We start from the raw sequence: 144,179 nt of genomic DNA on the forward strand, positions 1-144,179 counted from the left end.
CCTAGCCAGAAAAGCTTGTAGGAACTTGACTTTGAGGATAAAAAAACAGCCTTTTTTTTTCGCTTTACAAAGTGAATTGTTCTTACTTGGCGATTAAGCTTAGTTTTAAGTAGTTCTAGATGGTAAAAAGCATACCTTTCAATATGGACAAAACATGGGTTTCCTTTCCCAGTCTGACTTGAACATTCTTTGGTGAATCTGTTTGTTCCAAGCGGGAAAAGCTTGTAGGAAGTTGACTTTGAAGATAAACACACAGCTAGTGTTTTACAAAGTGAATTGTTCTTTCTTGGCAATTAAGCTTAGTTTTAAGTAGTTCTAGATGGTAAAAAGCATACTTTTTATATAGACTAAAAATCCTTTTCCCAATCTCAATCTCTCATTCTCTGGCAAATTCTGTTCCTTCCAAGCAGGAAAAGCTTGTAGGAACGTGACTTTGAAGCTGAACACACAGCTTGTGATTTGCAAAGTGAAAGGTGTTACTTGGCAAACAAGCTTAGTTTTAAGTGGTTCTAGAGGGTAAAAAGCACACTTTTCAATATAGACAAAACATGGGTTTCCCAGTCTGAATCGAACTTTCTTTGGAGAATTCTGTTCGTTCAACCAGGAAAAGCTTGTAGGAAGTTGCCTTTCAAGAGAAACATACAGCTAGTGTTTTGCAAATTGAATGGTGTTACTTGGCCAATAAGCTTAGTTTTAATTGTTTCTAGAGGGTAAAAAGCAGACTTTTCAATATAGACAAAACATGGATTTCCCAGTTGAATCGAACATTCGTTGGTGAATCTATTCGTTCCATGCTGGAAAAGCTTGTAGGAAGTTGACTTTGAAGATAAACACACAGCTAGTTTTTTGCAAAGTGAATTGATGTTACTTGGGTAATAAGCTTAGTTTTAAGTGGTTCTAGACGGTAAAAACCATACTTTTTTTTATGGACAAATCATGGGTTTCCTTTCCCAGTCTGAATCAAACATTCTTTTGCGAATCGTGTTCATTCCAAGTGGGAAAGGCTTGTAGGAAGTTGACTTTGAAGATAAACACACAGCTAGTGTTTAGCAAAGTGAATTGCTGTTACTTGGCCAATAAGCTTAATTTTAAGTGGTTCTAGAGGGTAAAAAGCATAGTTTTCTATATAGACAAAACATGCCTTTCGAGTTCTGAATCACACATTCTTAGGCGAATTCTGTTCCATCCAAGTGGGAAAAGCTTGTAGGAATTTGATTTTGAAGATAAACACAGAGCTAGTGATTTGCTAATTGAATGGTGTTACTTGGCGAATATGCTTAGTTTCAAGTGGCTCTAGATGGTAAAAAGCAGACTATTCAATATAGACATAACCGGGTTTTCCCAGTCTGAATTTCTCATTCTTTGGCGAAATCTGTTCATTCGAAGCGGGAAAAACTTATAGGTATGTTGACTTTGAATATAACCACACAGCTAGTGTTTTGCAAAGTGAATTGCTCTTACTTGGCCAATAAGCTTAGTTGTCAGTGGTTCTAGAGGCAAAAAACCAGACTTTAATGTATAGACAAAACATGCATTTCCCAGTCTGAACCACACATTCTTTGGCGAATCGTGTTCGTTCCAAGCGGGAAAATTTGTAGGAAGGTGACTAAGAAGAAAAACACACAGCTAGTGTTTTACGAAGTGAATTGTTCTTACGTGGTGATTAAGCTTAGTATTGAGTGGTCCTAGAAGGCAAAAAGCATACTTTTCTATATAGACAAAACATGCGTTTCCAAGACTGAATCACACATTCGTAGGTGAATCATGTTTGTTCCAAGCGGAAAAAGTTTGGTGGAAGTTGACTTTGAAGATAAACACACAGCGAGTGTTTTGCAAAGTGAATTGTTCTTACTACGCGAATATTCTTAGTTTTAAGTGGTTCTAGAGGGTAAAAAAGCAGACTTTTCTATGTAGACAAAACATGGTTTTCCCAGTCTGGATCTTATTCTTTGGGGAATTTTGTTCAATGCAAGCGAGAAAAGCTTGTAGGAACTTGAAGTTGAAGATAAACACACAGCTGGTGTTTTGGAAAGTGAATTGCTGTTACTTGGCCAATACATTTAGTTTTCAGTGGTGCTAGACGGTAAAAAGCAGACTTTTCAGTATAGAAAAAACATGGTTTTCCCAGTCTGAATCTCTCATTCTTGGGCGAATTCTGTTCATCCAAGCAGGAAAAGCTTGTAGGAAGTTGACTTTGAAGACAGACACACAGCTAGTATTTTAGAAAGTGAATCGCTGTTGCTTGGCCAATAAGCTTTGTTTTAAACGGTCCTAGAAGGCAAAAAGCATACTTTTCTATATAGAAAAAAAGTGTGTTTCCCTGTCTGAATCAAACATTCTCAGGCGAATTCTGTTTGTTCCAAGAGGGAAAAGCTTGTAAGAACTTGACTTTGAAGATAAACACACAGCTAGTGATTTGCAAAGTGAAAGGTGTTACTTGGTGAATAAGATTAGTTTTAAGTGGTTCTAGAGAGTAAAAAGCAGACTTTTCAAGATAGACAAAACATGGTTTTCCCAGTCTGAATCGAACATTCTTTGGTGAATTCTGTTCATTCCTAGCCAGAAAAGCTTGTAGGAACTTGACTTTGAGGATAAAAAAACAGCCTTTTTTTTCGCTTTACAAAGTGAATTGTCCTTACTTGGCGATTAAGCTTAGTTTTAAGTAGTTCTAGATGGTAAAAAGCATACCTTTCAATATGGACAAAACATGGGTTTCCTTTCCCAGTCTGACTTGAACATTCTTTGGTGAATCTGTTTGTTCCAAGCGGGAAAAGCTTGTAGGAAGTTGACTTTGAAGATAAACACACAGCTAGTGTTTTACAAAGTGAATTGTTCTTTCTTGGCAATTAAGCTTAGTTTTAAGTAGTTCTAGATGGTAAAAAGCATACTTTTTATATAGACTAAAAATCCTTTTCCCAATCTCAATCTCTCATTCTCTGGCAAATTCTGTTCCTTCCAAGCAGGAAAAGCTTGTAGGAACTTGACTTTGAAGCTGAACACACAGCTAGTGATTTGCAAAGTGAAAGGTGTTACTTGGCAAACAAGCTTAGTTTTAAGTGGTTCTAGAGGGTAAAAAGCACACTTTTCAATATAGACAAAACATGGGTTTCCCAGTCTGAATCGAACTTTCTTTGGAGAATTCTGTTCGTTCAACCAGGAAAAGCTTGTAGGAAGTTGCCTTTCAAGAGAAACATACAGCTAGTGTTTTGCAAATTGAATGGTGTTACTTGGCCAATAAGCTTAGTTTTAATTGTTTCTAGAGGGTAAAAAGCAGACTTTTCAATATAGACAAAACATGGATTTCCCAGTTGAATCGAACATTCGTTGGTGAATCTATTCGTTCCATGCTGGAAAAGCTTGTAGGAAGTTGACTTTGAAGATAAACACACAGCTAGTTTTTTGCAAAGTGAATTGATGTTACTTGGCCAATAAGCTTAGTTTTAAGTGGTTCTAGACGGTAAAAACCATACTTTTTTTTATGGACAAATCATGGGTTTCCTTTCCCAGTCTGAATCAAACATTCTTTTGCGAATCGTGTTCATTCCAAGTGGGAAAGGCTTGTAGGAAGTTGACTTTGAAGATAAACACACAGCTAGTGTTTAGCAAAGTGAATTGCTGTTACTTGGCCAATAAGCTTAATTTTAAGTGGTTCTAGAGGGTAAAAAGCATAGTTTTCTATATAGACAAAACATGCCTTTCGAGTTCTGAATCACACATTCTTAGGCGAATTCTGTTCCATCCAAGTGGGAAAAGCTTGTAGGAATTTGATTTTGAAGATAAACACAGAGCTAGTGATTTGCTAATTGAATGGTGTTACTTGGCGAATATGCTTAGTTTCAAGTGGCTCTAGATGGTAAAAAGCAGACTATTCAATATAGACATAACCGGGTTTTCCCAGTCTGAATTTCTCATTCTTTGGCGAAATCTGTTCATTCGAAGCGGGAAAAACTTATAGGTATGTTGACTTTGAATATAACCACACAGCTAGTGTTTTGCAAAGTGAATTGCTCTTACTTGGCCAATAAGCTTAGTTGTCAGTGGTTCTAGAGGCAAAAAACCAGACTTTAATGTATAGACAAAACATGCATTTCCCAGTCTGAACCACACATTCTTTGGCGAATCGTGTTCGTTCCAAGCGGGAAAATTTGTAGGAAGGTGACTAAGAAGAAAAACACACAGCTAGTGTTTTACGAAGTGAATTGTTCTTACGTGGTGATTAAGCTTAGTATTGAGTGGTCCTAGAAGGCAAAAAGCATACTTTTCTATATAGACAAAACATGCGTTTCCAAGACTGAATCACACATTCGTAGGTGAATCATGTTTGTTCCAAGCGGAAAAAGTTTGGTGGAAGTTGACTTTGAAGATAAACACACAGCGAGTGTTTTGCAAAGTGAATTGTTCTTACTACGCGAATATTCTTAGTTTTAAGTGGTTCTAGAGGGTAAAAAAGCAGACTTTTCTATGTAGACAAAACATGGTTTTCCCAGTCTGGATCTTATTCTTTGGGGAATTTTGTTCAATGCAAGCGAGAAAAGCTTGTAGGAACTTGAAGTTGAAGATAAACACACAGCTGGTGTTTTGGAAAGTGAATTGCTGTTACTTGGCCAATACATTTAGTTTTCAGTGGTGCTAGACGGTAAAAAGCAGACGTTTCAGTATAGAAAAAACATGGTTTTCCCAGTCTGAGTCTCTCATTCTTGGGCGAATTCTGTTCATCCAAGCAGGAAAAGCTTGTAGGAAGTTGACTTTGAAGACAGACACACAGCTAGTATTTTAGAAAGTGAATTGCTGTTGCTTGGCCAATAAGCTTTGTTTTAAACGGTCCTAGAAGGCAAAAAGCATACTTTTCTATATAGAAAAAAAGTGTGTTTCCCTGTCTGAATCAAACATTCTCAGGCGAATTCTGTTTGTTCCAAGAGGGAAAAGCTTGTAAGAACTTGACTTTGAAGATAAACACACAGCTAGTGATTTGCAAAGTGAAAGGTGTTACTTGGTGAATAAGATTAGTTTTAAGTGGTTCTAGAGAGTAAAAAGCAGACTTTTCAAGATAGACAAAACATGGTTTTCCCAGTCTGAATCGAACATTCTTTGGTGAATTCTGTTCATTCCTAGCCAGAAAAGCTTGTAGGAACTTGACTTTGAGGATAAAAAAACAGCCTTTTTTTTCGCTTTACAAAGTGAATTGTTCTTACTTGGCGATTAAGCTTAGTTTTAAGTAGTTCTAGATGGTAAAAAGCATACCTTTCAATATGGACAAAACATGGGTTTCCTTTCCCAGTCTGACTTGAACATTCTTTGGTGAATCTGTTTGTTCCAAGCGGGAAAAGCTTGTAGGAAGTTGACTTTGAAGATAAACACACAGCTAGTGTTTTACAAAGTGAATTGTTCTTTCTTGGCAATTAAGCTTAGTTTTAAGTAGTTCTAGATGGTAAAAAGCATACTTTTTATATAGACTAAAAATCCTTTTCCCAATCTCAATCTCTCATTCTCTGGCAAATTCTGTTCCTTCCAAGCAGGAAAAGCTTGTAGGAACTTGACTTTGAAGCTGAACACACAGCTAGTGATTTGCAAAGTGAAAGGTGTTACTTGGCAAACAAGCTTAGTTTTAAGTGGTTCTAGAGGGTAAAAAGCACACTTTTCAATATAGACAAAACATGGGTTTCCCAGTCTGAATCGAACTTTCTTTGGAGAATTCTGTTCGTTCAACCAGGAAAAGCTTGTAGGAAGTTGCCTTTCAAGAGAAACATACAGCTAGCGTTTTGCAAATTGAATGGTGTTACTTGGCCAATAAGCTTAGTTTTAATTGTTTCTAGAGGGTAAAAAGCAGACTTTTCAATATAGACAAAACATGGATTTCCCAGTTGAATCGAACATTCGTTGGTGAATCTATTCGTTCCATGCTGGAAAAGCTTGTAGGAAGTTGACTTTGAAGATAAACACACAGCTAGTTTTTTGCAAAGTGAATTGATGTTACTTGGCCAATAAGCTTAGTTTTAAGTGGTTCTAGACGGTAAAAACCATACTTTTTTTTATGGACAAATCATGGGTTTCCTTTCCCAGTCTGAATCAAACATTCTTTTGCGAATCGTGTTCATTCCAAGTGGGAAAGGCTTGTAGGAAGTTGACTTTGAAGATAAACACACAGCTAGTGTTTAGCAAAGTGAATTGCTGTTACTTGGCCAATAAGCTTAATTTTAAGTGGTTCTAGAGGGTAAAAAGCATAGTTTTCTATATAGACAAAACATGCCTTTCGAGTTCTGAATCACACATTCTTAGGCGAATTCTGTTCCATCCAAGTGGGAAAAGCTTGTAGGAATTTGATTTTGAAGATAAACACAGAGCTAGTGATTTGCTAATTGAATGGTGTTACTTGGCGAATATGCTTAGTTTCAAGTGGCTCTAGATGGTAAAAAGCAGACTATTCAATATAGACATAACCGGGTTTTCCCAGTCTGAATTTCTCATTCTTTGGCGAAATCTGTTCATTCGAAGCGGGAAAAACTTATAGGTATGTTGACTTTGAATATAACCACACAGCTAGTGTTTTGCAAAGTGAATTGCTCTTACTTGGCCAATAAGCTTAGTTGTCAGTGGTTCTAGAGGCAAAAAACCAGACTTTAATGTATAGACAAAACATGCATTTCCCAGTCTGAACCACACATTCTTTGGCGAATCGTGTTCGTTCCAAGCGGGAAAATTTGTAGGAAGGTGACTAAGAAGAAAAACACACAGCTAGTGTTTTACGAAGTGAATTGTTCTTACGTGGTGATTAAGCTTAGTATTGAGTGGTCCTAGAAGGCAAAAAGCATACTTTTCTATATAGACAAAACATGCGTTTCCAAGACTGAATCACACATTCGTAGGTGAATCATGTTTGTTCCAAGCGGAAAAAGTTTGGTGGAAGTTGACTTTGAAGATAAACACACAGCGAGTGTTTTGCAAAGTGAATTGTTCTTACTACGCGAATATTCTTAGTTTTAAGTGGTTCTAGAGGGTAAAAAAGCAGACTTTTCTATGTAGACAAAACATGGTTTTCCCAGTCTGGATCTTATTCTTTGGGGAATTTTGTTCAATGCAAGCGAGAAAAGCTTGTAGGAACTTGAAGTTGAAGATAAACACACAGCTGGTGTTTTGGAATGTGAATTGCTGTTACTTGGCCAATACATTTAGTTTTCAGTGGTGCTAGACGGTAAAAAGCAGACTTTTCAGTATAGAAAAAACATGGTTTTCCCAGTCTGAATCTCTCATTCTTGGGCGAATTCTGTTCATCCAAGCAGGAAAAGCTTGTAGGAAGTTGACTTTGAAGACTGACACACAGCTAGTATTTTAGAAAGTGAATTGCTGTTGCTTGGCCAATAAGCTTTGTTTTAAATGGTCCTAGAAGGCAAAAAGCATACATTTCTATATAGAAAAAAAGTGTGTTTCCCTGTCTGAATCAAACATTCTCAGGCGAATTCTGTTTGTTCCAAGAGGGAAAAGCTTGTAAGACATTGACTTTGAAGATAAACACACAGCTAGTGATTTGCAAAGTGAAAGGTGTTACTTGGTGAATAAGATTAGTTTTAAGTGGTTCTAGAGAGTAAAAAGCAGACTTTTCAAGATAGACAAAACATGGATTTCCCAGTCTGAATCGAACATTCTTTGGTGAATTCTGTTCATTCCTAGCCAGAAAAGCTTGTAGGAACTTGACTTTGAGGATAAAAAAACAGCCTTTTTTTTTCGCTTTACAAAGTGAATTGTTCTTACTTGGCGATTAAGCTTAGTTTTAAGTAGTTCTAGATGGTAAAAAGCATACCTTTCAATATGGACAAAACATGGGTTTCCTTTCCCAGTCTGACTTGAACATTCTTTGGTGAATCTGTTTGTTCCAAGCGGGAAAAGCTTGTAGGAAGTTGACTTTGAAGATAAACACACAGCTAGTGTTTTACAAAGTGAATTGTTCTTTCTTGGCAATTAAGCTTAGTTTTAAGTAGTTCTAGATGGTAAAAAGCATACTTTTTATATAGACTAAAAATCCTTTTCCCAATCTCAATCTCTCATTCTCTGGCAAATTCTGTTCCTTCCAAGCAGGAAAAGCTTGTAGGAACTTGACTTTGAAGCTGAACACACAGCTAGTGATTTGCAAAGTGAAAGGTGTTACTTGGCAAACAAGCTTAGTTTTAAGTGGTTCTAGAGGGTAAAAAGCACACTTTTCAATATAGACAAAACATGGGTTTCCCAGTCTGAATCGAACTTTCTTTGGAGAATTCTGTTCGTTCAACCAGGAAAAGCTTGTAGGAAGTTGCCTTTCAAGAGAAACATACAGCTAGCGTTTTGCAAATTGAATGGTGTTACTTGGCCAATAAGCTTAGTTTTAATTGTTTCTAGAGGGTAAAAAGCAGACTTTTCAATATAGACAAAACATGGATTTCCCAGTTGAATCGAACATTCGTTGGTGAATCTATTCGTTCCATGCTGGAAAAGCTTGTAGGAAGTTGACTTTGAAGATAAACACACAGCTAGTTTTTTGCAAAGTGAATTGATGTTACTTGGGTAATAAGCTTAGTTTTAAGTGGTTCTAGACGGTAAAAACCATACTTTTTTTTATGGACAAATCATGGGTTTCCTTTCCCAGTCTGAATCAAACATTCTTTTGCGAATCGTGTTCATTCCAAGTGGGAAAGGCTTGTAGGAAGTTGACTTTGAAGATAAACACACAGCTAGTGTTTAGCAAAGTGAATTGCTGTTACTTGGCCAATAAGCTTAATTTTAAGTGGTTCTAGAGGGTAAAAAGCATAGTTTTCTATATAGACAAAACATGCCTTTCGAGTTCTGAATCACACATTCTTAGGCGAATTCTGTTCCATCCAAGTGGGAAAAGCTTGTAGGAATTTGATTTTGAAGATAAACACAGAGCTAGTGATTTGCTAATTGAATGGTGTTACTTGGCGAATATGCTTAGTTTCAAGTGGCTCTAGATGGTAAAAAGCAGACTATTCAATATAGACATAACCGGGTTTTCCCAGTCTGAATTTCTCATTCTTTGGCGAAATCTGTTCATTCGAAGCGGGAAAAACTTATAGGTATGTTGACTTTGAATATAACCACACAGCTAGTGTTTTGCAAAGTGAATTGCTCTTACTTGGCCAATAAGCTTAGTTGTCAGTGGTTCTAGAGGCAAAAAACCAGACTTTAATGTATAGACAAAACATGCATTTCCCAGTCTGAACCACACATTCTTTGGCGAATCGTGTTCGTTCCAAGCGGGAAAATTTGTAGGAAGGTGACTAAGAAGAAAAACACACAGCTAGTGTTTTACGAAGTGAATTGTTCTTACGTGGTGATTAAGCTTAGTATTGAGTGGTCCTAGAAGGCAAAAAGCATACTTTTCTATATAGACAAAACATGCGTTTCCAAGACTGAATCACACATTCGTAGGTGAATCATGTTTGTTCCAAGCGGAAAAAGTTTGGTGGAAGTTGACTTTGAAGATAAACACACAGCGAGTGTTTTGCAAAGTGAATTGTTCTTACTACGCGAATATTCTTAGTTTTAAGTGGTTCTAGAGGGTAAAAAAGCAGACTTTTCTATGTAGACAAAACATGGTTTTCCCAGTCTGGATCTTATTCTTTGGGGAATTTTGTTCAATGCAAGCGAGAAAAGCTTGTAGGAACTTGAAGTTGAAGATAAACACACAGCTGGTGTTTTGGAAAGTGAATTGCTGTTACTTGGCCAATACATTTAGTTTTCAGTGGTGCTAGACGGTAAAAAGCAGACTTTTCAGTATAGAAAAAACATGGTTTTCCCAGTCTGAGTCTCTCATTCTTGGGCGAATTCTGTTCATCCAAGCAGGAAAAGCTTGTAGGAAGTTGACTTTGAAGACAGACACACAGCTAGTATTTTAGAAAGTGAATTGCTGTTGCTTGGCCAATAAGCTTTGTTTTAAACGGTCCTAGAAGGCAAAAAGCATACTTTTCTATATAGAAAAAAAGTGTGTTTCCCTGTCTGAATCAAACATTCTCAGGCGAATTCTGTTTGTTCCAAGAGGGAAAAGCTTGTAAGAACTTGACTTTGAAGATAAACACACAGCTAGTGATTTGCAAAGTGAAAGGTGTTACTTGGTGAATAAGATTAGTTTTAAGTGGTTCTAGAGAGTAAAAAGCAGACTTTTCAAGATAGACAAAACATGGTTTTCCCAGTCTGAATCGAACATTCTTTGGTGAATTCTGTTCATTCCTAGCCAGAAAAGCTTGTAGGAACTTGACTTTGAGGATAAAAAAACAGCCTTTTTTTTCGCTTTACAAAGTGAATTGTTCTTACTTGGCGATTAAGCTTAGTTTTAAGTAGTTCTAGATGGTAAAAAGCATACCTTTCAATATGGACAAAACATGGGTTTCCTTTCCCAGTCTGACTTGAACATTCTTTGGTGAATCTGTTTGTTCCAAGCGGGAAAAGCTTGTAGGAAGTTGACTTTGAAGATAAACACACAGCTAGTGTTTTACAAAGTGAATTGTTCTTTCTTGGCAATTAAGCTTAGTTTTAAGTAGTTCTAGATGGTAAAAAGCATACTTTTTATATAGACTAAAAATCCTTTTCCCAATCTCAATCTCTCATTCTCTGGCAAATTCTGTTCCTTCCAAGCAGGAAAAGCTTGTAGGAACTTGACTTTGAAGCTGAACACACAGCTAGTGATTTGCAAAGTGAAAGGTGTTACTTGGCAAACAAGCTTAGTTTTAAGTGGTTCTAGAGGGTAAAAAGCACACTTTTCAATATAGACAAAACATGGGTTTCCCAGTCTGAATCGAACTTTCTTTGGAGAATTCTGTTCGTTCAACCAGGAAAAGCTTGTAGGAAGTTGCCTTTCAAGAGAAACATACAGCTAGCGTTTTGCAAATTGAATGGTGTTACTTGGCCAATAAGCTTAGTTTTAATTGTTTCTAGAGGGTAAAAAGCAGACTTTTCAATATAGACAAAACATGGATTTCCCAGTTGAATCGAACATTCGTTGGTGAATCTATTCGTTCCATGCTGGAAAAGCTTGTAGGAAGTTGACTTTGAAGATAAACACACAGCTAGTTTTTTGCAAAGTGAATTGATGTTACTTGGCCAATAAGCTTAGTTTTAAGTGGTTCTAGACGGTAAAAACCATACTTTTTTTTATGGACAAATCATGGGTTTCCTTTCCCAGTCTGAATCAAACATTCTTTTGCGAATCGTGTTCATTCCAAGTGGGAAAGGCTTGTAGGAAGTTGACTTTGAAGATAAACACACAGCTAGTGTTTAGCAAAGTGAATTGCTGTTACTTGGCCAATAAGCTTAATTTTAAGTGGTTCTAGAGGGTAAAAAGCATAGTTTTCTATATAGACAAAACATGCCTTTCGAGTTCTGAATCACACATTCTTAGGCGAATTCTGTTCCATCCAAGTGGGAAAAGCTTGTAGGAATTTGATTTTGAAGATAAACACAGAGCTAGTGATTTGCTAATTGAATGGTGTTACTTGGCGAATATGCTTAGTTTCAAGTGGCTCTAGATGGTAAAAAGCAGACTATTCAATATAGACATAACCGGGTTTTCCCAGTCTGAATTTCTCATTCTTTGGCGAAATCTGTTCATTCGAAGCGGGAAAAACTTATAGGTATGTTGACTTTGAATATAACCACACAGCTAGTGTTTTGCAAAGTGAATTGCTCTTACTTGGCCAATAAGCTTAGTTGTCAGTGGTTCTAGAGGCAAAAAACCAGACTTTAATGTATAGACAAAACATGCATTTCCCAGTCTGAACCACACATTCTTTGGCGAATCGTGTTCGTTCCAAGCGGGAAAATTTGTAGGAAGGTGACTAAGAAGAAAAACACACAGCTAGTGTTTTACGAAGTGAATTGTTCTTACGTGGTGATTAAGCTTAGTATTGAGTGGTCCTAGAAGGCAAAAAGCATACTTTTCTATATAGACAAAACATGCGTTTCCAAGACTGAATCACACATTCGTAGGTGAATCATGTTTGTTCCAAGCGGAAAAAGTTTGGTGGAAGTTGACTTTGAAGATAAACACACAGCGAGTGTTTTGCAAAGTGAATTGTTCTTACTACGCGAATATTCTTAGTTTTAAGTGGTTCTAGAGGGTAAAAAAGCAGACTTTTCTATGTAGACAAAACATGGTTTTCCCAGTCTGGATCTTATTCTTTGGGGAATTTTGTTCAATGCAAGCGAGAAAAGCTTGTAGGAACTTGAAGTTGAAGATAAACACACAGCTGGTGTTTTGGAAAGTGAATTGCTGTTACTTGGCCAATACATTTAGTTTTCAGTGGTGCTAGACGGTAAAAAGCAGACTTTTCAGTATAGAAAAAACATGGTTTTCCCAGTCTGAATCTCTCATTCTTGGGCGAATTCTGTTCATCCAAGCAGGAAAAGCTTGTAGGAAGTTGACTTTGAAGACTGACACACAGCTAGTATTTTAGAAAGTGAATTGCTGTTGCTTGGCCAATAAGCTTTGTTTTAAATGGTCCTAGAAGGCAAAAAGCATACATTTCTATATAGAAAAAAAGTGTGTTTCCCTGTCTGAATCAAACATTCTCAGGCGAATTCTGTTTGTTCCAAGAGGGAAAAGCTTGTAAGAACTTGACTTTGAAGATAAACACACAGCTAGTGATTTGCAAAGTGAAAGGTGTTACTTGGTGAATAAGATTAGTTTTAAGTGGTTCTAGAGAGTAAAAAGCAGACTTTTCAAGATAGACAAAACATGGATTTCCCAGTCTGAATCGAACATTCTTTGGTGAATTCTGTTCATTCCTAGCCAGAAAAGCTTGTAGGAACTTGACTTTGAGGATAAAAAAACAGCCTTTTTTTTTCGCTTTACAAAGTGAATTGTTCTTACTTGGCGATTAAGCTTAGTTTTAAGTAGTTCTAGATGGTAAAAAGCATACCTTTCAATATGGACAAAACATGGGTTTCCTTTCCCAGTCTGACTTGAACATTCTTTGGTGAATCTGTTTGTTCCAAGCGGGAAAAGCTTGTAGGAAGTTGACTTTGAAGATAAACACACAGCTAGTGTTTTACAAAGTGAATTGTTCCTTCTTGGCAATTAAGCTTAGTTTTAAGTAGTTCTAGATGGTAAAAAGCATACTTTTTATATAGACTAAAAATCCTTTTCCCAATCTCAATCTCTCATTCTCTGGCAAATTCTGTTCCTTCCAAGCAGGAAAAGCTTGTAGGAACTTGACTTTGAAGCTGAACACACAGCTAGTGATTTGCAAAGTGAAAGGTGTTACTTGGCAAACAAGCTTAGTTTTAAGTGGTTCTAGAGGGTAAAAAGCACACTTTTCAATATAGACAAAACATGGGTTTCCCAGTCTGAATCGAACTTTCTTTGGAGAATTCTGTTCGTTCAACCAGGAAAAGCTTGTAGGAAGTTGCCTTTCAAGAGAAACATACAGCTAGCGTTTTGCAAATTGAATGGTGTTACTTGGCCAATAAGCTTAGTTTTAATTGTTTCTAGAGGGTAAAAAGCAGACTTTTCAATATAGACAAAACATGGATTTCCCAGTTGAATCGAACATTCGTTGGTGAATCTATTCGTTCCATGCTGGAAAAGCTTGTAGGAAGTTGACTTTGAAGATAAACACACAGCTAGTTTTTTGCAAAGTGAATTGATGTTACTTGGCCAATAAGCTTAGTTTTAAGTGGTTCTAGACGGTAAAAACCATACTTTTTTTTATGGACAAATCATGGGTTTCCTTTCCCAGTCTGAATCAAACATTCTTTTGCGAATCGTGTTCATTCCAAGTGGGAAAGGCTTGTAGGAAGTTGACTTTGAAGATAAACACACAGCTAGTGTTTAGCAAAGTGAATTGCTGTTACTTGGCCAATAAGCTTAATTTTAAGTGGTTCTAGAGGGTAAAAAGCATAGTTTTCTATATAGACAAAACATGCCTTTCGAGTTCTGAATCACACATTCTTAGGCGAATTCTGTTCCATCCAAGTGGGAAAAGCTTGTAGGAATTTGATTTTGAAGATAAACACAGAGCTAGTGATTTGCTAATTGAATGGTGTTACTTGGCGAATATGCTTAGTTTCAAGTGGCTCTAGATGGTAAAAAGCAGACTATTCAATATAGACATAACCGGGTTTTCCCAGTCTGAATTTCTCATTCTTTGGCGAAATCTGTTCATTCGAAGCGGGAAAAACTTATAGGTATGTTGACTTTGAATATAACCACACAGCTAGTGTTTTGCAAAGTGAATTGCTCTTACTTGGCCAATAAGCTTAGTTGTCAGTGGTTCTAGAGGCAAAAAACCAGACTTTAATGTATAGACAAAACATGCATTTCCCAGTCTGAACCACACATTCTTTGGCGAATCGTGTTCGTTCCAAGCGGGAAAATTTGTAGGAAGGTGACTAAGAAGAAAAACACACAGCTAGTGTTTTACGAAGTGAATTGTTCTTACGTGGTGATTAAGCTTAGTATTGAGTGGTCCTAGAAGGCAAAAAGCATACTTTTCTATATAGACAAAACATGCGTTTCCAAGACTGAATCACACATTCGTAGGTGAATCATGTTTGTTCCAAGCGGAAAAAGTTTGGTGGAAGTTGACTTTGAAGATAAACACACAGCGAGTGTTTTGCAAAGTGAATTGTTCTTACTACGCGAATATTCTTAGTTTTAAGTGGTTCTAGAGGGTAAAAAAGCAGACTTTTCTATGTAGACAAAACATGGTTTTCCCAGTCTGGATCTTATTCTTTGGGGAATTTTGTTCAATGCAAGCGAGAAAAGCTTGTAGGAACTTGAAGTTGAAGATAAACACACAGCTGGTGTTTTGGAAAGTGAATTGCTGTTACTTGGCCAATACATTTAGTTTTCAGTGGTGCTAGACGGTAAAAAGCAGACTTTTCAGTATAGAAAAAACATGGTTTTCCCAGTCTGAATCTCTCATTCTTGGGCGAATTCTGTTCATCCAAGCAGGAAAAGCTTGTAGGAAGTTGACTTTGAAGACAGACACACAGCTAGTATTTTAGAAAGTGAATTGCTGTTGCTTGGCCAATAAGCTTTGTTTTAAACGGTCCTAGAAGGCAAAAAGCATACTTTTCTATATAGAAAAAAAGTGTGTTTCCCTGTCTGAATCAAACATTCTCAGGCGAATTCTGTTTGTTCCAAGAGGGAAAAGCTTGTAAGAACTTGACTTTGAAGATAAACACACAGCTAGTGATTTGCAAAGTGAAAGGTGTTACTTGGTGAATAAGATTAGTTTTAAGTGGTTCTAGAGAGTAAAAAGCAGACTTTTCAAGATAGACAAAACATGGTTTTCCCAGTCTGAATCGAACATTCTTTGGTGAATTCTGTTCATTCCTAGCCAGAAAAGCTTGTAGGAACTTGACTTTGAGGATAAAAAAACAGCCTTTTTTTTTCGCTTTACAAAGTGAATTGTTCTTACTTGGCGATTAAGCTTAGTTTTAAGTAGTTCTAGATGGTAAAAAGCATACCTTTCAATATGGACAAAACATGGGTTTCCTTTCCCAGTCTGACTTGAACATTCTTTGGTGAATCTGTTTGTTCCAAGCGGGAAAAGCTTGTAGGAAGTTGACTTTGAAGATAAACACACAGCTAGTGTTTTACAAAGTGAATTGTTCCTTCTTGGCAATTAAGCTTAGTTTTAAGTAGTTCTAGATGGTAAAAAGCATACTTTTTATATAGACTAAAAATCCTTTTCCCAATCTCAATCTCTCATTCTGTGGCAAATTCTGTTCCTTCCAAGCAGGAAAAGCTTGTAGGAACTTGACTTTGAAGCTGAACACACAGCTAGTGATTTGCAAAGTGAAAGGTGTTACTTGGCAAACAAGCTTAGTTTTAAGTGGTTCTAGAGGGTAAAAAGCACACTTTTCAATATAGACAAAACATGGGTTTCCCAGTCTGAATCGAACTTTCTTTGGAGAATTCTGTTCGTTCAACCAGGAAAAGCTTGTAGGAAGTTGCCTTTCAAGAGAAACATACAGCTAGCGTTTTGCAAATTGAATGGTGTTACTTGGCCAATAAGCTTAGTTTTAATTGTTTCTAGAGGGTAAAAAGCAGACTTTTCAATATAGACAAAACATGGATTTCCCAGTTGAATCGAACATTCGTTGTTGAATCTATTCGTTCCATGCTGGAAAAGCTTGTAGGAAGTTGACTTTGAAGATAAACACACAGCTAGTTTTTTGCAAAGTGAATTGATGTTACTTGGCCAATAAGCTTAGTTATAAGTGGTTCTAGACGGTAAAAACCATACTTTTTTTTATGGACAAATCATGGGTTTCCTTTCCCAGTCTGAATCAAACATTCTTTTGCGAATCGTGTTCATTCCAAGTGGGAAAGGCTTGTAGGAAGTTGACTTTGAAGATAAACACACAGCTAGTGTTTCGCAAAGTGAATTGCTGTTACTTGGCCAATAAGCTTAATTTTAAGTGGTTCTAGAGGGTAAAAAGCATAGTTTTCTATATAGACAAAACATGCCTTTCGAGTTCTGAATCACACATTCTTAGGCGAATTCTGTTCCATCCAAGTGGGAAAAGCTTGTAGGAATTTGATTTTGAAGATAAACACAGAGCTAGTGATTTGCTAATTGAATGGTGTTACTTGGCGAATATGCTTAGTTTCAAGTGGCTCTAGATGGTAAAAAGCAGACTATTCAATATAGACATAACCGGGTTTTCCCAGTCTGAATTTCTCATTCTTTGGCGAAATCTGTTCATTCGAAGCGGGAAAAACTTATAGGTATGTTGACTTTGAATATAACCACACAGCTAGTGTTTTGCAAAGTGAATTGCTCTTACTTGGCCAATAAGCTTAGTTGTCAGTGGTTCTAGAGGCAAAAAACCAGACTTTAATGTATAGACAAAACATGCATTTCCCAGTCTGAACCACACATTCTTTGGCGAATCGTGTTCGTTCCAAGCGGGAAAATTTGTAGGAAGGTGACTAAGAAGAAAAACACACAGCTAGTGTTTTACGAAGTGAATTGTTCTTACGTGGTGATTAAGCTTAGTATTGAGTGGTCCTAGAAGGCAAAAAGCATACTTTTCTATATAGACAAAACATGCGTTTCCAAGACTGAATCACACATTCGTAGGTGAATCATGTTTGTTCCAAGCGGAAAAAGTTTGGTGGAAGTTGACTTTGAAGATAAACACACAGCGAGTGTTTTGCAAAGTGAATTGTTCTTACTACGCGAATATTCTTAGTTTTAAGTGGTTCTAGAGGGTAAAAAAGCAGACTTTTCTATGTAGACAAAACATGGTTTTCCCAGTCTGGATCTTATTCTTTGGGGAATTTTGTTCAATCCAAGCGAGAAAAGCTTGTAGGAACTTGAAGTTGAAGATAAACACACAGCTGGTGTTTTGGAAAGTGAATTGCTGTTACTTGGCCAATACATTTAGTTTTCAGTGGTGCTAGACGGTAAAAAGCAGACTTTTCAGTATAGAAAAAACATGGTTTTCCCAGTCTGAATCTCTCATTCTTGGGCGAATTCTGTTCATCCAAGCAGGAAAAGCTTGTAGGAAGTTGACTTTGAAGACAGACACACAGCTAGTATTTTAGAAAGTGAATTGCTGTTGCTTGGCCAATAAGCTTTGTTTTAAACGGTCCTAGAAGGCAAAAAGCATACTTTTCTATATAGAAAAAAAGTGTGTTTCCCTGTCTGAATCAAACATTCTCAGGCGAATTCTGTTTGTTCCAAGAGGGAAAAGCTTGTAAGAACTTGACTTTGAAGATAAACACACAGCTAGTGATTTGCAAAGTGAAAGGTGTTACTTGGTGAATAAGATTAGTTTTAAGTGGTTCTAGAGAGTAAAAAGCAGACTTTTCAAGATAGACAAAACATGGTTTTCCCAGTCTGAATCGAACATTCTTTGGTGAATTCTGTTCATTCCTAGCCAGAAAAGCTTGTAGGAACTTGACTTTGAGGATAAAAAAACAGCCTTTTTTTTTCGCTTTACAAAGTGAATTGTTCTTACTTGGCGATTAAGCTTAGTTTTAAGTAGTTCTAGATGGTAAAAAGCATACCTTTCAATATGGACAAAACATGGGTTTCCTTTCCCAGTCTGACTTGAACATTCTTTGGTGAATCTGTTTGTTCCAAGCGGGAAAAGCTTGTAGGAAGTTGACTTTGAAGATAAACACACAGCTAGTGTTTTACAAAGTGAATTGTTCCTTCTTGGCAATTAAGCTTAGTTTTAAGTAGTTCTAGATGGTAAAAAGCATACTTTTTATATAGACTAAAAATCCTTTTCCCAATCTCAATCTCTCATTCTCTGGCAAATTCTGTTCCTTCCAAGCAGGAAAAGCTTGTAGGAACTTGACTTTGAAGCTGAACACACAGCTAGTGATTTGCAAAGTGAAAGGTGTTACTTGGCAAACAAGCTTAGTTTTAAGTGGTTCTAGAGGGTAAAAAGCACACTTTTCAATATAGACAAAACATGGGTTTCCCAGTCTGAATCGAACTTTCTTTGGAGAATTCTGTTCGTTCAACCAGGAAAAGCTTGTAGGAAGTTGCCTTTCAAGAGAAACATACAGCTAGCGTTTTGCAAATTGAATGGTGTTACTTGGCCAATAAGCTTAGTTTTAATTGTTTCTAGAGGGTAAAAAGCAGACTTTTCAATATAGACAAAACATGGATTTCCCAGTTGAATCGAACATTCGTTGGTGAATCTATTCGTTCCATGCTGGAAAAGCTTGTAGGAAGTTGACTTTGAAGATAAACACACAGCTAGTTTTTTGCAAAGTGAATTGATGTTACTTGGCCAATAAGCTTAGTTTTAAGTGGTTCTAGACGGTAAAAACCATACTTTTTTTTATGGACAAATCATGGGTTTCCTTTCCCAGTCTGAATCAAACATTCTTTTGCGAATCGTGTTCATTCCAAGTGGGAAAGGCTTGTAGGAAGTTGACTTTGAAGATAAACACACAGCTAGTGTTTAGCAAAGTGAATTGCTGTTACTTGGCCAATAAGCTTAATTTTAAGTGGTTCTAGAGGGTAAAAAGCATAGTTTTCTATATAGACAAAACATGCCTTTCGAGTTCTGAATCACACATTCTTAGGCGAATTCTGTTCCATCCAAGTGGGAAAAGCTTGTAGGAATTTGATTTTGAAGATAAACACAGAGCTAGTGATTTGCTAATTGAATGGTGTTACTTGGCGAATATGCTTAGTTTCAAGTGGCTCTAGATGGTAAAAAGCAGACTATTCAATATAGACATAACCGGGTTTTCCCAGTCTGAATTTCTCATTCTTTGGCGAAATCTGTTCATTCGAAGCGGGAAAAACTTATAGGTATGTTGACTTTGAATATAACCACACAGCTAGTGTTTTGCAAAGTGAATTGCTCTTACTTGGCCAATAAGCTTAGTTGTCAGTGGTTCTAGAGGCAAAAAACCAGACTTTAATGTATAGACAAAACATGCATTTCCCAGTCTGAACCACACATTCTTTGGCGAATCGTGTTCGTTCCAAGCGGGAAAATTTGTAGGAAGGTGACTAAGAAGAAAAACACACAGCTAGTGTTTTACGAAGTGAATTGTTCTTACGTGGTGATTAAGCTTAGTATTGAGTGGTCCTAGAAGGCAAAAAGCATACTTTTCTATATAGACAAAACATGCGTTTCCAAGACTGAATCACACATTCGTAGGTGAATCATGTTTGTTCCAAGCGGAAAAAGTTTGGTGGAAGTTGACTTTGAAGATAAACACACAGCGAGTGTTTTGCAAAGTGAATTGTTCTTACTACGCGAATATTCTTAGTTTTAAGTGGTTCTAGAGGGTAAAAAAGCAGACTTTTCTATGTAGACAAAACATGGTTTTCCCAGTCTGGATCTTATTCTTTGGGGAATTTTGTTCAATGCAAGCGAGAAAAGCTTGTAGGAACTTGAAGTTGAAGATAAACACACAGCTGGTGTTTTGGAAAGTGAATTGCTGTTACTTGGCCAATACATTTAGTTTTCAGTGGTGCTAGACGGTAAAAAGCAGACTTTTCAGTATAGAAAAAACATGGTTTTCCCAGTCTGAATCTCTCATTCTTGGGCGAATTCTGTTCATCCAAGCAGGAAAAGCTTGTAGGAAGTTGACTTTGAAGACAGACACACAGCTAGTATTTTAGAAAGTGAATTGCTGTTGCTTGGCCAATAAGCTTTGTTTTAAACGGTCCTAGAAGGCAAAAAGCATACTTTTCTATATAGAAAAAAAGTGTGTTTCCCTGTCTGAATCAAACATTCTCAGGCGAATTCTGTTTGTTCCAAGAGGGAAAAGCTTGTAAGAACTTGACTTTGAAGATAAACACACAGCTAGTGATTTGCAAAGTGAAAGGTGTTACTTGGTGAATAAGATTAGTTTTAAGTGGTTCTAGAGAGTAAAAAGCAGACTTTTCAAGATAGACAAAACATGGTTTTCCCAGTCTGAATCGAACATTCTTTGGTGAATTCTGTTCATTCCTAGCCAGAAAAGCTTGTAGGAACTTGACTTTGAGGATAAAAAAACAGCCTTTTTTTTTCGCTTTACAAAGTGAATTGTTCTTACTTGGCGATTAAGCTTAGTTTTAAGTAGTTCTAGATGGTAAAAAGCATACCTTTCAATATGGACAAAACATGGGTTTCCTTTCCCAGTCTGACTTGAACATTCTTTGGTGAATCTGTTTGTTCCAAGCGGGAAAAGCTTGTAGGAAGTTGACTTTGAAGATAAACACACAGCTAGTGTTTTACAAAGTGAATTGTTCCTTCTTGGCAATTAAGCTTAGTTTTAAGTAGTTCTAGATGGTAAAAAGCATACTTTTTATATAGACTAAAAATCCTTTTCCCAATCTCAATCTCTCATTCTCTGGCAAATTCTGTTCCTTCCAAGCAGGAAAAGCTTGTAGGAACTTGACTTTGAAGCTGAACACACAGCTAGTGATTTGCAAAGTGAAAGGTGTTACTTGGCAAACAAGCTTAGTTTTAAGTGGTTCTAGAGGGTAAAAAGCACACTTTTCAATATAGACAAAACATGGGTTTCCCAGTCTGAATCGAACTTTCTTTGGAGAATTCTGTTCGTTCAACCAGGAAAAGCTTGTAGGAAGTTGCCTTTCAAGAGAAACATACAGCTAGCGTTTTGCAAATTGAATGGTGTTACTTGGCCAATAAGCTTAGTTTTAATTGTTTCTAGAGGGTAAAAAGCAGACTTTTCAATATAGACAAAACATGGATTTCCCAGTTGAATCGAACATTCGTTGTTGAATCTATTCGTTCCATGCTGGAAAAGCTTGTAGGAAGTTGACTTTGAAGATAAACACACAGCTAGTTTTTTGCAAAGTGAATTGATGTTACTTGGCCAATAAGCTTAGTTATAAGTGGTTCTAGACGGTAAAAACCATACTTTTTTTTATGGACAAATCATGGGTTTCCTTTCCCAGTCTGAATCAAACATTCTTTTGCGAATCGTGTTCATTCCAAGTGGGAAAGGCTTGTAGGAAGTTGACTTTGAAGATAAACACACAGCTAGTGTTTCGCAAAGTGAATTGCTGTTACTTGGCCAATAAGCTTAATTTTAAGTGGTTCTAGAGGGTAAAAAGCATAGTTTTCTATATAGACAAAACATGCCTTTCGAGTTCTGAATCACACATTCTTAGGCGAATTCTGTTCCATCCAAGTGGGAAAAGCTTGTAGGAATTTGATTTTGAAGATAAACACAGAGCTAGTGATTTGCTAATTGAATGGTGTTACTTGGCGAATATGCTTAGTTTCAAGTGGCTCTAGATGGTAAAAAGCAGACTATTCAATATAGACATAACCGGGTTTTCCCAGTCTGAATTTCTCATTCTTTGGCGAAATCTGTTCATTCGAAGCGGGAAAAACTTATAGGTATGTTGACTTTGAATATAACCACACAGCTAGTGTTTTGCAAAGTGAATTGCTCTTACTTGGCCAATAAGCTTAGTTGTCAGTGGTTCTAGAGGCAAAAAACCAGACTTTAATGTATAGACAAAACATGCATTTCCCAGTCTGAACCACACATTCTTTGGCGAATCGTGTTCGTTCCAAGCGGGAAAATTTGTAGGAAGGTGACTAAGAAGAAAAACACACAGCTAGTGTTTTACGAAGTGAATTGTTCTTACGTGGTGATTAAGCTTAGTATTGAGTGGTCCTAGAAGGCAAAAAGCATACTTTTCTATATAGACAAAACATGCGTTTCCAAGACTGAATCACACATTCGTAGGTGAATCATGTTTGTTCCAAGCGGAAAAAGTTTGGTGGAAGTTGACTTTGAAGATAAACACACAGCGAGTGTTTTGCAAAGTGAATTGTTCTTACTACGCGAATATTCTTAGTTTTAAGTGGTTCTAGAGGGTAAAAAAGCAGACTTTTCTATGTAGACAAAACATGGTTTTCCCAGTCTGGATCTTATTCTTTGGGGAATTTTGTTCAATCCAAGCGAGAAAAGCTTGTAGGAACTTGAAGTTGAAGATAAACACACAGCTGGTGTTTTGGAAAGTGAATTGCTGTTACTTGGCCAATACATTTAGTTTTCAGTGGTGCTAGACGGTAAAAAGCAGACTTTTCAGTATAGAAAAAACATGGTTTTCCCAGTCTGAATCTCTCATTCTTGGGCGAATTCTGTTCATCCAAGCAGGAAAAGCTTGTAGGAAGTTGACTTTGAAGACAGACACACAGCTAGTATTTTAGAAAGTGAATTGCTGTTGCTTGGCCAATAAGCTTTGTTTTAAACGGTCCTAGAAGGCAAAAAGCATACTTTTCTATATAGAAAAAAAGTGTGTTTCCCTGTCTGAATCAAACATTCTCAGGCGAATTCTGTTTGTTCCAAGAGGGAAAAGCTTGTAAGAACTTGACTTTGAAGATAAACACACAGCTAGTGATTTGCAAAGTGAAAGGTGTTACTTGGTGAATAAGATTAGTTTTAAGTGGTTCTAGAGAGTAAAAAGCAGACTTTTCAAGATAGACAAAACATGGTTTTCCCAGTCTGAATCGAACATTCTTTGGTGAATTCTGTTCATTCCTAGCCAGAAAAGCTTGTAGGAACTTGACTTTGAGGATAAAAAAACAGCCTTTTTTTTTCGCTTTACAAAGTGAATTGTTCTTACTTGGCGATTAAGCTTAGTTTTAAGTAGTTCTAGATGGTAAAAAGCATACCTTTCAATATGGACAAAACATGGGTTTCCTTTCCCAGTCTGACTTGAACATTCTTTGGTGAATCTGTTTGTTCCAAGCGGGAAAAGCTTGTAGGAAGTTGACTTTGAAGATAAACACACAGCTAGTGTTTTACAAAGTGAATTGTTCCTTCTTGGCAATTAAGCTTAGTTTTAAGTAGTTCTAGATGGTAAAAAGCATACTTTTTATATAGACTAAAAATCCTTTTCCCAATCTCAATCTCTCATTCTCTGGCAAATTCTGTTCCTTCCAAGCAGGAAAAGCTTGTAGGAACTTGACTTTGAAGCTGAACACACAGCTAGTGATTTGCAAAGTGAAAGGTGTTACTTGGCAAACAAGCTTAGTTTTAAGTGGTTCTAGAGGGTAAAAAGCACACTTTTCAATATAGACAAAACATGGGTTTCCCAGTCTGAATCGAACTTTCTTTGGAGAATTCTGTTCGTTCAACCAGGAAAAGCTTGTAGGAAGTTGCCTTTCAAGAGAAACATACAGCTAGCGTTTTGCAAATTGAATGGTGTTACTTGGCCAATAAGCTTAGTTTTAATTGTTTCTAGAGGGTAAAAAGCAGACTTTTCAATATAGACAAAACATGGATTTCCCAGTTGAATCGAACATTCGTTGTTGAATCTATTCGTTCCATGCTGGAAAAGCTTGTAGGAAGTTGACTTTGAAGATAAACACACAGCTAGTTTTTTGCAAAGTGAATTGATGTTACTTGGCCAATAAGCTTAGTTTTAAGTGGTTCTAGACGGTAAAAACCATACTTTTTTTTATGGACAAATCATGGGTTTCCTTTCCCAGTCTGAATCAAACATTCTTTTGCGAATCGTGTTCATTCCAAGTGGGAAAGGCTTGTAGGAAGTTGACTTTGAAGATAAACACACAGCTAGTGTTTCGCAAAGTGAATTGCTGTTACTTGGCCAATAAGCTTAATTTTAAGTGGTTCTAGAGGGTAAAAAGCATAGTTTTCTATATAGACAAAACATGCCTTTCGAGTTCTGAATCACACATTCTTAGGCGAATTCTGTTCCATCCAAGTGGGAAAAGCTTGTAGGAATTTGATTTTGAAGATAAACACAGAGCTAGTGATTTGCTAATTGAATGGTGTTACTTGGCGAATATGCTTAGTTTCAAGTGGCTCTAGATGGTAAAAAGCAGACTATTCAATATAGACATAACCGGGTTTTCCCAGTCTGAATTTCTCATTCTTTGGCGAAATCTGTTCATTCGAAGCGGGAAAAACTTATAGGTATGTTGACTTTGAATATAACCACACAGCTAGTGTTTTGCAAAGTGAATTGCTCTTACTTGGCCAATAAGCTTAGTTGTCAGTGGTTCTAGAGGCAAAAAACCAGACTTTAATGTATAGACAAAACATGCATTTCCCAGTCTGAACCACACATTCTTTGGCGAATCGTGTTCGTTCCAAGCGGGAAAATTTGTAGGAAGGTGACTAAGAAGAAAAACACACAGCTAGTGTTTTACGAAGTGAATTGTTCTTACGTGGTGATTAAGCTTAGTATTGAGTGGTCCTAGAAGGCAAAAAGCATACTTTTCTATATAGACAAAACATGCGTTTCCAAGACTGAATCACACATTCGTAGGTGAATCATGTTTGTTCCAAGCGGAAAAAGTTTGGTGGAAGTTGACTTTGAAGATAAACACACAGCGAGTGTTTTGCAAAGTGAATTGTTCTTACTACGCGAATATTCTTAGTTTTAAGTGGTTCTAGAGGGTAAAAAAGCAGACTTTTCTATGTAGACAAAACATGGTTTTCCCAGTCTGGATCTTATTCTTTGGGGAATTTTGTTCAATCCAAGCGAGAAAAGCTTGTAGGAACTTGAAGTTGAAGATAAACACACAGCTGGTGTTTTGGAAAGTGAATTGCTGTTACTTGGCCAATACATTTAGTTTTCAGTGGTGCTAGACGGTAAAAAGCAGACTTTTCAGTATAGAAAAAACATGGTTTTCCCAGTCTGAATCTCTCATTCTTGGGCGAATTCTGTTCATCCAAGCAGGAAAAGCTTGTAGGAAGTTGACTTTGAAGACAGACACACAGCTAGTATTTTAGAAAGTGAATTGCTGTTGCTTGGCCAATAAGCTTTGTTTTAAACGGTCCTAGAAGGCAAAAAGCATACTTTTCTATATAGAAAAAAAGTGTGTTTCCCTGTCTGAATCAAACATTCTCAGGCGAATTCTGTTTGTTCCAAGAGGGAAAAGCTTGTAAGAACTTGACTTTGAAGATAAACACACAGCTAGTGATTTGCAAAGTGAAAGGTGTTACTTGGTGAATAAGATTAGTTTTAAGTGGTTCTAGAGAGTAAAAAGCAGACTTTTCAAGATAGACAAAACATGGTTTTCCCAGTCTGAATCGAACATTCTTTGGTGAATTCTGTTCATTCCTAGCCAGAAAAGCTTGTAGGAACTTGACTTTGAGGATAAAAAAACAGCCTTTTTTTTTCGCTTTACAAAGTGAATTGTTCTTACTTGGCGATTAAGCTTAGTTTTAAGTAGTTCTAGATGGTAAAAAGCATACCTTTCAATATGGACAAAACATGGGTTTCCTTTCCCAGTCTGACTTGAACATTCTTTGGTGAATCTGTTTGTTCCAAGCGGGAAAAGCTTGTAGGAAGTTGACTTTGAAGATAAACACACAGCTAGTGTTTTACAAAGTGAATTGTTCTTTCTTGGCAATTAAGCTTAGTTTTAAGTAGTTCTAGATGGTAAAAAGCATACTTTTTATATAGACTAAAAATCCTTTTCCCAATCTCAATCTCTCATTCTCTGGCAAATTCTGTTCCTTCCAAGCAGGAAAAGCTTGTAGGAACTTGACTTTGAAGCTGAACACACAGCTAGTGATTTGCAAAGTGAAAGGTGTTACTTGGCAAACAAGCTTAGTTTTAAGTGGTTCTAGAGGGTAAAAAGCACACTTTTCAATATAGACAAAACATGGGTTTCCCAGTCTGAATCGAACTTTCTTTGGAGAATTCTGTTCGTTCAACCAGGAAAAGCTTGTAGGAAGTTGCCTTTCAAGAGAAACATACAGCTAGTGTTTTGCAAATTGAATGGTGTTACTTGGCCAATAAGCTTAGTTTTAATTGTTTCTAGAGGGTAAAAAGCAGACTTTTCAATATAGACAAAACATGGATTTCCCAGTTGAATCGAACATTCGTTGGTGAGTCTATTCGTTCCATGCTGGAAAAGCTTGTAGGAAGTTGACTTTGAAGATAAACACACAGCTAGTTTTTTGCAAAGTGAATTGATGTTACTTGGCCAATAAGCTTAGTTTTAAGTGGTTCTAGACGGTAAAAACCATACTTTTTTTTATGGACAAATCATGGGTTTCCTTTCCCAGTCTGAATCAAACATTCTTTTGCGAATCGTGTTCATTCCAAGTGGGAAAGGCTTGTAGGAAGTTGACTTTGAAGATAAACACACAGCTAGTGTTTAGCAAAGTGAATTGCTGTTACTTGGCCAATAAGCTTAATTTTAAGTGGTTCTAGAGGGTAAAAAGCATAGTTTTCTATATAGACAAAACATGCCTTTCGAGTTCTGAATCACACATTCTTAGGCGAATTCTGTTCCATCCAAGTGGGAAAAGCTTGTAGGAATTTGATTTTGAAGATAAACACAGAGCTAGTGATTTGCTAATTGAATGGTGTTACTTGGCGAATATGCTTAGTTTCAAGTGGCTCTAGATGGTAAAAAGCAGACTATTCAATATAGACATAACCGGGTTTTCCCAGTCTGAATTTCTCATTCTTTGGCGAAATCTGTTCATTCGAAGCGGGAAAAACTTATAGGTATGTTGACTTTGAATATAACCACACAGCTAGTGTTTTGCAAAGTGAATTGCTCTTACTTGGCCAATAAGCTTAGTTGTCAGTGGTTCTAGAGGCAAAAAACCAGACTTTAATGTATAGACAAAACATGCATTTCCCAGTCTGAACCACACATTCTTTGGCGAATCGTGTTCGTTCCAAGCGGGAAAATTTGTAGGAAGGTGACTAAGAAGAAAAACACACAGCTAGTGTTTTACGAAGTGAATTGTTCTTACGTGGTGATTAAGCTTAGTATTGAGTGGTCCTAGAAGGCAAAAAGCATACTTTTCTATATAGACAAAACATGCGTTTCCAAGACTGAATCACACATTCGTAGGTGAATCATGTTTGTTCCAAGCGGAAAAAGTTTGGTGGAAGTTGACTTTGAAGATAAACACACAGCGAGTGTTTTGCAAAGTGAATTGTTCTTACTACGCGAATATTCTTAGTTTTAAGTGGTTCTAGAGGGTAAAAAAGCAGACTTTTCTATGTAGACAAAACATGGTTTTCCCAGTCTGGATCTTATTCTTTGGGGAATTTTGTTCAATCCAAGCGAGAAAAGCTTGTAGGAACTTGAAGTTGAAGATAAACACACAGCTGGTGTTTTGGAAAGTGAATTGCTGTTACTTGGCCAATACATTTAGTTTTCAGTGGTGCTAGACGGTAAAAAGCAGACTTTTCAGTATAGAAAAAACATGGTTTTCCCAGTCTGAATCTCTCATTCTTGGGCGAATTCTGTTCATCCAAGCAGGAAAAGCTTGTAGGAAGTTGACTTTGAAGACAGACACACAGCTAGTATTTTAGAAAGTGAATTGCTGTTGCTTGGCCAATAAGCTTTGTTTTAAACGGTCCTAGAAGGCAAAAAGCATACTTTTCTATATAGAAAAAAAGTGTGTTTCCCTGTCTGAATCAAACATTCTCAGGCGAATTCTGTTTGTTCCAAGAGGGAAAAGCTTGTAAGAACTTGACTTTGAAGATAAACACACAGCTAGTGATTTGCAAAGTGAAAGGTGTTACTTGGTGAATAAGATTAGTTTTAAGTGGTTCTAGAGAGTAAAAAGCAGACTTTTCAAGATAGACAAAACATGGTTTTCCCAGTCTGAATCGAACATTCTTTGGTGAATTCTGTTCATTCCTAGCCAGAAAAGCTTGTAGGAACTTGACTTTGAGGATAAAAAAACAGCCTTTTTTTTTCGCTTTACAAAGTGAATTGTTCTTACTTGGCGATTAAGCTTAGTTTTAAGTAGTTCTAGATGGTAAAAAGCATACCTTTCAATATGGACAAAACATGGGTTTCCTTTCCCAGTCTGACTTGAACATTCTTTGGTGAATCTGTTTGTTCCAAGCGGGAAAAGCTTGTAGGAAGTTGACTTTGAAGATAAACACACAGCTAGTGTTTTACAAAGTGAATTGTTCCTTCTTGGCAATTAAGCTTAGTTTTAAGTAGTTCTAGATGGTAAAAAGCATACTTTTTATATAGACTAAAAATCCTTTTCCCAATCTCAATCTCTCATTCTCTGGCAAATTCTGTTCCTTCCAAGCAGGAAAAGCTTGTAGGAACTTGACTTTGAAGCTGAACACACAGCTAGTGATTTGCAAAGTGAAAGGTGTTACTTGGCAAACAAGCTTAGTTTTAAGTGGTTCTAGAGGGTAAAAAGCACACTTTTCAATATAGACAAAACATGGGTTTCCCAGTCTGAATCGAACTTTCTTTGGAGAATTCTGTTCGTTCAACCAGGAAAAGCTTGTAGGAAGTTGCCTTTCAAGAGAAACATACAGCTAGCGTTTTGCAAATTGAATGGTGTTACTTGGCCAATAAGCTTAGTTTTAATTGTTTCTAGAGGGTAAAAAGCAGACTTTTCAATATAGACAAAACATGGATTTCCCAGTTGAATCGAACATTCGTTGTTGAATCTATTCGTTCCATGCTGGAAAAGCTTGTAGGAAGTTGACTTTGAAGATAAACACACAGCTAGTTTTTTGCAAAGTGAATTGATGTTACTTGGCCAATAAGCTTAGTTTTAAGTGGTTCTAGACGGTAAAAACCATACTTTTTTTTATGGACAAATCATGGGTTTCCTTTCCCAGTCTGAATCAAACATTCTTTTGCGAATCGTGTTCATTCCAAGTGGGAAAGGCTTGTAGGAAGTTGACTTTGAAGATAAACACACAGCTAGTGTTTCGCAAAGTGAATTGCTGTTACTTGGCCAATAAGCTTAATTTTAAGTGGTTCTAGAGGGTAAAAAGCATAGTTTTCTATATAGACAAAACATGCCTTTCGAGTTCTGAATCACACATTCTTAGGCGAATTCTGTTCCATCCAAGTGGGAAAAGCTTGTAGGAATTTGATTTTGAAGATAAACACAGAGCTAGTGATTTGCTAATTGAATGGTGTTACTTGGCGAATATGCTTAGTTTCAAGTGGCTCTAGATGGTAAAAAGCAGACTATTCAATATAGACATAACCGGGTTTTCCCAGTCTGAATTTCTCATTCTTTGGCGAAATCTGTTCATTCGAAGCGGGAAAAACTTATAGGTATGTTGACTTTGAATATAACCACACAGCTAGTGTTTTGCAAAGTGAATTGCTCTTACTTGGCCAATAAGCTTAGTTGTCAGTGGTTCTAGAGGCAAAAAACCAGACTTTAATGTATAGACAAAACATGCATTTCCCAGTCTGAACCACACATTCTTTGGCGAATCGTGTTCGTTCCAAGCGGGAAAATTTGTAGGAAGGTGACTAAGAAGAAAAACACACAGCTAGTGTTTTACGAAGTGAATTGTTCTTACGTGGTGATTAAGCTTAGTATTGAGTGGTCCTAGAAGGCAAAAAGCATACTTTTCTATATAGACAAAACATGCGTTTCCAAGACTGAATCACACATTCGTAGGTGAATCATGTTTGTTCCAAGCGGAAAAAGTTTGGTGGAAGTTGACTTTGAAGATAAACACACAGCGAGTGTTTTGCAAAGTGAATTGTTCTTACTACGCGAATATTCTTAGTTTTAAGTGGTTCTAGAGGGTAAAAAAGCAGACTTTTCTATGTAGACAAAACATGGTTTTCCCAGTCTGGATCTTATTCTTTGGGGAATTTTGTTCAATCCAAGCGAGAAAAGCTTGTAGGAACTTGAAGTTGAAGATAAACACACAGCTGGTGTTTTGGAAAGTGAATTGCTGTTACTTGGCCAATACATTTAGTTTTCAGTGGTGCTAGACGGTAAAAAGCAGACTTTTCAGTATAGAAAAAACATGGTTTTCCCAGTCTGAATCTCTCATTCTTGGGCGAATTCTGTTCATCCAAGCAGGAAAAGCTTGTAGGAAGTTGACTTTGAAGACAGACACACAGCTAGTATTTTAGAAAGTGAATTGCTGTTGCTTGGCCAATAAGCTTTGTTTTAAACGGTCCTAGAAGGCAAAAAGCATACTTTTCTATATAGAAAAAAAGTGTGTTTCCCTGTCTGAATCAAACATTCTCAGGCGAATTCTGTTTGTTCCAAGAGGGAAAAGCTTGTAAGAACTTGACTTTGAAGATAAACACACAGCTAGTGATTTGCAAAGTGAAAGGTGTTACTTGGTGAATAAGATTAGTTTTAAGTGGTTCTAGAGAGTAAAAAGCAGACTTTTCAAGATAGACAAAACATGGTTTTCCCAGTCTGAATCGAACATTCTTTGGTGAATTCTGTTCATTCCTAGCCAGAAAAGCTTGTAGGAACTTGACTTTGAGGATAAAAAAACAGCCTTTTTTTTTCGCTTTACAAAGTGAATTGTTCTTACTTGGCGATTAAGCTTAGTTTTAAGTAGTTCTAGATGGTAAAAAGCATACCTTTCAATATGGACAAAACATGGGTTTCCTTTCCCAGTCTGACTTGAACATTCTTTGGTGAATCTGTTTGTTCCAAGCGGGAAAAGCTTGTAGGAAGTTGACTTTGAAGATAAACACACAGCTAGTGTTTTACAAAGTGAATTGTTCCTTCTTGGCAATTAAGCTTAGTTTTAAGTAGTTCTAGATGGTAAAAAGCATACTTTTTATATAGACTAAAAATCCTTTTCCCAATCTCAATCTCTCATTCTCTGGCAAATTCTGTTCCTTCCAAGCAGGAAAAGCTTGTAGGAACTTGGCTTTGAAGCTGAACACACAGCTAGTGATTTGCAAAGTGAAAGGTGTTACTTGGCAAACAAGCTTAGTTTTAAGTGGTTCTAGAGGGTAAAAAGCACACTTTTCAATATAGACAAAACATGGGTTTCCCAGTCTGAATCGAACTTTCTTTGGAGAATTCTGTTCGTTCAACCAGGAAAAGCTTGCAGGAAGTTGCCTTTCAAGAGAAACATACAGCTAGTGTTTTGCAAATTGAATGGTGTTACTTGGCCAATAAGCTTAGTTTTAATTGTTTCTAGAGGGTAAAAAGCAGACTTTTCAATATAGACAAAACATGGATTTCCCAGTTGAATCGAACATTCGTTGGTGAGTCTATTCGTTCCATGCTGGAAAAGCTTGTAGGAAGTTGACTTTGAAGATAAACACACAGCTAGTTTTTTGCAAAGTGAATTGATGTTACTTGGCCAATAAGCTTAGTTTTAAGTGGTTCTAGACGGTAAAAACCATACTTTTTTTTATGGACAAATCATGGGTTTCCTTTCCCAGTCTGAATCAAACATTCTTTTGCGAATCGTGTTCATTCCAAGTGGGAAAGGCTTGTAGGAAGTTGACTTTGAAGATAAACACACAGCTAGTGTTTAGCAAAGTGAATTGCTGTTACTTGGCCAATAAGCTTAATTTTAAGTGGTTCTAGAGGGTAAAAAGCATAGTTTTCTATATAGACAAAACATGCCTTTCGAGTTCTGAATCACACATTCTTAGGCGAATTCTGTTCCATCCAAGTGGGAAAAGCTTGTAGGAATTTGATTTTGAAGATAAACACAGAGCTAGTGATTTGCTAATTGAATGGTGTTACTTGGCGAATATGCTTAGTTTCAAGTGGCTCTAGATGGTAAAAAGCAGACTATTCAATATAGACATAACCGGGTTTTCCCAGTCTGAATTTCTCATTCTTTGGCGAAATCTGTTCATTCGAAGCGGGAAAAACTTATAGGTATGTTGACTTTGAATATAACCACACAGCTAGTGTTTTGCAAAGTGAATTGCTCTTACTTGGCCAATAAGCTTAGTTGTCAGTGGTTCTAGAGGCAAAAAACCAGACTTTAATGTATAGACAAAACATGCATTTCCCAGTCTGAACCACACATTCTTTGGCGAATCGTGTTCGTTCCAAGCGGGAAAATTTGTAGGAAGGTGACTAAGAAGAAAAACACACAGCTAGTGTTTTACGAAGTGAATTGTTCTTACGTGGTGATTAAGCTTAGTATTGAGTGGTCCTAGAAGGCAAAAAGCATACTTTTCTATATAGACAAAACATGCGTTTCCAAGACTGAATCACACATTCGTAGGTGAATCATGTTTGTTCCAAGCGGAAAAAGTTTGGTGGAAGTTGACTTTGAAGATAAACACACAGCGAGTGTTTTGCAAAGTGAATTGTTCTTACTACGCGAATATTCTTAGTTTTAAGTGGTTCTAGAGGGTAAAAAAGCAGACTTTTCTATGTAGACAAAACATGGTTTTCCCAGTCTGGATCTTATTCTTTGGGGAATTTTGTTCAATCCAAGCGAGAAAAGCTTGTAGGAACTTGAAGTTGAAGATAAACACACAGCTGGTGTTTTGGAAAGTGAATTGCTGTTACTTGGCCAATACATTTAGTTTTCAGTGGTGCTAGACGGTAAAAAGCAGACTTTTCAGTATAGAAAAAACATGGTTTTCCCAGTCTGAATCTCTCATTCTTGGGCGAATTCTGTTCATCCAAGCAGGAAAAGCTTGTAGGAAGTTGACTTTGAAGACAGACACACAGCTAGTATTTTAGAAAGTGAATTGCTGTTGCTTGGCCAATAAGCTTTGTTTTAAACGGTCCTAGAAGGCAAAAAGCATACTTTTCTATATAGAAAAAAAGTGTGTTTCCCTGTCTGAATCAAACATTCTCAGGCGAATTCTGTTTGTTCCAAGAGGGAAAAGCTTGTAAGAACTTGACTTTGAAGATAAACACACAGCTAGTGATTTGCAAAGTGAAAGGTGTTACTTGGTGAATAAGATTAGTTTTAAGTGGTTCTAGAGAGTAAAAAGCAGACTTTTCAAGATAGACAAAACATGGTTTTCCCAGTCTGAATCGAACATTCTTTGGTGAATTCTGTTCATTCCTAGCCAGAAAAGCTTGTAGGAACTTGACTTTGAGGATAAAAAAACAGCCTTTTTTTTTCGCTTTACAAAGTGAATTGTTCTTACTTGGCGATTAAGCTTAGTTTTAAGTAGTTCTAGATGGTAAAAAGCATACCTTTCAATATGGACAAAACATGGGTTTCCTTTCCCAGTCTGACTTGAACATTCTTTGGTGAATCTGTTTGTTCCAAGCGGGAAAAGCTTGTAGGAAGTTGACTTTGAAGATAAACACACAGCTAGTGTTTTACAAAGTGAATTGTTCCTTCTTGGCAATTAAGCTTAGTTTTAAGTAGTTCTAGATGGTAAAAAGCATACTTTTTATATAGACTAAAAATCCTTTTCCCAATCTCAATCTCTCATTCTCTGGCAAATTCTGTTCCTTCCAAGCAGGAAAAGCTTGTAGGAACTTGACTTTGAAGCTGAACACACAGCTAGTGATTTGCAAAGTGAAAGGTGTTACTTGGCAAACAAGCTTAGTTTTAAGTGGTTCTAGAGGGTAAAAAGCACACTTTTCAATATAGACAAAACATGGGTTTCCCAGTCTGAATCGAACTTTCTTTGGAGAATTCTGTTCGTTCAACCAGGAAAAGCTTGTAGGAAGTTGCCTTTCAAGAGAAACATACAGCTAGCGTTTTGCAAATTGAATGGTGTTACTTGGCCAATAAGCTTAGTTTTAATTGTTTCTAGAGGGTAAAAAGCAGACTTTTCAATATAGACAAAACATGGATTTCCCAGTTGAATCGAACATTCGTTGTTGAATCTATTCGTTCCATGCTGGAAAAGCTTGTAGGAAGTTGACTTTGAAGATAAACACACAGCTAGTTTTTTGCAAAGTGAATTGATGTTACTTGGCCAATAAGCTTAGTTTTAAGTGGTTCTAGACGGTAAAAACCATACTTTTTTTTATGGACAAATCATGGGTTTCCTTTCCCAGTCTGAATCAAACATTCTTTTGCGAATCGTGTTCATTCCAAGTGGGAAAGGCTTGTAGGAAGTTGACTTTGAAGATAAACACACAGCTAGTGTTTCGCAAAGTGAATTGCTGTTACTTGGCCAATAAGCTTAATTTTAAGTGGTTCTAGAGGGTAAAAAGCATAGTTTTCTATATAGACAAAACATGCCTTTCGAGTTCTGAATCACACATTCTTAGGCGAATTCTGTTCCATCCAAGTGGGAAAAGCTTGTAGGAATTTGATTTTGAAGATAAACACAGAGCTAGTGATTTGCTAATTGAATGGTGTTACTTGGCGAATATGCTTAGTTTCAAGTGGCTCTAGATGGTAAAAAGCAGACTATTCAATATAGACATAACCGGGTTTTCCCAGTCTGAATTTCTCATTCTTTGGCGAAATCTGTTCATTCGAAGCGGGAAAAACTTATAGGTATGTTGACTTTGAATATAACCACACAGCTAGTGTTTTGCAAAGTGAATTGCTCTTACTTGGCCAATAAGCTTAGTTGTCAGTGGTTCTAGAGGCAAAAAACCAGACTTTAATGTATAGACAAAACATGCATTTCCCAGTCTGAACCACACATTCTTTGGCGAATCGTGTTCGTTCCAAGCGGGAAAATTTGTAGGAAGGTGACTAAGAAGAAAAACACACAGCTAGTGTTTTACGAAGTGAATTGTTCTTACGTGGTGATTAAGCTTAGTATTGAGTGGTCCTAGAAGGCAAAAAGCATACTTTTCTATATAGACAAAACATGCGTTTCCAAGACTGAATCACACATTCGTAGGTGAATCATGTTTGTTCCAAGCGGAAAAAGTTTGGTGGAAGTTGACTTTGAAGATAAACACACAGCGAGTGTTTTGCAAAGTGAATTGTTCTTACTACGCGAATATTCTTAGTTTTAAGTGGTTCTAGAGGGTAAAAAAGCAGACTTTTCTATGTAGACAAAACATGGTTTTCCCAGTCTGGATCTTATTCTTTGGGGAATTTTGTTCAATCCAAGCGAGAAAAGCTTGTAGGAACTTGAAGTTGAAGATAAACACACAGCTGGTGTTTTGGAAAGTGAATTGCTGTTACTTGGCCAATACATTTAGTTTTCAGTGGTGCTAGACGGTAAAAAGCAGACTTTTCAGTATAGAAAAAACATGGTTTTCCCAGTCTGAATCTCTCATTCTTGGGCGAATTCTGTTCATCCAAGCAGGAAAAGCTTGTAGGAAGTTGACTTTGAAGACAGACACACAGCTAGTATTTTAGAAAGTGAATTGCTGTTGCTTGGCCAATAAGCTTTGTTTTAAACGGTCCTAGAAGGCAAAAAGCATACTTTTCTATATAGAAAAAAAGTGTGTTTCCCTGTCTGAATCAAACATTCTCAGGCGAATTCTGTTTGTTCCAAGAGGGAAAAGCTTGTAAGAACTTGACTTTGAAGATAAACACACAGCTAGTGATTTGCAAAGTGAAAGGTGTTACTTGGTGAATAAGATTAGTTTTAAGTGGTTCTAGAGAGTAAAAAGCAGACTTTTCAAGATAGACAAAACATGGTTTTCCCAGTCTGAATCGAACATTCTTTGGTGAATTCTGTTCATTCCTAGCCAGAAAAGCTTGTAGGAACTTGACTTTGAGGATAAAAAAACAGCCTTTTTTTTTCGCTTTACAAAGTGAATTGTTCTTACTTGGCGATTAAGCTTAGTTTTAAGTAGTTCTAGATGGTAAAAAGCATACCTTTCAATATGGACAAAACATGGGTTTCCTTTCCCAGTCTGACTTGAACATTCTTTGGTGAATCTGTTTGTTCCAAGCGGGAAAAGCTTGTAGGAAGTTGACTTTGAAGATAAACACACAGCTAGTGTTTTACAAAGTGAATTGTTCCTTCTTGGCAATTAAGCTTAGTTTTAAGTAGTTCTAGATGGTAAAAAGCATACTTTTTATATAGACTAAAAATCCTTTTCCCAATCTCAATCTCTCATTCTCTGGCAAATTCTGTTCCTTCCAAGCAGGAAAAGCTTGTAGGAACTTGACTTTGAAGCTGAACACACAGCTAGTGATTTGCAAAGTGAAAGGTGTTACTTGGCAAACAAGCTTAGTTTTAAGTGGTTCTAGAGGGTAAAAAGCACACTTTTCAATATAGACAAAACATGGGTTTCCCAGTCTGAATCGAACTTTCTTTGGAGAATTCTGTTCGTTCAACCAGGAAAAGCTTGTAGGAAGTTGCCTTTCAAGAGAAACATACAGCTAGCGTTTTGCAAATTGAATGGTGTTACTTGGCCAATAAGCTTAGTTTTAATTGTTTCTAGAGGGTAAAAAGCAGACTTTTCAATATAGACAAAACATGGATTTCCCAGTTGAATCGAACATTCGTTGTTGAATCTATTCGTTCCATGCTGGAAAAGCTTGTAGGAAGTTGACTTTGAAGATAAACACACAGCTAGTTTTTTGCAAAGTGAATTGATGTTACTTGGCCAATAAGCTTAGTTTTAAGTGGTTCTAGACGGTAAAAACCATACTTTTTTTTATGGACAAATCATGGGTTTCCTTTCCCAGTCTGAATCAAACATTCTTTTGCGAATCGTGTTCATTCCAAGTGGGAAAGGCTTGTAGGAAGTTGACTTTGAAGATAAACACACAGCTAGTGTTTCGCAAAGTGAATTGCTGTTACTTGGCCAATAAGCTTAATTTTAAGTGGTTCTAGAGGGTAAAAAGCATAGTTTTCTATATAGACAAAACATGCCTTTCGAGTTCTGAATCACACATTCTTAGGCGAATTCTGTTCCATCCAAGTGGGAAAAGCTTGTAGGAATTTGATTTTGAAGATAAACACAGAGCTAGTGATTTGCTAATTGAATGGTGTTACTTGGCGAATATGCTTAGTTTCAAGTGGCTCTAGATGGTAAAAAGCAGACTATTCAATATAGACATAACCGGGTTTTCCCAGTCTGAATTTCTCATTCTTTGGCGAAATCTGTTCATTCGAAGCGGGAAAAACTTATAGGTATGTTGACTTTGAATATAACCACACAGCTAGTGTTTTGCAAAGTGAATTGCTCTTACTTGGCCAATAAGCTTAGTTGTCAGTGGTTCTAGAGGCAAAAAACCAGACTTTAATGTATAGACAAAACATGCATTTCCCAGTCTGAACCACACATTCTTTGGCGAATCGTGTTCGTTCCAAGCGGGAAAATTTGTAGGAAGGTGACTAAGAAGAAAAACACACAGCTAGTGTTTTACGAAGTGAATTGTTCTTACGTGGTGATTAAGCTTAGTATTGAGTGGTCCTAGAAGGCAAAAAGCATACTTTTCTATATAGACAAAACATGCGTTTCCAAGACTGAATCACACATTCGTAGGTGAATCATGTTTGTTCCAAGCGGAAAAAGTTTGGTGGAAGTTGACTTTGAAGATAAACACACAGCGAGTGTTTTGCAAAGTGAATTGTTCTTACTACGCGAATATTCTTAGTTTTAAGTGGTTCTAGAGGGTAAAAAAGCAGACTTTTCTATGTAGACAAAACATGGTTTTCCCAGTCTGGATCTTATTCTTTGGGGAATTTTGTTCAATGCAAGCGAGAAAAGCTTGTAGGAACTTGAAGTTGAAGATAAACACACAGCTGGTGTTTTGGAAAGTGAATTGCTGTTACTTGGCCAATACATTTAGTTTTCAGTGGTGCTAGACGGTAAAAAGCAGACTTTTCAGTATAGAAAAAACATGGTTTTCCCAGTCTGAATCTCTCATTCTTGGGCGAATTCTGTTCATCCAAGCAGGAAAAGCTTGTAGGAAGTTGACTTTGAAGACAGACACACAGCTAGTATTTTAGAAAGTGAATTGCTGTTGCTTGGCCAATAAGCTTTGTTTTAAACGGTCCTAGAAGGCAAAAAGCATACTTTTCTATATAGAAAAAAAGTGTGTTTCCCTGTCTGAATCAAACATTCTCAGGCGAATTCTGTTTGTTCCAAGAGGGAAAAGCTTGTAAGAACTTGACTTTGAAGATAAACACACAGCTAGTGATTTGCAAAGTGAAAGGTGTTACTTGGTGAATAAGATTAGTTTTAAGTGGTTCTAGAGAGTAAAAAGCAGACTTTTCAAGATAGACAAAACATGGTTTTCCCAGTCTGAATCGAACATTCTTTGGTGAATTCTGTTCATTCCTAGCCAGAAAAGCTTGTAGGAACTTGACTTTGAGGATAAAAAAACAGCCTTTTTTTTTTCGCTTTACAAAGTGAATTGTTCTTACTTGGCGATTAAGCTTAGTTTTAAGTAGTTCTAGATGGTAAAAAGCATACCTTTCAATATGGACAAAACATGGGTTTCCTTTCCCAGTCTGACTTGAACATTCTTTGGTGAATCTGTTTGTTCCAAGCGGGAAAAGCTTGTAGGAAGTTGACTTTGAAGATAAACACACAGCTAGTGTTTTACAAAGTGAATTGTTCTTTCTTGGCAATTAAGCTTAGTTTTAAGTAGTTCTAGATGGTAAAAAGCATACTTTTTATATAGACTAAAAATCCTTTTCCCAATCTCAATCTCTCATTCTCTGGCAAATTCTGTTCCTTCCAAGCAGGAAAAGCTTGTAGGAACTTGACTTTGAAGCTGAACACACAGCTAGTGATTTGCAAAGTGAAAGGTGTTACTTGGCAAACAAGCTTAGTTTTAAGTGGTTCTAGAGGGTAAAAAGCACACTTTTCAATATAGACAAAACATGGGTTTCCCAGTCTGAATCGAACTTTCTTTGGAGAATTCTGTTCTTTCAACCAGGAAAAGCTTGTAGGAAGTTGCCTTTCAAGAGAAACATACAGCTAGTGTTTTGCAAATTGAATGGTGTTACTTGGCCAATAAGCTTAGTTTTAATTGTTTCTAGAGGGTAAAAAGCAGACTTTTCAATATAGACAAAACATGGATTTCCCAGTTGAATCGAACATTCGTTGGTGAATCTATTCGTTCCATGCTGGAAAAGCTTATAGGAAGTTGTCTTTGAAGATAAACACACAGCTAGTTTTTTGCAAAGTGAATTGATGTTACTTGGCCAATAAGCTTAGTTTTAAGTGGTTCTAGACGGTAAAAACCATACTTTTTTTTATGGACAAATCATGGGTTTCCTTTCCCAGTCTGAATCAAACATTCTTTTGCGAATCGTGTTCATTCCAAGTGGGAAAGGCTTGTAGGAAGTTGACTTTGAAGATAAACACACAGCTAGTGTTTAGCAAAGTGAATTGCTGTTACTTGGCCAATAAGCTTAATTTTAAGTGGTTCTAGAGGGTAAAAAGCATAGTTTTCTATATAGACAAAACATGCCTTTCGAGTTCTGAATCACACATTCTTAGGCGAATTCTGTTCCATCCAAGTGGGAAAAGCTTGTAGGAATTTGATTTTGAAGATAAACACAGAGCTAGTGATTTGCTAATTGAATGGTGTTACTTGGCGAATATGCTTAGTTTCAAGTGGCTCTAGATGGTAAAAAGCAGACTATTCAATATAGACATAACCGGGTTTTCCCAGTCTGAATTTCTCATTCTTTGGCGAAATCTGTTCATTCGAAGCGGGAAAAACTTATAGGTATGTTGACTTTGAATATAACCACACAGCTAGTGTTTTGCAAAGTGAATTGCTCTTACTTGGCCAATAAGCTTAGTTGTCAGTGGTTCTAGAGGCAAAAAACCAGACTTTAATGTATAGACAAAACATGCATTTCCCAGTCTGAACCACACATTCTTTGGCGAATCGTGTTCGTTCCAAGCGGGAAAATTTGTAGGAAGGTGACTAAGAAGAAAAACACACAGCTAGTGTTTTACGAAGTGAATTGTTCTTACGTGGTGATTAAGCTTAGTATTGAGTGGTCCTAGAAGGCAAAAAGCATACTTTTCTATATAGACAAAACATGCGTTTCCAAGACTGAATCACACATTCGTAGGTGAATCATGTTTGTTCCAAGCGGAAAAAGTTTGGTGGAAGTTGACTTTGAAGATAAACACACAGCGAGTGTTTTGCAAAGTGAATTGTTCTTACTACGCGAATATTCTTAGTTTTAAGTGGTTCTAGAGGGTAAAAAAGCAGACTTTTCTATGTAGACAAAACATGGTTTTCCCAGTCTGGATCTTATTCTTTGGGGAATTTTGTTCAATCCAAGCGAGAAAAGCTTGTAGGAACTTGAAGTTGAAGATAAACACACAGCTGGTGTTTTGGAAAGTGAATTGCTGTTACTTGGCCAATACATTTAGTTTTCAGTGGTGCTAGACGGTAAAAAGCAGACTTTTCAGTATAGAAAAAACATGGTTTTCCCAGTCTGAATCTCTCATTCTTGGGCGAATTCTGTTCATCCAAGCAGGAAAAGCTTGTAGGAAGTTGACTTTGAAGACAGACACACAGCTAGTATTTTAGAAAGTGAATTGCTGTTGCTTGGCCAATAAGCTTTGTTTTAAACGGTCCTAGAAGGCAAAAAGCATACTTTTCTATATAGAAAAAAAGTGTGTTTCCCTGTCTGAATCAAACATTCTCAGGCGAATTCTGTTTGTTCCAAGAGGGAAAAGCTTGTAAGAACTTGACTTTGAAGATAAACACACAGCTAGTGATTTGCAAAGTGAAAGGTGTTACTTGGTGAATAAGATTAGTTTTAAGTGGTTCTAGAGAGTAAAAAGCAGACTTTTCAAGATAGACAAAACATGGTTTTCCCAGTCTGAATCGAACATTCTTTGGTGAATTCTGTTCATTCCTAGCCAGAAAAGCTTGTAGGAACTTGACTTTGAGGATAAAAAAACAGCCTTTTTTTTTCGCTTTACAAAGTGAATTGTTCTTACTTGGCGATTAAGCTTAGTTTTAAGTAGTTCTAGATGGTAAAAAGCATACCTTTCAATATGGACAAAACATGGGTTTCCTTTCCCAGTCTGACTTGAACATTCTTTGGTGAATCTGTTTGTTCCAAGCGGGAAAAGCTTGTAGGAAGTTGACTTTGAAGATAAACACACAGCTAGTGTTTTACAAAGTGAATTGTTCTTTCTTGGCAATTAAGCTTAGTTTTAAGTAGTTCTAGATGGTAAAAAGCATACTTTTTATATAGACTAAAAATCCTTTTCCCAATCTCAATCTCTCATTCTCTGGCAAATTCTGTTCCTTCCAAGCAGGAAAAGCTTGTAGGAACTTGACTTTGAAGCTGAACACACAGCTAGTGATTTGCAAAGTGAAAGGTGTTACTTGGCAAACAAGCTTAGTTTTAAGTGGTTCTAGAGGGTAAAAAGCACACTTTTCAATATAGACAAAACATGGGTTTCCCAGTCTGAATCGAACTTTCTTTGGAGAATTCTGTTCGTTCAACCAGGAAAAGCTTGTAGGAAGTTGCCTTTCAAGAGAAACATACAGCTAGTGTTTTGCAAATTGAATGGTGTTACTTGGCCAATAAGCTTAGTTTTAATTGTTTCTAGAGGGTAAAAAGCAGACTTTTCAATATAGACAAAACATGGATTTCCCAGTTGAATCGAACATTCGTTGGTGAATCTATTCGTTCCATGCTGGAAAAGCTTGTAGGAAGTTGACTTTGAAGATAAACACACAGCTAGTTTTTTGCAAAGTGAATTGATGTTACTTGGCCAATAAGCTTAGTTTTAAGTGGTTCTAGACGGTAAAAACCATACTTATTTTTATGGACAAATCATGGGTTTCCTTTCCCAGTCTGAATCAAACATTCTTTTGCGAATCGTGTTCATTCCAAGTGGGAAAGGCTTGTAGGAAGTTGACTTTGAAGATAAACACACAGCTAGTGTTTAGCAAAGTGAATTGCTGTTACTTGGCCAATAAGCTTAATTTTAAGTGGTTCTAGAGGGTAAAAAGCATAGTTTTCTATATAGACAAAACATGCCTTTCGAGTTCTGAATCACACATTCTTAGGCGAATTCTGTTCCATCCAAGTGGGAAAAGCTTGTAGGAATTTGATTTTGAAGATAAACACAGAGCTAGTGATTTGCTAATTGAATGGTGTTACTTGGCGAATATGCTTAGTTTCAAGTGGCTCTAGATGGTAAAAAGCAGACTATTCAATATAGACATAACCGGGTTTTCCCAGTCTGAATTTCTCATTCTTTGGCGAAATCTGTTCATTCGAAGCGGGAAAAACTTATAGGTATGTTGACTTTGAATATAACCACACAGCTAGTGTTTTGCAAAGTGAATTGCTCTTACTTGGCCAATAAGCTTAGTTGTCAGTGGTTCTAGAGGCAAAAAACCAGACTTTAATGTATAGACAAAACATGCATTTCCCAGTCTGAACCACACATTCTTTGGCGAATCGTGTTCGTTCCAAGCGGGAAAATTTGTAGGAAGGTGACTAAGAAGAAAAACACACAGCTAGTGTTTTACGAAGTGAATTGTTCTTACGTGGTGATTAAGCTTAGTATTGAGTGGTCCTAGAAGGCAAAAAGCATACTTTTCTATATAGACAAAACATGCGTTTCCAAGACTGAATCACACATTCGTAGGTGAATCATGTTTGTTCCAAGCGGAAAAAGTTTGGTGGAAGTTGACTTTGAAGATAAACACACAGCGAGTGTTTTGCAAAGTGAATTGTTCTTACTACGCGAATATTCTTAGTTTTAAGTGGTTCTAGAGGGTAAAAAAGCAGACTTTTCTATGTAGACAAAACATGGTTTTCCCAGTCTGGATCTTATTCTTTGGGGAATTTTGTTCAATCCAAGCGAGAAAAGCTTGTAGGAACTTGAAGTTGAAGATAAACACACAGCTGGTGTTTTGGAAAGTGAATTGCTGTTACTTGGCCAATACATTTAGTTTTCAGTGGTGCTAGACGGTAAAAAGCAGACTTTTCAGTATAGAAAAAACATGGTTTTCCCAGTCTGAATCTCTCATTCTTGGGCGAATTCTGTTCATCCAAGCAGGAAAAGCTTGTAGGAAGTTGACTTTGAAGACAGACACACAGCTAGTATTTTAGAAAGTGAATTGCTGTTGCTTGGCCAATAAGCTTTGTTTTAAACGGTCCTAGAAGGCAAAAAGCATACTTTTCTATATAGAAAAAAAGTGTGTTTCCCTGTCTGAATCAAACATTCTCAGGCGAATTCTGTTTGTTCCAAGAGGGAAAAGCTTGTAAGAACTTGACTTTGAAGATAAACACACAGCTAGTGATTTGCAAAGTGAAAGGTGTTACTTGGTGAATAAGATTAGTTTTAAGTGGTTCTAGAGAGTAAAAAGCAGACTTTTCAAGATAGACAAAACATGGTTTTCCCAGTCTGAATCGAACATTCTTTGGTGAATTCTGTTCATTCCTAGCCAGAAAAGCTTGTAGGAACTTGACTTTGAGGATAAAAAAACAGCCTTTTTTTTTCGCTTTACAAAGTGAATTGTTCTTACTTGGCGATTAAGCTTAGTTTTAAGTAGTTCTAGATGGTAAAAAGCATACCTTCCAATATGGACAAAACATGGGTTTCCTTTCCCAGTCTGACTTGAACATTCTTTGGTGAATCTGTTTGTTCCAAGCGGGAAAAGCTTGTAGGAAGTTGACTTTGAAGATAAACACACAGCTAGTGTTTTACAAAGTGAATTGTTCTTTCTTGGCAATTAAGCTTAGTTTTAAGTAGTTCTAGATGGTAAAAAGCATACTTTTTATATAGACTAAAAATCCTATTCCCAATCTCAATCTCTCATTCTCTGGCAAATTCTGTTCCTTCCAAGCAGGAAAAGCTTGTAGGAACTTGACTTTGAAGCTGAACACACAGCTAGTGATTTGCAAAGTGAAAGGTGTTACTTGGCAAACAAGCTTAGTTTTAAGTGGTTCTAGAGGGTAAAAAGCACACTTTTCAATATAGACAAAACATGGGTTTCCCAGTCTGAATCGAACTTTCTTTGGAGAATTCTGTTCGTTCAACCAGGAAAAGCTTGTAGGAAGTTGCCTTTCAAGAGAAACATACAGCTAGTGTTTTGCAAATTGAATGGTGTTACTTGGCCAATAAGCTTAGTTTTAATTGTTTCTAGAGGGTAAAAAGCAGACTTTTCAATATAGACAAAACATGGATTTCCCAGTTGAATCGAACATTCGTTGGTGAATCTATTCGTTCCATGCTGGAAAAGCTTGTAGGAAGTTGACTTTGAAGATAAACACACAGCTAGTTTTTTGCAAAGTGAATTGATGTTACTTGGCCAATAAGCTTAGTTTTAAGTGGTTCTAGACGGTAAAAACCATACTTTTTTTATGGACAAATCATGGGTTTCCTTTCCCAGTCTGAATCAAACATTCTTTTGTGAATCGTGTTCATTCCAAGTGGGAAAGGCTTGTAGGAAGTTGACTTTGAAGATAAACACACAGCTAGTGTTTAGCAAAGTGAATTGCTGTTACTTGGCCAATAAGCTTAATTTTAAGTGGTTCTAGAGGGTAAAAAGCATAGTTTTCTATATAGACAAAACATGCCTTTCGAGTTCTGAATCACACATTCTTAGGCGAATTCTGTTCCATCCAAGTGGGAAAAGCTTGTAGGAATTTGATTTTGAAGATAAACACAGAGCTAGTGATTTGCTAATTGAATGGTGTTACTTGGCGAATATGCTTAGTTTCAAGTGGCTCTAGATGGTAAAAAGCAGACTATTCAATATAGACATAACCGGGTTTTCCCAGTCTGAATTTCTCATTCTTTGGCGAAATCTGTTCATTCGAAGCGGGAAAAACTTATAGGTATGTTGACTTTGAATATAACCACACAGCTAGTGTTTTGCAAAGTGAATTGCTCTTACTTGGCCAATAAGCTTAGTTGTCAGTGGTTCTAGAGGCAAAAAACCAGACTTTAATGTATAGACAAAACATGCATTTCCCAGTCTGAACCACACATTCTTTGGCGAATCGTGTTCGTTCCAAGCGGGAAAATTTGTAGGAAGGAGACTAAGAAGAAAAACACACAGCTAGTGTTTTACGAAGTGAATTGTTCTTACGTGGTGATTAAGCTTAGATTTGAGTGGTCCTAGAAGGCAAAAAGCATACTTTTCTATATAGACAAAACATGCGTTTCCAAGACTGAATCACACATTCGTAGGTGAATCATGTTTGTTCCAAGCGGAAAAAGTTTGGTGGAAGTTGACTTTGAAGATAAACACACAGCGAGTGTTTTGCAAAGTGAATTGTTCTTACTACGCGAATATTCTTAGTTTTAAGTGGTTCTAGAGGGTAAAAAAGCAGACTTTTCTATGTAGACAAAACATGGTTTTCCCAGTCTGGATCTTATTCTTTGGGGAATTTTGTTCAATCCAAGCGAGAAAAGCTTGTAGGAACTTGAAGTTGAAGATAAACACACAGCTGGTGTTTTGGAAAGTGAATTGCTGTTACTTGGCCAATACATTTAGTTTTCAGTGGTGCTAGACGGTAAAAAGCAGACTTTTCAGTATAGAAAAAACATGGTTTTCCCAGTCTGAATCTCTCATTCTTGGGCGAATTCTGTTCATCCAAGCAGGAAAAGCTTGTAGGAAGTTGACTTTGAAGACAGACACACAGCTAGTATTTTAGAAAGTGAATTGCTGTTGCTTGGCCAATAAGCTTTGTTTTAAACGGTCCTAGAAGGCAAAAAGCATACTTTTCTATATAGAAAAAAAGTGTGTTTCCCTGTCTGAATCAAACATTCTCAGGCGAATTCTGTTTGTTCCAAGAGGGAAAAGCTTGTAAGAACTTGACTTTGAAGATAAACACACAGCTAGTGATTTGCAAAGTGAAAGGTGTTACTTGGTGAATAAGATTAGTTTTAAGTGGTTCTAGAGAGTAAAAAGCAGACTTTTCAAGATAGACAAAACATGGTTTTCCCAGTCTGAATCGAACATTCTTTGGTGAATTCTGTTCATTCCTAGCCAGAAAAGCTTGTAGGAACTTGACTTTGAGGATAAAAAAACAGCCTTTTTTTTTCGCTTTACAAAGTGAATTGTCCTTACTTGGCGATTAAGCTTAGTTTTAAGTAGTTCTAGATGGTAAAAAGCATACCTTTCAATATGGACAAAACATGGGTTTCCTTTCCCAGTCTGACTTGAACATTCTTTGGTGAATCTGTTTGTTCCAAGCGGGAAAAGCTTGTAGGAAGTTGACTTTGAAGATAAACACACAGCTAGTGTTTTACAAAGTGAATTGTTCTTTCTTGGCAATTAAGCTTAGTTTTAAGTAGTTCTAGATGGTAAAAAGCATACTTTTTATATAGACTAAAAATCCTTTTCCCAATCTCAATCTCTCATTCTCTGGCAAATTCTGTTCCTTCCAAGCAGGAAAAGCTTGTAGGAACTTGACTTTGAAGCTGAACACACAGCTAGTGATTTGCAAAGTGAAAGGTGTTACTTGGCAAACAAGCTTAGTTTTAAGTGGTTCTAGAGGGTAAAAAGCACACTTTTCAATATAGACAAAACATGGGTTTCCCAGTCTGAATCGAACTTTCTTTGGAGAATTCTGTTCGTTCAACCAGGAAAAGCTTGTAGGAAGTTGCCTTTCAAGAGAAACATACAGCTAGTGTTTTGCAAATTGAATGGTGTTACTTGGCCAATAAGCTTAGTTTTAATTGTTTCTAGAGGGTAAAAAGCAGACTTTTCAATATAGACAAAACATGGATTTCCCAGTTGAATCGAACATTCGTTGGTGAGTCTATTCGTTCCATGCTGGAAAAGCTTGTAGGAAGTTGACTTTGAAGATAAACACACAGCTAGTTTTTTTGCAAAGTGAATTGATGTTACTTGGCCAATAAGCTTAGTTTTAAGTGGTTCTAGACGGTAAAAACCATACTTTTTTTTATGGACAAATCATGGGTTTCCTTTCCCAGTCTGAATCAAACATTCTTTTGCGAATCGTGTTCATTCCAAGTGGGAAAGGCTTGTAGGAAGTTGACTTTGAAGATAAACACACAGCTAGTGTTTAGCAAAGTGAATTGCTGTTACTTGGCCAATAAGCTTAATTTTAAGTGGTTCTAGAGGGTAAAAAGCATAGTTTTCTATATAGACAAAACATGCCTTTCGAGTTCTGAATCACACATTCTTAGGCGAATTCTGTTCCATCCAAGTGGGAAAAGCTTGTAGGAATTTGATTTTGAAGATAAACACAGAGCTAGTGATTTGCTAATTGAATGGTGTTACTTGGCGAATATGCTTAGTTTCAAGTGGCTCTAGATGGTAAAAAGCAGACTATTCAATATAGACATAACCGGGTTTTCCCAGTCTGAATTTCTCATTCTTTGGCGAAATCTGTTCATTCGAAGCGGGAAAAACTTATAGGTATGTTGACTTTGAATATAACCACACAGCTAGTGTTTTGCAAAGTGAATTGCTCTTACTTGGCCAATAAGCTTAGTTGTCAGTGGTTCTAGAGGCAAAAAACCAGACTTTAATGTATAGACAAAACATGCATTTCCCAGTCTGAACCACACATTCTTTGGCGAATCGTGTTCGTTCCAAGCGGGAAAATTTGTAGGAAGGTGACTAAGAAGAAAAACACACAGCTAGTGTTTTACGAAGTGAATTGTTCTTACGTGGTGATTAAGCTTAGTATTGAGTGGTCCTAGAAGGCAAAAAGCATACTTTTCTATATAGACAAAACATGCGTTTCCAAGACTGAATCACACATTCGTAGGTGAATCATGTTTGTTCCAAGCGGAAAAAGTTTGGTGGAAGTTGACTTTGAAGATAAACACACAGCGAGTGTTTTGCAAAGTGAATTGTTCTTACTACGCGAATATTCTTAGTTTTAAGTGGTTCTAGAGGGTAAAAAAGCAGACTTTTCTATGTAGACAAAACATGGTTTTCCCAGTCTGGATCTTATTCTTTGGGGAATTTTGTTCAATGCAAGCGAGAAAAGCTTGTAGGAACTTGAAGTTGAAGATAAACACACAGCTGGTGTTTTGGAAAGTGAATTGCTGTTACTTGGCCAATACATTTAGTTTTCAGTGGTGCTAGACGGTAAAAAGCAGACTTTTCAGTATAGAAAAAACATGGTTTTCCCAGTCTGAATCTCTCATTCTTGGGCGAATTCTGTTCATCCAAGCAGGAAAAGCTTGTAGGAAGTTGACTTTGAAGACAGACACACAGCTAGTATTTTAGAAAGTGAATTGCTGTTGCTTGGCCAATAAGCTTTGTTTTAAACGGTCCTAGAAGGCAAAAAGCATACTTTTCTATATAGAAAAAAAGTGTGTTTCCCTGTCTGAATCAAACATTCTCAGGCGAATTCTGTTTGTTCCAAGAGGGAAAAGCTTGTAAGAACTTGACTTTGAAGATAAACACACAGCTAGTGATTTGCAAAGTGAAAGGTGTTACTTGGTGAATAAGATTAGTTTTAAGTGGTTCTAGAGAGTAAAAAGCAGACTTTTCAAGATAGACAAAACATGGTTTTCCCAGTCTGAATCGAACATTCTTTGGTGAATTCTGTTCATTCCTAGCCAGAAAAGCTTGTAGGAACTTGACTTTGAGGATAAAAAAACAGCCTTTTTTTTTCGCTTTACAAAGTGAATTGTTCTTACTTGGCGATTAAGCTTAGTTTTAAGTAGTTCTAGATGGTAAAAAGCATACCTTTCAATATGGACAAAACATGGGTTTCCTTTCCCAGTCTGACTTGAACATTCTTTGGTGAATCTGTTTGTTCCAAGCGGGAAAAGCTTGTAGGAAGTTGACTTTGAAGATAAACACACAGCTAGTGTTTTACAAAGTGAATTGTTCTTTCTTGGCAATTAAGCTTAGTTTTAAGTAGTTCTAGATGGTAAAAAGCATACTTTTTATATAGACTAAAAATCCTTTTCCCAATCTCAATCTCTCATTCTCTGGAAAATTCTGTTCCTTCCAAGCAGGAAAAGCTTGTAGGAACTTGACTTTGAAGCTGAACACACAGCTAGTGATTTGCAAAGTGAAAGGTGTTACTTGGCAAACAAGCTTAGTTTTAAGTGGTTCTAGAGGGTAAAAAGCACACTTTTCAATATAGACAAAACATGGGTTTCCCAGTCTGAATCGAACTTTCTTTGGAGAATTCTGTTCGTTCAACCAGGAAAAGCTTGTAGGAATTTGCCTTTCAAGAGAAACATACAGCTAGTGTTTTGCAAATTGAATGGTGTTACTTGGCCAATAAGCTTAGTTTTAATTGTTTCTAGAGGGTAAAAAGCAGACTTTTCAATATAGACAAAACATGGATTTCCCAGTTGAATCGAACATTCGTTGGTGAATCTATTCGTTCCATGCTGGAAAAGCTTGTAGGAAGTTGACTTTGAAGATAAACACACAGCTAGTTTTTTGCAAAGTGAATTGATGTTACTTGGCCAATAAGCTTAGTTTTAAGTGGTTCTAGACGGTAAAAACCATACTTTTTTTTATGGACAAATCATGGGTTTCCTTTCCCAGTCTGAATCAAACATTCTTTTGCGAATCGTGTTCATTCCAAGTGGGAAAGGCTTGTAGGAAGTTGACTTTGAAGATAAACACACAGCTAGTGTTTAGCAAAGTGAATTGCTGTTACTTGGCCAATAAGCTTAATTTTAAGTGGTTCTAGAGGGTAAAAAGCATAGTTTTCTATATAGACAAAACATGCCTTTCGAGTTCTGAATCACACATTCTTAGGCGAATTCTGTTCCATCCAAGTGGGAAAAGCTTGTAGGAATTTGATTTTGAAGATAAACACAGAGCTAGTGATTTGCTAATTGAATGGTGTTACTTGGCGAATATGCTTAGTTTCAAGTGGCTCTAGATGGTAAAAAGCAGACTATTCAATATAGACATAACCGGGTTTTCCCAGTCTGAATTTCTCATTCTTTGGCGAAATCTGTTCATTCGAAGCGGGAAAAACTTATAGGTATGTTGACTTTGAATATAACCACACAGCTAGTGTTTTGCAAAGTGAATTGCTCTTACTTGGCCAATAAGCTTAGTTGTCAGTGGTTCTAGAGGCAAAAAACCAGACTTTAATGTATAGACAAAACATGCATTTCCCAGTCTGAACCACACATTCTTTGGCGAATCGTGTTCGTTCCAAGCGGGAAAATTTGTAGGAAGGTGACTAAGAAGAAAAACACACAGCTAGTGTTTTACGAAGTGAATTGTTCTTACGTGGTGATTAAGCTTAGTATTGAGTGGTCCTAGAAGGCAAAAAGCATACTTTTCTATATAGACAAAACATGCGTTTCCAAGACTGAATCACACATTCGTAGGTGAATCATGTTTGTTCCAAGCGGAAAAAGTTTGGTGGAAGTTGACTTTGAAGATAAACACACAGCGAGTGTTTTGCAAAGTGAATTGTTCTTACTACGCGAATATTCTTAGTTTTAAGTGGTTCTAGAGGGTAAAAAAGCAGACTTTTCTATGTAGACAAAACATGGTTTTCCCAGTCTGGATCTTATTCTTTGGGGAATTTTGTTCAATCCAAGCGAGAAAAGCTTGTAGGAACTTGAAGTTGAAGATAAACACACAGCTGGTGTTTTGGAAAGTGAATTGCTGTTACTTGGCCAATACATTTAGTTTTCAGTGGTGCTAGACGGTAAAAAGCAGACTTTTCAGTATAGAAAAAACATGGTTTTCCCAGTCTGAATCTCTCATTCTTGGGCGAATTCTGTTCATCCAAGCAGGAAAAGCTTGTAGGAAGTTGACTTTGAAGACAGACACACAGCTAGTATTTTAGAAAGTGAATTGCTGTTGCTTGGCCAATAAGCTTTGTTTTAAACGGTCCTAGAAGGCAAAAAGCATACTTTTCTATATAGAAAAAAAGTGTGTTTCCCTGTCTGAATCAAACATTCTCAGGCGAATTCTGTTTGTTCCAAGAGGGAAAAGCTTGTAAGAACTTGACTTTGAAGATAAACACACAGCTAGTGATTTGCAAAGTGAAAGGTGTTACTTGGTGAATAAGATTAGTTTTAAGTGGTTCTAGAGAGTAAAAAGCAGACTTTTCAAGATAGACAAAACATGGTTTTCCCAGTCTGAATCGAACATTCTTTGGTGAATTCTGTTCATTCCTAGCCAGAAAAGCTTGTAGGAACTTGACTTTGAGGATAAAAAAACAGCCTTTTTTTTTCGCTTTACAAAGTGAATTGTTCTTACTTGGCGATTAAGCTTAGTTTTAAGTAGTTCTAGATGGTAAAAAGCATACCTTTCAATATGGACAAAACATGGGTTTCCTTTCCCAGTCTGACTTGAACATTCTTTGGTGAATCTGTTTGTTCCAAGCGGGAAAAGCTTGTAGGAAGTTGACTTTGAAGATAAACACACAGCTAGTGTTTTACAAAGTGAATTGTTCTTTCTTGGCAATTAAGCTTAGTTTTAAGTAGTTCTAGATGGTAAAAAGCATACTTTTTATATAGACTAAAAATCCTTTTCCCAATCTCAATCTCTCATTCTCTGGCAAATTCTGTTCCTTCCAAGCAGGAAAAGCTTGTAGGAACTTGACTTTGAAGCTGAACACACAGCTAGTGATTTGCAAAGTGAAAGGTGTTACTTGGCAAACAAGCTTAGTTTTAAGTGGTTCTAGAGGGTAAAAAGCACACTTTTCAATATAGACAAAACATGGGTTTCCCAGTCTGAATCGAACTTTCTTTGGAGAATTCTGTTCGTTCAACCAGGAAAAGCTTGTAGGAAGTTGCCTTTCAAGAGAAACATACAGCTAGTGTTTTGCAAATTGAATGGTGTTACTTGGCCAATAAGCTTAGTTTTAATTGTTTCTAGAGGGTAAAAAGCAGACTTTTCAATATAGACAAAACATGGATTTCCCAGTTGAATCGAACATTCGTTGGTGAATCTATTCGTTCCATGCTGGAAAAGCTTATAGGAAGTTGACTTTGAAGATAAACACACAGCTAGTTTTTTGCAAAGTGAATTGATGTTACTTGGCCAATAAGCTTAGTTTTAAGTGGTTCTAGACGGTAAAAACCATACTTTTTTTTATGGACAAATCATGGGTTTCCTTTCCCAGTCTGAATCAAACATTCTTTTGCGAATCGTGTTCATTCCAAGTGGGAAAGGCTTGTAGGAAGTTGACTTTGAAGATAAACACACAGCTAGTGTTTAGCAAAGTGAATTGCTGTTACTTGGCCAATAAGCTTAATTTTAAGTGGTTCTAGAGGGTAAAAAGCATAGTTTTCTATATAGACAAAACATGCCTTTCGAGTTCTGAATCACACATTCTTAGGCGAATTCTGTTCCATCCAAGTGGGAAAAGCTTGTAGGAATTTGATTTTGAAGATAAACACAGAGCTAGTGATTTGCTAATTGAATGGTGTTACTTGGCGAATATGCTTAGTTTCAAGTGGCTCTAGATGGTAAAAAGCAGACTATTCAATATAGACATAACCGGGTTTTCCCAGTCTGAATTTCTCATTCTTTGGCGAAATCTGTTCATTCGAAGCGGGAAAAACTTATAGGTATGTTGACTTTGAATATAACCACACAGCTAGTGTTTTGCAAAGTGAATTGCTCTTACTTGGCCAATAAGCTTAGTTGTCAGTGGTTCTAGAGGCAAAAAACCAGACTTTAATGTATAGACAAAACATGCATTTCCCAGTCTGAACCACACATTCTTTGGCGAATCGTGTTCGTTCCAAGCGGGAAAATTTGTAGGAAGGTGACTAAGAAGAAAAACACACAGCTAGTGTTTTACGAAGTGAATTGTTCTTACGTGGTGATTAAGCTTAGTATTGAGTGGTCCTAGAAGGCAAAAAGCATACTTTTCTATATAGACAAAACATGCGTTTCCAAGACTGAATCACACATTCGTAGGTGAATCATGTTTGTTCCAAGCGGAAAAAGTTTGGTGGAAGTTGACTTTGAAGATAAACACACAGCGAGTGTTTTGCAAAGTGAATTGTTCTTACTACGCGAATATTCTTAGTTTTAAGTGGTTCTAGAGGGTAAAAAAGCAGACTTTTCTATGTAGACAAAACATGGTTTTCCCAGTCTGGATCTTATTCTTTGGGGAATTTTGTTCAATCCAAGCGAGAAAAGCTTGTAGGAACTTGAAGTTGAAGATAAACACACAGCTGGTGTTTTGGAAAGTGAATTGCTGTTACTTGGCCAATACATTTAGTTTTCAGTGGTGCTAGACGGTAAAAAGCAGACTTTTCAGTATAGAAAAAACATGGTTTTCCCAGTCTGAATCTCTCATTCTTGGGCGAATTCTGTTCATCCAAGCAGGAAAAGCTTGTAGGAAGTTGACTTTGAAGACAGACACACAGCTAGTATTTTAGAAAGTGAATTGCTGTTGCTTGGCCAATAAGCTTTGTTTTAAACGGTCCTAGAAGGCAAAAAGCATACTTTTCTATATAGAAAAAAAGTGTGTTTCCCTGTCTGAATCAAACATTCTCAGGCGAATTCTGTTTGTTCCAAGAGGGAAAAGCTTGTAAGAACTTGACTTTGAAGATAAACACACAGCTAGTGATTTGCAAAGTGAAAGGTGTTACTTGGTGAATAAGATTAGTTTTAAGTGGTTCTAGAGAGTAAAAAGCAGACTTTTCAAGATAGACAAAACATGGTTTTCCCAGTCTGAATCGAACATTCTTTGGTGAATTCTGTTCATTCCTAGCCAGAAAAGCTTGTAGGAACTTGACTTTGAGGATAAAAAAACAGCCTTTTTTTTTCGCTTTACAAAGTGAATTGTTCTTACTTGGCGATTAAGCTTAGTTTTAAGTAGTTCTAGATGGTAAAAAGCATACCTTTCAATATGGACAAAACATGGGTTTCCTTTCCCAGTCTGACTTGAACATTCTTTGGTGAATCTGTTTGTTCCAAGCGGGAAAAGCTTGTAGGAAGTTGACTTTGAAGATAAACACACAGCTAGTGTTTTACAAAGTGAATTGTTCTTTCTTGGCAATTAAGCTTAGTTTTAAGTAGTTCTAGATGGTAAAAAGCATACTTTTTATATAGACTAAAAATCCTTTTCCCAATCTCAATCTCTCATTCTCTGGCAAATTCTGTTCCTTCCAAGCAGGAAAAGCTTGTAGGAACTTGACTTTGAAGCTGAACACACAGCTAGTGATTTGCAAAGTGAAAGGTGTTACTTGGCAAACAAGCTTAGTTTTAAGTGGTTCTAGAGGGTAAAAAGCACACTTTTCAATATAGACAAAACATGGGTTTCCCAGTCTGAATCGAACTTTCTTTGGAGAATTCTGTTCGTTCAACCAGGAAAAGCTTGTAGGAAGTTGCCTTTCAAGAGAAACATACAGCTAGTGTTTTGCAAATTGAATGGTGTTACTTGGCCAATAAGCTTAGTTTTAATTGTTTCTAGAGGGTAAAAAGCAGACTTTTCAATATAGACAAAACATGGATTTCCCAGTTGAATCGAACATTCGTTGGTGAATCTATTCGTTCCATGCTGGAAAAGCTTGTAGGAAGTTGACTTTGAAGATAAACACACAGCTAGTTTTTTGCAAAGTGAATTGATGTTACTTGGCCAATAAGCTTAGTTTTAAGTGGTTCTAGACGGTAAAAACCATACTTTTTTTTATGGACAAATCATGGGTTTCCTTTCCCAGTCTGAATCAAACATTCTTTTGCGAATCGTGTTCATTCCAAGTGGGAAAGGCTTGTAGGAAGTTGACTTTGAAGATAAACACACAGCTAGTGTTTAGCAAAGTGAATTGCTGTTACTTGGCCAATAAGCTTAATTTTAAGTGGTTCTAGAGGGTAAAAAGCATAGTTTTCTATATAGACAAAACATGCCTTTCGAGTTCTGAATCACACATTCTTAGGCGAATTCTGTTCCATCCAAGTGGGAAAAGCTTGTAGGAATTTGATTTTGAAGATAAACACAGAGCTAGTGATTTGCTAATTGAATGGTGTTACTTGGCGAATATGCTTAGTTTCAAGTGGCTCTAGATGGTAAAAAGCAGACTATTCAATATAGACATAACCGGGTTTTCCCAGTCTGAATTTCTCATTCTTTGGCGAAATCTGTTCATTCGAAGCGGGAAAAACTTATAGGTATGTTGACTTTGAATATAACCACACAGCTAGTGTTTTGCAAAGTGAATTGCTCTTACTTGGCCAATAAGCTTAGTTGTCAGTGGTTCTAGAGGCAAAAAACCAGACTTTAATGTATAGACAAAACATGCATTTCCCAGTCTGAACCACACATTCTTTGGCGAATCGTGTTCGTTCCAAGCGGGAAAATTTGTAGGAAGGTGACTAAGAAGAAAAACACACAGCTAGTGTTTTACGAAGTGAATTGTTCTTACGTGGTGATTAAGCTTAGTATTGAGTGGTCCTAGAAGGCAAAAAGCATACTTTTCTATATAGACAAAACATGCGTTTCCAAGACTGAATCACACATTCGTAGGTGAATCATGTTTGTTCCAAGCGGAAAAAGTTTGGTGGAAGTTGACTTTGAAGATAAACACACAGCGAGTGTTTTGCAAAGTGAATTGTTCTTACTACGCGAATATTCTTAGTTTTAAGTGGTTCTAGAGGGTAAAAAAGCAGACTTTTCTATGTAGACAAAACATGGTTTTCCCAGTCTGGATCTTATTCTTTGGGGAATTTTGTTCAATGCAAGCGAGAAAAGCTTGTAGGAACTTGAAGTTGAAGATAAACACACAGCTGGTGTTTTGGAAAGTGAATTGCTGTTACTTGGCCAATACATTTAGTTTTCAGTGGTGCTAGACGGTAAAAAGCAGACTTTTCAGTATAGAAAAAACATGGTTTTCCCAGTCTGAATCTCTCATTCTTGGGCGAATTCTGTTCATCCAAGCAGGAAAAGCTTGTAGGAAGTTGACTTTGAAGACAGACACACAGCTAGTATTTTAGAAAGTGAATTGCTGTTGCTTGGCCAATAAGCTTTGTTTTAAACGGTCCTAGAAGGCAAAAAGCATACTTTTCTATATAGAAAAAAAGTGTGTTTCCCTGTCTGAATCAAACATTCTCAGGCGAATTCTGTTTGTTCCAAGAGGGAAAAGCTTGTAAGAACTTGACTTTGAAGATAAACACACAGCTAGTGATTTGCAAAGTGAAAGGTGTTACTTGGTGAATAAGATTAGTTTTAAGTGGTTCTAGAGAGTAAAAAGCAGACTTTTCAAGATAGACAAAACATGGTTTTCCCAGTCTGAATCGAACATTCTTTGGTGAATTCTGTTCATTCCTAGCCAGAAAAGCTTGTAGGAACTTGACTTTGAGGATAAAAAAACAGCCTTTTTTTTTCGCTTTACAAAGTGAATTGTTCTTACTTGGCGATTAAGCTTAGTTTTAAGTAGTTCTAGATGGTAAAAAGCATACCTTTCAATATGGACAAAACATGGGTTTCCTTTCCCAGTCTGACTTGAACATTCTTTGGTGAATCTGTTTGTTCCAAGCGGGAAAAGCTTGTAGGAAGTTGACTTTGAAGATAAACACACAGCTAGTGTTTTACAAAGTGAATTGTTCTTTCTTGGCAATTAAGCTTAGTTTTAAGTAGTTCTAGATGGTAAAAAGCATACTTTTTATATAGACTAAAAATCCTTTTCCCAATCTCAATCTCTCATTCTCTGGCAAATTCTGTTCCTTCCAAGCAGGAAAAGCTTGTAGGAACTTGACTTTGAAGCTGAACACACAGCTAGTGATTTGCAAAGTGAAAGGTGTTACTTGGCAAACAAGCTTAGTTTTAAGTGGTTCTAGAGGGTAAAAAGCACACTTTTCAATATAGACAAAACATGGGTTTCCCAGTCTGAATCGAACTTTCTTTGGAGAATTCTGTTCGTTCAACCAGGAAAAGCTTGTAGGAAGTTGCCTTTCAAGAGAAACATACAGCTAGTGTTTTGCAAATTGAATGGTGTTACTTGGCCAATAAGCTTAGTTTTAATTGTTTCTAGAGGGTAAAAGGCAGACTTTTCAATATAGACAAAACATGGATTTCCCAGTTGAATCGAACATTCGTTGGTGAGTCTATTCGTTCCATGCTGGAAAAGCTTGTAGGAAGTTGACTTTGAAGATAAACACACAGCTAGTTTTTTGCAAAGTGAATTGATGTTACTTGGCCAATAAGCTTAGTTTTAAGTGGTTCTAGACGGTAAAAACCATACTTTTTTTTATGGACAAATCATGGGTTTCCTTTCCCAGTCTGAATCAAACATTCTTTTGCGAATCGTGTTCATTCCAAGTGGGAAAGGCTTGTAGGAAGTTGACTTTGAAGATAAACACACAGCTAGTGTTTAGCAAAGTGAATTGCTGTTACTTGGCCAATAAGCTTAATTTTAAGTGGTTCTAGAGGGTAAAAAGCATAGTTTTCTATATAGACAAAACATGCCTTTCGAGTTCTGAATCACACATTCTTAGGCGAATTCTGTTCCATCCAAGTGGGAAAAGCTTGTAGGAATTTGATTTTGAAGATAAACACAGAGCTAGTGATTTGCTAATTGAATGGTGTTACTTGGCGAATATGCTTAGTTTCAAGTGGCTCTAGATGGTAAAAAGCAGACTATTCAATATAGACATAACCGGGTTTTCCCAGTCTGAATTTCTCATTCTTTGGCGAAATCTGTTCATTCGAAGCGGGAAAAACTTATAGGTATGTTGACTTTGAATATAACCACACAGCTAGTGTTTTGCAAAGTGAATTGCTCTTACTTGGCCAATAAGCTTAGTTGTCAGTGGTTCTAGAGGCAAAAAACCAGACTTTAATGTATAGACAAAACATGCATTTCCCAGTCTGAACCACACATTCTTTGGCGAATCGTGTTCGTTCCAAGCGGGAAAATTTGTAGGAAGGTGACTAAGAAGAAAAACACACAGCTAGTGTTTTACGAAGTGAATTGTTCTTACGTGGTGATTAAGCTTAGTATTGAGTGGTCCTAGAAGGCAAAAAGCATACTTTTCTATATAGACAAAACATGCGTTTCCAAGACTGAATCACACATTCGTAGGTGAATCATGTTTGTTCCAAGCGGAAAAAGTTTGGTGGAAGTTGACTTTGAAGATAAACACACAGCGAGTGTTTTGCAAAGTGAATTGTTCTTACTACGCGAATATTCTTAGTTTTAAGTGGTTCTAGAGGGTAAAAAAGCAGACTTTTCTATGTAGACAAAACATGGTTTTCCCAGTCTGGATCTTATTCTTTGGGGAATTTTGTTCAATCCAAGCGAGAAAAGCTTGTAGGAACTTGAAGTTGAAGATAAACACACAGCTGGTGTTTTGGAAAGTGAATTGCTGTTACTTGGCCAATACATTTAGTTTTCAGTGGTGCTAGACGGTAAAAAGCAGACTTTTCAGTATAGAAAAAACATGGTTTTCCCAGTCTGAATCTCTCATTCTTGGGCGAATTCTGTTCATCCAAGCAGGAAAAGCTTGTAGGAAGTTGACTTTGAAGACAGACACACAGCTAGTATTTTAGAAAGTGAATTGCTGTTGCTTGGCCAATAAGCTTTGTTTTAAACGGTCCTAGAAGGCAAAAAGCATACTTTTCTATATAGAAAAAAAGTGTGTTTCCCTGTCTGAATCAAACATTCTCAGGCGAATTCTGTTTGTTCCAAGAGGGAAAAGCTTGTAAGAACTTGACTTTGAAGATAAACACACAGCTAGTGATTTGCAAAGTGAAAGGTGTTACTTGGTGAATAAGATTAGTTTTAAGTGGTTCTAGAGAGTAAAAAGCAGACTTTTCAAGATAGACAAAACATGGTTTTCCCAGTCTGAATCGAACATTCTTTGGTGAATTCTGTTCATTCCTAGCCAGAAAAGCTTGTAGGAACTTGACTTTGAGGATAAAAAAACAGCCTTTTTTTTTCGCTTTACAAAGTGAATTGTCCTTACTTGGCGATTAAGCTTAGTTTTAAGTAGTTCTAGATGGTAAAAAGCATACCTTTCAATATGGACAAAACATGGGTTTCCTTTCCCAGTCTGACTTGAACATTCTTTGGTGAATCTGTTTGTTCCAAGCGGGAAAAGCTTGTAGGAAGTTGACTTTGAAGATAAACACACAGCTAGTGTTTTACAAAGTGAATTGTTCTTTCTTGGCAATTAAGCTTAGTTTTAAGTAGTTCTAGATGGTAAAAAGCATACTTTTTATATAGACTAAAAATCCTTTTCCCAATCTCAATCTCTCATTCTCTGGCAAATTCTGTTCCTTCCAAGCAGGAAAAGCTTGTAGGAACTTGACTTTGAAGCTGAACACACAGCTAGTGATTTGCAAAGTGAAAGGTGTTACTTGGCAAACAAGCTTAGTTTTAAGTGGTTCTAGAGGGTAAAAAGCACACTTTTCAATATAGACAAAACATGGGTTTCCCAGTCTGAATCGAACTTTCTTTGGAGAATTCTGTTCGTTCAACCAGGAAAAGCTTGTAGGAAGTTGCCTTTCAAGAGAAACATACAGCTAGTGTTTTGCAAATTGAATGGTGTTACTTGGCCAATAAGCTTAGTTTTAATTGTTTCTAGAGGGTAAAAAGCAGACTTTTCAATATAGACAAAACATGGATTTCCCAGTTGAATCAAACATTCGTTGGTGAATCTATTCGTTCCATGCTGGAAAAGCTTGTAGGAAGTTGACTTTGAAGATAAACACACAGCTAGTTTTTTGCAAAGTGAATTGATGTTACTTGGCCAATAAGCTTAGTTTTAAGTGGTTCTAGACGGTAAAAACCATACTTTTTTTTATGGACAAATCATGGGTTTCCTTTCCCAGTCTGAATCAAACATTCTTTTGCGAATCGTGTTCATTCCAAGTGGGAAAGGCTTGTAGGAAGTTGACTTTGAAGATAAACACACAGCTAGTGTTTAGCAAAGTGAATTGCTGTTACTTGGCCAATAAGCTTAATTTTAAGTGGTTCTAGAGGGTAAAAAGCATAGTTTTCTATATAGACAAAACATGCCTTTCGAGTTCTGAATCACACATTCTTAGGCGAATTCTGTTCCATCCAAGTGGGAAAAGCTTGTAGGAATTTGATTTTGAAGATAAACACAGAGCTAGTGATTTGCTAATTGAATGGTGTTACTTGGCGAATATGCTTAGTTTCAAGTGGCTCTAGATGGTAAAAAGCAGACTATTCAATATAGACATAACCGGGTTTTCCCAGTCTGAATTTCTCATTCTTTGTCGAAATCTGTTCATTCGAAGCAGGAAAAACTTATAGGTATGTTGACTTTGAATATAACCACACAGCTAGTGTTTTGCAAAGTGAATTGCTCTTACTTGGCCAATAAGCTTAGTTGTCAGTGGTTCTAGAGGCAAAAAACCAGACTTTAATGTATAGACAAAACATGCATTTCCCAGTCTGAACCACACATTCTTTGGCGAATCGTGTTCGTTCCAAGCGGGAAAATTTGTAGGAAGGTGACTAAGAAGAAAAACACACAGCTAGTGTTTTACGAAGTGAATTGTTCTTACGTGGTGATTAAGCTTAGATTTGAGTGGTCCTAGAAGGCAAAAAGCATACTTTTCTATATAGACAAAACATGCGTTTCCAAGACTGAATCACACATTCGTAGGTGAATCATGTTTGTTCCAAGCGGAAAAAGTTTGGTGGAAGTTGACTTTGAAGATAAACACACAGCGAGTGTTTTGCAAAGTGAATTGTTCTTACTACGCGAATATTCTTATTTTTAAGTGGTTCTAGAGGGTAAAAAAGCAGACTTTTCTATGTAGACAAAACATGGTTTTCCCAGTCTGGATCTTATTCTTTGGGGAATTTTGTTCAATCCAAGCGAGAAAAGCTTGTAGGAACTTGAAGTTGAAGATAAACACACAGCTGGTGTTTTGGAAAGTGAATTGCTGTTACTTGGCCAATACATTTAGTTTTCAGTGGTGCTAGACGGTAAAAAGCAGACTTTTCAGTATAGAAAAAACATGGTTTTCCCAGTCTGAATCTCTCATTCTTGGGCGAATTCTGTTCATCCAAGCAGGAAAAGCTTGTAGGAAGTTGACTTTGAAGACAGACACACAGCTAGTATTTTAGAAAGTGAATTGCTGTTGCTTGGCCAATAAGCTTTGTTTTAAACGGTCCTAGAAGGCAAAAAGCATACTTTTCTATATAGAAAAAAAGTGTGTTTCCCTGTCTGAATCAAACATTCTCAGGCGAATTCTGTTTGTTCCAAGAGGGAAAAGCTTGTAAGAACTTGACTTTGAAGATAAACACACAGCTAGTGATTTGCAAAGTGAAAGGTGTTACTTGGTGAATAAGATTAGTTTTAAGTGGTTCTAGAGAGTAAAAAGCAGACTTTTCAAGATAGACAAAACATGGTTTTCCCAGTCTGAATCGAACATTCTTTGGTGAATTCTGTTCATTCCTAGCCAGAAAAGCTTGTAGGAACTTGACTTTGAGGATAAAAAAACAGCCTTTTTTTTTCGCTTTACAAAGTGAATTGTCCTTACTTGGCGATTAAGCTTAGTTTTAAGTAGTTCTAGATGGTAAAAAGCATACCTTTCAATATGGACAAAACATGGGTTTCCTTTCCCAGTCTGACTTGAACATTCTTTGGTGAATCTGTTTGTTCCAAGCGGGAAAAGCTTGTAGGAAGTTGACTTTGAAGATAAACACACAGCTAGTGTTTTACAAAGTGAATTGTTCTTTCTTGGCAATTAAGCTTAGTTTTAAGTAGTTCTAGATGGTAAAAAGCATACTTTTTATATAGACTAAAAATCCTTTTCCCAATCTCAATCTCTCATTCTCTGGCAAATTCTGTTCCTTCCAAGCAGGAAAAGCTTGTAGGAACTTGACTTTGAAGCTGAACACACAGCTAGTGATTTGCAAAGTGAAAGGTGTTACTTGGCAAACAAGCTTAGTTTTAAGTGGTTCTAGAGGGTAAAAAGCACACTTTTCAATATAGACAAAACATGGGTTTCCCAGTCTGAATCGAACTTTCTTTGGAGAATTCTGTTCGTTCAACCAGGAAAAGCTTGTAGGAAGTTGCCTTTCAAGAGAAACATACAGCTAGTGTTTTGCAAATTGAATGGTGTTACTTGGCCAATAAGCTTAGTTTTAATTGTTTCTAGAGGGTAAAAAGCAGACTTTTCAATATAGACAAAACATGGATTTCCCAGTTGAATCGAACATTCGTTGGTGAGTCTATTCGTTCCATGCTGGAAAAGCTTGTAGGAAGTTGACTTTGAAGATAAACACACAGCTAGTTTTTTGCAAAGTGAATTGATGTTACTTGGCCAATAAGCTTAGTTTTAAGTGGTTCTAGACGGTAAAAACCATACTTTTTTTTATGGACAAATCATGGGTTTCCTTTCCCAGTCTGAATCAAACATTCTTTTGCGAATCGTGTTCATTCCAAGTGGGAAAGGCTTGTAGGAAGTTGACTTTGAAGATAAACACACAGCTAGTGTTTAGCAAAGTGAATTGCTGTTACTTGGCCAATAAGCTTAATTTTAAGTGGTTCTAGAGGGTAAAAAGCATAGTTTTCTATATAGACAAAACATGCCTTTCGAGTTCTGAATCACACATTCTTAGGCGAATTCTGTTCCATCCAAGTGGGAAAAGCTTGTAGGAATTTGATTTTGAAGATAAACACAGAGCTAGTGATTTGCTAATTGAATGGTGTTACTTGGCGAATATGCTTAGTTTCAAGTGGCTCTAGATGGTAAAAAGCAGACTATTCAATATAGACATAACCGGGTTTTCCCAGTCTGAATTTCTCATTCTTTGGCGAAATCTGTTCATTCGAAGCGGGAAAAACTTATAGGTATGTTGACTTTGAATATAACCACACAGCTAGTGTTTTGCAAAGTGAATTGCTCTTACTTGGCCAATAAGCTTAGTTGTCAGTGGTTCTAGAGGCAAAAAACCAGACTTTAATGTATAGACAAAACATGCATTTCCCAGTCTGAACCACACATTCTTTGGCGAATCGTGTTCGTTCCAAGCGGGAAAATTTGTAGGAAGGTGACTAAGAAGAAAAACACACAGCTAGTGTTTTACGAAGTGAATTGTTCTTACGTGGTGATTAAGCTTAGTATTGAGTGGTCCTAGAAGGCAAAAAGCATACTTTTCTATATAGACAAAACATGCGTTTCCAAGACTGAATCACACATTCGTAGGTGAATCATGTTTGTTCCAAGCGGAAAAAGTTTGGTGGAAGTTGACTTTGAAGATAAACACACAGCGAGTGTTTTGCAAAGTGAATTGTTCTTACTACGCGAATATTCTTAGTTTTAAGTGGTTCTAGAGGGTAAAAAAGCAGACTTTTCTATGTAGACAAAACATGGTTTTCCCAGTCTGGATCTTATTCTTTGGGGAATTTTGTTCAATCCAAGCGAGAAAAGCTTGTAGGAACTTGAAGTTGAAGATAAACACACAGCTGGTGTTTTGGAAAGTGAATTGCTGTTACTTGGCCAATACATTTAGTTTTCAGTGGTGCTAGACGGTAAAAAGCAGACTTTTCAGTATAGAAAAAACATGGTTTTCCCAGTCTGAATCTCTCATTCTTGGGCGAATTCTGTTCATCCAAGCAGGAAAAGCTTGTAGGAAGTTGACTTTGAAGACAGACACACAGCTAGTATTTTAGAAAGTGAATTGCTGTTGCTTGGCCAATAAGCTTTGTTTTAAACGGTCCTAGAAGGCAAAAAGCATACTTTTCTATATAGAAAAAAAGTGTGTTTCCCTGTCTGAATCAAACATTCTCAGGCGAATTCTGTTTGTTCCAAGAGGGAAAAGCTTGTAAGAACTTGACTTTGAAGATAAACACACAGCTAGTGATTTGCAAAGTGAAAGGTGTTACTTGGTGAATAAGATTAGTTTTAAGTGGTTCTAGAGAGTAAAAAGCAGACTTTTCAAGATAGACAAAACATGGTTTTCCCAGTCTGAATCGAACATTCTTTGGTGAATTCTGTTCATTCCTAGCCAGAAAAGCTTGTAGGAACTTGACTTTGAGGATAAAAAAACAGCCTTTTTTTTTCGCTTTACAAAGTGAATTGTCCTTACTTGGCGATTAAGCTTAGTTTTAAGTAGTTCTAGATGGTAAAAAGCATACCTTTCAATATGGACAAAACATGGGTTTCCTTTCCCAGTCTGACTTGAACATTCTTTGGTGAATCTGTTTGTTCCAAGCGGGAAAAGCTTGTAGGAAGTTGACTTTGAAGATAAACACACAGCTAGTGTTTTACAAAGTGAATTGTTCTTTCTTGGCAATTAAGCTTAGTTTTAAGTAGTTCTAGATGGTAAAAAGCATACTTTTTATATAGACTAAAAATCCTTTTCCCAATCTCAATCTCTCATTCTCTGGCAAATTCTGTTCCTTCCAAGCAGGAAAAGCTTGTAGGAACTTGACTTTGAAGCTGAACACACAGCTAGTGATTTGCAAAGTGAAAGGTGTTACTTGGCAAACAAGCTTAGTTTTAAGTGGTTCTAGAGGGTAAAAAGCACACTTTTCAATATAGACAAAACATGGGTTTCCCAGTCTGAATCGAACTTTCTTTGGAGAATTCTGTTCGTTCAACCAGGAAAAGCTTGTAGGAAGTTGCCTTTCAAGAGAAACATACAGCTAGTGTTTTGCAAATTGAATGGTGTTACTTGGCCAATAAGCTTAGTTTTAATTGTTTCTAGAGGGTAAAAAGCAGACTTTTCAATATAGACAAAACATGGATTTCCCAGTTGAATCGAACATTCGTTGGTGAGTCTATTCGTTCCATGCTGGAAAAGCTTGTAGGAAGTTGACTTTGAAGATAAACACACAGCTAGTTTTTTGCAAAGTGAATTGATGTTACTTGGCCAATAAGCTTAGTTTTAAGTGGTTCTAGACGGTAAAAACCATACTTTTTTTTATGGACAAATCATGGGTTTCCTTTCCCAGTCTGAATCAAACATTCTTTTGCGAATCGTGTTCATTCCAAATGGGAAAGGCTTGTAGGAAGTTGACTTTGAAGATAAACACACAGCTAGTGTTTAGCAAAGTGAATTGCTGTTACTTGGCCAATAAGCTTAATTTTAAGTGGTTCTAGAGGGTAAAAAGCATAGTTTTCTATATAGACAAAACATGCCTTTCGAGTTCTGAATCACACATTCTTAGGCGAATTCTGTTCCATCCAAGTGGGAAAAGCTTGTAGGAATTTGATTTTGAAGATAAACACAGAGCTAGTGATTTGCTAATTGAATGGTGTTACTTGGCGAATATGCTTAGTTTCAAGTGGCTCTAGATGGTAAAAAGCAGACTATTCAATATAGACATAACCGGGTTTTCCCAGTCTGAATTTCTCATTCTTTGGCGAAATCTGTTCATTCGAAGCGGGAAAAACTTATAGGTATGTTGACTTTGAATATAACCACACAGCTAGTGTTTTGCAAAGTGAATTGCTCTTACTTGGCCAATAAGCTTAGTTGTCAGTGGTTCTAGAGGCAAAAAACCAGACTTTAATGTATAGACAAAACATGCATTTCCCAGTCTGAACCACACATTCTTTGGCGAATCGTGTTCGTTCCAAGCGGGAAAATTTGTAGGAAGGTGACTAAGAAGAAAAACACACAGCTAGTGTTTTACGAAGTGAATTGTTCTTACGTGGTGATTAAGCTTAGTATTGAGTGGTCCTAGAAGGCAAAAAGCATACTTTTCTATATAGACAAAACATGCGTTTCCAAGACTGAATCACACATTCGTAGGTGAATCATGTTTGTTCCAAGCGGAAAAAGTTTGGTGGAAGTTGACTTTGAAGATAAACACACAGCGAGTGTTTTGCAAAGTGAATTGTTCTTACTACGCGAATATTCTTAGTTTTAAGTGGTTCTAGAGGGTAAAAAAGCAGACTTTTCTATGTAGACAAAACATGGTTTTCCCAGTCTGGATCTTATTCTTTGGGGAATTTTGTTCAATCCAAGCGAGAAAAGCTTGTAGGAACTTGAAGTTGAAGATAAACACACAGCTGGTGTTTTGGAAAGTGAATTGCTGTTACTTGGCCAATACATTTAGTTTTCAGTGGTGCTAGACGGTAAAAAGCAGACTTTTCAGTATAGAAAAAACATGGTTTTCCCAGTCTGAATCTCTCATTCTTGGGCGAATTCTGTTCATCCAAGCAGGAAAAGCTTGTAGGAAGTTGACTTTGAAGACAGACACACAGCTAGTATTTTAGAAAGTGAATTGCTGTTGCTTGGCCAATAAGCTTTGTTTTAAACGGTCCTAGAAGGCAAAAAGCATACTTTTCTATATAGAAAAAAAGTGTGTTTCCCTGTCTGAATCAAACATTCTCAGGCGAATTCTGTTTGTTCCAAGAGGGAAAAGCTTGTAAGAACTTGACTTTGAAGATAAACACACAGCTAGTGATTTGCAAAGTGAAAGGTGTTACTTGGTGAATAAGATTAGTTTTAAGTGGTTCTAGAGAGTAAAAAGCAGACTTTTCAAGATTGACAAAACATGGTTTTCCCAGTCTGAATCGAACATTCTTTGGTGAATTCTGTTCATTCCTAGCCAGAAAAGCTTGTAGGAACTTGACTTTGAGGATAAAAAAACAGCCTTTTTTTTTCGCTTTACAAAGTGAATTGTCCTTACTTGGCGATTAAGCTTAGTTTTAAGTAGTTCTAGATGGTAAAAAGCATACCTTTCAATATGGACAAAACATGGGTTTCCTTTCCCAGTCTGACTTGAACATTCTTTGGTGAATCTGTTTGTTCCAAGCGGGAAAAGCTTGTAGGAAGTTGACTTTGAAGATAAACACACAGCTAGTGTTTTACAAAGTGAATTGTTCTTTCTTGGCAATTAAGCTTAGTTTTAAGTAGTTCTAGATGGTAAAAAGCATACTTTTTATATAGACTAAAAATCCTTTTCCCAATCTCAATCTCTCATTCTCTGGCAAATTCTGTTCCTTCCAAGCAGGAAAAGCTTGTAGGAACTTGACTTTGAAGCTGAACACACAGCTAGTGATTTGCAAAGTGAAAGGTGTTACTTGGCAAACAAGCTTAGTTTTAAGTGGTTCTAGAGGGTAAAAAGCACACTTTTCAATATAGACAAAACATGGGTTTCCCAGTCTGAATCGAACTTTCTTTGGAGAATTCTGTTCGTTCAACCAGGAAAAGCTTGTAGGAAGTTGCCTTTCAAGAGAAACATACAGCTAGTGTTTTGCAAATTGAATGGTGTTACTTGGCCAATAAGCTTAGTTTTAATTGTTTCTAGAGGGTAAAAAGCAGACTTTTCAATATAGACAAAACATGGATTTCCCAGTTGAATCGAACATTCGTTGGTGAATCTATTCGTTCCATGCTGGAAAAGCTTGTAGGAAGTTGACTTTGAAGATAAACACACAGCTAGTTTTTTGCAAAGTGAATTGATGTTACTTGGCCAATAAGCTTAGTTTTAAGTGGTTCTAGACGGTAAAAACCATACTTTTTTTTATGGACAAATCATGGGTTTCCTTTCCCAGTCTGAATCAAACATTCTTTTGCGAATCGTGTTCATTCCAAGTGGGAAAGGCTTGTAGGAAGTTGACTTTGAAGATAAACACACAGCTAGTGTTTAGCAAAGTGAATTGCTGTTACTTGGCCAATAAGCTTAATTTTAAGTGGTTCTAGAGGGTAAAAAGCATAGTTTTCTATATAGACAAAACATGCCTTTCGAGTTCTGAATCACACATTCTTAGGCGAATTCTGTTCCATCCAAGTGGGAAAAGCTTGTAGGAATTTGATTTTGAAGATAAACACAGAGCTAGTGATTTGCTAATTGAATGGTGTTACTTGGCGAATATGCTTAGTTTCAAGTGGCTCTAGATGGTAAAAAGCAGACTATTCAATATAGACATAACCGGGTTTTCCCAGTCTGAATTTCTCATTCTTTGGCGAAATCTGTTCATTCGAAGCGGGAAAAACTTATAGGTATGTTGACTTTGAATATAACCACACAGCTAGTGTTTTGCAAAGTGAATTGCTCTTACTTGGCCAATAAGCTTAGTTGTCAGTGGTTCTAGAGGCAAAAAACCAGACTTTAATGTATAGACAAAACATGCATTTCCCAGTCTGAACCACACATTCTTTGGCGAATCGTGTTCGTTCCAAGCGGGAAAATTTGTAGGAAGGTGACTAAGAAGAAAAACACACAGCTAGTGTTTTACGAAGTGAATTGTTCTTACGTGGTGATTAAGCTTAGTATTGAGTGGTCCTAGAAGGCAAAAAGCATACTTTTCTATATAGACAAAACATGCGTTTCCAAGACTGAATCACACATTCGTAGGTGAATCATGTTTGTTCCAAGCGGAAAAAGTTTGGTGGAAGTTGACTTTGAAGATAAACACACAGCGAGTGTTTTGCAAAGTGAATTGTTCTTACTACGCGAATATTCTTAGTTTTAAGTGGTTCTAGAGGGTAAAAAAGCAGACTTTTCTATGTAGACAAAACATGGTTTTCCCAGTCTGGATCTTATTCTTTGGGGAATTTTGTTCAATCCAAGCGAGAAAAGCTTGTAGGAACTTGAAGTTGAAGATAAACACACAGCTGGTGTTTTGGAAAGTGAATTGCTGTTACTTGGCCAATACATTTAGTTTTCAGTGGTGCTAGACGGTAAAAAGCAGACTTTTCAGTATAGAAAAAACATGGTTTTCCCAGTCTGAGTCTCTCATTCTTGGGCGAATTCTGTTCATCCAAGCAGGAAAAGCTTGTAGGAAGTTGACTTTGAAGACAGACACACAGCTAGTATTTTAGAAAGTGAATTGCTGTTGCTTGGCCAATAAGCTTTGTTTTAAACGGTCCTAGAAGGCAAAAAGCATACTTTTCTATATAGAAAAAAAGTGTGTTTCCCTGTCTGAATCAAACATTCTCAGGCGAATTCTGTTTGTTCCAAGAGGGAAAAGCTTGTAAGAACTTGACTTTGAAGATAAACACACAGCTAGTGATTTGCAAAGTGAAAGGTGTTACTTGGTGAATAAGATTAGTTTTAAGTGGTTCTAGAGAGTAAAAAGCAGACTTTTCAAGATTGACAAAACATGGTTTTCCCAGTCTGAATCGAACATTCTTTGGTGAATTCTGTTCATTCCTAGCCAGAAAAGCTTGTAGGAACTTGACTTTGAGGATAAAAAAACAGCCTTTTTTTTCGCTTTACAAAGTGAATTGTTCTTACTTGGCGATTAAGCTTAGTTTTAAGTAGTTCTAGATGGTAAAAAGCATACCTTTCAATATGGACAAAACATGGGTTTCCTTTCCCAGTCTGACTTGAACATTCTTTGGTGAATCTGTTTGTTCCAAGCGGGAAAAGCTTGTAGGAAGTTGACTTTGAAGATAAACACACAGCTAGTGTTTTACAAAGTGAATTGTTCTTTCTTGGCAATTAAGCTTAGTTTTAAGTAGTTCTAGATGGTAAAAAGCATACTTTTTATATAGACTAAAAATCCTTTTCCCAATCTCAATCTCTCATTCTCTGGCAAATTCTGTTCCTTCCAAGCAGGAAAAGCTTGTAGGAACTTGACTTTGAAGCTGAACACACAGCTAGTGATTTGCAAAGTGAAAGGTGTTACTTGGCAAACAAGCTTAGTTTTAAGTGGTTCTAGAGGGTAAAAAGCACACTTTTCAATATAGACAAAACATGGGTTTCCCAGTCTGAATCGAACTTTCTTTGGAGAATTCTGTTCGTTCAACCAGGAAAAGCTTGTAGGAAGTTGCCTTTCAAGAGAAACATACAGCTAGTGTTTTGCAAATTGAATGGTGTTACTTGGCCAATAAGCTTAGTTTTAATTGTTTCTAGAGGGTAAAAAGCAGACTTTTCAATATAGACAAAACATGGATTTCCCAGTTGAATCGAACATTCGTTGGTGAATCTATTCGTTCCATGCTGGAAAAGCTTGTAGGAAGTTGACTTTGAAGATAAACACACAGCTAGTTTTTTGCAAAGTGAATTGATGTTACTTGGCCAATAAGCTTAGTTTTAAGTGGTTCTAGACGGTAAAAACCATACTTTTTTTTATGGACAAATCATGGGTTTCCTTTCCCAGTCTGAATCAAACATTCTTTTGCGAATCGTGTTCATTCCAAGTGGGAAAGGCTTGTAGGAAGTTGACTTTGAAGATAAACACACAGCTAGTGTTTAGCAAAGTGAATTGCTGTTACTTGGCCAATAAGCTTAATTTTAAGTGGTTCTAGAGGGTAAAAAGCATAGTTTTCTATATAGACAAAACATGCCTTTCGAGTTCTGAATCACACATTCTTAGGCGAATTCTGTTCCATCCAAGTGGGAAAAGCTTGTAGGAATTTGATTTTGAAGATAAACACAGAGCTAGTGATTTGCTAATTGAATGGTGTTACTTGGCGAATATGCTTAGTTTCAAGTGGCTCTAGATGGTAAAAAGCAGACTATTCAATATAGACATAACCGGGTTTTCCCAGTCTGAATTTCTCATTCTTTGGCGAAATCTGTTCATTCGAAGCGGGAAAAACTTATAGGTATGTTGACTTTGAATATAACCACACAGCTAGTGTTTTGCAAAGTGAATTGCTCTTACTTGGCCAATAAGCTTAGTTGTCAGTGGTTCTAGAGGCAAAAAACCAGACTTTAATGTATAGACAAAACATGCATTTCCCAGTCTGAACCACACATTCTTTGGCGAATCGTGTTCGTTCCAAGCGGGAAAATTTGTAGGAAGGTGACTAAGAAGAAAAACACACAGCTAGTGTTTTACGAAGTGAATTGTTCTTACGTGGTGATTAAGCTTAGTATTGAGTGGTCCTAGAAGGCAAAAAGCATACTTTTCTATATAGACAAAACATGCGTTTCCAAGACTGAATCACACATTCGTAGGTGAATCATGTTTGTTCCAAGCGGAAAAAGTTTGGTGGAAGTTGACTTTGAAGATAAACACACAGCGAGTGTTTTGCAAAGTGAATTGTTCTTACTACGCGAATATTCTTAGTTTTAAGTGGTTCTAGAGGGTAAAAAAGCAGACTTTTCTATGTAGACAAAACATGGTTTTCCCAGTCTGGATCTTATTCTTTGGGGAATTTTGTTCAATCCAAGCGAGAAAAGCTTGTAGGAACTTGAAGTTGAAGATAAACACACAGCTGGTGTTTTGGAAAGTGAATTGCTGTTACTTGGCCAATACATTTAGTTTTCAGTGGTGCTAGACGGTAAAAAGCAGACTTTTCAGTATAGAAAAAACATGGTTTTCCCAGTCTGAATCTCTCATTCTTGGGCGAATTCTGTTCATCCAAGCAGGAAAAGCTTGTAGGAAGTTGACTTTGAAGACAGACACACAGCTAGTATTTTAGAAAGTGAATTGCTGTTGCTTGGCCAATAAGCTTTGTTTTAAACGGTCCTAGAAGGCAAAAAGCATACTTTTCTATATAGAAAAAAAGTGTGTTTCCCTGTCTGAATCAAACATTCTCAGGCGAATTCTGTTTGTTCCAAGAGGGAAAAGCTTGTAAGAACTTGACTTTGAAGATAAACACACAGCTAGTGATTTGCAAAGTGAAAGGTGTTACTTGGTGAATAAGATTAGTTTTAAGTGGTTCTAGAGAGTAAAAAGCAGACTTTTCAAGATTGACAAAACATGGTTTTCCCAGTCTGAATCGAACATTCTTTGGTGAATTCTGTTCATTCCTAGCCAGAAAAGCTTGTAGGAACTTGACTTTGAGGATAAAAAAACAGCCTTTTTTTTTCGCTTTACAAAGTGAATTGTCCTTACTTGGCGATTAAGCTTAGTTTTAAGTAGTTCTAGATGGTAAAAAGCATACCTTTCAATATGGACAAAACATGGGTTTCCTTTCCCAGTCTGACTTGAACATTCTTTGGTGAATCTGTTTGTTCCAAGCGGGAAAAGCTTGTAGGAAGTTGACTTTGAAGATAAACACACAGCTAGTGTTTTACAAAGTGAATTGTTCTTTCTTGGCAATTAAGCTTAGTTTTAAGTAGTTCTAGATGGTAAAAAGCATACTTTTTATATAGACTAAAAATCCTTTTCCCAATCTCAATCTCTCATTCTCTGGCAAATTCTGTTCCTTCCAAGCAGGAAAAGCTTGTAGGAACTTGACTTTGAAGCTGAACACACAGCTAGTGATTTGCAAAGTGAAAGGTGTTACTTGGCAAACAAGCTTAGTTTTAAGTGGTTCTAGAGGGTAAAAAGCACACTTTTCAATATAGACAAAACATGGGTTTCCCAGTCTGAATCGAACTTTCTTTGGAGAATTCTGTTCGTTCAACCAGGAAAAGCTTGTAGGAAGTTGCCTTTCAAGAGAAACATACAGCTAGTGTTTTGCAAATTGAATGGTGTTACTTGGCCAATAAGCTTAGTTTTAATTGTTTCTAGAGGGTAAAAAGCAGACTTTTCAATATAGACAAAACATGGATTTCCCAGTTGAATCGAACATTCGTTGGTGAATCTATTCGTTCCATGCTGGAAAAGCTTGTAGGAAGTTGACTTTGAAGATAAACACACAGCTAGTTTTTTGCAAAGTGAATTGATGTTACTTGGCCAATAAGCTTAGTTTTAAGTGGTTCTAGACGGTAAAAACCATACTTTTTTTTATGGACAAATCATGGGTTTCCTTTCCCAGTCTGAATCAAACATTCTTTTGCGAATCGTGTTCATTCCAAGTGGGAAAGGCTTGTAGGAAGTTGACTTTGAAGATAAACACACAGCTAGTGTTTAGCAAAGTGAATTGCTGTTACTTGGCCAATAAGCTTAATTTTAAGTGGTTCTAGAGGGTAAAAAGCATAGTTTTCTATATAGACAAAACATGCCTTTCGAGTTCTGAATCACACATTCTTAGGCGAATTCTGTTCCATCCAAGTGGGAAAAGCTTGTAGGAATTTGATTTTGAAGATAAACACAGAGCTAGTGATTTGCTAATTGAATGGTGTTACTTGGCGAATATGCTTAGTTTCAAGTGGCTCTAGATGGTAAAAAGCAGACTATTCAATATAGACATAACCGGGTTTTCCCAGTCTGAATTTCTCATTCTTTGGCGAAATCTGTTCATTCGAAGCGGGAAAAACTTATAGGTATGTTGACTTTGAATATAACCACACAGCTAGTGTTTTGCAAAGTGAATTGCTCTTACTTGGCCAATAAGCTTAGTTGTCAGTGGTTCTAGAGGCAAAAAACCAGACTTTAATGTATAGACAAAACATGCATTTCCCAGTCTGAACCACACATTCTTTGGCGAATCGTGTTCGTTCCAAGCGGGAAAATTTGTAGGAAGGTGACTAAGAAGAAAAACACACAGCTAGTGTTTTACGAAGTGAATTGTTCTTACGTGGTGATTAAGCTTAGTATTGAGTGGTCCTAGAAGGCAAAAAGCATACTTTTCTATATAGACAAAACATGCGTTTCCAAGACTGAATCACACATTCGTAGGTGAATCATGTTTGTTCCAAGCGGAAAAAGTTTGGTGGAAGTTGACTTTGAAGATAAACACACAGCGAGTGTTTTGCAAAGTGAATTGTTCTTACTACGCGAATATTCTTAGTTTTAAGTGGTTCTAGAGGGTAAAAAAGCAGACTTTTCTATGTAGACAAAACATGGTTTTCCCAGTCTGGATCTTATTCTTTGGGGAATTTTGTTCAATCCAAGCGAGAAAAGCTTGTAGGAACTTGAAGTTGAAGATAAACACACAGCTGGTGTTTTGGAAAGTGAATTGCTGTTACTTGGCCAATACATTTAGTTTTCAGTGGTGCTAGACGGTAAAAAGCAGACTTTTCAGTATAGAAAAAACATGGTTTTCCCAGTCTGAGTCTCTCATTCTTGGGCGAATTCTGTTCATCCAAGCAGGAAAAGCTTGTAGGAAGTTGACTTTGAAGACAGACACACAGCTAGTATTTTAGAAAGTGAATTGCTGTTGCTTGGCCAATAAGCTTTGTTTTAAACGGTCCTAGAAGGCAAAAAGCATACTTTTCTATATAGAAAAAAAGTGTGTTTCCCTGTCTGAATCAAACATTCTCAGGCGAATTCTGTTTGTTCCAAGAGGGAAAAGCTTGTAAGAACTTGACTTTGAAGATAAACACACAGCTAGTGATTTGCAAAGTGAAAGGTGTTACTTGGTGAATAAGATTAGTTTTAAGTGGTTCTAGAGAGTAAAAAGCAGACTTTTCAAGATTGACAAAACATGGTTTTCCCAGTCTGAATCGAACATTCTTTGGTGAATTCTGTTCATTCCTAGCCAGAAAAGCTTGTAGGAACTTGACTTTGAGGATAAAAAAACAGCCTTTTTTTTCGCTTTACAAAGTGAATTGTTCTTACTTGGCGATTAAGCTTAGTTTTAAGTAGTTCTAGATGGTAAAAAGCATACCTTTCAATATGGACAAAACATGGGTTTCCTTTCCCAGTCTGACTTGAACATTCTTTGGTGAATCTGTTTGTTCCAAGCGGGAAAAGCTTGTAGGAAGTTGACTTTGAAGATAAACACACAGCTAGTGTTTTACAAAGTGAATTGTTCTTTCTTGGCAATTAAGCTTAGTTTTAAGTAGTTCTAGATGGTAAAAAGCATACTTTTTATATAGACTAAAAATCCTTTTCCCAATCTCAATCTCTCATTCTCTGGCAAATTCTGTTCCTTCCAAGCAGGAAAAGCTTGTAGGAACTTGACTTTGAAGCTGAACACACAGCTAGTGATTTGCAAAGTGAAAGGTGTTACTTGGCAAACAAGCTTAGTTTTAAGTGGTTCTAGAGGGTAAAAAGCACACTTTTCAATATAGACAAAACATGGGTTTCCCAGTCTGAATCGAACTTTCTTTGGAGAATTCTGTTCGTTCAACCAGGAAAAGCTTGTAGGAAGTTGCCTTTCAAGAGAAACATACAGCTAGTGTTTTGCAAATTGAATGGTGTTACTTGGCCAATAAGCTTAGTTTTAATTGTTTCTAGAGGGTAAAAAGCAGACTTTTCAATATAGACAAAACATGGATTTCCCAGTTGAATCGAACATTCGTTGGTGAATCTATTCGTTCCATGCTGGAAAAGCTTGTAGGAAGTTGACTTTGAAGATAAACACACAGCTAGTTTTTTGCAAAGTGAATTGATGTTACTTGGCCAATAAGCTTAGTTTTAAGTGGTTCTAGACGGTAAAAACCATACTTTTTTTTATGGACAAATCATGGGTTTCCTTTCCCAGTCTGAATCAAACATTCTTTTGCGAATCGTGTTCATTCCAAGTGGGAAAGGCTTGTAGGAAGTTGACTTTGAAGATAAACACACAGCTAGTGTTTAGCAAAGTGAATTGCTGTTACTTGGCCAATAAGCTTAATTTTAAGTGGTTCTAGAGGGTAAAAAGCATAGTTTTCTATATAGACAAAACATGCCTTTCGAGTTCTGAATCACACATTCTTAGGCGAATTCTGTTCCATCCAAGTGGGAAAAGCTTGTAGGAATTTGATTTTGAAGATAAACACAGAGCTAGTGATTTGCTAATTGAATGGTGTTACTTGGCGAATATGCTTAGTTTCAAGTGGCTCTAGATGGTAAAAAGCAGACTATTCAATATAGACATAACCGGGTTTTCCCAGTCTGAATTTCTCATTCTTTGGCGAAATCTGTTCATTCGAAGCGGGAAAAACTTATAGGTATGTTGACTTTGAATATAACCACACAGCTAGTGTTTTGCAAAGTGAATTGCTCTTACTTGGCCAATAAGCTTAGTTGTCAGTGGTTCTAGAGGCAAAAAACCAGACTTTAATGTATAGACAAAACATGCATTTCCCAGTCTGAACCACACATTCTTTGGCGAATCGTGTTCGTTCCAAGCGGGAAAATTTGTAGGAAGGTGACTAAGAAGAAAAACACACAGCTAGTGTTTTACGAAGTGAATTGTTCTTACGTGGTGATTAAGCTTAGTATTGAGTGGTCCTAGAAGGCAAAAAGCATACTTTTCTATATAGACAAAACATGCGTTTCCAAGACTGAATCACACATTCGTAGGTGAATCATGTTTGTTCCAAGCGGAAAAAGTTTGGTGGAAGTTGACTTTGAAGATAAACACACAGCGAGTGTTTTGCAAAGTGAATTGTTCTTACTACGCGAATATTCTTAGTTTTAAGTGGTTCTAGAGGGTAAAAAAGCAGACTTTTCTATGTAGACAAAACATGGTTTTCCCAGTCTGGATCTTATTCTTTGGGGAATTTTGTTCAATCCAAGGGAGAAAAGCTTGTAGGAACTTGAAGTTGAAGATAAACACACAGCTGGTGTTTTGGAAAGTGAATTGCTGTTACTTGGCCAATACATTTAGTTTTCAGTGGTGCTAGACGGTAAAAAGCAGACTTTTCAGTATAGAAAAAACATGGTTTTCCCAGTCTGAATCTCTCATTCTTGGGCGAATTCTGTTCATCCAAGCAGGAAAAGCTTGTAGGAAGTTGACTTTGAAGACAGACACACAGCTAGTATTTTAGAAAGTGAATTGCTGTTGCTTGGCCAATAAGCTTTGTTTTAAACGGTCCTAGAAGGCAAAAAGCATACTTTTCTATATAGAAAAAAAGTGTGTTTCCCTGTCTGAATCAAACATTCTCAGGCGAATTCTGTTTGTTCCAAGAGGGAAAAGCTTGTAAGAACTTGACTTTGAAGATAAACACACAGCTAGTGATTTGCAAAGTGAAAGGTGTTACTTGGTGAATAAGATTAGTTTTAAGTGGTTCTAGAGAGTAAAAAGCAGACTTTTCAAGATAGACAAAACATGGTTTTCCCAGTCTGAATCGAACATTCTTTGGTGAATTCTGTTCATTCCTAGCCAGAAAAGCTTGTAGGAACTTGACTTTGAGGATAAAAAAACAGCCTTTTTTTTTCGCTTTACAAAGTGAATTGTTCTTACTTGGCGATTAAGCTTAGTTTTAAGTAGTTCTAGATGGTAAAAAGCATACCTTTCAATATGGACAAAACATGGGTTTCCTTTCCCAGTCTGACTTGAACATTCTTTGGTGAATCTGTTTGTTCCAAGCGGGAAAAGCTTGTAGGAAGTTGACTTTGAAGATAAACACACAGCTAGTGTTTTACAAAGTGAATTGTTCTTTCTTGGCAATTAAGCTTAGTTTTAAGTAGTTCTAGATGGTAAAAAGCATACTTTTTATATAGACTAAAAATCCTTTTCCCAATCTCAATCTCTCATTCTCTGGCAAATTCTGTTCCTTCCAAGCAGGAAAAGCTTGTAGGAACTTGACTTTGAAGCTGAACACACAGCTAGTGATTTGCAAAGTGAAAGGTGTTACTTGGCAAACAAGCTTAGTTTTAAGTGGTTCTAGAGGGTAAAAAGCACACTTTTCAATATAGACAAAACATGGGTTTCCCAGTCTGAATCGAACTTTCTTTGGAGAATTCTGTTCGTTCAACCAGGAAAAGCTTGTAGGAAGTTGCCTTTCAAGAGAAACATACAGCTAGTGTTTTGCAAATTGAATGGTGTTACTTGGCCAATAAGCTTAGTTTTAATTGTTTCTAGAGGGTAAAAAGCAGACTTTTCAATATAGACAAAACATGGATTTCCCAGTTGAATCGAACATTCGTTGGTGAGTCTATTCGTTCCATGCTGGAAAAGCTTGTAGGAAGTTGACTTTGAAGATAAACACACAGCTAGTTTTTTGCAAAGTGAATTGATGTTACTTGGCCAATAAGCTTAGTTTTAAGTGGTTCTAGACGGTAAAAACCATACTTTGTTTTATGGACAAATCATGGGTTTCCTTTCCCAGTCTGAATCAAACATTCTTTTGCGAATCGTGTTCATTCCAAGTGGGAAAGGCTTGTAGGAAGTTGACTTTGAAGATAAACACACAGCTAGTGTTTAGCAAAGTGAATTGCTGTTACTTGGCCAATAAGCTTAATTTTAAGTGGTTCTAGAGGGTAAAAAGCATAGTTTTCTATATAGACAAAACATGCCTTTCGAGTTCTGAATCACACATTCTTAGGCGAATTCTGTTCCATCCAAGTGGGAAAAGCTTGTAGGAATTTGATTTTGAAGATAAACACAGAGCTAGTGATTTGCTAATTGAATGGTGTTACTTGGCGAATATGCTTAGTTTCAAGTGGCTCTAGATGGTAAAAAGCAGACTATTCAATATAGACATAACCGGGTTTTACCAGTCTGAATTTCTCATTCTTTGGCGAAATCTGTTCATTCGAAGCGGGAAAAACTTATAGGTATGTTGACTTTGAATATAACCACACAGCTAGTGTTTTGCAAAGTGAATTGCTCTTACTTGGCCAATAAGCTTAGTTGTCAGTGGTTCTAGAGGCAAAAAACCAGACTTTAATGTGTAGACAAAACATGCATTTCCCAGTCTGAACCATACATTCTTTGGCGAATCGTGTTCGTTCCAAGCGGGAAAATTTGTAGGAAGGTGACTAAGAAGAAAAACACACAGCTAGTGTTTTACGAAGTGAATTGTTCTTACGTGGTGATTAAGCTTAGTATTGAGTGGTCCTAGAAGGCAAAAAGCATACTTTTCTATATAGACAAAACATGCGTTTCCAAGACTGAATCACACATTCGTAGGTGAATCATGTTTGTTCCAAGCGGAAAAAGTTTGGTGGAAGTTGACTTTGAAGATAAACACACAGCGAGTGTTTTGCAAAGTGAATTGTTCTTACTACGCGAATATTCTTAGTTTTAAGTGGTTCTAGAGGGTAAAAAAGCAGACTTTTCTATGTAGACAAAACATGGTTTTCCCAGTCTGGATCTTATTCTTTGGGGAATTTTGTTCAATGCAAGCGAGAAAAGCTTGTAGGAACTTGAAGTTGAAGATAAACACACAGCTGGTGTTTTGGAAAGTGAATTGCTGTTACTTGGCCAATACATTTAGTTTTCAGTGGTGCTAGACGGTAAAAAGCAGACTTTTCAGTATAGAAAAAACATGGTTTTCCCAGTCTGAATCTCTCATTCTTGGGCGAATTCTGTTCATCCAAGCAGGAAAAGCTTGTAGGAAGTTGACTTTGAAGACAGACACACAGCTAGTATTTTAGAAAGTGAATTGCTGTTGCTTGGCCAATAAGCTTTGTTTTAAACGGTCCTAGAAGGCAAAAAGCATACTTTTCTATATAGAAAAAAAGTGTGTTTCCCTGTCTGAATCAAACATTCTCAGGCGAATTCTGTTTGTTCCAAGAGGGAAAAGCTTGTAAGAACTTGACTTTGAAGATAAACACACAGCTAGTGATTTGCAAAGTGAAAGGTGTTACTTGGTGAATAAGATTAGTTTTAAGTGGTTCTAGAGAGTAAAAAGCAGACTTTTCAAGATAGACAAAACATGGTTTTCCCAGTCTGAATCGAACATTCTTTGGTGAATTCTGTTCATTCCTAGCCAGAAAAGCTTGTAGGAACTTGACTTTGAGGATAAAAAAACAGCCTTTTTTTTTCGCTTTACAAAGTGAATTGTCCTTACTTGGCGATTAAGCTTAGTTTTAAGTAGTTCTAGATGGTAAAAAGCATACCTTTCAATATGGACAAAACATGGGTTTCCTTTCCCAGTCTGACTTGAACATTCTTTGGTGAATCTGTTTGTTCCAAGCGGGAAAAGCTTGTAGGAAGTTGACTTTGAAGATAAACACACAGCTAGTGTTTTACAAAGTGAATTGTTCTTTCTTGGCAATTAAGCTTAGTTTTAAGTAGTTCTAGATGGTAAAAAGCATACTTTTTATATAGACTAAAAATCCTTTTCCCAATCTCAATCTCTCATTCTCTGGCAAATTCTGTTCCTTCCAAGCAGGAAAAGCTTGTAGGAACTTGACTTTGAAGCTGAACACACAGCTAGTGATTTGCAAAGTGAAAGGTGTTACTTGGCAAACAAGCTTAGTTTTAAGTGGTTCTAGAGGGTAAAAAGCACACTTTTCAATATAGACAAAACATGGGTTTCCCAGTCTGAATCGAACTTTCTTTGGAGAATTCTGTTCGTTCAACCAGGAAAAGCTTGTAGGAAGTTGCCTTTCAAGAGAAACATACAGCTAGTGTTTTGCAAATTGAATGGTGTTACTTGGCCAATAAGCTTAGTTTTAATTGTTTCTAGAGGGTAAAAAGCAGACTTTTCAATATAGACAAAACATGGATTTCCCAGTTGAATCGAACATTCGTTGGTGAGTCTATTCGTTCCATGCTGGAAAAGCTTGTAGGAAGTTGACTTTGAAGATAAACACACAGCTAGTTTTTTGCAAAGTGAATTGATGTTACTTGGCCAATAAGCTTAGTTTTAAGTGGTTCTAGACGGTAAAAACCATACTTTTTTTTATGGACAAATCATGGGTTTCCTTTCCCAGTCTGAATCAAACATTCTTTTGCGAATCGTGTTCATTCCAAGTGGGAAAGGCTTGTAGGAAGTTGACTTTGAAGATAAACACACAGCTAGTGTTTAGCAAAGTGAATTGCTGTTACTTGGCCAATAAGCTTAATTTTAAGTGGTTCTAGAGGGTAAAAAGCATAGTTTTCTATATAGACAAAACATGCCTTTCGAGTTCTGAATCACACATTCTTAGGCGAATTCTGTTCCATCCAAGTGGGAAAAGCTTGTAGGAATTTGATTTTGAAGATAAACACAGAGCTAGTGATTTGCTAATTGAATGGTGTTACTTGGCGAATATGCTTAGTTTCAAGTGGCTCTAGATGGTAAAAAGCAGACTATTCAATATAGACATAACCGGGTTTTCCCAGTCTGAATTTCTCATTCTTTGGCGAAATCTGTTCATTCGAAGCGGGAAAAACTTATAGGTATGTTGACTTTGAATATAACCACACAGCTAGTGTTTTGCAAAGTGAATTGCTCTTACTTGGCCAATAAGCTTAGTTGTCAGTGGTTCTAGAGGCAAAAAACCAGACTTTAATGTATAGACAAAACATGCATTTCCCAGTCTGAACCACACATTCTTTGGCGAATCGTGTTCGTTCCAAGCGGGAAAATTTGTAGGAAGGTGACTAAGAAGAAAAACACACAGCTAGTGTTTTACGAAGTGAATTGTTCTTACGTGGTGATTAAGCTTAGTATTGAGTGGTCCTAGAAGGCAAAAAGCATACTTTTCTATATAGACAAAACATGCGTTTCCAAGACTGAATCACACATTCGTAGGTGAATCATGTTTGTTCCAAGCGGAAAAAGTTTGGTGGAAGTTGACTTTGAAGATAAACACACAGCGAGTGTTTTGCAAAGTGAATTGTTCTTACTACGCGAATATTCTTAGTTTTAAGTGGTTCTAGAGGGTAAAAAAGCAGACTTTTCTATGTAGACAAAACATGGTTTTCCCAGTCTGGATCTTATTCTTTGGGGAATTTTGTTCAATCCAAGCGAGAAAAGCTTGTAGGAACTTGAAGTTGAAGATAAACACACAGCTGGTGTTTTGGAAAGTGAATTGCTGTTACTTGGCCAATACATTTAGTTTTCAGTGGTGCTAGACGGTAAAAAGCAGACTTTTCAGTATAGAAAAAACATGGTTTTCCCAGTCTGAATCTCTCATTCTTGGGCGAATTCTGTTCATCCAAGCAGGAAAAGCTTGTAGGAAGTTGACTTTGAAGACAGACACACAGCTAGTATTTTAGAAAGTGAATTGCTGTTGCTTGGCCAATAAGCTTTGTTTTAAACGGTCCTAGAAGGCAAAAAGCATACATTTCTATATAGAAAAAAAGTGTGTTTCCCTGTCTGAATCAAACATTCTCAGGCGAATTCTGTTTGTTCCAAGAGGGAAAAGCTTGTAAGAACTTGACTTTGAAGATAAACACACAGCTAGTGATTTGCAAAGTGAAAGGTGTTACTTGGTGAATAAGATTAGTTTTAAGTGGTTCTAGAGAGTAAAAAGCAGACTTTTCAAGATAGACAAAACATGGTTTTCCCAGTCTGAATCGAACATTCTTTGGTGAATTCTGTTCATTCCTAGCCAGAAAAGCTTGTAGGAACTTGACTTTGAGGATAAAAAAACAGCCTTTTTTTTTCGCTTTACAAAGTGAATTGTTCTTACTTGGCGATTAAGCTTAGTTTTAAGTAGTTCTAGATGGTAAAAAGCATACCTTTCAATATGGACAAAACATGGGTTTCCTTTCCCAGTCTGACTTGAACATTCTTTGGTGAATCTGTTTGTTCCAAGCGGGAAAAGCTTGTAGGAAGTTGACTTTGAAGATAAACACACAGCTAGTGTTTTACAAAGTGAATTGTTCTTTCTTGGCAATTAAGCTTAGTTTTAAGTAGTTCTAGATGGTAAAAAGCATACTTTTTATATAGACTAAAAATCCTTTTCCCAATCTCAATCTCTCATTCTCTGGCAAATTCTGTTCCTTCCAAGCAGGAAAAGCTTGTAGGAACTTGACTTTGAAGCTGAACACACAGCTAGTGATTTGCAAAGTGAAAGGTGTTACTTGGCAAACAAGCTTAGTTTTAAGTGGTTCTAGAGGGTAAAAAGCACACTTTTCAATATAGACAAAACATGGGTTTCCCAGTCTGAATCGAACTTTCTTTGGAGAATTCTGTTCGTTCAACCAGGAAAAGCTTGTAGGAAGTTGCCTTTCAAGAGAAACATACAGCTAGTGTTTTGCAAATTGAATGGTGTTACTTGGCCAATAAGCTTAGTTTTAATTGTTTCTAGAGGGTAAAAAGCAGACTTTTCAATATAGACAAAACATGGATTTCCCAGTTGAATCGAACATTCGTTGGTGAGTCTATTCGTTCCATGCTGGAAAAGCTTGTAGGAAGTTGACTTTGAAGATAAACACACAGCTAGTTTTTTGCAAAGTGAATTGATGTTACTTGGCCAATAAGCTTAGTTTTAAGTGGTTCTAGACGGTAAAAACCATACTTTTTTTTATGGACAAATCATGGGTTTCCTTTCCCAGTCTGAATCAAACATTCTTTTGCGAATCGTGTTCATTCCAAGTGGGAAAGGCTTGTAGGAAGTTGACTTTGAAGATAAACACACAGCTAGTGTTTAGCAAAGTGAATTGCTGTTACTTGGCCAATAAGCTTAATTTTAAGTGGTTCTAGAGGGTAAAAAGCATAGTTTTCTATATAGACAAAACATGCCTTTCGAGTTCTGAATCACACATTCTTAGGCGAATTCTGTTCCATCCAAGTGGGAAAAGCTTGTAGGAATTTGATTTTGAAGATAAACACAGAGCTAGTGATTTGCTAATTGAATGGTGTTACTTGGCGAATATGCTTAGTTTCAAGTGGCTCTAGATGGTAAAAAGCAGACTATTCAATATAGACATAACCGGGTTTTCCCAGTCTGAATTTCTCATTCTTTGGCGAAATCTGTTCATTCGAAGCGGGAAAAACTTATAGGTATGTTGACTTTGAATATAACCACACAGCTAGTGTTTTGCAAAGTGAATTGCTCTTACTTGGCCAATAAGCTTAGTTGTCAGTGGTTCTAGAGGCAAAAAACCAGACTTTAATGTATAGACAAAACATGCATTTCCCAGTCTGAACCACACATTCTTTGGCGAATCGTGTTCGTTCCAAGCGGGAAAATTTGTAGGAAGGTGACTAAGAAGAAAAACACACAGCTAGTGTTTTACGAAGTGAATTGTTCTTACGTGGTGATTAAGCTTAGTATTGAGTGGTCCTAGAAGGCAAAAAGCATACTTTTCTATATAGACAAAACATGCGTTTCCAAGACTGAATCACACATTCGTAGGTGAATCATGTTTGTTCCAAGCGGAAAAAGTTTGGTGGAAGTTGACTTTGAAGATAAACACACAGCGAGTGTTTTGCAAAGTGAATTGTTCTTACTACGCGAATATTCTTAGTTTTAAGTGGTTCTAGAGGGTAAAAAAGCAGACTTTTCTATGTAGACAAAACATGGTTTTCCCAGTCTGGATCTTATTCTTTGGGGAATTTTGTTCAATCCAAGCGAGAAAAGCTTGTAGGAACTTGAAGTTGAAGATAAACACACAGCTGGTGTTTTGGAAAGTGAATTGCTGTTACTTGGCCAATACATTTAGTTTTCAGTGGTGCTAGACGGTAAAAAGCAGACTTTTCAGTATAGAAAAAACATGGTTTTCCCAGTCTGAATCTCTCATTCTTGGGCGAATTCTGTTCATCCAAGCAGGAAAAGCTTGTAGGAAGTTGACTTTGAAGACAGACACACAGCTAGTATTTTAGAAAGTGAATTGCTGTTGCTTGGCCAATAAGCTTTGTTTTAAACGGTCCTAGAAGGCAAAAAGCATACTTTTCTATATAGAAAAAAAGTGTGTTTCCCTGTCTGAATCAAACATTCTCAGGCGAATTCTGTTTGTTCCAAGAGGGAAAAGCTTGTAAGAACTTGACTTTGAAGATAAACACACAGCTAGTGATTTGCAAAGTGAAAGGTGTTACTTGGTGAATAAGATTAGTTTTAAGTGGTTCTAGAGAGTAAAAAGCAGACTTTTCAAGATAGACAAAACATGGTTTTCCCAGTCTGAATCGAACATTCTTTGGTGAATTCTGTTCATTCCTAGCCAGAAAAGCTTGTAGGAACTTGACTTTGAGGATAAAAAAACAGCCTTTTTTTTTCGCTTTACAAAGTGAATTGTCCTTACTTGGCGATTAAGCTTAGTTTTAAGTAGTTCTAGATGGTAAAAAGCATACCTTTCAATATGGACAAAACATGGGTTTCCTTTCCCAGTCTGACTTGAACATTCTTTGGTGAATCTGTTTGTTCCAAGCGGGAAAAGCTTGTAGGAAGTTGACTTTGAAGATAAACACACAGCTAGTGTTTTACAAAGTGAATTGTTCTTTCTTGGCAATTAAGCTTAGTTTTAAGTAGTTCTAGATGGTAAAAAGCATACTTTTTATATAGACTAAAAATCCTTTTCCCAATCTCAATCTCTCATTCTCTGGCAAATTCTGTTCCTTCCAAGCAGGAAAAGCTTGTAGGAACTTGACTTTGAAGCTGAACACACAGCTAGTGATTTGCAAAGTGAAAGGTGTTACTTGGCAAACAAGCTTAGTTTTAAGTGGTTCTAGAGGGTAAAAAGCACACTTTTCAATATAGACAAAACATGGGTTTCCCAGTCTGAATCGAACTTTCTTTGGAGAATTCTGTTCGTTCAACCAGGAAAAGCTTGTAGGAAGTTGCCTTTCAAGAGAAACATACAGCTAGTGTTTTGCAAATTGAATGGTGTTACTTGGCCAATAAGCTTAGTTTTAATTGTTTCTAGAGGGTAAAAAGCAGACTTTTCAATATAGACAAAACATGGATTTCCCAGTTGAATCGAACATTCGTTGGTGAATCTATTCGTTCCATGCTGGAAAAGCTTGTAGGAAGTTGTCTTTGAAGATAAACACACAGCTAGTTTTTTGCAAAGTGAATTGATGTTACTTGGCCAATAAGCTTAGTTTTAAGTGGTTCTAGACGGTAAAAACCATACTTTTTTTTATGGACAAATCATGGGTTTCCTTTCCCAGTCTGAATCAAACATTCTTTTGCGAATCGTGTTCATTCCAAGTGGGAAAGGCTTGTAGGAAGTTGACTTTGAAGATAAACACACAGCTAGTGTTTAGCAAAGTGAATTGCTGTTACTTGGCCAATAAGCTTAATTTTAAGTGGTTCTAGAGGGTAAAAAGCATAGTTTTCTATATAGACAAAACATGCCTTTCGAGTTCTGAATCACACATTCTTAGGCGAATTCTGTTCCATCCAAGTGGGAAAAGCTTGTAGGAATTTGATTTTGAAGATAAACACAGAGCTAGTGATTTGCTAATTGAATGGTGTTACTTGGCGAATATGCTTAGTTTCAAGTGGCTCTAGATGGTAAAAAGCAGACTATTCAATATAGACATAACCGGGTTTTCCCAGTCTGAATTTCTCATTCTTTGGCGAAATCTGTTCATTCGAAGCGGGAAAAACTTATAGGTATGTTGACTTTGAATATAACCACACAGCTAGTGTTTTGCAAAGTGAATTGCTCTTACTTGGCCAATAAGCTTAGTTGTCAGTGGTTCTAGAGGCAAAAAACCAGACTTTAATGTATAGACAAAACATGCATTTCCCAGTCTGAACCACACATTCTTTGGCGAATCGTGTTCGTTCCAAGCGGGAAAATTTGTAGGAAGGTGACTAAGAAGAAAAACACACAGCTAGTGTTTTACGAAGTGAATTGTTCTTACGTGGTGATTAAGCTTAGTATTGAGTGGTCCTAGAAGGCAAAAAGCATACTTTTCTATATAGACAAAACATGTGTTTCCAAGACTGAATCACACATTCGTAGGTGAATCATGTTTGTTCCAAGCGGAAAAAGTTTGGTGGAAGTTGACTTTGAAGATAAACACACAGCGAGTGTTTTGCAAAGTGAATTGTTCTTACTACGCGAATATTCTTAGTTTTAAGTGGTTCTAGAGGGTAAAAAAGCAGACTTTTCTATGTAGACAAAACATGGTTTTCCCAGTCTGGATCTTATTCTTTGGGGAATTTTGTTCAATCCAAGCGAGAAAAGCTTGTAGGAACTTGAAGTTGAAGATAAACACACAGCTGGTGTTTTGGAAAGTGAATTGCTGTTACTTGGCCAATACATTTAGTTTTCAGTGGTGCTAGACGGTAAAAAGCAGACTTTTCAGTATAGAAAAAACATGGTTTTCCCAGTCTGAATCTCTCATTCTTGGGCGAATTCTGTTCATCCAAGCAGGAAAAGCTTGTAGGAAGTTGACTTTGAAGACAGACACACAGCTAGTATTTTAGAAAGTGAATTGCTGTTGCTTGGCCAATAAGCTTTGTTTTAAACGGTCCTAGAAGGCAAAAAGCATACTTTTCTATATAGAAAAAAAGTGTGTTTCCCTGTCTGAATCAAACATTCTCAGGCGAATTCTGTTTGTTCCAAGAGGGAAAAGCTTGTAAGAACTTGACTTTGAAGATAAACACACAGCTAGTGATTTGCAAAGTGAAAGGTGTTACTTGGTGAATAAGATTAGTTTTAAGTGGTTCTAGAGAGTAAAAAGCAGACTTTTCAAGATAGACAAAACATGGTTTTCCCAGTCTGAATCGAACATTCTTTGGTGAATTCTGTTCATTCCTAGCCAGAAAAGCTTGTAGGAACTTGACTTTGAGGATAAAAAAACAGCCTTTTTTTTTCGCTTTACAAAGTGAATTGTCCTTACTTGGCGATTAAGCTTAGTTTTAAGTAGTTCTAGATGGTAAAAAGCATACCTTTCAATATGGACAAAACATGGGTTTCCTTTCCCAGTCTGACTTGAACATTCTTTGGTGAATCTGTTTGTTCCAAGCGGGAAAAGCTTGTAGGAAGTTGACTTTGAAGATAAACACACAGCAAGTGTTTTACAAAGTGAATTGTTCTTTCTTGGCAATTAAGCTTAGTTTTAAGTAGTTCTAGATGGTAAAAAGCATACTTTTTATATAGACTAAAAATCCTTTTCCCAATCTCAATCTCTCATTCTCTGGCAAATTCTGTTCCTTCCAAGCAGGAAAAGCTTGTAGGAACTTGACTTTGAAGCTGAACACACAGCTAGTGATTTGCAAAGTGAAAGGTGTTACTTGGCAAACAAGCTTAGTTTTAAGTGGTTCTAGAGGGTAAAAAGCACACTTTTCAATATAGACAAAACATGGGTTTCCCAGTCTGAATCGAACTTTCTTTGGAGAATTCTGTTCGTTCAACCAGGAAAAGCTTGTAGGAAGTTGCCTTTCAAGAGAAACATACAGCTAGTGTTTTGCAAATTGAATGGTGTTACTTGGCCAATAAGCTTAGTTTTAATTGTTTCTAGAGGGTAAAAAGCAGACTTTTCAATATAGACAAAACATGGATTTCCCAGTTGAATCGAACATTCGTTGGTGAATCTATTCGTTCCATGCTGGAAAAGCTTGTAGGAAGTTGCCTTTGAAGATAAACACACAGCTAGTTTTTTGCAAAGTGAATTGATGTTACTTGGCCAATAAGCTTAGTTTTAAGTGGTTCTAGACTGTAAAAACCATACTTTTTTTTATGGACAAATCATGGGTTTCCTTTCCCAGTCTGAATCAAACATTCTTTTGCGAATCGTGTTCATTCCAAGTGGGAAAGGCTTGTAGGAAGTTGAGTTTGAAGATAAACACACAGCTAGTGTTTAGCAAAGTGAATTGCTGTTACTTGGCCAATAAGCTTAATTTTAAGTGGTTCTAGAGGGTAAAAAGCATAGTTTTCTATATAGACAAAACATGCCTTTCGAGTTCTGAATCACACATTCTTAGGCGAATTCTGTTCCATCCAAGTGGGAAAAGCTTGTAGGAATTTGATTTTGAAGATAAACACAGAGCTAGTGATTTGCTAATTGAATGGTGTTACTTGGCGAATATGCTTAGTTTCAAGTGGCTCTAGATGGTAAAAAGCAGACTATTCAATATAGACATAACCGGGTTTTCCCAGTCTGAATTTCTCATTCTTTGGCGAAATCTGTTCATTCGAAGCGGGAAAAACTTATAGGTATGTTGACTTTGAATATAACCACACAGCTAGTGTTTTGCAAAGTGAATTGCTCTTACTTGGCCAATAAGCTTAGTTGTCAGTGGTTCTAGAGGCAAAAAACCAGACTTTAATGTATAGACAAAACATGCATTTCCCAGTCTGAACCACACATTCTTTGGCGAATCGTGTTCGTTCCAAGCGGGAAAATTTGTAGGAAGGTGACTAAGAAGAAAAACACACAGCTAGTGTTTTACGAAGTGAATTGTTCTTACGTGGTGATTAAGCTTAGTATTGAGTGGTCCTAGAAGGCAAAAAGCATACTTTTCTATATAGACAAAACATGCGTTTCCAAGACTGAATCACACATTCGTAGGTGAATCATGTTTGTTCCAAGCGGAAAAAGTTTGGTGGAAGTTGACTTTGAAGATAAACACACAGCGAGTGTTTTGCAAAGTGAATTGTTCTTACTACGCGAATATTCTTAGTTTTAAGTGGTTCTAGAGGGTAAAAAAGCAGACTTTTCTATGTAGACAAAACATGGTTTTCCCAGTCTGGATCTTATTCTTTGGGGAATTTTGTTCAATCCAAGCGAGAAAAGCTTGTAGGAACTTGAAGTTGAAGATAAACACACAGCTGGTGTTTTGGAAAGTGAATTGCTGTTACTTGGCCAATACATTTAGTTTTCAGTGGTGCTAGACGGTAAAAAGCAGACTTTTCAGTATAGAAAAAACATGGTTTTCCCAGTCTGAATCTCTCATTCTTGGGCGAATTCTGTTCATCCAAGCAGGAAAAGCTTGTAGGAAGTTGACTTTGAAGACAGACACACAGCTAGTATTTTAGAAAGTGAATTGCTGTTGCTTGGCCAATAAGCTTTGTTTTAAACGGTCCTAGAAGGCAAAAAGCATACTTTTCTATATAGAAAAAAAGTGTGTTTCCCTGTCTGAATCAAACATTCTCAGGCGAATTCTGTTTGTTCCAAGAGGGAAAAGCTTGTAAGAACTTGACTTTGAAGATAAACACACAGCTAGTGATTTGCAAAGTGAAAGGTGTTACTTGGTGAATAAGATTAGTTTTAAGTGGTTCTAGAGAGTAAAAAGCAGACTTTTCAAGATAGACAAAACATGGTTTTCCCAGTCTGAATCGAACATTCTTTGGTGAATTCTGTTCATTCCTAGCCAGAAAAGCTTGTAGGAACTTGACTTTGAGGATAAAAAAACAGCCTTTTTTTTTCGCTTTACAAAGTGAATTGTCCTTACTTGGCGATTAAGCTTAGTTTTAAGTAGTTCTAGATGGTAAAAAGCATACCTTTCAATATGGACAAAACATGGGTTTCCTTTCCCAGTCTGACTTGAACATTCTTTGGTGAATCTGTTTGTTCCAAGCGGGAAAAGCTTGTAGGAAGTTGACTTTGAAGATAAACACACAGCAAGTGTTTTACAAAGTGAATTGTTCTTTCTTGGCAATTAAGCTTAGTTTTAAGTAGTTCTAGATGGTAAAAAGCATACTTTTTATATAGACTAAAAATCCTTTTCCCAATCTCAATCTCTCATTCTCTGGCAAATTCTGTTCCTTCCAAGCAGGAAAAGCTTGTAGGAACTTGACTTTGAAGCTGAACACACAGCTAGTGATTTGCAAAGTGAAAGGTGTTACTTGGCAAACAAGCTTAGTTTTAAGTGGTTCTAGAGGGTAAAAAGCACACTTTTCAATATAGACAAAACATGGGTTTCCCAGTCTGAATCGAACTTTCTTTGGAGAATTCTGTTCGTTCAACCAGGAAAAGCTTGTAGGAAGTTGCCTTTCAAGAGAAACATACAGCTAGTGTTTTGCAAATTGAATGGTGTTACTTGGCCAATAAGCTTAGTTTTAATTGTTTCTAGAGGGTAAAAAGCAGACTTTTCAATATAGACAAAACATGGATTTCCCAGTTGAATCGAACATTCGTTGGTGAATCTATTCGTTCCATGCTGGAAAAGCTTGTAGGAAGTTGCCTTTGAAGATAAACACACAGCTAGTTTTTTGCAAAGTGAATTGATGTTACTTGGCCAATAAGCTTAGTTTTAAGTGGTTCTAGACGGTAAAAACCATACTTTTTTTTATGGACAAATCATGGGTTTCCTTTCCCAGTCTGAATCAAACATTCTTTTGCGAATCGTGTTCATTCCAAGTGGGAAAGGCTTGTAGGAAGTTGACTTTGAAGATAAACACACAGCTAGTGTTTAGCAAAGTGAATTGCTGTTACTTGGCCAATAAGCTTAATTTTAAGTGGTTCTAGAGGGTAAAAAGCATAGTTTTCTATATAGACAAAACATGCCTTTCGAGTTCTGAATCACACATTCTTAGGCGAATTCTGTTCCATCCAAGTGGGAAAAGCTTGTAGGAATTTGATTTTGAAGATAAACACAGAGCTAGTGATTTGCTAATTGAATGGTGTTACTTGGCGAATATGCTTAGTTTCAAGTGGCTCTAGATGGTAAAAAGCAGACTATTCAATATAGACATAACCGGGTTTTCCCAGTCTGAATTTCTCATTCTTTGGCGAAATCTGTTCATTCGAAGCGGGAAAAACTTATAGGTATGTTGACTTTGAATATAACCACACAGCTAGTGTTTTGCAAAGTGAATTGCTCTTACTTGGCCAATAAGCTTAGTTGTCAGTGGTTCTAGAGGCAAAAAACCAGACTTTAATGTATAGACAAAACATGCATTTCCCAGTCTGAACCACACATTCTTTGGCGAATCGTGTTCGTTCCAAGCGGGAAAATTTGTAGGAAGGTGACTAAGAAGAAAAACACACAGCTAGTGTTTTACGAAGTGAATTGTTCTTACGTGGTGATTAAGCTTAGTATTGAGTGGTCCTAGAAGGCAAAAAGCATACTTTTCTATATAGACAAAACATGCGTTTCCAAGACTGAATCACACATTCGTAGGTGAATCATGTTTGTTCCAAGCGGAAAAAGTTTGGTGGAAGTTGACTTTGAAGATAAACACACAGCGAGTGTTTTGCAAAGTGAATTGTTCTTACTACGCGAATATTCTTAGTTTTAAGTGGTTCTAGAGGGTAAAAAAGCAGACTTTTCTATGTAGACAAAACATGGTTTTCCCAGTCTGGATCTTATTCTTTGGGGAATTTTGTTCAATCCAAGCGAGAAAAGCTTGTAGGAACTTGAAGTTGAAGATAAACACACAGCTGGTGTTTTGGAAAGTGAATTGCTGTTACTTGGCCAATACATTTAGTTTTCAGTGGTGCTAGACGGTAAAAAGCAGACTTTTCAGTATAGAAAAAACATGGTTTTCCCAGTCTGAATCTCTCATTCTTGGGCGAATTCTGTTCATCCAAGCAGGAAAAGCTTGTAGGAAGTTGACTTTGAAGACAGACACACAGCTAGTATTTTAGAAAGTGAATTGCTGTTGCTTGGCCAATAAGCTTTGTTTTAAACGGTCCTAGAAGGCAAAAAGCATACTTTTCTATATAGAAAAAAAGTGTGTTTCCCTGTCTGAATCAAACATTCTCAGGCGAATTCTGTTTGTTCCAAGAGGGAAAAGCTTGTAAGAACTTGACTTTGAAGATAAACACACAGCTAGTGATTTGCAAAGTGAAAGGTGTTACTTGGTGAATAAGATTAGTTTTAAGTGGTTCTAGAGAGTAAAAAGCAGACTTTTCAAGATAGACAAAACATGGTTTTCCCAGTCTGAATCGAACATTCTTTGGTGAATTCTGTTCATTCCTAGCCAGAAAAGCTTGTAGGAACTTGACTTTGAGGATAAAAAAACAGCCTTTTTTTTTCGCTTTACAAAGTGAATTGTCCTTACTTGGCGATTAAGCTTAGTTTTAAGTAGTTCTAGATGGTAAAAAGCATACCTTTCAATATGGACAAAACATGGGTTTCCTTTCCCAGTCTGACTTGAACATTCTTTGGTGAATCTGTTTGTTCCAAGCGGGAAAAGCTTGTAGGAAGTTGACTTTGAAGATAAACACACAGCTAGTGTTTTACAAAGTGAATTGTTCTTTCTTGGCAATTAAGCTTAGTTTTAAGTAGTTCTAGATGGTAAAAAGCATACTTTTTATATAGACTAAAAATCCTTTTCCCAATCTCAATCTCTCATTCTCTGGCAAATTCTGTTCCTTCCAAGCAGGAAAAGCTTGTAGGAACTTGACTTTGAAGCTGAACACACAGCTAGTGATTTGCAAAGTGAAAGGTGTTACTTGGCAAACAAGCTTAGTTTTAAGTGGTTCTAGAGGGTAAAAAGCACACTTTTCAATATAGACAAAACATGGGTTTCCCAGTCTGAATCGAACTTTCTTTGGAGAATTCTGTTCGTTCAACCAGGAAAAGCTTGTAGGAAGTTGCCTTTCAAGAGAAACATACAGCTAGTGTTTTGCAAATTGAATGGTGTTACTTGGCCAATAAGCTTAGTTTTAATTGTTTCTAGAGGGTAAAAAGCAGACTTTTCAATATAGACAAAACATGGATTTCCCAGTTGAATCGAACATTCGTTGGTGAATCTATTCGTTCCATGCTGGAAAAGCTTGTAGGAAGTTGCCTTTGAAGATAAACACACAGCTAGTTTTTTGCAAAGTGAATTGATGTTACTTGGCCAATAAGCTTAGTTTTAAGTGGTTCTAGACGGTAAAAACCATACTTTTTTTTATGGACAAATCATGGGTTTCCTTTCCCAGTCTGAATCAAACATTCTTTTGCGAATCGTGTTCATTCCAAGTGGGAAAGGCTTGTAGGAAGTTGACTTTGAAGATAAACACACAGCTAGTGTTTAGCAAAGTGAATTGCTGTTACTTGGCCAATAAGCTTAATTTTAAGTGGTTCTAGAGGGTAAAAAGCATAGTTTTCTATATAGACAAAACATGCCTTTCGAGTTCTGAATCACACATTCTTAGGCGAATTCTGTTCCATCCAAGTGGGAAAAGCTTGTAGGAATTTGATTTTGAAGATAAACACAGAGCTAGTGATTTGCTAATTGAATGGTGTTACTTGGCGAATATGCTTAGTTTCAAGTGGCTCTAGATGGTAAAAAGCAGACTATTCAATATAGACATAACCGGGTTTTCCCAGTCTGAATTTCTCATTCTTTGGCGAAATCTGTTCATTCGAAGCGGGAAAAACTTATAGGTATGTTGACTTTGAATATAACCACACAGCTAGTGTTTTGCAAAGTGAATTGCTCTTACTTGGCCAATAAGCTTAGTTGTCAGTGGTTCTAGAGGCAAAAAACCAGACTTTAATGTATAGACAAAACATGCATTTCCCAGTCTGAACCACACATTCTTTGGCGAATCGTGTTCGTTCCAAGCGGGAAAATTTGTAGGAAGGTGACTAAGAAGAAAAACACACAGCTAGTGTTTTACGAAGTGAATTGTTCTTACGTGGTGATTAAGCTTAGTATTGAGTGGTCCTAGAAGGCAAAAAGCATACTTTTCTATATAGACAAAACATGCGTTTCCAAGACTGAATCACACATTCGTAGGTGAATCATGTTTGTTCCAAGCGGAAAAAGTTTGGTGGAAGTTGACTTTGAAGATAAACACACAGCGAGTGTTTTGCAAAGTGAATTGTTCTTACTACGCGAATATTCTTAGTTTTAAGTGGTTCTAGAGGGTAAAAAAGCAGACTTTTCTATGTAGACAAAACATGGTTTTCCCAGTCTGGATCTTATTCTTTGGGGAATTTTGTTCAATCCAAGCGAGAAAAGCTTGTAGGAACTTGAAGTTGAAGATAAACACACAGCTGGTGTTTTGGAAAGTGAATTGCTGTTACTTGGCCAATACATTTAGTTTTCAGTGGTGCTAGACGGTAAAAAGCAGACTTTTCAGTATAGAAAAAACATGGTTTTCCCAGTCTGAATCTCTCATTCTTGGGCGAATTCTGTTCATCCAAGCAGGAAAAGCTTGTAGGAAGTTGACTTTGAAGACAGACACACAGCTAGTATTTTAGAAAGTGAATTGCTGTTGCTTGGCCAATAAGCTTTGTTTTAAACGGTCCTAGAAGGCAAAAAGCATACTTTTCTATATAGAAAAAAAGTGTGTTTCCCTGTCTGAATCAAACATTCTCAGGCGAATTCTGTTTGTTCCAAGAGGGAAAAGCTTGTAAGAACTTGACTTTGAAGATAAACACACAGCTAGTGATTTGCAAAGTGAAAGGTGTTACTTGGTGAATAAGATTAGTTTTAAGTGGTTCTAGAGAGTAAAAAGCAGACTTTTCAAGATAGACAAAACATGGTTTTCCCAGTCTGAATCGAACATTCTTTGGTGAATTCTGTTCATTCCTAGCCAGAAAAGCTTGTAGGAACTTGACTTTGAGGATAAAAAAACAGCCTTTTTTTTTCGCTTTACAAAGTGAATTGTCCTTACTTGGCGATTAAGCTTAGTTTTAAGTAGTTCTAGATGGTAAAAAGCATACCTTTCAATATGGACAAAACATGGGTTTCCTTTCCCAGTCTGACTTGAACATTCTTTGGTGAATCTGTTTGTTCCAAGCGGGAAAAGCTTGTAGGAAGTTGACTTTGAAGATAAACACACAGCTAGTGTTTTACAAAGTGAATTGTTCTTTCTTGGCAATTAAGCTTAGTTTTAAGTAGTTCTAGATGGTAAAAAGCATACTTTTTATATAGACTAAAAATCCTTTTCCCAATCTCAATCTCTCATTCTCTGGCAAATTCTGTTCCTTCCAAGCAGGAAAAGCTTGTAGGAACTTGACTTTGAAGCTGAACACACAGCTAGTGATTTGCAAAGTGAAAGGTGTTACTTGGCAAACAAGCTTAGTTTTAAGTGGTTCTAGAGGGTAAAAAGCACACTTTTCAATATAGACAAAACATGGGTTTCCCAGTCTGAATCGAACTTTCTTTGGAGAATTCTGTTCGTTCAACCAGGAAAAGCTTGTAGGAAGTTGCCTTTCAAGAGAAACATACAGCTAGTGTTTTGCAAATTGAATGGTGTTACTTGGCCAATAAGCTTAGTTTTAATTGTTTCTAGAGGGTAAAAAGCAGACTTTTCAATATAGACAAAACATGGATTTCCCAGTTGAATCGAACATTCGTTGGTGAGTCTATTCGTTCCATGCTGGAAAAGCTTGTAGGAAGTTGACTTTGAAGATAAACACACAGCTAGTTTTTTGCAAAGTGAATTGATGTTACTTGGCCAATAAGCTTAGTTTTAAGTGGTTCTAGACGGTAAAAACCATACTTTTTTTTATGGACAAATCATGGGTTTCCTTTCCCAGTCTGAATCAAACATTCTTTTGCGAATCGTGTTCATTCCAAGTGGGAAAGGCTTGTAGGAAGTTGACTTTGAAGATAAACACACAGCTAGTGTTTAGCAAAGTGAATTGCTGTTACTTGGCCAATAAGCTTAATTTTAAGTGGTTCTAGAGGGTAAAAAGCATAGTTTTCTATATAGACAAAACATGCCTTTCGAGTTCTGAATCACACATTCTTAGGCGAATTCTGTTCCATCCAAGTGGGAAAAGCTTGTAGGAATTTGATTTTGAAGATAAACACAGAGCTAGTGATTTGCTAATTGAATGGTGTTACTTGGCGAATATGCTTAGTTTCAAGTGGCTCTAGATGGTAAAAAGCAGACTATTCAATATAGACATAACCGGGTTTTCCCAGTCTGAATTTCTCATTCTTTGGCGAAATCTGTTCATTCGAAGCGGGAAAAACTTATAGGTATGTTGACTTTGAATATAACCACACAGCTAGTGTTTTGCAAAGTGAATTGCTCTTACTTGGCCAATAAGCTTAGTTGTCAGTGGTTCTAGAGGCAAAAAACCAGACTTTAATGTATAGACAAAACATGCATTTCCCAGTCTGAACCACACATTCTTTGGCGAATCGTGTTCGTTCCAAGCGGGAAAATTTGTAGGAAGGTGACTAAGAAGAAAAACACACAGCTAGTGTTTTACGAAGTGAATTGTTCTTACGTGGTGATTAAGCTTAGTATTGAGTGGTCCTAGAAGGCAAAAAGCATACTTTTCTATATAGACAAAACATGCGTTTCCAAGACTGAATCACACATTCGTAGGTGAATCATGTTTGTTCCAAGCGGAAAAAGTTTGGTGGAAGTTGACTTTGAAGATAAACACACAGCGAGTGTTTTGCAAAGTGAATTGTTCTTACTACGCGAATATTCTTAGTTTTAAGTGGTTCTAGAGGGTAAAAAAGCAGACTTTTCTATGTAGACAAAACATGGTTTTCCCAGTCTGGATCTTATTCTTTGGGGAATTTTGTTCAATGCAAGCGAGAAAAGCTTGTAGGAACTTGAAGTTGAAGATAAACACACAGCTGGTGTTTTGGAAAGTGAATTGCTGTTACTTGGCCAATACATTTAGTTTTCAGTGGTGCTAGACGGTAAAAAGCAGACTTTTCAGTATAGAAAAAACATGGTTTTCCCAGTCTGAATCTCTCATTCTTGGGCGAATTCTGTTCATCCAAGCAGGAAAAGCTTGTAGGAAGTTGACTTTGAAGACAGACACACAGCTAGTATATTAGAAAGTGAATTGCTGTTGCTTGGCCAATAAGCTTTGTTTTAAACGGTCCTAGAAGGCAAAAAGCATACTTTTCTATATAGAAAAAAAGTGTGTTTCCCTGTCTGAATCAAACATTCTCAGGCGAATTCTGTTTGTTCCAAGAGGGAAAAGCTTGTAAGAACTTGACTTTGAAGATAAACACACAGCTAGTGATTTGCAAAGTGAAAGGTGTTACTTGGTGAATAAGATTAGTTTTAAGTGGTTCTAGAGAGTAAAAAGCAGACTTTTCAAGATAGACAAAACATGGTTTTCCCAGTCTGAATCGAACATTCTTTGGTGAATTCTGTTCATTCCTAGCCAGAAAAGCTTGTAGGAACTTGACTTTGAGGATAAAAAAACAGCCTTTTTTTTTCGCTTTACAAAGTGAATTGTCCTTACTTGGCGATTAAGCTTAGTTTTAAGTAGTTCTAGATGGTAAAAAGCATACCTTTCAATATGGACAAAACATGGGTTTCCTTTCCCAGTCTGACTTGAACATTCTTTGGTGAATCTGTTTGTTCCAAGCGGGAAAAGCTTGTAGGAAGTTGACTTTGAAGATAAACACACAGCTAGTGTTTTACAAAGTGAATTGTTCTTTCTTGGCAATTAAGCTTAGTTTTAAGTAGTTCTAGATGGTAAAAAGCATACTTTTTATATAGACTAAAAATCCTTTTCCCAATCTCAATCTCTCATTCTCTGGCAAATTCTGTTCCTTCCAAGCAGGAAAAGCTTGTAGGAACTTGACTTTGAAGCTGAACACACAGCTAGTGATTTGCAAAGTGAAAGGTGTTACTTGGCAAACAAGCTTAGTTTTAAGTGGTTCTAGAGGGTAAAAAGCACACTTTTCAATATAGACAAAACATGGGTTTCCCAGTCTGAATCGAACTTTCTTTGGAGAATTCTGTTCGTTCAACCAGGAAAAGCTTGTAGGAAGTTGCCTTTCAAGAGAAACATACAGCTAGTGTTTTGCAAATTGAATGGTGTTACTTGGCCAATAAGCTTAGTTTTAATTGTTTCTAGAGGGTAAAAAGCAGACTTTTCAATATAGACAAAACATGGATTTCCCAGTTGAATCGAACATTCGTTGGTGAGTCTATTCGTTCCATGCTGGAAAAGCTTGTAGGAAGTTGACTTTGAAGATAAACACACAGCTAGTTTTTTGCAAAGTGAATTGATGTTACTTGGCCAATAAGCTTAGTTTTAAGTGGTTCTAGACGGTAAAAACCATACTTTTTTTTATGGACAAATCATGGGTTTCCTTTCCCAGTCTGAATCAAACATTCTTTTGCGAATCGTGTTCATTCCAAGTGGGAAAGGCTTGTAGGAAGTTGACTTTGAAGATAAACACACAGCTAGTGTTTAGCAAAGTGAATTGCTGTTACTTGGCCAATAAGCTTAATTTTAAGTGGTTCTAGAGGGTAAAAAGCATAGTTTTCTATATAGACAAAACATGCCTTTCGAGTTCTGAATCACACATTCTTAGGCGAATTCTGTTCCATCCAAGTGGGAAAAGCTTGTAGGAATTTGATTTTGAAGATAAACACAGAGCTAGTGATTTGCTAATTGAATGGTGTTACTTGGCGAATATGCTTAGTTTCAAGTGGCTCTAGATGGTAAAAAGCAGACTATTCAATATAGACATAACCGGGTTTTCCCAGTCTGAATTTCTCATTCTTTGGCGAAATCTGTTCATTCGAAGCGGGAAAAACTTATAGGTATGTTGACTTTGAATATAACCACACAGCTAGTGTTTTGCAAAGTGAATTGCTCTTACTTGGCCAATAAGCTTAGTTGTCAGTGGTTCTAGAGGCAAAATACCAGACTTTAATGTATAGACAAAACATGCATTTCCCAGTCTGAACCACACATTCTTTGGCGAATCGTGTTCGTTCCAAGCGGGAAAATTTGTAGGAAGGTGACTAAGAAGAAAAACACACAGCTAGTGTTTTACGAAGTGAATTGTTCTTACGTGGTGATTAAGCTTAGTATTGAGTGGTCCTAGAAGGCAAAAAGCATACTTTTCTATATAGACAAAACATGCGTTTCCAAGACTGAATCACACATTCGTAGGTGAATCATGTTTGTTCCAAGCGGAAAAAGTTTGGTGGAAGTTGACTTTGAAGATAAACACACAGCGAGTGTTTTGCAAAGTGAATTGTTCTTACTACGCGAATATTCTTAGTTTTAAGTGGTTCTAGAGGGTAAAAAAGCAGACTTTTCTATGTAGACAAAACATGGTTTTCCCAGTCTGGATCTTATTCTTTGGGGAATTTTGTTCAATGCAAGCGAGAAAAGCTTGTAGGAACTTGAAGTTGAAGATAAACACACAGCTGGTGTTTTGGAAAGTGAATTGCTGTTACTTGGCCAATACATTTAGTTTTCAGTGGTGCTAGACGGTAAAAAGCAGACTTTTCAGTATAGAAAAAACATGGTTTTCCCAGTCTGAATCTCTCATTCTTGGGCGAATTCTGTTCATCCAAGCAGGAAAAGCTTGTAGGAAGTTGACTTTGAAGACAGACACACAGCTAGTATTTTAGAAAGTGAATTGCTGTTGCTTGGCCAATAAGCTTTGTTTTAAACGGTCCTAGAAGGCAAAAGGCATACTTTTCTATATAGAAAAAAAGTGTGTTTCCCTGTCTGAATCAAACATTCTCAGGCGAATTCTGTTTGTTCCAAGAGGGAAAAGCTTGTAAGAACTTGACTTTGAAGATAAACACACAGCTAGTGATTTGCAAAGTGAAAGGTGTTACTTGGTGAATAAGATTAGTTTTAAGTGGTTCTAGAGAGTAAAAAGCAGACTTTTCAAGATAGACAAAACATGGTTTTCCCAGTCTGAATCGAACATTCTTTGGTGAATTCTGTTCATTCCTAGCCAGAAAAGCTTGTAGGAACTTGACTTTGAGGATAAAAAAACAGCCTTTTTTTTTCGCTTTACAAAGTGAATTGTCCTTACTTGGCGATTAAGCTTAGTTTTAAGTAGTTCTAGATGGTAAAAAGCATACCTTTCAATATGGACAAAACATGGGTTTCCTTTCCCAGTCTGACTTGAACATTCTTTGGTGAATCTGTTTGTTCCAAGCGGGAAAAGCTTGTAGGAAGTTGACTTTGAAGATAAACACACAGCTAGTGTTTTACAAAGTGAATTGTTCTTTCTTGGCAATTAAGCTTAGTTTTAAGTAGTTCTAGATGGTAAAAAGCATACTTTTTATATAGACTAAAAATCCTTTTCCCAATCTCAATCTCTCATTCTCTGGCAAATTCTGTTCCTTCCAAGCAGGAAAAGCTTGTAGGAACTTGACTTTGAAGCTGAACACACAGCTAGTGATTTGCAAAGTGAAAGGTGTTACTTGGCAAACAAGCTTAGTTTTAAGTGGTTCTAGAGGGTAAAAAGCACACTTTTCAATATAGACAAAACATGGGTTTCCCAGTCTGAATCGAACTTTCTTTGGAGAATTCTGTTCGTTCAACCAGGAAAAGCTTGTAGGAAGTTGCCTTTCAAGAGAAACATACAGCTAGTGTTTTGCAAATTGAATGGTGTTACTTGGCCAATAAGCTTAGTTTTAATTGTTTCTAGAGGGTAAAAAGCAGACTTTTCAATATAGACAAAACATGGATTTCCCAGTTGAATCGAACATTCGTTGGTGAGTCTATTCGTTCCATGCTGGAAAAGCTTGTAGGAAGTTGACTTTGAAGATAAACACACAGCTAGTTTTTTGCAAAGTGAATTGATGTTACTTGGCCAATAAGCTTAATTTTAAGTGGTTCTAGACGGTAAAAACCATACTTTTTTTTATGGACAAATCATGGGTTTCCTTTCCCAGTCTGAATCAAACATTCTTTTGCGAATCGTGTTCATTCCAAGTGGGAAAGGCTTGTAGGAAGTTGACTTTGAAGATAAACACACAGCTAGTGTTTAGCAAAGTGAATTGCTGTTACTTGGCCAATAAGCTTAATTTTAAGTGGTTCTAGAGGGTAAAAAGCATAGTTTTCTATATAGACAAAACATGCCTTTCGAGTTCTGAATCACACATTCTTAGGCGAATTCTGTTCCATCCAAGTGGGAAAAGCTTGTAGGAATTTGATTTTGAAGATAAACACAGAGCTAGTGATTTGCTAATTGAATGGTGTTACTTGGCGAATATGCTTAGTTTCAAGTGGCTCTAGATGGTAAAAAGCAGACTATTCAATATAGACATAACCGGGTTTTCCCAGTCTGAATTTCTCATTCTTTGGCGAAATCTGTTCATTCGAAGCGGGAAAAACTTATAGGTATGTTGACTTTGAATATAACCACACAGCTAGTGTTTTGCAAAGTGAATTGCTCTTACTTGGCCAATAAGCTTAGTTGTCAGTGGTTCTAGAGGCAAAATACCAGACTTTAATGTATAGACAAAACATGCATTTCCCAGTCTGAACCACACATTCTTTGGCGAATCGTGTTCGTTCCAAGCGGGAAAATTTGTAGGAAGGTGACTAAGAAGAAAAACACACAGCTAGTGTTTTACGAAGTGAATTGTTCTTACGTGGTGATTAAGCTTAGTATTGAGTGGTCCTAGAAGGCAAAAAGCATACTTTTCTATATAGACAAAACATGCGTTTCCAAGACTGAATCACACATTCGTAGGTGAATCATGTTTGTTCCAAGCGGAAAAAGTTTGGTGGAAGTTGACTTTGAAGATAAACACACAGCGAGTGTTTTGCAAAGTGAATTGTTCTTACTACGCGAATATTCTTAGTTTTAAGTGGTTCTAGAGGGTAAAAAAGCAGACTTTTCTATGTAGACAAAACATGGTTTTCCCAGTCTGGATGTTATTCTTTGGGGAATTTTGTTCAATGCAAGCGAGAAAAGCTTGTAGGAACTTGAAGTTGAAGATAAACACACAGCTGGTGTTTTGGAAAGTGAATTGCTGTTACTTGGCCAATACATTTAGTTTTCAGTGGTGCTAGACGGTAAAAAGCAGACTTTTCAGTATAGAAAAAACATGGTTTTCCCAGTCTGAATCTCTCATTCTTGGGCGAATTCTGTTCATCCAAGCAGGAAAAGCTTGTAGGAAGTTGACTTTGAAGACAGACACACAGCTAGTATTTTAGAAAGTGAATTGCTGTTGCTTGGCCAATAAGCTTTGTTTTAAACGGTCCTAGAAGGCAAAAGGCATACTTTTCTATATAGAAAAAAAGTGTGTTTCCCTGTCTGAATCAAACATTCTCAGGCGAATTCTGTTTGTTCCAAGAGGGAAAAGCTTGTAAGAACTTGACTTTGAAGATAAACACACAGCTAGTGATTTGCAAAGTGAAAGGTGTTACTTGGTGAATAAGATTAGTTTTAAGTGGTTCTAGAGAGTAAAAAGCAGACTTTTCAAGATAGACAAAACATGGTTTTCCCAGTCTGAATCGAACATTCTTTGGTGAATTCTGTTCATTCCTAGCCAGAAAAGCTTGTAGGAACTTGACTTTGAGGATAAAAAAACAGCCTTTTTTTTCGCTTTACAAAGTGAATTGTCCTTACTTGGCGATTAAGCTTAGTTTTAAGTAGTTCTAGATGGTAAAAAGCATACCTTTCAATATGGACAAAACATGGGTTTCCTTTCCCAGTCTGACTTGAACATTCTTTGGTGAATCTGTTTGTTCCAAGCGGGAAAAGCTTGTAGGAAGTTGACTTTGAAGATAAACACACAGCTAGTGTTTTACAAAGTGAATTGTTCTTTCTTGGCAATTAAGCTTAGTTTTAAGTAGTTCTAGATGGTAAAAAGCATACTTTTTATATAGACTAAAAATCCTTTTCCCAATCTCAATCTCTCATTCTCTGGCAAATTCTGTTCCTTCCAAGCAGGAAAAGCTTGTAGGAACTTGACTTTGAAGCTGAACACACAGCTAGTGATTTGCAAAGTGAAAGGTGTTACTTGGCAAACAAGCTTAGTTTTAAGTGGTTCTAGAGGGTAAAAAGCACACTTTTCAATATAGACAAAACATGGGTTTCCCAGTCTGAATCGAACTTTCTTTGGAGAATTCTGTTCGTTCAACCAGGAAAAGCTTGTAGGAAGTTGCCTTTCAAGAGAAACATACAGCTAGTGTTTTGCAAATTGAATGGTGTTACTTGGCCAATAAGCTTAGTTTTAATTGTTTCTAGAGGGTAAAAAGCAGACTTTTCAATATAGACAAAACATGGATTTCCCAGTTGAATCGAACATTCGTTGGTGAATCTATTCGTTCCATGCTGGAAAAGCTTGTAGGAAGTTGACTTTGAAGATAAACACACAGCTAGTTTTTTGCAAAGTGAATTGATGTTACTTGGCCAATAAGCTTAGTTTTAAGTGGTTCTAGACGGTAAAAACCATACTTTTTTTTATGGACAAATCATGGGTTTCCTTTCCCAGTCTGAATCAAACATTCTTTTGCGAATCGTGTTCATTCCAAGTGGGAAAGGCTTGTAGGAAGTTGACTTTGAAGATAAACACACAGCTAGTGTTTAGCAAAGTGAATTGCTGTTACTTGGCCAATAAGCTTAATTTTAAGTGGTTCTAGAGGGTAAAAAGCATAGTTTTCTATATAGACAAAACATGCCTTTCGAGTTCTGAATCACACATTCTTAGGCGAATTCTGTTCCATCCAAGTGGGAAAAGCTTGTAGGAATTTGATTTTGAAGATAAACACAGAGCTAGTGATTTGCTAATTGAATGGTGTTACTTGGCGAATATGCTTAGTTTCAAGTGGCTCTAGATGGTAAAAAGCAGACTATTCAATATAGACATAACCGGGTTTTCCCAGTCTGAATTTCTCATTCTTTGGCGAAATCTGTTCATTCGAAGCGGGAAAAAATTATAGGTATGTTGACTTTGAATATAACCACACAGCTAGTGTTTTGCAAAGTGAATTGCTCTTACTTGGCCAATAAGCTTAGTTGTCAGTGGTTCTAGAGGCAAAAAACCAGACTTTAATGTATAGACAAAACATGCATTTCCCAGTCTGAACCACACATTCTTTGGCGAATCGTGTTCGTTCCAAGCGGGAAAATTTGTAGGAAGGTGACTAAGAAGAAAAACACACAGCTAGTGTTTTACGAAGTGAATTGTTCTTACGTGGTGATTAAGCTTAGTATTGAGTGGTCCTAGAAGGCAAAAAGCATACTTTTCTATATAGACAAAACATGCGTTTCCAAGACTGAATCACACATTCGTAGGTGAATCATGTTTGTTCCAAGCGGAAAAAGTTTGGTGGAAGTTGACTTTGAAGATAAACACACAGCGAGTGTTTTGCAAAGTGAATTGTTCTTACTACGCGAATATTCTTAGTTTTAAGTGGTTCTAGAGGGTAAAAAAGCAGACTTTTCTATGTAGACAAAACATGGTTTTCCCAGTCTGGATCTTATTCTTTGGGGAATTTTGTTCAATGCAAGCGAGAAAAGCTTGTAGGAACTTGAAGTTGAAGATAAACACACAGCTGGTGTTTTGGAAAGTGAATTGCTGTTACTTGGCCAATACATTTAGTTTTCAGTGGTGCTAGACGGTAAAAAGCAGACTTTTCAGTATAGAAAAAACATGGTTTTCCCAGTCTGAATCTCTCATTCTTGGGCGAATTCTGTTCATCCAAGCAGGAAAAGCTTGTAGGAAGTTGACTTTGAAGACAGACACACAGCTAGTATTTTAGAAAGTGAATTGCTGTTGCTTGGCCAATAAGCTTTGTTTTAAACGGTCCTAGAAGGCAAAAAGCATACTTTTCTATATAGAAAAAAAGTGTGTTTCCCTGTCTGAATCAAACATTCTCAGGCGAATTCTGTTTGTTCCAAGAGGGAAAAGCTTGTAAGAACTTGACTTTGAAGATAAACACACAGCTAGTGATTTGCAAAGTGAAAGGTGTTACTTGGTGAATAAGATTAGTTTTAAGTGGTTCTAGAGAGTAAAAAGCAGACTTTTCAAGATAGACAAAACATGGTTTTCCCAGTCTGAATCGAACATTCTTTGGTGAATTCTGTTCATTCCTAGCCAGAAAAGCTTGTAGGAACTTGACTTTGAGGATAAAAAAACAGCCTTTTTTTTTCGCTTTACAAAGTGAATTGTTCTTACTTGGCGATTAAGCTTAGTTTTAAGTAGTTCTAGATGGTAAAAAGCATACCTTTCAATATGGACAAAACATGGGTTTCCTTTCCCAGTCTGACTTGAACATTCTTTGGTGAATCTGTTTGTTCCAAGCGGGAAAAGCTTGTAGGAAGTTGACTTTGAAGATAAACACACAGCTAGTGTTTTACAAAGTGAATTGTTCTTTCTTGGCAATTAAGCTTAGTTTTAAGTAGTTCTAGATGGTAAAAAGCATACTTTTTATATAGACTAAAAATCCTTTTCCCAATCTCAATCTCTCATTCTCTGGCAAATTCTGTTCCTTCCAAGCAGGAAAAGCTTGTAGGAACTTGACTTTGAAGCTGAACACACAGCTAGTGATTTGCAAAGTGAAAGGTGTTACTTGGCAAACAAGCTTAGTTTTAAGTGGTTCTAGAGGGTAAAAAGCACACTTTTCAATATAGACAAAACATGGGTTTCCCAGTCTGAATCGAACTTTCTTTGGAGAATTCTGTTCGTTCAACCAGGAAAAGCTTGCAGGAAGTTGCCTTTCAAGAGAAACATACAGCTAGTGTTTTGCAAATTGAATGGTGTTACTTGGCCAATAAGCTTAGGTTTAATTGTTTCTAGAGGGTAAAAAGCAGACTTTTCAATATAGACAAAACATGGATTTCCCAGTTGAATCGAACATTCGTTGGTGAGTCTATTCGTTCCATGCTGGAAAAGCTTGTAGGAAGTTGACTTTGAAGATAAACACACAGCTAGTTTTTTGCAAAGTGAATTGATGTTACTTGGCCAATAAGCTTAGTTTTAAGTGGTTCTAGACGGTAAAAACCATACTTTTTTTTATGGACAAATCATGGGTTTCCTTTCCCAGTCTGAATCAAACATTCTTTTGCGAATCGTGTTCATTCCAAGTGGGAAAGGCTTGTAGGAAGTTGACTTTGAAGATAAACACACAGCTAGTGTTTAGCAAAGTGAATTGCTGTTACTTGGCCAATAAGCTTAATTTTAAGTGGTTCTAGAGGGTAAAAAGCATAGTTTTCTATATAGACAAAACATGCCTTTCGAGTTCTGAATCACACATTCTTAGGCGAATTCTGTTCCATCCAAGTGGGAAAAGCTTGTAGGAATTTGATTTTGAAGATAAACACAGAGCTAGTGATTTGCTAATTGAATGGTGTTACTTGGCGAATATGCTTAGTTTCAAGTGGCTCTAGATGGTAAAAAGCAGACTATTCAATATAGACATAACCGGGTTTTCCCAGTCTGAATTTCTCATTCTTTGGCGAAATCTGTTCATTCGAAGCGGGAAAAACTTATAGGTATGTTGACTTTGAATATAACCACACAGCTAGTGTTTTGCAAAGTGAATTGCTCTTACTTGGCCAATAAGCTTAGTTGTCAGTGGTTCTAGAGGCAAAAAACCAGACTTTAATGTATAGACAAAACATGCATTTCCCAGTCTGAACCACACATTCTTTGGCGAATCGTGTTCGTTCCAAGCGGGAAAATTTGTAGGAAGGTGACTAAGAAGAAAAACACACAGCTAGTGTTTTACGAAGTGAATTGTTCTTACGTGGTGATTAAGCTTAGTATTGAGTGGTCCTAGAAGGCAAAAAGCATACTTTTCTATATAGACAAAACATGCGTTTCCAAGACTGAATCACACATTCGTAGGTGAATCATGTTTGTTCCAAGCGGAAAAAGTTTGGTGGAAGTTGACTTTGAAGATAAACACACAGCGAGTGTTTTGCAAAGTGAATTGTTCTTACTACGCGAATATTCTTAGTTTTAAGTGGTTCTAGAGGGTAAAAAAGCAGACTTTTCTATGTAGACAAAACATGGTTTTCCCAGTCTGGATCTTATTCTTTGGGGAATTTTGTTCAATGCAAGCGAGAAAAGCTTGTAGGAACTTGAAGTTGAAGATAAACACACAGCTGGTGTTTTGGAAAGTGAATTGCTGTTACTTGGCCAATACATTTAGTTTTCAGTGGTGCTAGACGGTAAAAAGCAGACTTTTCAGTATAGAAAAAACATGGTTTTCCCAGTCTGAATCTCTCATTCTTGGGCGAATTCTGTTCATCCAAGCAGGAAAAGCTTGTAGGAAGTTGACTTTGAAGACAGACACACAGCTAGTATTTTAGAAAGTGAATTGCTGTTGCTTGGCCAATAAGCTTTGTTTTAAACGGTCCTAGAAGGCAAAAAGCATACTTTTCTATATAGAAAAAAAGTGTGTTTCCCTGTCTGAATCAAACATTCTCAGGCGAATTCTGTTTGTTCCAAGAGGGAAAAGCTTGTAAGAACTTGACTTTGAAGATAAACACACAGCTAGTGATTTGCAAAGTGAAAGGTGTTACTTGGTGAATAAGATTAGTTTTAAGTGGTTCTAGAGAGTAAAAAGCAGACTTTTCAAGATAGACAAAACATGGTTTTCCCAGTCTGAATCGAACATTCTTTGGTGAATTCTGTTCATTCCTAGCCAGAAAAGCTTGTAGGAACTTGACTTTGAGGATAAAAAAACAGCCTTTTTTTTTCGCTTTACAAAGTGAATTGTTCTTACTTGGCGATTAAGCTTAGTTTTAAGTAGTTCTAGATGGTAAAAAGCATACCTTTCAATATGGACAAAACATGGGTTTCCTTTCCCAGTCTGACTTGAACATTCTTTGGTGAATCTGTTTGTTCCAAGCGGGAAAAGCTTGTAGGAAGTTGACTTTGAAGATAAACACACAGCTAGTGTTTTACAAAGTGAATTGTTCTTTCTTGGCAATTAAGCTTAGTTTTAAGTAGTTCTAGATGGTAAAAAGCATACTTTTTATATAGACTAAAAATCCTTTTCCCAATCTCAATCTCTCATTCTCTGGCAAATTCTGTTCCTTCCAAGCAGGAAAAGCTTGTAGGAACTTGACTTTGAAGCTGAACACACAGCTAGTGATTTGCAAAGTGAAAGGTGTTACTTGGCAAACAAGCTTAGTTTTAAGTGGTTCTAGAGGGTAAAAAGCACACTTTTCAATATAGACAAAACATGGGTTTCCCAGTCTGAATCGAACTTTCTTTGGAGAATTCTGTTCGTTCAACCAGGAAAAGCTTGTAGGAAGTTGCCTTTCAAGAGAAACATACAGCTAGCGTTTTGCAAATTGAATGGTGTTACTTGGCCAATAAGCTTAGTTTTAATTGTTTCTAGAGGGTAAAAAGCAGACTTTTCAATATAGACAAAACATGGATTTCCCAGTTGAATCGAACATTCGTTGGTGAATCTATTCGTTCCATGCTGGAAAAGCTTGTAGGAAGTTGACTTTGAAGATAAACACACAGCTAGTTTTTTGCAAAGTGAATTGATGTTACTTGGCCAATAAGCTTAGTTTTAAGTGGTTCTAGACGGTAAAAACCATACTTTTTTTTATGGACAAATCATGGGTTTCCTTTCCCAGTCTGAATCAAACATTCTTTTGCGAATCGTGTTCATTCCAAGTGGGAAAGGCTTGTAGGAAGTTGACTTTGAAGATAAACACACAGCTAGTGTTTAGCAAAGTGAATTGCTGTTACTTGGCCAATAAGCTTAATTTTAAGTGGTTCTAGAGGGTAAAAAGCATAGTTTTCTATATAGACAAAACATGCCTTTCGAGTTCTGAATCACACATTCTTAGGCGAATTCTGTTCCATCCAAGTGGGAAAAGCTTGTAGGAATTTGATTTTGAAGATAAACACAGAGCTAGTGATTTGCTAATTGAATGGTGTTACTTGGCGAATATGCTTAGTTTCAAGTGGCTCTAGATGGTAAAAAGCAGACTATTCAATATAGACATAACCGGGTTTTCCCAGTCTGAATTTCTCATTCTTTGGCGAAATCTGTTCATTCGAAGCGGGAAAAACTTATAGGTATGTTGACTTTGAATATAACCACACAGCTAGTGTTTTGCAAAGTGAATTGCTCTTACTTGGCCAATAAGCTTAGTTGTCAGTGGTTCTAGAGGCAAAAAACCAGACTTTAATGTATAGACAAAACATGCATTTCCCAGTCTGAACCACACATTCTTTGGCGAATCGTGTTCGTTCCAAGCGGGAAAATTTGTAGGAAGGTGACTAAGAAGAAAAACACACAGCTAGTGTTTTACGAAGTGAATTGTTCTTACGTGGTGATTAAGCTTAGTATTGAGTGGTCCTAGAAGGCAAAAAGCATACTTTTCTATATAGACAAAACATGCGTTTCCAAGACTGAATCACACATTCGTAGGTGAATCATGTTTGTTCCAAGCGGAAAAAGTTTGGTGGAAGTTGACTTTGAAGATAAACACACAGCGAGTGTTTTGCAAAGTGAATTGTTCTTACTACGCGAATATTCTTAGTTTTAAGTGGTTCTAGAGGGTAAAAAAGCAGACTTTTCTATGTAGACAAAACATGGTTTTCCCAGTCTGGATCTTATTCTTTGGGGAATTTTGTTCAATGCAAGCGAGAAAAGCTTGTAGGAACTTGAAGTTGAAGATAAACACACAGCTGGTGTTTTGGAAAGTGAATTGCTGTTACTTGGCCAATACATTTAGTTTTCAGTGGTGCTAGACGGTAAAAAGCAGACTTTTCAGTATAGAAAAAACATGGTTTTCCCAGTCTGAATCTCTCATTCTTGGGCGAATTCTGTTCATCCAAGCAGGAAAAGCTTGTAGGAAGTTGACTTTGAAGACAGACACACAGCTAGTATTTTAGAAAGTGAATTGCTGTTGCTTGGCCAATAAGCTTTGTTTTAAACGGTCCTAGAAGGCAAAAAGCATACTTTTCTATATAGAAAAAAAGTGTGTTTCCCTGTCTGAATCAAACATTCTCAGGCGAATTCTGTTTGTTCCAAGAGGGAAAAGCTTGTAAGAACTTGACTTTGAAGATAAACACACAGCTAGTGATTTGCAAAGTGAAAGGTGTTACTTGGTGAATAAGATTAGTTTTAAGTGGTTCTAGAGAGTAAAAAGCAGACTTTTCAAGATAGACAAAACATGGTTTTCCCAGTCTGAATCGAACATTCTTTGGTGAATTCTGTTCATTCCTAGCCAGAAAAGCTTGTAGGAACTTGACTTTGAGGATAAAAAAACAGCCTTTTTTTTTCGCTTTACAAAGTGAATTGTCCTTACTTGGCGATTAAGCTTAGTTTTAAGTAGTTCTAGATGGTAAAAAGCATACCTTTCAATATGGACAAAACATGGGTTTCCTTTCCCAGTCTGACTTGAACATTCTTTGGTGAATCTGTTTGTTCCAAGCGGGAAAAGCTTGTAGGAAGTTGACTTTGAAGATAAACACACAGCTAGTGTTTTACAAAGTGAATTGTTCTTTCTTGGCAATTAAGCTTAGTTTTAAGTAGTTCTAGATGGTAAAAAGCATACTTTTTATATAGACTAAAAATCCTTTTCCCAATCTCAATCTCTCATTCTCTGGCAAATTCTGTTCCTTCCAAGCAGGAAAAGCTTGTAGGAACTTGACTTTGAAGCTGAACACACAGCTAGTGATTTGCAAAGTGAAAGGTGTTACTTGGCAAACAAGCTTAGTTTTAAGTGGTTCTAGAGGGTAAAAAGCACACTTTTCAATATAGACAAAACATGGGTTTCCCAGTCTGAATCGAACTTTCTTTGGAGAATTCTGTTCGTTCAACCAGGAAAAGCTTGTAGGAAGTTGCCTTTCAAGAGAAACATACAGCTAGCGTTTTGCAAATTGAATGGTGTTACTTGGCCAATAAGCTTAGTTTTAATTGTTTCTAGAGGGTAAAAAGCAGACTTTTCAATATAGACAAAACATGGATTTCCCAGTTGAATCGAACATTCGTTGGTGAATCTATTCGTTCCATGCTGGAAAAGCTTGTAGGAAGTTGACTTTGAAGATAAACACACAGCTAGTTTTTTGCAAAGTGAATTGATGTTACTTGGCCAATAAGCTTAGTTTTAAGTGGTTCTAGACGGTAAAAACCATACTTTTTTTTATGGACAAATCATGGGTTTCCTTTCCCAGTCTGAATCAAACATTCTTTTGCGAATCGTGTTCATTCCAAGTGGGAAAGGCTTGTAGGAAGTTGACTTTGAAGATAAACACACAGCTAGTGTTTAGCAAAGTGAATTGCTGTTACTTGGCCAATAAGCTTAATTTTAAGTGGTTCTAGAGGGTAAAAAGCATAGTTTTCTATATAGACAAAACATGCCTTTCGAGTTCTGAATCACACATTCTTAGGCGAATTCTGTTCCATCCAAGTGGGAAAAGCTTGTAGGAATTTGATTTTGAAGATAAACACAGAGCTAGTGATTTGCTAATTGAATGGTGTTACTTGGCGAATATGCTTAGTTTCAAGTGGCTCTAGATGGTAAAAAGCAGACTATTCAATATAGACATAACCGGGTTTTCCCAGTCTGAATTTCTCATTCTTTGGCGAAATCTGTTCATTCGAAGCGGGAAAAACTTATAGGTATGTTGACTTTGAATATAACCACACAGCTAGTGTTTTGCAAAGTGAATTGCTCTTACTTGGCCAATAAGCTTAGTTGTCAGTGGTTCTAGAGGCAAAAAACCAGACTTTAATGTATAGACAAAACATGCATTTCCCAGTCTGAACCACACATTCTTTGGCGAATCGTGTTCGTTCCAAGCGGGAAAATTTGTAGGAAGGTGACTAAGAAGAAAAACACACAGCTAGTGTTTTACGAAGTGAATTGTTCTTACGTGGTGATTAAGCTTAGTATTGAGTGGTCCTAGAAGGCAAAAAGCATACTTTTCTATATAGACAAAACATGCGTTTCCAAGACTGAATCACACATTCGTAGGTGAATCATGTTTGTTCCAAGCGGAAAAAGTTTGGTGGAAGTTGACTTTGAAGATAAACACACAGCGAGTGTTTTGCAAAGTGAATTGTTCTTACTACGCGAATATTCTTAGTTTTAAGTGGTTCTAGAGGGTAAAAAAGCAGACTTTTCTATGTAGACAAAACATGGTTTTCCCAGTCTGGATCTTATTCTTTGGGGAATTTTGTTCAATGCAAGCGAGAAAAGCTTGTAGGAACTTGAAGTTGAAGATAAACACACAGCTGGTGTTTTGGAAAGTGAATTGCTGTTACTTGGCCAATACATTTAGTTTTCAGTGGTGCTAGACGGTAAAAAGCAGACTTTTCAGTATAGAAAAAACATGGTTTTCCCAGTCTGAATCTCTCATTCTTGGGCGAATTCTGTTCATCCAAGCAGGAAAAGCTTGTAGGAAGTTGACTTTGAAGACAGACACACAGCTAGTATTTTAGAAAGTGAATTGCTGTTGCTTGGCCAATAAGCTTTGTTTTAAACGGTCCTAGAAGGCAAAAAGCATACTTTTCTATATAGAAAAAAAGTGTGTTTCCCTGTCTGAATCAAACATTCTCAGGCGAATTCTGTTTGTTCCAAGAGGGAAAAGCTTGTAAGAACTTGACTTTGAAGATAAACACACAGCTAGTGATTTGCAAAGTGAAAGGTGTTACTTGGTGAATAAGATTAGTTTTAAGTGGTTCTAGAGAGTAAAAAGCAGACTTTTCAAGATAGACAAAACATGGTTTTCCCAGTCTGAATCGAACATTCTTTGGTGAATTCTGTTCATTCCTAGCCAGAAAAGCTTGTAGGAACTTGACTTTGAGGATAAAAAAACAGCCTTTTTTTTTCGCTTTACAAAGTGAATTGTTCTTACTTGGCGATTAAGCTTAGTTTTAAGTAGTTCTAGATGGTAAAAAGCATACCTTTCAATATGGACAAAACATGGGTTTCCTTTCCCAGTCTGACTTGAACATTCTTTGGTGAATCTGTTTGTTCCAAGCGGGAAAAGCTTGTAGGAAGTTGACTTTGAAGATAAACACACAGCTAGTGTTTTACAAAGTGAATTGTTCTTTCTTGGCAATTAAGCTTAGTTTTAAGTAGTTCTAGATGGTAAAAAGCATACTTTTTATATAGACTAAAAATCCTTTTCCCAATCTCAATCTCTCATTCTCTGGCAAATTCTGTTCCTTCCAAGCAGGAAAAGCTTGTAGGAACTTGACTTTGAAGCTGAACACACAGCTAGTGATTTGCAAAGTGAAAGGTGTTACTTGGCAAACAAGCTTAGTTTTAAGTGGTTCTAGAGGGTAAAAAGCACACTTTTCAATATAGACAAAACATGGGTTTCCCAGTCTGAATCGAACTTTCTTTGGAGAATTCTGTTCGTTCAACCAGGAAAAGCTTGTAGGAAGTTGCCTTTCAAGAGAAACATACAGCTAGCGTTTTGCAAATTGAATGGTGTTACTTGGCCAATAAGCTTAGTTTTAATTGTTTCTAGAGGGTAAAAAGCAGACTTTTCAATATAGACAAAACATGGATTTCCCAGTTGAATCGAACATTCGTTGGTGAATCTATTCGTTCCATGCTGGAAAAGCTTGTAGGAAGTTGACTTTGAAGATAAACACACAGCTAGTTTTTTGCAAAGTGAATTGATGTTACTTGGCCAATAAGCTTAGTTTTAAGTGGTTCTAGACGGTAAAAACCATACTTTTTTTTATGGACAAATCATGGGTTTCCTTTCCCAGTCTGAATCAAACATTCTTTTGCGAATCGTGTTCATTCCAAGTGGGAAAGGCTTGTAGGAAGTTGACTTTGAAGATAAACACACAGCTAGTGTTTAGCAAAGTGAATTGCTGTTACTTGGCCAATAAGCTTAATTTTAAGTGGTTCTAGAGGGTAAAAAGCATAGTTTTCTATATAGACAAAACATGCCTTTCGAGTTCTGAATCACACATTCTTAGGCGAATTCTGTTCCATCCAAGTGGGAAAAGCTTGTAGGAATTTGATTTTGAAGATAAACACAGAGCTAGTGATTTGCTAATTGAATGGTGTTACTTGGCGAATATGCTTAGTTTCAAGTGGCTCTAGATGGTAAAAAGCAGACTATTCAATATAGACATAACCGGGTTTTCCCAGTCTGAATTTCTCATTCTTTGGCGAAATCTGTTCATTCGAAGCGGGAAAAACTTATAGGTATGTTGACTTTGAATATAACCACACAGCTAGTGTTTTGCAAAGTGAATTGCTCTTACTTGGCCAATAAGCTTAGTTGTCAGTGGTTCTAGAGGCAAAAAACCAGACTTTAATGTATAGACAAAACATGCATTTCCCAGTCTGAACCACACATTCTTTGGCGAATCGTGTTCGTTCCAAGCGGGAAAATTTGTAGGAAGGTGACTAAGAAGAAAAACACACAGCTAGTGTTTTACGAAGTGAATTGTTCTTACGTGGTGATTAAGCTTAGTATTGAGTGGTCCTAGAAGGCAAAAAGCATACTTTTCTATATAGACAAAACATGCGTTTCCAAGACTGAATCACACATTCGTAGGTGAATCATGTTTGTTCCAAGCGGAAAAAGTTTGGTGGAAGTTGACTTTGAAGATAAACACACAGCGAGTGTTTTGCAAAGTGAATTGTTCTTACTACGCGAATATTCTTAGTTTTAAGTGGTTCTAGAGGGTAAAAAAGCAGACTTTTCTATGTAGACAAAACATGGTTTTCCCAGTCTGGATCTTATTCTTTGGGGAATTTTGTTCAATGCAAGCGAGAAAAGCTTGTAGGAACTTGAAGTTGAAGATAAACACACAGCTGGTGTTTTGGAAAGTGAATTGCTGTTACTTGGCCAATACATTTAGTTTTCAGTGGTGCTAGACGGTAAAAAGCAGACTTTTCAGTATAGAAAAAACATGGTTTTCCCAGTCTGAATCTCTCATTCTTGGGCGAATTCTGTTCATCCAAGCAGGAAAAGCTTGTAGGAAGTTGACTTTGAAGACAGACACACAGCTAGTATTTTAGAAAGTGAATTGCTGTTGCTTGGCCAATAAGCTTTGTTTTAAACGGTCCTAGAAGGCAAAAAGCATACTTTTCTATATAGAAAAAAAGTGTGTTTCCCTGTCTGAATCAAACATTCTCAGGCGAATTCTGTTTGTTCCAAGAGGGAAAAGCTTGTAAGAACTTGACTTTGAAGATAAACACACAGCTAGTGATTTGCAAAGTGAAAGGTGTTACTTGGTGAATAAGATTAGTTTTAAGTGGTTCTAGAGAGTAAAAAGCAGACTTTTCAAGATAGACAAAACATGGTTTTCCCAGTCTGAATCGAACATTCTTTGGTGAATTCTGTTCATTCCTAGCCAGAAAAGCTTGTAGGAACTTGACTTTGAGGATAAAAAAACAGCCTTTTTTTTTTCGCTTTACAAAGTGAATTGTCCTTACTTGGCGATTAAGCTTAGTTTTAAGTAGTTCTAGATGGTAAAAAGCATACCTTTCAATATGGACAAAACATGGGTTTCCTTTCCCAGTCTGACTTGAACATTCTTTGGTGAATCTGTTTGTTCCAAGCGGGAAAAGCTTGTAGGAAGTTGACTTTGAAGATAAACACACAGCTAGTGTTTTACAAAGTGAATTGTTCTTTCTTGGCAATTAAGCTTAGTTTTAAGTAGTTCTAGATGGTAAAAAGCATACTTTTTATATAGACTAAAAATCCTTTTCCCAATCTCAATCTCTCATTCTCTGGCAAATTCTGTTCCTTCCAAGCAGGAAAAGCTTGTAGGAACTTGACTTTGAAGCTGAACACACAGCTAGTGATTTGCAAAGTGAAAGGTGTTACTTGGCAAACAAGCTTAGTTTTAAGTGGTTCTAGAGGGTAAAAAGCACACTTTTCAATATAGACAAAACATGGGTTTCCCAGTCTGAATCGAACTTTCTTTGGAGAATTCTGTTCGTTCAACCAGGAAAAGCTTGCAGGAAGTTGCCTTTCAAGAGAAACATACAGCTAGTGTTTTGCAAATTGAATGGTGTTACTTGGCCAATAAGCTTAGTTTTAATTGTTTCTAGAGGGTAAAAAGCAGACTTTTCAATATAGACAAAACATGGATTTCCCAGTTGAATCGAACATTCGTTGGTGAATCTATTCGTTCCATGCTGGAAAAGCTTGTAGGAAGTTGACTTTGAAGATAAACACACAGCTAGTTTTTTGCAAAGTGAATTGATGTTACTTGGCCAATAAGCTTAGTTTTAAGTGGTTCTAGACGGTAAAAACCATACTTTTTTTTATGGACAAATCATGGGTTTCCTTTCCCAGTCTGAATCAAACATTCTTTTGCGAATCGTGTTCATTCCAAGTGGGAAAGGCTTGTAGGAAGTTGACTTTGAAGATAAACACACAGCTAGTGTTTAGCAAAGTGAATTGCTGTTACTTGGCCAATAAGCTTAATTTTAAGTGGTTCTAGAGGGTAAAAAGCATAGTTTTCTATATAGACAAAACATGCCTTTCGAGTTCTGAATCACACATTCTTAGGCGAATTCTGTTCCATCCAAGTGGGAAAAGCTTGTAGGAATTTGATTTTGAAGATAAACACAGAGCTAGTGATTTGCTAATTGAATGGTGTTACTTGGCGAATATGCTTAGTTTCAAGTGGCTCTAGATGGTAAAAAGCAGACTATTCAATATAGACATAACCGGGTTTTCCCAGTCTGAATTTCTCATTCTTTGGCGAAATCTGTTCATTCGAAGCGGGAAAAACTTATAGGTATGTTGACTTTGAATATAACCACACAGCTAGTGTTTTGCAAAGTGAATTGCTCTTACTTGGCCAATAAGCTTAGTTGTCAGTGGTTCTAGAGGCAAAATACCAGACTTTAATGTATAGACAAAACATGCATTTCCCAGTCTGAACCACACATTCTTTGGCGAATCGTGTTCGTTCCAAGCGGGAAAATTTGTAGGAAGGTGACTAAGAAGAAAAACACACAGCTAGTGTTTTACGAAGTGAATTGTTCTTACGTGGTGATTAAGCTTAGTATTGAGTGGTCCTAGAAGGCAAAAAGCATACTATTCTATATAGACAAAACATGCGTTTCCAAGACTGAATCACACATTCGTAGGTGAATCATGTTTGTTCCAAGCGGAAAAAGTTTGGTGGAAGTTGACTTTGAAGATAAACACACAGCGAGTGTTTTGCAAAGTGAATTGTTCTTACTACGCGAATATTCTTAGTTTTAAGTGGTTCTAGAGGGTAAAAAAGCAGACTTTTCTATGTAGACAAAACATGGTTTTCCCAGTCTGGATCTTATTCTTTGGGGAATTTTGTTCAATGCAAGCGAGAAAAGCTTGTAGGAACTTGAAGTTGAAGATAAACACACAGCTGGTGTTTTGGAAAGTGAATTGCTGTTACTTGGCCAATACATTTAGTTTTCAGTGGTGCTAGACGGTAAAAAGCAGACTTTTCAGTATAGAAAAAACATGGTTTTCCCAGTCTGAATCTCTCATTCTTGGGCGAATTCTGTTCATCCAAGCAGGAAAAGCTTGTAGGAAGTTGACTTTGAAGACAGACACACAGCTAGTATTTTAGAAAGTGAATTGCTGTTGCTTGGCCAATAAGCTTTGTTTTAAACGGTCCTAGAAGGCAAAAAGCATACTTTTCTATATAGAAAAAAAGTGTGTTTCCCTGTCTGAATCAAACATTCTCAGGCGAATTCTGTTTGTTCCAAGAGGGAAAAGCTTGTAAGAACTTGACTTTGAAGATAAACACACAGCTAGTGATTTGCAAAGTGAAAGGTGTTACTTGGTGAATAAGATTAGTTTTAAGTGGTTCTAGAGAGTAAAAAGCAGACTTTTCAAGATAGACAAAACATGGTTTTCCCAGTCTGAATCGAACATTCTTTGGTGAATTCTGTTCATTCCTAGCCAGAAAAGCTTGTAGGAACTTGACTTTGAGGATAAAAAAACAGCCTTTTTTTTTTCGCTTTACAAAGTGAATTGTCCTTACTTGGCGATTAAGCTTAGTTTTAAGTAGTTCTAGATGGTAAAAAGCATACCTTTCAATATGGACAAAACATGGGTTTCCTTTCCCAGTCTGACTTGAACATTCTTTGGTGAATCTGTTTGTTCCAAGCGGGAAAAGCTTGTAGGAAGTTGACTTTGAAGATAAACACACAGCTAGTGTTTTACAAAGTGAATTGTTCTTTCTTGGCAATTAAGCTTAGTTTTAAGTAGTTCTAGATGGTAAAAAGCATACTTTTTATATAGACTAAAAATCCTTTTCCCAATCTCAATCTCTCATTCTCTGGCAAATTCTGTTCCTTCCAAGCAGGAAAAGCTTGTAGGAACTTGACTTTGAAGCTGAACACACAGCTAGTGATTTGCAAAGTGAAAGGTGTTACTTGGCAAACAAGCTTAGTTTTAAGTGGTTCTAGAGGGTAAAAAGCACACTTTTCAATATAGACAAAACATGGGTTTCCCAGTCTGAATCGAACTTTCTTTGGAGAATTCTGTTCGTTCAACCAGGAAAAGCTTGCAGGAAGTTGCCTTTCAAGAGAAACATACAGCTAGTGTTTTCCAAATTGAATGGTGTTACTTGGCCAATAAGCTTAGTTTTAATTGTTTCTAGAGGGTAAAAAGCAGACTTTTCAATATAGACAAAACATGGATTTCCCAGTTGAATCGAACATTCGTTGGTGAGTCTATTCGTTCCATGCTGGAAAAGCTTGTAGGAAGTTGACTTTGAAGATAAACACACAGCTAGTTTTTTGCAAAGTGAATTGATGTTACTTGGCCAATAAGCTTAGTTTTAAGTGGTTCTAGACGGTAAAAACCATACTTTTTTTTATGGACAAATCATGGGTTTCCTTTCCCAGTCTGAATCAAACATTCTTTTGCGAATCGTGTTCATTCCAAGTGGGAAAGGCTTGTAGGAAGTTGACTTTGAAGATAAACACACAGCTAGTGTTTAGCAAAGTGAATTGCTGTTACTTGGCCAATAAGCTTAATTTTAAGTGGTTCTAGAGGGTAAAAAGCATAGTTTTCTATATAGACAAAACATGCCTTTCGAGTTCTGAATCACACATTCTTAGGCGAATTCTGTTCCATCCAAGTGGGAAAAGCTTGTAGGAATTTGATTTTGAAGATAAACACAGAGCTAGTGATTTGCTAATTGAATGGTGTTACTTGGCGAATATGCTTAGTTTCAAGTGGCTCTAGATGGTAAAAAGCAGACTATTCAATATAGACATAACCGGGTTTTCCCAGTCTGAATTTCTCATTCTTTGGCGAAATCTGTTCATTCGAAGCGGGAAAAACTTATAGGTATGTTGACTTTGAATATAACCACACAGCTAGTGTTTTGCAAAGTGAATTGCTCTTACTTGGCCAATAAGCTTAGTTGTCAGTGGTTCTAGAGGCAAAAAACCAGACTTCAATGTATAGACAAAACATGCATTTCCCAGTCTGAACCACACATTCTTTGGCGAATCGTGTTCGTTCCAAGCGGGAAAATTTGTAGGAAGGTGACTAAGAAGAAAAACACACAGCTAGTGTTTTACGAAGTGAATTGTTCTTACGTGGTGATTAAGCTTAGTATTGAGTGGTCCTAGAAGGCAAAAAGCATACTTTTCTATATAGACAAAACATGCGTTTCCAAGACTGAATCACACATTCGTAGGTGAATCATGTTTGTTCCAAGCGGAAAAAGTTTGGTGGAAGTTGACTTTGAAGATAAACACACAGCGAGTGTTTTGCAAAGTGAATTGTTCTTACTACGCGAATATTCTTAGTTTTAAGTGGTTCTAGAGGGTAAAAAAGCAGACTTTTCTATGTAGACAAAACATGGTTTTCCCAGTCTGGATCTTATTCTTTGGGGAATTTTGTTCAATGCAAGCGAGAAAAGCTTGTAGGAACTTGAAGTTGAAGATAAACACACAGCTGGTGTTTTGGAAAGTGAATTGCTGTTACTTGGCCAATACATTTAGTTTTCAGTGGTGCTAGACGGTAAAAAGCAGACTTTTCAGTATAGAAAAAACATGGTTTTCCCAGTCTGAATCTCTCATTCTTGGGCGAATTCTGTTCATCCAAGCAGGAAAAGCTTGTAGGAAGTTGACTTTGAAGACAGACACACAGCTAGTATTTTAGAAAGTGAATTGCTGTTGCTTGGCCAATAAGCTTTGTTTTATACGGTCCTAGAAGGCAAAAAGCATACTTTTCTATATAGAAAAAAAGTGTGTTTCCCTGTCTGAATCAAACATTCTCAGGCGAATTCTGTTTGTTCCAAGAGGGAAAAGCTTGTAAGAACTTGACTTTGAAGATAAACACACAGCTAGTGATTTGCAAAGTGAAAGGTGTTACTTGGTGAATAAGATTAGTTTTAAGTGGTTCTAGAGAGTAAAAAGCAGACTTTTCAAGATAGACAAAACATGGTTTTCCCAGTCTGAATCGAACATTCTTTGGTGAATTCTGTTCATTCCTAGCCAGAAAAGCTTGTAGGAACTTGACTTTGAGGATAAAAAAACAGCCTTTTTTTTCGCTTTACAAAGTGAATTGTCCTTACTTGGCGATTAAGCTTAGTTTTAAGTAGTTCTAGATGGTAAAAAGCATACCTTTCAATATGGACAAAACATGGGTTTCCTTTCCCAGTCTGACTTGAACATTCTTTGGTGAATCTGTTTGTTCCAAGCGGGAAAAGCTTGTAGGAAGTTGACTTTGAAGATAAACACACAGCTAGTGTTTTACAAAGTGAATTGTTCTTTCTTGGCAATTAAGCTTAGTTTTAAGTAGTTCTAGATGGTAAAAAGCATACTTTTTATATAGACTAAAAATCCTTTTCCCAATCTCAATCTCTCATTCTCTGGCAAATTCTGTTCCTTCCAAGCAGGAAAAGCTTGTAGGAACTTGACTTTGAAGCTGAACACACAGCTAGTGATTTGCAAAGTGAAAGGTGTTACTTGGCAAACAAGCTTAGTTTTAAGTGGTTCTAGAGGGTAAAAAGCACACTTTTCAATATAGACAAAACATGGGTTTCCCAGTCTGAATCGAACTTTCTTTGGAGAATTCTGTTCGTTCAACCAGGAAAAGCTTGCAGGAAGTTGCCTTTCAAGAGAAACATACAGCTAGTGTTTTCCAAATTGAATGGTGTTACTTGGCCAATAAGCTTAGTTTTAATTGTTTCTAGAGGGTAAAAAGCAGACTTTTCAATATAGACAAAACATGGATTTCCCAGTTGAATCGAACATTCGTTGGTGAGTCTATTCGTTCCATGCTGGAAAAGCTTGTAGGAAGTTGACTTTGAAGATAAACACACAGCTAGTTTTTTGCAAAGTGAATTGATGTTACTTGGCCAATAAGCTTAGTTTTAAGTGGTTCTAGACGGTAAAAACCATACTTTTTTTTATGGACAAATCATGGGTTTCCTTTCCCAGTCTGAATCAAACATTCTTTTGCGAATCGTGTTCATTCCAAGTGGGAAAGGCTTGTAGGAAGTTGACTTTGAAGATAAACACACAGCTAGTGTTTAGCAAAGTGAATTGCTGTTACTTGGCCAATAAGCTTAATTTTAAGTGGTTCTAGAGGGTAAAAAGCATAGTTTTCTATATAGACAAAACATGCCTTTCGAGTTCTGAATCACACATTCTTAGGCGAATTCTGTTCCATCCAAGTGGGAAAAGCTTGTAGGAATTTGATTTTGAAGATAAACACAGAGCTAGTGATTTGCTAATTGAATGGTGTTACTTGGCGAATATGCTTAGTTTCAAGTGGCTCTAGATGGTAAAAAGCAGACTATTCAATATAGACATAACCGGGTTTTCCCAGTCTGAATTTCTCATTCTTTGGCGAAATCTGTTCATTCGAAGCGGGAAAAACTTATAGGTATGTTGACTTTGAATATAACCACACAGCTAGTGTTTTGCAAAGTGAATTGCTCTTACTTGGCCAATAAGCTTAGTTGTCAGTGGTTCTAGAGGCAAAAAACCAGACTTCAATGTATAGACAAAACATGCATTTCCCAGTCTGAACCACACATTCTTTGGCGAATCGTGTTCGTTCCAAGCGGGAAAATTTGTAGGAAGGTGACTAAGAAGAAAAACACACAGCTAGTGTTTTACGAAGTGAATTGTTCTTACGTGGTGATTAAGCTTAGTATTGAGTGGTCCTAGAAGGCAAAAAGCATACTTTTCTATATAGACAAAACATGCGTTTCCAAGACTGAATCACACATTCGTAGGTGAATCATGTTTGTTCCAAGCGGAAAAAGTTTGGTGGAAGTTGACTTTGAAGATAAACACACAGCGAGTGTTTTGCAAAGTGAATTGTTCTTACTACGCGAATATTCTTAGTTTTAAGTGGTTCTAGAGGGTAAAAAAGCAGACTTTTCTATGTAGACAAAACATGGTTTTCCCAGTCTGGATCTTATTCTTTGGGGAATTTTGTTCAATGCAAGCGAGAAAAGCTTGTAGGAACTTGAAGTTGAAGATAAACACACAGCTGGTGTTTTGGAAAGTGAATTGCTGTTACTTGGCCAATACATTTAGTTTTCAGTGGTGCTAGACGGTAAAAAGCAGACTTTTCAGTATAGAAAAAACATGGTTTTCCCAGTCTGAATCTCTCATTCTTGGGCGAATTCTGTTCATCCAAGCAGGAAAAGCTTGTAGGAAGTTGACTTTGAAGACAGACACACAGCTAGTATTTTAGAAAGTGAATTGCTGTTGCTTGGCCAATAAGCTTTGTTTTAAACGGTCCTAGAAGGCAAAAAGCATACTTTTCTATATAGAAAAAAAGTGTGTTTCCCTGTCTGAATCAAACATTCTCAGGCGAATTCTGTTTGTTCCAAGAGGGAAAAGCTTGTAAGAACTTGACTTTGAAGATAAACACACAGCTAGTGATTTGCAAAGTGAAAGGTGTTACTTGGTGAATAAGATTGGTTTTAAGTGGTTCTAGAGAGTAAAAAGCAGACTTTTCAAGATAGACAAAACATGGTTTTCCCAGTCTGAATCGAACATTCTTTGGTGAATTCTGTTCATTCCTAGCCAGAAAAGCTTGTAGGAACTTGACTTTGAGGATAAAAAAACAGCCTTTTTTTTTCGCTTTACAAAGTGAATTGTTCTTACTTGGCGATTAAGCTTAGTTTTAAGTAGTTCTAGATGGTAAAAAGCATACCTTTCAATATGGACAAAACATGGGTTTCCTTTCCCAGTCTGACTTGAACATTCTTTGGTGAATCTGTTTGTTCCAAGCGGGAAAAGCTTGTAGGAAGTTGACTTTGAAGATAAACACACAGCTAGTGTTTTACAAAGTGAATTGTTCTTTCTTGGCAATTAAGCTTAGTTTTAAGTAGTTCTAGATGGTAAAAAGCATACTTTTTATATAGACTAAAAATCCTTTTCCCAATCTCAATCTCTCATTCTCTGGCAAATTCTGTTCCTTCCAAGCAGGAAAAGCTTGTAGGAACTTGGCTTTGAAGCTGAACACACAGCTAGTGATTTGCAAAGTGAAAGGTGTTACTTGGCAAACAAGCTTAGTTTTAAGTGGTTCTAGAGGGTAAAAAGCACACTTTTCAATATAGACAAAACATGGGTTTCCCAGTCTGAATCGAACTTTCTTTGGAGAATTCTGTTCGTTCAACCAGGAAAAGCTTGCAGGAAGTTGCCTTTCAAGAGAAACATACAGCTAGTGTTTTGCAAATTGAATGGTGTTACTTGGCCAATAAGCTTAGTTTTAATTGTTTCTAGAGGGTAAAAAGCAGACTTTTCAATATAGACAAAACATGGATTTCCCAGTTGAATCGAACATTCGTTGGTGAGTCTATTCGTTCCATGCTGGAAAAGCTTGTAGGAAGTTGACTTTGAAGATAAACACACAGCTAGTTTTTTGCAAAGTGAATTGATGTTACTTGGCCAATAAGCTTAGTTTTAAGTGGTTCTAGACGGTAAAAACCATACTTTTTTTTATGGACAAATCATGGGTTTCCTTTCCCAGTCTGAATCAAACATTCTTTTGCGAATCGTGTTCATTCCAAGTGGGAAAGGCTTGTAGGAAGTTGACTTTGAAGATAAACACACAGCTAGTGTTTAGCAAAGTGAATTGCTGTTACTTGGCCAATAAGCTTAATTTTAAGTGGTTCTAGAGGGTAAAAAGCATAGTTTTCTATATAGACAAAACATGCCTTTCGAGTTCTGAATCACACATTCTTAGGCGAATTCTGTTCCATCCAAGTGGGAAAAGCTTGTAGGAATTTGATTTTGAAGATAAACACAGAGCTAGTGATTTGCTAATTGAATGGTGTTACTTGGCGAATATGCTTAGTTTCAAGTGGCTCTAGATGGTAAAAAGCAGACTATTCAATATAGACATAACCGGGTTTTCCCAGTCTGAATTTCTCATTCTTTGGCGAAATCTGTTCATTCGAAGCGGGAAAAACTTATAGGTATGTTGACTTTGAATATAACCACACAGCTAGTGTTTTGCAAAGTGAATTGCTCTTACTTGGCCAATAAGCTTAGTTGTCAGTGGTTCTAGAGGCAAAAAACCAGACTTCAATGTATAGACAAAACATGCATTTCCCAGTCTGAACCACACATTCTTTGGCGAATCGTGTTCGTTCCAAGCGGGAAAATTTGTAGGAAGGTGACTAAGAAGAAAAACACACAGCTAGTGTTTTACGAAGTGAATTGTTCTTACGTGGTGATTAAGCTTAGTATTGAGTGGTCCTAGAAGGCAAAAAGCATACTTTTCTATATAGACAAAACATGCGTTTCCAAGACTGAATCACACATTCGTAGGTGAATCATGTTTGTTCCAAGCGGAAAAAGTTTGGTGGAAGTTGACTTTGAAGATAAACACACAGCGAGTGTTTTGCAAAGTGAATTGTTCTTACTACGCGAATATTCTTAGTTTTAAGTGGTTCTAGAGGGTAAAAAAGCAGACTTTTCTATGTAGACAAAACATGGTTTTCCCAGTCTGGATCTTATTCTTTGGGGAATTTTGTTCAATCCAAGCGAGAAAAGCTTGTAGGAACTTGAAGTTGAAGATAAACACACAGCTGGTGTTTTGGAAAGTGAATTGCTGTTACTTGGCCAATACATTTAGTTTTCAGTGGTGCTAGACGGTAAAAAGCAGACTTTTCAGTATAGAAAAAACATGGTTTTCCCAGTCTGAATCTCTCATTCTTGGGCGAATTCTGTTCATCCAAGCAGGAAAAGCTTGTAGGAAGTTGACTTTGAAGACAGACACACAGCTAGTATTTTAGAAAGTGAATTGCTGTTGCTTGGCCAATAAGCTTTGTTTTAAACGGTCCTAGAAGGCAAAAAGCATACTTTTCTATATAGAAAAAAAGTGTGTTTCCCTGTCTGAATCAAACATTCTCAGGCGAATTCTGTTTGTTCCAAGAGGGAAAAGCTTGTAAGAACTTGACTTTGAAGATAAACACACAGCTAGTGATTTGCAAAGTGAAAGGTGTTACTTGGTGAATAAGATTGGTTTTAAGTGGTTCTAGAGAGTAAAAAGCAGACTTTTCAAGATAGACAAAACATGGTTTTCCCAGTCTGAATCGAACATTCTTTGGTGAATTCTGTTCATTCCTAGCCAGAAAAGCTTGTAGGAACTTGACTTTGAGGATAAAAAAACAGCCTTTTTTTTTCGCTTTACAAAGTGAATTGTTCTTACTTGGCGATTAAGCTTAGTTTTAAGTAGTTCTAGATGGTAAAAAGCATACCTTTCAATATGGACAAAACATGGGTTTCCTTTCCCAGTCTGACTTGAACATTCTTTGGTGAATCTGTTTGTTCCAAGCGGGAAAAGCTTGTAGGAAGTTGACTTTGAAGATAAACACACAGCTAGTGTTTTACAAAGTGAATTGTTCTTTCTTGGCAATTAAGCTTAGTTTTAAGTAGTTCTAGATGGTAAAAAGCATACTTTTTATATAGACTAAAAATCCTTTTCCCAATCTCAATCTCTCATTCTCTGGCAAATTCTGTTCCTTCCAAGCAGGAAAAGCTTGTAGGAACTTGGCTTTGAAGCTGAACACACAGCTAGTGATTTGCAAAGTGAAAGGTGTTACTTGGCAAACAAGCTTAGTTTTAAGTGGTTCTAGAGGGTAAAAAGCACACTTTTCAATATAGACAAAACATGGGTTTCCCAGTCTGAATCGAACTTTCTTTGGAGAATTCTGTTCGTTCAACCAGGAAAAGCTTGCAGGAAGTTGCCTTTCAAGAGAAACATACAGCTAGTGTTTTGCAAATTGAATGGTGTTACTTGGCCAATAAGCTTAGTTTTAATTGTTTCTAGAGGGTAAAAAGCAGACTTTTCAATATAGACAAAACATGGATTTCCCAGTTGAATCGAACATTCGTTGGTGAGTCTATTCGTTCCATGCTGGAAAAGCTTGTAGGAAGTTGACTTTGAAGATAAACACACAGCTAGTTTTTTGCAAAGTGAATTGATGTTACTTGGCCAATAAGCTTAGTTTTAAGTGGTTCTAGACGGTAAAAACCATACTTTTTTTTATGGACAAATCATGGGTTTCCTTTCCCAGTCTGAATCAAACATTCTTTTGCGAATCGTGTTCATTCCAAGTGGGAAAGGCTTGTAGGAAGTTGACTTTGAAGATAAACACACAGCTAGTGTTTAGCAAAGTGAATTGCTGTTACTTGGCCAATAAGCTTAATTTTAAGTGGTTCTAGAGGGTAAAAAGCATAGTTTTCTATATAGACAAAACATGCCTTTCGAGTTCTGAATCACACATTCTTAGGCGAATTCTGTTCCATCCAAGTGGGAAAAGCTTGTAGGAATTTGATTTTGAAGATAAACACAGAGCTAGTGATTTGCTAATTGAATGGTGTTACTTGGCGAATATGCTTAGTTTCAAGTGGCTCTAGATGGTAAAAAGCAGACTATTCAATATAGACATAACCGGGTTTTCCCAGTCTGAATTTCTCATTCTTTGGCGAAATCTGTTCATTCGAAGCGGGAAAAACTTATAGGTATGTTGACTTTGAATATAACCACACAGCTAGTGTTTTGCAAAGTGAATTGCTCTTACTTGGCCAATAAGCTTAGTTGTCAGTGGTTCTAGAGGCAAAAAACCAGACTTCAATGTATAGACAAAACATGCATTTCCCAGTCTGAACCACACATTCTTTGGCGAATCGTGTTCGTTCCAAGCGGGAAAATTTGTAGGAAGGTGACTAAGAAGAAAAACACACAGCTAGTGTTTTACGAAGTGAATTGTTCTTACGTGGTGATTAAGCTTAGTATTGAGTGGTCCTAGAAGGCAAAAAGCATACTTTTCTATATAGACAAAACATGCGTTTCCAAGACTGAATCACACATTCGTAGGTGAATCATGTTTGTTCCAAGCGGAAAAAGTTTGGTGGAAGTTGACTTTGAAGATAAACACACAGCGAGTGTTTTGCAAAGTGAATTGTTCTTACTACGCGAATATTCTTAGTTTTAAGTGGTTCTAGAGGGTAAAAAAGCAGACTTTTCTATGTAGACAAAACATGGTTTTCCCAGTCTGGATCTTATTCTTTGGGGAATTTTGTTCAATCCAAGCGAGAAAAGCTTGTAGGAACTTGAAGTTGAAGATAAACACACAGCTGGTGTTTTGGAAAGTGAATTGCTGTTACTTGGCCAATACATTTAGTTTTCAGTGGTGCTAGACGGTAAAAAGCAGACTTTTCAGTATAGAAAAAACATGGTTTTCCCAGTCTGAATCTCTCATTCTTGGGCGAATTCTGTTCATCCAAGCAGGAAAAGCTTGTAGGAAGTTGACTTTGAAGACAGACACACAGCTAGTATTTTAGAAAGTGAATTGCTGTTGCTTGGCCAATAAGCTTTGTTTTAAACGGTCCTAGAAGGCAAAAAGCATACTTTTCTATATAGAAAAAAAGTGTGTTTCCCTGTCTGAATCAAACATTCTCAGGCGAATTCTGTTTGTTCCAAGAGGGAAAAGCTTGTAAGAACTTGACTTTGAAGATAAACACACAGCTAGTGATTTGCAAAGTGAAAGGTGTTACTTGGTGAATAAGATTGGTTTTAAGTGGTTCTAGAGAGTAAAAAGCAGATTTTTCAAGATAGACAAAACATGGTTTTCCCAGTCTGAATCGAACATTCTTTGGTGAATTCTGTTCATTCCTAGCCAGAAAAGCTTGTAGGAACTTGACTTTGAGGATAAAAAAACAGCCTTTTTTTTTCGCTTTACAAAGTGAATTGTTCTTACTTGGCGATTAAGCTTAGTTTTAAGTAGTTCTAGATGGTAAAAAGCATACCTTTCAATATGGACAAAACATGGGTTTCCTTTCCCAGTCTGACTTGAACATTCTTTGGTGAATCTGTTTGTTCCAAGCGGGAAAAGCTTGTAGGAAGTTGACTTTGACGATAAACACACAGCTAGTGTTTTACAAAGTGAATTGTTCTTTCTTGGCAATTAAGCTTAGTTTTAAGTAGTTCTAGATGGTAAAAAGCATACTTTTTATATAGACTAAAAACCCTTTTCCCAATCTCAATCACTCATTCTCTGGCAAATTCTGTTCCTTCCAAGCAGGAAAAGCTTGTAGGAACTTGACTTTGAAGCTGAACACACAGCTAGTGATTTGCAAAGTGAAAGGTGTTACTTGGCAAACAAGCTTAGTTTTAAGTGGTTCTAGAGGGTAAAAAGCACACTTTTCAATATAGACAAAACATGGGTTTCCCAGTCTGAATCGAACTTTCTTTGGAGAATTCTGTTCGTTCAACCAGGAAAAGCTTGTAGGAAGTTGCCTTTCAAGAGAAACATACAGCTAGTGTTTTGCAAATTGAATGGTGTTACTTGGCCAATAAGCTTAGTTTTAATTGTTTCTAGAGGGTAAAAAGCAGACTTTTCAATATAGACAAAACATGGATTTCCCAGTTGAATCGAACATTCGTTGGTGAGTCTATTCGTTCCATGCTGGAAAAGCTTGTAGGAAGTTGACTTTGAAGATAAACACACAGCTAGTTTTTTGCAAAGTGAATTGATGTTACTTGGCCAATAAGCTTAGTTTTAAGTGGTTCTAGACGGTAAAAACCATACTTTTTTTTATGGACAAATCATGGGTTTCCTTTCCCAGTCTGAATCAAACATTCTTTTGCGAATCGTGTTCATTCCAAGTGGGAAAGGCTTGTAGGAAGTTGACTTTGAAGATAAACACACAGCTAGTGTTTAGCAAAGTGAATTGCTGTTACTTGGCCAATAAGCTTAATTTTAAGTGGTTCTAGAGGGTAAAAAGCATAGTTTTCTATATAGACAAAACATGCCTTTCGAGTTCTGAATCACACATTCTTAGGCGAATTCTGTTCCATCCAAGTGGGAAAAGCTTGTAGGAATTTGATTTTGAAGATAAACACAGAGCTAGTGATTTGCTAATTGAATGGTGTTACTTGGCGAATATGCTTAGTTTCAAGTGGCTCTAGATGGTAAAAAGCAGACTATTCAATATAGACATAACCGGGTTTTCCCAGTCTGAATTTCTCATTCTTTGGCGAAATCTGTTCATTCGAAGCGGGAAAAACTTATAGGTATGTTGACTTTGAATATAACCACACAGCTAGTGTTTTGCAAAGTGAATTGCTCTTACTTGGCCAATAAGCTTAGTTGTCAGTGGTTCTAGAGGCAAAAAACCAGACTTCAATGTATAGACAAAACATGCATTTCCCAGTCTGAACCACACATTCTTTGGCGAATCGTGTTCGTTCCAAGCGGGAAAATTTGTAGGAAGGTGACTAAGAAGAAAAACACACAGCTAGTGTTTTACGAAGTGAATTGTTCTTACGTGGTGATTAAGCTTAGTATTGAGTGGTCCTAGAAGGCAAAAAGCATACTTTTCTATATAGACAAAACATGCGTTTCCAAGACTGAATCACACATTCGTAGGTGAATCATGTTTGTTCCAAGCGGAAAAAGTTTGGTGGAAGTTGACTTTGAAGATAAACACACAGCGAGTGTTTTGCAAAGTGAATTGTTCTTACTACGCGAATATTCTTAGTTTTAAGTGGTTCTAGAGGGTAAAAAAGCAGACTTTTCTATGTAGACAAAACATGGTTTTCCCAGTCTGGATCTTATTCTTTGGGGAATTTTGTTCAATCCAAGCGAGAAAAGCTTGTAGGAACTTGAAGTTGAAGATAAACACACAGCTGGTGTTTTGGAAAGTGAATTGCTGTTACTTGGCCAATACATTTAGTTTTCAGTGGTGCTAGACGGTAAAAAGCAGACTTTTCAGTATAGAAAAAACATGGTTTTCCCAGTCTGAATCTCTCATTCTTGGGCGAATTCTGTTCATCCAAGCAGGAAAAGCTTGTAGGAAGTTGACTTTGAAGACAGACACACAGCTAGTATTTTAGAAAGTGAATTGCTGTTGCTTGGCCAATAAGCTTTGTTTTAAACGGTCCTAGAAGGCAAAAAGCATACTTTTCTATATAGAAAAAAAGTGTGTTTCCCTGTCTGAATCAAACATTCTCAGGCGAATTCTGTTTGTTCCAAGAGGGAAAAGCTTGTAAGAACTTGACTTTGAAGATAAACACACAGCTAGTGATTTGCAAAGTGAAAGGTGTTACTTGGTGAATAAGATTAGTTTTAAGTGGTTCTAGAGAGTAAAAAGCAGACTTTTCAAGATAGACAAAACATGGTTTTCCCAGTCTGAATCGAACATTCTTTGGTGAATTCTGTTCATTCCTAGCCAGAAAAGCTTGTAGGAACTTGACTTTGAGGATAAAAAAACAGCCTTTTTTTTTCGCTTTACAAAGTGAATTGTTCTTACTTGGCGATTAAGCTTAGTTTTAAGTAGTTCTAGATGGTAAAAAGCATACCTTTCAATATGGACAAAACATGGGTTTCCTTTCCCAGTCTGACTTGAACATTCTTTGGTGAATCTGTTTGTTCCAAGCGGGAAAAGCTTGTAGGAAGTTGACTTTGAAGATAAACACACAGCTAGTGTTTTACAAAGTGAATTGTTCTTTCTTGGCAATTAAGCTTAGTTTTAAGTAGTTCTAGATGGTAAAAAGCATACTTTTTATATAGACTAAAAATCCTTTTCCCAATCTCAATCTCTCATTCTCTGGCAAATTCTGTTCCTTCCAAGCAGGAAAAGCTTGTAGGAACTTGACTTTGAAGCTGAACACACAGCTAGTGATTTGCAAAGTGAAAGGTGTTACTTGGCAAACAAGCTTAGTTTTAAGTGGTTCTAGAGGGTAAAAAGCACACTTTTCAATATAGACAAAACATGGGTTTCCCAGTCTGAATCGAACTTTCTTTGGAGAATTCTGTTCGTTCAACCAGGAAAAGCTTGCAGGAAGTTGCCTTTCAAGAGAAACATACAGCTAGTGTTTTGCAAATTGAATGGTGTTACTTGGCCAATAAGCTTAGTTTTAATTGTTTCTAGAGGGTAAAAAGCAGACTTTTCAATATAGACAAAACATGGATTTCCCAGTTGAATCGAACATTCGTTGGTGAGTCTATTCGTTCCATGCTGGAAAAGCTTGTAGGAAGTTGACTTTGAAGATAAACACACAGCTAGTTTTTTGCAAAGTGAATTGATGTTACTTGGCCAATAAGCTTAGTTTTAAGTGGTTCTAGACGGTAAAAACCATACTTTTTTTTATGGACAAATCATGGGTTTCCTTTCCCAGTCTGAATCAAACATTCTTTTGCGAATCGTGTTCATTCCAAGTGGGAAAGGCTTGTAGGAAGTTGACTTTGAAGATAAACACACAGCTAGTGTTTAGCAAAGTGAATTGCTGTTACTTGGCCAATAAGCTTAATTTTAAGTGGTTCTAGAGGGTAAAAAGCATAGTTTTCTATATAGACAAAACATGCCTTTCGAGTTCTGAATCACACATTCTTAGGCGAATTCTGTTCCATCCAAGTGGGAAAAGCTTGTAGGAATTTGATTTTGAAGATAAACACAGAGCTAGTGATTTGCTAATTGAATGGTGTTACTTGGCGAATATGCTTAGTTTCAAGTGGCTCTAGATGGTAAAAAGCAGACTATTCAATATAGACATAACCGGGTTTTCCCAGTCTGAATTTCTCATTCTTTGGCGAAATCTGTTCATTCGAAGCGGGAAAAACTTATAGGTATGTTGACTTTGAATATAACCACACAGCTAGTGTTTTGCAAAGTGAATTGCTCTTACTTGGCCAATAAGCTTAGTTGTCAGTGGTTCTAGAGGCAAAAAACCAGACTTCAATGTATAGACAAAACATGCATTTCCCAGTCTGAACCACACATTCTTTGGCGAATCGTGTTCGTTCCAAGCGGGAAAATTTGTAGGAAGGTGACTAAGAAGAAAAACACACAGCTAGTGTTTTACGAAGTGAATTGTTCTTACGTGGTGATTAAGCTTAGTATTGAGTGGTCCTAGAAGGCAAAAAGCATACTTTTCTATATAGACAAAACATGCGTTTCCAAGACTGAATCACACATTCGTAGGTGAATCATGTTTGTTCCAAGCGGAAAAAGTTTGGTGGAAGTTGACTTTGAAGATAAACACACAGCGAGTGTTTTGCAAAGTGAATTGTTCTTACTACGCGAATATTCTTAGTTTTAAGTGGTTCTAGAGGGTAAAAAAGCAGACTTTTCTATGTAGACAAAACATGGTTTTCCCAGTCTGGATCTTATTCTTTGGGGAATTTTGTTCAATGCAAGCGAGAAAAGCTTGTAGGAACTTGAAGTTGAAGATAAACACACAGCTGGTGTTTTGGAAAGTGAATTGCTGTTACTTGGCCAATACATTTAGTTTTCAGTGGTGCTAGACGGTAAAAAGCAGACTTTTCAGTATAGAAAAAACATGGTTTTCCCAGTCTGAATCTCTCATTCTTGGGCGAATTCTGTTCATCCAAGCAGGAAAAGCTTGTAGGAAGTTGACTTTGAAGACAGACACACCGCTAGTATTTTAGAAAGTGAATTGCTGTTGCTTGGCCAATAAGCTTTGTTTTAAACGGTCCTAGAAGGCAAAAAGCATACTTTTCTATATAGAAAAAAAGTGTGTTTCCCTGTCTGAATCAAACATACTCAGGCGAATTCTGTTTGTTCCAAGAGGGAAAAGCTTGTAAGAACTTGACTTTGAAGATAAACACACAGCTAGTGATTTGCAAAGTGAAAGGTGTTACTTGGTGAATAAGATTAGTTTTAAGTGGTTCTAGAGAGTAAAAAGCAGATTTTTCAAGATAGACAAAACATGGTTTTCCCAGTCTGAATCGAACATTCTTTGGTGAATTCTGTTCATTCCTAGCCAGAAAAGCTTGTAGGAACTTGACTTTGAGGATAAAAAAACAGCCTTTTTTTTTCGCTTTACAAAGTGAATTGTTCTTACTTGGCGATTAAGCTTAGTTTTAAGTAGTTCTAGATGGTAAAAAGCATACCTTTCAATATGGACAAAACATGGGTTTCCTTTCCCAGTCTGACTTGAACATTCTTTGGTGAATCTGTTTGTTCCAAGCGGGAAAAGCTTGTAGGAAGTTGACTTTGACGATAAACACACAGCTAGTGTTTTACAAAGTGAATTGTTCTTTCTTGGCAATTAAGCTTAGTTTTAAGTAGTTCTAGATGGTAAAAAGCATACTTTTTATATAGACTAAAAACCCTTTTCCCAATCTCAATCACTCATTCTCTGGCAAATTCTGTTCCTTCCAAGCAGGAAAAGCTTGTAGGAACTTGACTTTGAAGCTGAACACACAGCTAGTGATTTGCAAAGTGAAAGGTGTTACTTGGCAAACAAGCTTAGTTTTAAGTGGTTCTAGAGGGTAAAAAGCACACTTTTCAATATAGACAAAACATGGGTTTCCCAGTCTGAATCGAACTTTCTTTGGAGAATTCTGTTCGTTCAACCAGGAAAAGCTTGTAGGAAGTTGCCTTTCAAGAGAAACATACAGCTAGTGTTTTGCAAATTGAATGGTGTTACTTGGCCAATAAGCTTAGTTTTAATTGTTTCTAGAGGGTAAAAAGCAGACTTTTCAATATAGACAAAACATGGATTTCCCAGTTGAATCGAACATTCGTTGGTGAGTCTATTCGTTCCATGCTGGAAAAGCTTGTAGGAAGTTGACTTTGAAGATAAACACACAGCTAGTTTTTTGCAAAGTGAATTGATGTTACTTGGCCAATAAGCTTAGTTTTAAGTGGTTCTAGACGGTAAAAACCATACTTTTTTTTATGGACAAATCATGGGTTTCCTTTCCCAGTCTGAATCAAACATTCTTTTGCGAATCGTGTTCATTCCAAGTGGGAAAGGCTTGTAGGAAGTTGACTTTGAAGATAAACACACAGCTAGTGTTTAGCAAAGTGAATTGCTGTTACTTGGCCAATAAGCTTAATTTTAAGTGGTTCTAGAGGGTAAAAAGCATAGTTTTCTATATAGACAAAACATGCCTTTCGAGTTCTGAATCACACATTCTTAGGCGAATTCTGTTCCATCCAAGTGGGAAAAGCTTGTAGGAATTTGATTTTGAAGATAAACACAGAGCTAGTGATTTGCTAATTGAATGGTGTTACTTGGCGAATATGCTTAGTTTCAAGTGGCTCTAGATGGTAAAAAGCAGACTATTCAATATAGACATAACCGGGTTTTCCCAGTCTGAATTTCTCATTCTTTGGCGAAATCTGTTCATTCGAAGCGGGAAAAACTTATAGGTATGTTGACTTTGAATATAACCACACAGCTAGTGTTTTGCAAAGTGAATTGCTCTTACTTGGCCAATAAGCTTAGTTGTCAGTGGTTCTAGAGGCAAAAAACCAGACTTCAATGTATAGACAAAACATGCATTTCCCAGTCTGAACCACACATTCTTTGGCGAATCGTGTTCGTTCCAAGCGGGAAAATTTGTAGGAAGGTGACTAAGAAGAAAAACACACAGCTAGTGTTTTACGAAGTGAATTGTTCTTACGTGGTGATTAAGCTTAGTATTGAGTGGTCCTAGAAGGCAAAAAGCATACTTTTCTATATAGACAAAACATGCGTTTCCAAGACTGAATCACACATTCGTAGGTGAATCATGTTTGTTCCAAGCGGAAAAAGTTTGGTGGAAGTTGACTTTGAAGATAAACACACAGCGAGTGTTTTGCAAAGTGAATTGTTCTTACTACGCGAATATTCTTAGTTTTAAGTGGTTCTAGAGGGTAAAAAAGCAGACTTTTCTATGTAGACAAAACATGGTTTTCCCAGTCTGGATCTTATTCTTTGGGGAATTTTGTTCAATGCAAGCGAGAAAAGCTTGTAGGAACTTGAAGTTGAAGATAAACACACAGCTGGTGTTTTGGAAAGTGAATTGCTGTTACTTGGCCAATACATTTAGTTTTCAGTGGTGCTAGACGGTAAAAAGCAGACTTTTCAGTATAGAAAAAACATGGTTTTCCCAGTCTGAATCTCTCATTCTTGGGCGAATTCTGTTCATCCAAGCAGGAAAAGCTTGTAGGAAGTTGACTTTGAAGACAGACACACCGCTAGTATTTTAGAAAGTGAATTGCTGTTGCTTGGCCAATAAGCTTTGTTTTAAACGGTCCTAGAAGGCAAAAAGCATACTTTTCTATATAGAAAAAAAGTGTGTTTCCCTGTCTGAATCAAACATACTCAGGCGAATTCTGTTTGTTCCAAGAGGGAAAAGCTTGTAAGAACTTGACTTTGAAGATAAACACACAGCTAGTGATTTGCAAAGTGAAAGGTGTTACTTGGTGAATAAGATTAGTTTTAAGTGGTTCTAGAGAGTAAAAAGCAGATTTTTCAAGATAGACAAAACATGGTTTTCCCAGTCTGAATCGAACATTCTTTGGTGAATTCTGTTCATTCCTAGCCAGAAAAGCTTGTAGGAACTTGACTTTGAGGATAAAAAAACAGCCTTTTTTTTTCGCTTTACAAAGTGAATTGTTCTTACTTGGCGATTAAGCTTAGTTTTAAGTAGTTCTAGATGGTAAAAAGCATACCTTTCAATATGGACAAAACATGGGTTTCCTTTCCCAGTCTGACTTGAACATTCTTTGGTGAATCTGTTTGTTCCAAGCGGGAAAAGCTTGTAGGAAGTTGACTTTGAAGATAAACACACAGCTAGTGTTTTACAAAGTGAATTGTTCTTTCTTGGCAATTAAGCTTAGTTTTAAGTAGTTCTAGATGGTAAAAAGCATACTTTTTATATAGACTAAAAACCCTTTTCCCAATCTCAATCACTCATTCTCTGGCAAATTCTGTTCCTTCCAAGCAGGAAAAGCTTGTAGGAACTTGACTTTGAAGCTGAACACACAGCTAGTGATTTGCAAAGTGAAAGGTGTTACTTGGCAAACAAGCTTAGTTTTAAGTGGTTCTAGAGGGTAAAAAGCACACTTTTCAATATAGACAAAACATGGGTTTCCCAGTCTGAATCGAACTTTCTTTGGAGAATTCTGTTCGTTCAACCAGGAAAAGCTTGTAGGAAGTTGCCTTTCAAGAGAAACATACAGCTAGTGTTTTGCAAATTGAATGGTGTTACTTGGCCAATAAGCTTAGTTTTAATTGTTTCTAGAGGGTAAAAAGCAGACTTTTCAATATAGACAAAACATGGATTTCCCAGTTGAATCGAACATTCGTTGGTGAGTCTATTCGTTCCATGCTGGAAAAGCTTGTAGGAAGTTGACTTTGAAGATAAACACACAGCTAGTTTTTTGCAAAGTGAATTGATGTTACTTGGCCAATAAGCTTAGTTTTAAGTGGTTCTAGACGGTAAAAACCATACTTTTTTTTATGGACAAATCATGGGTTTCCTTTCCCAGTCTGAATCAAACATTCTTTTGCGAATCGTGTTCATTCCAAGTGGGAAAGGCTTGTAGGAAGTTGACTTTGAAGATAAACACACAGCTAGTGTTTAGCAAAGTGAATTGCTGTTACTTGGCCAATAAGCTTAATTTTAAGTGGTTCTAGAGGGTAAAAAGCATAGTTTTCTATATAGACAAAACATGCCTTTCGAGTTCTGAATCACACATTCTTAGGCGAATTCTGTTCCATCCAAGTGGGAAAAGCTTGTAGGAATTTGATTTTGAAGATAAACACAGAGCTAGTGATTTGCTAATTGAATGGTGTTACTTGGCGAATATGCTTAGTTTCAAGTGGCTCTAGATGGTAAAAAGCAGACTATTCAATATAGACATAACCGGGTTTTCCCAGTCTGAATTTCTCATTCTTTGGCGAAATCTGTTCATTCGAAGCGGGAAAAACTTATAGGTATGTTGACTTTGAATATAACCACACAGCTAGTGTTTTGCAAAGTGAATTGCTCTTACTTGGCCAATAAGCTTAGTTGTCAGTGGTTCTAGAGGCAAAAAACCAGACTTCAATGTATAGACAAAACATGCATTTCCCAGTCTGAACCACACATTCTTTGGCGAATCGTGTTCGTTCCAAGCGGGAAAATTTGTAGGAAGGTGACTAAGAAGAAAAACACACAGCTAGTGTTTTACGAAGTGAATTGTTCTTACGTGGTGATTAAGCTTAGTATTGAGTGGTCCTAGAAGGCAAAAAGCATACTTTTCTATATAGACAAAACATGCGTTTCCAAGACTGAATCACACATTCGTAGGTGAATCATGTTTGTTCCAAGCGGAAAAAGTTTGGTGGAAGTTGACTTTGAAGATAAACACACAGCGAGTGTTTTGCAAAGTGAATTGTTCTTACTACGCGAATATTCTTAGTTTTAAGTGGTTCTAGAGGGTAAAAAAGCAGACTTTTCTATGTAGACAAAACATGGTTTTCCCAGTCTGGATCTTATTCTTTGGGGAATTTTGTTCAATGCAAGCGAGAAAAGCTTGTAGGAACTTGAAGTTGAAGATAAACACACAGCTGGTGTTTTGGAAAGTGAATTGCTGTTACTTGGCCAATACATTTAGTTTTCAGTGGTGCTAGACGGTAAAAAGCAGACTTTTCAGTATAGAAAAAACATGGTTTTCCCAGTCTGAATCTCTCATTCTTGGGCGAATTCTGTTCATCCAAGCAGGAAAAGCTTGTAGGAAGTTGACTTTGAAGACAGACACACCGCTAGTATTTTAGAAAGTGAATTGCTGTTGCTTGGCCAATAAGCTTTGTTTTAAACGGTCCTAGAAGGCAAAAAGCATACTTTTCTATATAGAAAAAAAGTGTGTTTCCCTGTCTGAATCAAACATACTCAGGCGAATTCTGTTTGTTCCAAGAGGGAAAAGCTTGTAAGAACTTGACTTTGAAGATAAACACACAGCTAGTGATTTGCAAAGTGAAAGGTGTTACTTGGTGAATAAGATTAGTTTTAAGTGGTTCTAGAGAGTAAAAAGCAGATTTTTCAAGATAGACAAAACATGGTTTTCCCAGTCTGAATCGAACATTCTTTGGTGAATTCTGTTCATTCCTAGCCAGAAAAGCTTGTAGGAACTTGACTTTGAGGATAAAAAAACAGCCTTTTTTTTTCGCTTTACAAAGTGAATTGTTCTTACTTGGCGATTAAGCTTAGTTTTAAGTAGTTCTAGATGGTAAAAAGCATACCTTTCAATATGGACAAAACATGGGTTTCCTTTCCCAGTCTGACTTGAACATTCTTTGGTGAATCTGTTTGTTCCAAGCGGGAAAAGCTTGTAGGAAGTTGACTTTGAAGATAAACACACAGCTAGTGTTTTACAAAGTGAATTGTTCTTTCTTGGCAATTAAGCTTAGTTTTAAGTAGTTCTAGATGGTAAAAAGCATACTTTTTATATAGACTAAAAACCCTTTTCCCAATCTCAATCACTCATTCTCTGGCAAATTCTGTTCCTTCCAAGCAGGAAAAGCTTGTAGGAACTTGACTTTGAAGCTGAACACACAGCTAGTGATTTGCAAAGTGAAAGGTGTTACTTGGCAAACAAGCTTAGTTTTAAGTGGTTCTAGAGGGTAAAAAGCACACTTTTCAATATAGACAAAACATGGGTTTCCCAGTCTGAATCGAACTTTCTTTGGAGAATTCTGTTCGTTCAACCAGGAAAAGCTTGTAGGAAGTTGCCTTTCAAGAGAAACATACAGCTAGTGTTTTGCAAATTGAATGGTGTTACTTGGCCAATAAGCTTAGTTTTAATTGTTTCTAGAGGGTAAAAAGCAGACTTTTCAATATAGACAAAACATGGATTTCCCAGTTGAATCGAACATTCGTTGGTGAGTCTATTCGTTCCATGCTGGAAAAGCTTGTAGGAAGTTGACTTTGAAGATAAACACACAGCTAGTTTTTTGCAAAGTGAATTGATGTTACTTGGCCAATAAGCTTAGTTTTAAGTGGTTCTAGACGGTAAAAACCATACTTTTTTTTATGGACAAATCATGGGTTTCCTTTCCCAGTCTGAATCAAACATTCTTTTGCGAATCGTGTTCATTCCAAGTGGGAAAGGCTTGTAGGAAGTTGACTTTGAAGATAAACACACAGCTAGTGTTTAGCAAAGTGAATTGCTGTTACTTGGCCAATAAGCTTAATTTTAAGTGGTTCTAGAGGGTAAAAAGCATAGTTTTCTATATAGACAAAACATGCCTTTCGAGTTCTGAATCACACATTCTTAGGCGAATTCTGTTCCATCCAAGTGGGAAAAGCTTGTAGGAATTTGATTTTGAAGATAAACACAGAGCTAGTGATTTGCTAATTGAATGGTGTTACTTGGCGAATATGCTTAGTTTCAAGTGGCTCTAGATGGTAAAAAGCAGACTATTCAATATAGACATAACCGGGTTTTCCCAGTCTGAATTTCTCATTCTTTGGCGAAATCTGTTCATTCGAAGCGGGAAAAACTTATAGGTATGTTGACTTTGAATATAACCACACAGCTAGTGTTTTGCAAAGTGAATTGCTCTTACTTGGCCAATAAGCTTAGTTGTCAGTGGTTCTAGAGGCAAAAAACCAGACTTCAATGTATAGACAAAACATGCATTTCCCAGTCTGAACCACACATTCTTTGGCGAATCGTGTTCGTTCCAAGCGGGAAAATTTGTAGGAAGGTGACTAAGAAGAAAAACACACAGCTAGTGTTTTACGAAGTGAATTGTTCTTACGTGGTGATTAAGCTTAGTATTGAGTGGTCCTAGAAGGCAAAAAGCATACTTTTCTATATAGACAAAACATGCGTTTCCAAGACTGAATCACACATTCGTAGGTGAATCATGTTTGTTCCAAGCGGAAAAAGTTTGGTGGAAGTTGACTTTGAAGATAAACACACAGCGAGTGTTTTGCAAAGTGAATTGTTCTTACTACGCGAATATTCTTAGTTTTAAGTGGTTCTAGAGGGTAAAAAAGCAGACTTTTCTATGTAGACAAAACATGGTTTTCCCAGTCTGGATCTTATTCTTTGGGGAATTTTGTTCAATCCAAGCGAGAAAAGCTTGTAGGAACTTGAAGTTGAAGATAAACACACAGCTGGTGTTTTGGAAAGTGAATTGCTGTTACTTGGCCAATACATTTAGTTTTCAGTGGTGCTAGACGGTAAAAAGCAGACTTTTCAGTATAGAAAAAACATGGTTTTCCCAGTCTGAATCTCTCATTCTTGGGCGAATTCTGTTCATCCAAGCAGGAAAAGCTTGTAGGAAGTTGACTTTGAAGACAGACACACCGCTAGTATTTTAGAAAGTGAATTGCTGTTGCTTGGCCAATAAGCTTTGTTTTAAACGGTCCTAGAAGGCAAAAAGCATACTTTTCTATATAGAAAAAAAGTGTGTTTCCCTGTCTGAATCAAACATACTCAGGCGAATTCTGTTTGTTCCAAGAGGGAAAAGCTTGTAAGAACTTGACTTTGAAGATAAACACACAGCTAGTGATTTGCAAAGTGAAAGGTGTTACTTGGTGAATAAGATTAGTTTTAAGTGGTTCTAGAGAGTAAAAAGCAGATTTTTCAAGATAGACAAAACATGGTTTTCCCAGTCTGAATCGAACATTCTTTGGTGAATTCTGTTCATTCCTAGCCAGAAAAGCTTGTAGGAACTTGACTTTGAGGATAAAAAAACAGCCTTTTTTTTTCGCTTTACAAAGTGAATTGTTCTTACTTGGCGATTAAGCTTAGTTTTAAGTAGTTCTAGATGGTAAAAAGCATACCTTTCAATATGGACAAAACATGGGTTTCCTTTCCCAGTCTGACTTGAACATTCTTTGGTGAATCTGTTTGTTCCAAGCGGGAAAAGCTTGTAGGAAGTTGACTTTGAAGATAAACACACAGCTAGTGTTTTACAAAGTGAATTGTTCTTTCTTGGCAATTAAGCTTAGTTTTAAGTAGTTCTAGATGGTAAAAAGCATACTTTTTATATAGACTAAAAACCCTTTTCCCAATCTCAATCACTCATTCTCTGGCAAATTCTGTTCCTTCCAAGCAGGAAAAGCTTGTAGGAACTTGACTTTGAAGCTGAACACACAGCTAGTGATTTGCAAAGTGAAAGGTGTTACTTGGCAAACAAGCTTAGTTTTAAGTGGTTCTAGAGGGTAAAAAGCACACTTTTCAATATAGACAAAACATGGGTTTCCCAGTCTGAATCGAACTTTCTTTGGAGAATTCTGTTCGTTCAACCAGGAAAAGCTTGTAGGAAGTTGCCTTTCAAGAGAAACATACAGCTAGTGTTTTGCAAATTGAATGGTGTTACTTGGCCAATAAGCTTAGTTTTAATTGTTTCTAGAGGGTAAAAAGCAGACTTTTCAATATAGACAAAACATGGATTTCCCAGTTGAATCGAACATTCGTTGGTGAATCTATTCGTTCCATGCTGGAAAAGCTTGTAGGAAGTTGACTTTGAAGATAAACACACAGCTAGTTTTTTGCAAAGTGAATTGATGTTACTTGGCCAATAAGCTTAGTTCTCTGTGGTTCTAGACGGTAAAAACCATACTTTTTTTTATGGACAAATCATGGGTTTCCTTTCCCAGTCTGAATCAAACATTCTTTTGCGAATCGTGTTCATTCCAAGTGGGAAAGGCTTGTAGGAAGTTGACTTTGAAGATAAACACACAGCTAGTGTTTAGCAAAGTGAATTGCTGTTACTTGGCCAATAAGCTTAATTTTAAGTGGTTCTAGAGGGTAAAAAGCATAGTTTTCTATATAGACAAAACATGCCTTTCGAGTTCTGAATCACACATTCTTAGGCGAATTCTGTTCCATCCAAGTGGGAAAAGCTTGTAGGAATTTGATTTTGAAGATAAACACAGAGCTAGTGATTTGCTAATTGAATGGTGTTACTTGGCGAATATGCTTAGTTTCAAGTGGCTCTAGATGGTAAAAAGCAGACTATTCAATATAGACATAACCGGGTTTTCCCAGTCTGAATTTCTCATTCTTTGGCGAAATCTGTTCATTCGAAGCGGGAAAAACTTATAGGTATGTTGACTTTGAATATAACCACACAGCTAGTGTTTTGCAAAGTGAATTGCTCTTACTTGGCCAATAAGCTTAGTTGTCAGTGGTTCTAGAGGCAAAAAACCAGACTTTAATGTATAGACAAAACATGCATTTCCCAGTCTGAACCACACATTCTTTGGCGAATCGTGTTCGTTCCAAGCGGGAAAATTTGTAGGAAGGTGACTAAGAAGAAAAACACACAGCTAGTGTTTTACGAAGTGAATTGTTCTTACGTGGTGATTAAGCTTAGTATTGAGTGGTCCTAGAAGGCAAAAAGCATACTTTTCTATATAGACAAAACATGCGTTTCCAAGACTGAATCACACATTCGTAGGTGAATCATGTTTGTTCCAAGCGGAAAAAGTTTGGTGGAAGTTGACTTTGAAGATAAACACACAGCGAGTGTTTTGCAAAGTGAATTGTTCTTACTACGCGAATATTCTTAGTTTTAAGTGGTTCTAGAGGGTAAAAAAGCAGACTTTTCTATGTAGACAAAACATGGTTTTCCCAGTCTGGATCTTATTCTTTGGGGAATTTTGTTCAATCCAAGCGAGAAAAGCTTGTAGGAACTTGAAGTTGAAGATAAACACACAGCTGGTGTTTTGGAAAGTGAATTGCTGTTACTTGGCCAATACATTTAGTTTTCAGTGGTGCTAGACGGTAAAAAGCAGACTTTTCAGTATAGAAAAAACATGGTTTTCCCAGTCTGAATCTCTCATTCTTGGGCGAATTCTGTTCATCCAAGCAGGAAAAGCTTGTAGGAAGTTGACTTTGAAGACAGACACACAGCTAGTATTTTAGAAAGTGAATTGCTGTTGCTTGGCCAATAAGCTTTGTTTTAAACGGTCCTAGAAGGCAAAAAGCATACTTTTCTATATAGAAAAAAAGTGTGTTTCCCTGTCTGAATCAAACATACTCAGGCGAATTCTGTTTGTTCCAAGAGGGAAAAGCTTGTAAGAACTTGACTTTGAAGATAAACACACAGCTAGTGATTTGCAAAGTGAAAGGTGTTACTTGGTGAATAAGATTGGTTTTAAGTGGTTCTAGAGAGTAAAAAGCAGACTTTTCAAGATAGACAAAACATGGTTTTCCCAGTCTGAATCGATCATTCTTTGGTGAATTCTGTTCATTCCTAGCCAGAAAAGCTTGTAGGAACTTGACTTTGAGGATAAAAAAAACAGCCTTTTTTTTTGCTTTACAAAGTGAATTGTTCTTACTTGGCGATTAAGCTTAGTTTTAAGTAGTTCTAGATGGTAAAAAGCATACCTTTCAATATGGACAAAACATGGGTTTCCTTTCCCAGTCTGACTTGAACATTCTTTGGTGAATCTGTTTGTTCCAAGCGGGAAAAGCTTGTAGGAAGTTGACTTTGAAGATAAACACACAGCTAGTGTTTTACAAAGTGAATTGTTCTTTCTTGGCAATTAAGCTTAGTTTTAAGTAGTTCTAGATGGTAAAAAGCATACTTTTTATATAGACTAAAAATCCTTTTCCCAATCTCAATCTCTCATTCTCTGGCAAATTCTGTTCCTTCCAAGCAGGAAAAGCTTGTAGGAACTTGACTTTGAAGCTGAACACACAGCTAGTGATTTGCAAAGTGAAAGGTGTTACTTGGCAAACAAGCTTAGTTTTAAGTGGTTCTAGAGGGTAAAAAGCACACTTTTCAATATAGACAAAACATGGGTTTCCCAGTCTGAATCGAACTTTCTTTGGAGAATTCTGTTCGTTCAACCAGGAAAAGCTTGTAGGAAGTTGCCTTTCAAGAGAAACATACAGCTAGTGTTTTGCAAATTGAATGGTGTTACTTGGCCAATAAGCTTAGTTTTAATTGTTTCTAGAGGGTAAAAAGCAGACTTTTCAATATAGACAAAACATGGATTTCCCAGTTGAATCGAACATTCGTTGGTGAATCTATTCGTTCCATGCTGGAAAAGCTTGTAGGAAGTTGACTTTGAAGATAAACACACAGCTAGTTTTTTGCAAAGTGAATTGATGTTACTTGGCCAATAAGCTTAGTTTTAAGTGGTTCTAGACGGTAAAAACCATACTTTTTTTTATGGACAAATCATGGGTTTCCTTTCCCAGTCTGAATCAAACATTCTTTTGCGAATCGTGTTCATTCCAAGTGGGAAAGGCTTGTAGGAAGTTGACTTTGAAGATAAACACACAGCTAGTGTTTAGCAAAGTGAATTGCTGTTACTTGGCCAATAAGCTTAATTTTAAGTGGTTCTAGAGGGTAAAAAGCATAGTTTTCTATATAGACAAAACATGCCTTTCGAGTTCTGAATCA

This window comes from Rattus norvegicus, chromosome 3 (genome assembly GCF_036323735.1).
Source record: "Rattus norvegicus strain BN/NHsdMcwi chromosome 3, GRCr8, whole genome shotgun sequence".
NCBI classification, from domain to species: Eukaryota; Metazoa; Chordata; class Mammalia; order Rodentia; family Muridae; genus Rattus; species Rattus norvegicus.